Below are 104,947 nucleotides of genomic sequence, written 5' to 3' on the forward strand. Positions count from 1 at the left end.
CTTGTGCAGGTGAATGAAATCTCTGTTACAATTACTATATACGATTCGATATAAAGACAAAGTGCAATTTTTCATCTACTATAATGCAATTTTTGCAATTTTGTGCGTTTGACCTTGAGAATTTGTTTTGACTTTTGACAAAAGTGCAATTAACTAAATTGAATGCAAAATGTTATGTAAGTAACTAATACTAATGATTGGAGGCAATTAATTTAGGTAAATCAGAATTTTATATAATTAAATCTAGAGTCTGTAGACCAATAATTTGAAATAGTTTTGAATTTATTTTCAATAATATTTCAATTATTATGTATTATAATTGGCAATGTTAATGCCAATCTTATGAAAAGTGGCAAGTCATGACCCACATACAAGTTATTGATAGAATAAGCAAAAGGTCACTCAGGATGTCACTTATCCTGAAGTTATTCATCAACTTGTTGAAGTAGTTGCCAACGTATATTAATTAGGTCATTGCTGGAGCATATCCGCGTATCGGCCATGGAAAAGCCATGCTTTCTAGTAAGCGACCAATCAGGTTAGCTTGTCAATTGATGTTAATCAGTAAAGCTGACGCTGTCATCCGCGCAACGTCATGGCAGGCAATGCCAGCAATGACGTCAGTGATAGGCAGCGCACAGTTTGCTTAAATTCCCACAATTCATGCTCGAAAATAAGAACCAAACAAAAAAGTGTTCATCATGCTTCATTTCTGATTAAAGTCATGGCCACCAGACAACATTGCTTTAGTGTGCCATGAAGATTGGTTTATTTTAAGATAATTAATGCATGGCTTGAAGAATCCACTGACTTGGAATCAGTGTGCAATATGAAAAGTCCTTCCTTAACTAGACAACAACAACAAAATAAAAAAAAGACACCATCTGACCCCACCCATACAGCAGTAGCAAGAGCAGCAGCAAGACATGACATTTGGCAATATATGTGTGTGGATGTATGCATGTATGTATGTATATATTTATGTATGTATGTATGTATGGATTTACCCAAAAGGTTATTAGAAAATAGCAAACATGACGCGTCACAGCTGCCAATGTCGCTGCTGGGATACTGGTAGCTCAATTAGGTGACGCTCGAAACATTTCTGCAACGTTTGGCTTGGTCTATGTATAGAGCCGCCACTGCACTTGTTTGATTCCATTCCATGGTGGGCGCCGGCGTCATACCCCTCCAACATTCTACTTCTATCGTCGTTTAGAGCGCTTGCGCTCGCTCCCAGCAAATTGAATAATTCATTAGACCGGCTTTGTTGTTCTCCCTGGACTCCAATACTCACGCATAAATCGTCAGCATTTCGATATTTGTGCCATTGTGAAGGCGTGATGGCGGTCAGGGGGGTGGGGCCACTGATGTCGGTGGTGTCGCTGTGGGTAAGGATGTGCACATTTATCTTCCTTTTCTGATTGTGCGATTGACAATTGTTTGGCGTCTGTGTGTGTGTGGGGGTTCCAAAATTGGTTGCACGCTGCATCTCTATAGCTACTCTATCGACAAGGGCGCCAACCCATGCTCCAGTGAACTCCTCAGTCCCGTCAGCATCCACGTCGTCATCACCATCATCATCATCCTGGCTCTCTGCTTGTGCAGCGGCACAAAGGCACACCCAGCAAATTTCCCTCTATTTTGATGCACATGTTTGGTGGCACAAATATGAGTGGCGCTGCAATGGCTCAGCTGTCCTCCAGTCCAACAGTGCCACAGCCGAAGAACTCTAAGAGTAACGACCCTCCAAGACCAATCATCATTTACCATACACCAACCACCACCCACCACCCGTTACTACTCCTCTGCGCCTTAGTCAAGTTGGAGAACATTGCCGGCCGGGTATTGCCAACTAATTGGCAAATTGATTTGTGAAAATATAAGCAGACACATGCAGTCGATATTGTTTTTTTGATTTTGATTTTCTATTGTGAGTGGCATTTGCGTGGGTGTTGGGCTCCCCACAACCCCCCAAAACACTTACATCCCTTTAAGCGAGCAATCAATTTAAATTAAAGCAACTGACATGCATATACACACACACACACATACACACACAATGAACGAATTATTAATGAAGTTTATCAAACAACAATTAGATGGAAACGAGTGCATTCAATTACAGCCAAAACTTCAACTGAATGGCAAACGAAATGACACAAATTGAAATGAGAATTTAATCACGTTATACGATTAAAATGAAATTATCGAATGGGATCTTTTTAGATTTAAGTTAAAGCTCTTAAAGTTAATTTTTAATTAAGGTCAAATTAACAAGCGTTGATTTTCAATTCAATTTTTGTTTTTCGGGTTCGGGGGAAACTTCGTTTAGGTCCGTTTTCTTGGCTCTTTACCTTAAACATTTCTGTGTGTGTGCTGAAAATTTACATACTTTTACAACTTATTATTATCGTTTGAGTGCAAATGAATATGCATGAAATGAAACTGAAAACCAACTGGGGATGACTCAATGTTTATTTAGATTCAAAGCACACACGTGCATCTCGCACCATTGGCTCCAAAGTTAAAATGGAATGTTAAACAAACGGCAAAAGTGCCTTAGGTACAAATTCTCGCCCAATTTGTGAAATCGAAAGGCAAATACACACACACACACACACACACACAATGAATCTTTGTGTGTGTGTGTGTATGTGTGTGTGTGCATGTTTGTGTGTATTAAACACATACTTTATGAACTCAGGCATTAATTTGCCGGTTTTTATTTGCAAAATATGTAACAGTAAGTATGTTACATAGATACATTTACACATCCTTCATTCTGTTTTTAAATACGTTTTACTTCCGCAATTTTGATTTTTTGACAAATTTAGAAATTGTTTAAATTCGCTAGACTAATTTATACTTTAGGCAAGAATTTGAAGCACATTTTTCTTTTCTTTTGGTTTACTCAAATTTTTAATCAACAGATTTTACTTCACACAACTCCTAAAGAAGGAGATTTATATTTGTTGTTATTTATTTCTTATTCTTAGTGTCTCATCTGAAATATAAAAGTTTTCAATGATGATTCGATGGGCTATTTCTCGAATATTGATGGTCTCGCTGGCACATTCTGCGTATACGTGATATATTTTAACTGGCAAGACTTTTTGGCAAATAACCAATAAATACATTCGCAATCAAACGCATTTTTATGGCAAATACATTCAATAAGAAAATATTTTATTGTTAATTATTAATATGGAATATTCGCATGACGTATATGCAGGGTATGCCAGTCAAACCACAAATATTTAATGAAAATCTAGTGCACTTTCATTTAGAAGGAATCATATCTCTGAAAGCAATAATGGAATATCTGAAATCGCAAACTTCATTCTAATTTAATTTTGCTACAATATTTGTGAAATTCATTTGGCCCTTGGCAAAAGTTCATTTTGTCCTTAACTAGCATTCCCCAAAGTCATGGATAAAGTACTTCCTTCTGCAGACTGTAAGAATAATTAGAATTGACACTTGATTGTTTAAGTGTTGCAAAGTTATATAGCCGCAATAGTTGTGTAATTAAGAAGCAATCCCTGTAAATAAGACGATAGATAAAAGTTGAGTTTGTAATATAAACGTAAGGATATCAGTTAGAATGCCAGTCATCCCATTTGATGATACGAACAGGGACACGAACGGATATGTATGTATGTGTGTGTTTATGTACATACGACAATGACGATGACGACAACAACGAAGACAACGAGCAACTTGCCGTGTGTTTTGTTTGTTTGTGTTTGTCTTTAATATCCGCTGTCAGTTGTCGCACTTGACACTTGCGGTTGAGGCCTTTAAGTGGCCAGAGACTGACTGGTCGCAATGACTTAAACCGGCCACGACCGTGTCCAATAAACAGTGAAGCACTGAGCGCGCGAAGGATGAACACAAACCACACACACACACACACACACACACACACACACACAAACACACAAAGAGAGTAAGTGAAAAAGTAGTGCCTTCAGTTGAGTGGCTTCTAAAATATTCCAAAGTGGATTTTAATTAACTAGGTCTACGCTACTTGCAGCTGCCAGAGGCACAGAAAATATGAACACAAACTGGGCTTGGGCTTGGGCTTGGGTCGGAAATGGGCTACAAGTACGTTTATGGTTAAGACCTAGCTACGTTATTTTTGTATATGTATGTAGATGAAAATGCAAAACCGCACAGATGCCAACATACAGCCACACACAAACACTATCACACACTTTCATAGTTCAACAGTTGTATGCATAAACATATGAAAATGCTAATCAACGCTCTGTAATTTGTATCTGTAGAGAAGAAGGTTTTAATAATTAACTATTACTGTAATATTTTTTTTTTAGTATCCAACATTAGCATTTCGACAGAAATATTTCTTAAGTATTTGCTTACCTGGAATCAAAGACGAAGACTAAAAATTATAGAAAAAGAGTTAAAAGTTCTTTGTATTAATCGAAGGATATAGAACTGACGTTTAACAGAAGAATATGTATAAGCAAGGGTTTTGAACCATCAACGTAGCCGAAATTATCTTTTTTAATATTTGTTTTTGTGATTTTTTGTGAAAATATTTGATTTATGAGCGATAATTTTCTGAATGACTGGAAAAGCAAGATAAGAAAGGCAAAAGGTAAAAAATTATAAGTGTTTTAGGGGTTCAACAACTTTTTGTTTCTTGTAATTATCCTTTTTAATGAGAATTGAATTATTATTTGGAAGATTGTTTTAAAAACTTAATTTTAATTTGTTTTTCTTAATTTTATTTGTTTCACAAAGTTGTGCTGGCTCTTGTTAAAACATTGCCCAAAAAAGTATGCTATAGAGCAAAACTAAAGAGTTACGCCAAGTCATTTTGTTTTCTGTTCCAAGTTCTGTTCCACAAAATTGATAGCACTAATAACAAAATCAGAGACTAAAAGTTATGCAAAATCTTAGTTTATCCAATCAATCGATCGTTTTTGTGCTTCAACGAGCCTTTTTGAAGCAACAAAACGATTTGCTATGCCATTGGATAAATTATTATAACAATAAACCGTAAATGCTAAATCGATTGAAGGACGTCAAAATTCGACAACAAAAAGAAAAAAACACAAAAAAAAAAAATGGAAAAAAAGAAGCTAGTCATGCCAAAATGCTGGCACCTCAATTGGGGCACATCATGGCGGATTATCAACACGATGAATATAAAAAACCACAGTCAGCAGAAAATTTTGTTCGTTAGATGGTACAGCAGCTTTCCATTATGACGTCTGCATTTGGCGTCAACTACGAAAAAATAAGATGCTCGTTGCTAGAGAGAGAGAGAGGGATTCTTAAAACTTTAACTAATTATATATGAAGGTAAATTAATTTTCGTTTTCTTATTCTGTAATCTATACGATGAGAAAGAGAGAAAGAGAAAGAGAGGGAGGCAACCTCAAATTACACTGTGAAATGAGACTAAAGGTTTCTTATTTAGTTGCAAAACTGTTTGTCAACCAGTGTCATGCGAGTACTTGGGTTGACTTGGAAAACCATTTCAGAAACAGATGTCTGTGTGACAGAGAACTAAAAATATTTCAAGCATGTGACGCGGTATGCATGTTGCCATCAGCAACCAGCCCAGGCCCAGAAACCAGTCAGCCATCGTTCTGTCATTCCGTCTTATGGACCATACCCCTCCATAGCCACCCGTCTACCGTTCGCAATTCACTGTTCGCTGTTCCCTGACTATTCCATCATCAGCCTCATTCTGTTGCCCACATGGCCAACACCATTATGCTTACCAGCAGAAGACAAACCACTACCAACACAACCATTGGTACTGTGTATGCAGCAATGCTTACGCTCATCCACTTGCGTTCACACTTCTGTATGTACATACATACATTCCTATACATATATGTATGTTGAGATGTATGTACATACTTACGTAGATACATATCTATAGACTATTGGATGAAAAATGCCCAACTTCTGCATGAAAATTTCCCAGCTTACAAGAAAGCAATTTAAAAAATATTTCCCCCTTGCACACAGGAACGTACATAAATACGGCTATTCACAGACACACACACACACGCACACGCACAAGCACACTGACACTGATGCTGGAGAGCTGAGAGAAGCTGAATCTCTGATTCGTTTTCGGCTTTGTCTTGGGATTCCATGTGCGCAGATTCTCTTGCGCATATTGCTCTTATTGTTGTCCTACTTATTCAGCTGGAGAGCGAGCAGGAACAAGGTGTGTGTTTGTTTGCATAGCTCTCACGGTTTTTGGTCCATGGACCACAGTGGCAGCCGCCCAGTCGCCGTAATTTCTTTCATAAAGGGCGCATGTGTATGTGAGAGCATGAGCTTCGCTATCAACCTCGTCATCGTTGTCGTTGTCGTTGTCGTCTTCCACGTCGTCATCATCATCGTTGTCGTTTGCCATTTGTGTGTGGTCTGATTGTGTCACTGTGTCAATAGTTGGCGTTGGCCTTCCTAGCAGGTGCTGCGGCTAACATCGACCGCTGTGCTCTGTCGCAATCGTTTGCACAAAAAAAAAGAATCCTACACCGAGATACATAGGTACATATGTATGTACGTTTATGATGTATGGTATTCTCTTACACACACTTACGCACCAATATGCATGGAGAGAATGAGCAAGAGAGCGCTTTATGAACGAGATGGAAAGATTCTTGTTCCTTTTTTGTTTTTTTTTTGGCAGCTGATGCTGATAATGTTACACAGTATTGGCCCTATCCTCCCGCCTAACATTTCCCGCAATTCGTCTTTATCCCAATTCATCCCAGCCCGGCTCGGCCCGGCACGGCCCGGCCTGGCCCGTTCCGTCATTATGTTTACAATGTTGTGTAAATTTGGAAACGAAGCACAAAGAAAGCACCCATACACACACACACACATACACTTTGAAGCATAGGTTCAGGTGTTTGCGTGTGTTTTTGTGCGCACAACAAAGGCAATGAACGGCGACGACGGTGTGGTCCATTTGCCACTATGTGATGGCTGGCATGGTGCTGTCCTGGACGCCGCCACTCAACAGTTACTAAAAACGTCTGAAATTCGGCGCTGGTTCCTCCCACTGTTTTTTCATACTATCCTAGCCATTAATTTATGCTAGCATGTCGCCTCAGTCACTTTGTGTCACTATGTGTGCGTGTGTGCGTGTTGGCGTGTTTGCTTTCGTCCAATATACAGTCTCTACCGTCACTTGCCTTCAGATCAGAGCAGACCAAACCAGAGCAGTCAGACTGACAGACGGACAGATAGATAGATAGTCAGATAGACTGACCAGTCACATATTTATTTATTTGCCATCAGCTGTATATGGCAGATGAAAATCATATTGCCATCTGTTTTATTTGTATTTGACACCTGTATTTACCATAATCTTCTTCTAGTTCTGGTTCTCAGAGTATTCACTGAACATCATTCCATTAGTTCGCTTCTAGCAAATTTCAATCCGAGCTGAGATTGTGTTGCTATGGCGATATATAAGCGGATGCCTTTTTTTTTTTTTGTTTGTAGTTATAGTCAGACCTTCCTCTCTCTATCTCTCAGTCTCTATCTCTATCTCTCTCTCTCTCTCTCTCTCTCTCTCTAAATATGACAAACACTGGCCCATCAATGATTGCGTACAGAGTTCATCAGGGGAATTCCATTGAAATTACTCAAAGTTAGAAATGTTCAATATACACAAAACTCCAATCCAATTAGGAAATATTTTGAGAAACATATTTGTTTACTACCAAAAATGATGCAACATTTTGTTATTAATATCCGAATATTAGTTCTGTTCTGTTATTAATGTTCAACAAATATGTGTACGAAGATGTTATTGGTTGACTGTATTCACATAAATAGGTATGTAGGTGTATGTGTCTTTGTGAAGGTATTTTTGATTTCTGATTTGATTGCTACCCTGGTTAGTCCTCTCCCCCGCCTTACGTACATACAAGGCCCTTGCCCATTTGCAGCAATAGTAAATTATGCATGCCTCAAAGGTTTCGCAATAAAATATGCATGTATATAGACACGCATACCGACACACACACACCCATCCACCCACAAGCAAACATGTGTACCAACTACCACATATGTATGTACATACGTTTGTATGTAGTAGTAAAATACAATATAAAAAAAAAAAATTCATCAAAAAGTGTAGCATAGTTTCCACGCTAGGGGACAGCTAGGGAACGGAAACGAGACCGAGACTGGGACCGGGTCCGGGTAAGGGTCCGGGTACGGGGTGCGGGGTGCGGGTATGGGTTTGTCCGCGTGCCACAACATAGCCACAGAGTCTTAATTACTTGTTGCGAAACTTTGTCAAACTGCCAAAGCCAACTTTAACCACTTAAAACGGGTACAAGGTATTGGCTGGCTGATGTATACACACATACATACCCATATGTACACCTACATATTATACATACATGTGTATGTGTGTGTATATGTGGTTTGTATGCTCATTTTTACGGGTACAAAGACAGCGACAGAGAAGAGGGGACAGAGAGAATATGAGAATCTGTGCATTGGGGAAAAGTGGAAATGATAAAGGCAAAGATTTAGGATAACATCTCGAAACATTGAGACAATAAAGTATTGAGATTTACTAATTAATGCAATTGATTTATGGGCTTTGTGTTCTTTTTCTTCTATGTTTGTCTTTGTGTGTCTGTTCGTAAACGCTTTTTCTTCGTTTTTTTTTTAATCTTCTCTCATTTCGGCTTAATAATGAATGCTTCAACTTGCAATTGTGGATTCATTTAAATGATGTAGAAAACTGATTCTCATGCAAAGTTATAAGCTTGTAAGGATTTGCATTTTGACTTTTGAAAACTAACTTGGATTGTGGTCTGTGTCTGTACTAATTGGTTAAAAGAGAGCAACTAATAAACTGCAAAATTTGCTTACGACTGAAACCGTAAACACTCTAGAAGGACTAAGCGTTTTGTTTTTTTGTTTTTTTTTTTGTTTTCATGTGGCAGCTTACAAAAGAAAATGTAGGCGCACCTAACAACAGACCGGAATGGATGGAAATTTTGTTTTCCTTAACAACTTTTCTTTATTTTTTTTTTTAATGGGGGAATTCAATTCATTAAATGTCAACAAATTAATGGTTTTTCTTGTGAAAACAATTCTTTAGATTTGGGGCTGAGCTAGTAATTTATTTGGAAATTTGTAGGCGTAAGTAGGAATGGAAAAAACAAATATTTATCTAGGAGAGACAAACAGCAATTATATATACATACATATATTCTACTTAATTACATATTTTGCACTTAACTGTCTATATTTCGTCCTTTTTTCATTTAGATCCCTTCATAGGCAGACCAAAACGAGAAGCATTAGCAGACTCGGTCAAAAGAACACCAAAACTAGTTGAGAATTACAACTAAATTAGGTGAAAACGATGATCAAAGAGAGACAACATACTTAGTGTATTTACAAACTAATGTATCCTATAAGAATGGATATACTTTTCACCATTAATCCAACTCCCTGCAAATTGTGGTTAATTCGCAGTTTTGCAATTTCTTTCGCTTTGCTGCAGGCAAATGACAAATGCATCTGCCATCTGTTTGCTGTGCTCAAAATATTTGAATTATGAATTTTATATGGGTTTTTGCAGCAATAACAAATCTAAAAGCAAATAAATATTGAGTAACAAATGGCATGACACATATTACATTTTCACCTTGCCAATGTTTCTATACTCTACCTTGATTTCAGTTAGTTAATACATATTTTGTAAGTTCATTCTAAGTTATTCTTAAACTGTAAGAATTTGATTATCTTAAATTGAAGAAAAAAACTATGCGACAAAGAGTTGATAAGAGGCATATTAGTGTCTAGGGTTCGAGTATTTTTTATTTATAATACTAAATACAAAACAAATAGACAGGAATTTTCAAATAGGTCAAGAAGGCTGATTTTTGATGATTTGTTTATAGATGTCCATGAATCTTAATTTTTAACCAATTTGTGTTTTTAATTATATGATTATACCAAATCTGAAAATAAGATTTCGAAATCATAATGCAAATTGGAAAATCACTTTTCAGTTTGAAATTTAGAATAAGAATGAAAGTTAATCAAAAACCAATTGCAAAGAAGATGGTATTTTCAGAATATTTTCAATTTCCTGAGGTTGTATTTCCGACTATTCCAAAACAATTGAAAAATCGGAATTTTTGTGTATTTAAAATTCACAAAAAATGTTTTGATATTTTAAAGAATTAATTTTTTTACGATTTCTGAAAAGAATTATATATTTTGCGAAAATTCCAATGTTAGTTAGTTCTTGCGATTGCAATACAGTTTGAAACACATTATTCCAAATTGAAAGTAAAACCATTAATTATTTCCAAAAGTCCAACAATTTGCATAGAATAGAGCTTTATGAAATTAAGATTTATTGGAATATTTTGCTGTTTTTTGACAACTCACCTATTTTGGTCAGAACTGTATTGTGGTAAATGAATGAATATGAAAACAAATTTTCAGTAAACAAAAATCTAGTTTGTAGACCTTGTGTTTAAGATTAAAAATCGTGGTCAGCTGAAATGGCTTCACCAAATCAGATTGACCAAAGAAATATACAAAACGAATCATAAACAAAAATCAGATCAAATCAATCAAATAAAGATTCATATGGCAAGTATTGCTTAAAACCAAAGAAAAATGCATCCGCACTCAATGGAGAACACTTAAGACCAAACGGCGCAACATCAAGTCGCCAACGCTGAGCATGAAATATAAACAATTTTTAAATAATAAGCAGTCTTAAGAACAATTGTCGCCTCGAACTTGGAGCCTATAGTCTAAGAGTTCATTTATATACACAACATTTTTTTTTGATTGGGAGACTCGTCTTAGTTGATCAGATTTCAACCTTCTTGAAATGTTTTCCATTTTACTTGAAAGAATTTTTTAAAGGCAGGTATAATGGATAATGGACTATTTCTATGTTTGTAAGTTAAGAATGTTCTCGTGTCTATTATTGATTGTTTAAACTGATCATCTGTATATGAACAACTCAAAAATTATACTAATTTATACTTGAGAACTTTTGTTTGTTTAAAAAACTTTTTCAAACTCAATTTAAATAATGGCATAACATTGATTTAATGATTTGACCTTAATCTCAATCTCAATCCCAAAAGATGGCTTAAATTAAAGGTTTTATATGTATGCATTTTGTGCATAAATTAGCACACACTTTTGAGTTGATTTGTATGTCTATACACACACACACACACACACCAACGCACACACACAAATAAGTCGATGGACGAATTATTCGTTTATTCACAGACAATGGCCTCTGAGAGAAAAAAAAAAACAGCAACCTACTGAAGGCTAAAGCCACCAGCACCTAACCAATTAAAAGTTTTTTGTAAACTTTTCAAATTAACTCGAAAACAACTTAATTTCTACGCCTGAATATATTTCAACTCTGCTCTGAGGCGCCCAAAACTGTGTTCCCAATGTCTATGGCATTGTGTAAGGGTGTGCATGTGTGTGTGTGTGTGTGTGTTTAAGGAATGGCGGGGGCTCTCTGTGTGTGTGTGTGTGTGAATGTCTGAGAAGGCGACCTCAAGCATAGTATTGTTGTTGCCATGCTATATTGTTGGCTCCCACTGTTGCCCGTTGCTGCAATAAATTGCAAGCAATGTAATCATCGTGCCAAGACACGAGGTTGCAGTCACAGTGACACATACTCTCAGTACAGTGGGATAAACATGAATAAAAATTCCCCATTTCTTATGTGTGTGTGTGTGTGGTTGTGTGTGTGTATGTTTTTTTCCTTCTGTTTTCTCTTGTTTTTGTACATTTCTTGATGCTGACGCCTTTATCATCGCCTCCCGTTGGTATTTTTTGGGCGCGACACGTGGAATCAAAAGCCAAAGCATAGCAATGAGTGAGTGAGATAGACAGAGAAATAGAGAGAGAGAGCATTTTGCCAGCACAAGAGCATAATATATACTGGGGCTGTGGCTGAATCTGATACAAGCTAGAGAGCAAGCATTGGATGCTGCTGACTCCCAGGCTCCCTTCTTAAAAGGATACCGAGATGAAATGTTTACACGATTCCTTCACCGAGCCGAGAAACGATTGCCAGCTGCTGCTGCTGCTGCTGCTTCTGCTGCTGTACCACCATCCGTGTCGCCTGTATCTGGTATCTGCGGCTGCGTCAAAAAACCAACGGACTGGCGTGTACCGTGCAACGTTCTCAAGTCCAGCAGACGTAGGCGAGCGCTTTAGAACGTTGTTTGCAATCGCGGAAAGTGGTAACCAAACAAATTGCCACAGGGACGACAGTAACAGCAACTAACTAATACTACTACTACAACAACAGCAACAGCAACAACAGCAACAACAACTACTGAACAGTACAGTACAGAAGAGCCTTACAGGGCATAGGAATCAGGGCCAGGACCAGACCGAAACAACAACAACAGTCAATGAACGAAATTTAGTGATGGTGTTATAGGAGTTCAAGCAGTCAGAGATTTATATACACATATATTATATATAGAGTAAATCGAATTCGGAGCCGGGAATCGGAGTAGCTAACAAAATCCGTAACTTTCGGGGACCGTTCCCGACCATCGTCATCGCCAGCAAATAGAAAAAATTTTAAGCAAATGAAAAATTAAATCAAACTCAAATTGCAAACGCCACGCGGATAACGGCAAACGAGTATTAAGTTCAATGCATACATATTTTACAACAACAACAAAATTATTAACAAATCAAGCAACTAATCAACTCAAACAACAAATAAATCAACCAAACAACCAACAAACCAATCAACCAGCCAACTAACCTTACCAACTAACCAAGCCAAGCCAAAAGCAAAGCAAAGCAAAGCAAGCAATCGGCTATGAAACGCGTAATGAAATGAAATAAAATGCAAAACTAATAAAATTAATGAATACTGATAAATGAGAATAAGAAAAAATCATATTTTTTGAGGATTTTTTGCAAAATTTTTTTTACTGTTTCTGCGTATTTTTTTTTGTCTGTTTCCTTTCATGAGTTTTTTTTTTTTGGCCATACGCAACTTGTCTCGTCTTCTAAATGAGAAACAACAGAAAGTGTTCAAGCGAAAAGCAAAAATTATATATATATATATATATATATAAAATATAATTAATTAATATATAAGAGAGAGTTAAACGAAACGGATGACAACAAAAGGAAAAAAAAAGCACATAAACAAAAAAGAAATTTGCTGCATATGCCGAAAAGGTAAAGTGACAAAGAAGCAATCTAACAAATAGTATCTCTTAAATATGTATGTACATATTTATATATGCATGTATCTGGCTAACTCACATTTATGTATACACCCACACACATACACCTACACACTCGCACACATATATAGCCAGGTATATATGTGTACATATGTTCGCTTACTCATACATACAGAAGAATGCTTTAGCCTCGGGTCAACAAACAAAAAGGCAAAAAGCATTGCATGTGTTTTTTTACCCATTTTCCTTTTTCTTTTTTTTTGACTATATATGTGTGTGAGTGTGTGTGTGTGTATGTACCTATATATAGTTGTACATACGCTATATATATATATGTGTGGGTGTGTGTGTGTGTGTGTGCGTGTGCGTGAATGTGTGGGCTGATGCATAAACATGTTGAATTATATTAATGTTGAATACAAAAAGCAAAATAATATCTAATTAATTCTTCATCTAGATAGACACAGATGATATATTTATATGGTATATGGTACATACTGACAAATGAACAAGTATATATATATATATATATATATATATATGTCTGATTGTATATCGTCTGTGTAAAAATCTATAGTTCTATCAAAGCGACCGACAGATTCAGATTATTTTTGCATTTTGCAGAGTGTTGGCAAGTCGTGCGCCGGCTGCGCATGACCACCACACAATTCCGATACAGAAACTGAAATGGAAACAAAAATGGAAATGGTATTGCCCCGCACGAGCAGCTTCGCATTCCTTTACACACACACACATAGACTCTCACACACATTCACACAGTCACATTGGCACACTGGCACTGGCAGTGGAGCATTCTGTTGTGTCTTGTGGCAACTCGGTTCGCATTCTCAGCATCTTTCAAACCCCAAAGCCCAATCTCCAATCCACCACCACCACCACCACCATCAACAGCAACCAATCTACCCCCGCCCCACGTCGCCCTTCCGCCAATTGTATTATAAGTAGTTCCCTTTTTTGCTATAACATAGTCTTAATTATTAAGTTATAGTTTCTATATCGTCGTTGTCGTTTCAAATATCTTGCAAATATACAAAAAAATTTTCCCACAAGTGGCTTGGCCCACAACCAGACAGGATTAGGGGCTGGGGGACCAGGGGCAAAGTGTATTCGGAAGCTGCGCTGGTCAGAGAAATTCAAAGAGAGTGAGAGCAACGTATCCGAGTTGCTCTCTGGTTTCATAAGTAAGCTGCCGTTGCTGTATTGTACGCACTTCTCTCACTTCCCACCAAGTGGCAGACTCTGCCATTGCCTCTGCCTCCGCCTCCGCATCACATTTCGGATGCCACAGAGAGACGATGGCATGCAAGGCACGCATTACGAATACTAACTCCTCGTTGATGGAGTATGGCGGGGGTGGGGCGGGGTGAGGGAATTTCGGATTTTTCGTCAAGGATGGGCAGCATTACCATTCTTGGGTTCATGTCTTGTTTTGTTTCTGCCTCAACAACATCTTCTGTTTGCCACTTTTTCGGGGTTTGGCTTACTTAAAGGCACATTTAGCGAGACAATATCAAACAAATGTTTTCTTTTTTTTTTATACACAAAATTTCATTTGTCCTATGATAACATTTACCATTCTCAAATATGTATACTCAAGTCGCTTCTTGTCTCCTCTACTCGTGGTAGTCGAAAAAATGAACAAAAAAAGAAAATAGTGTTTGATATTCGGCTTAATCAAATATGTCGCGGCCAAGTTAGTTAACATTAACAACGAGATTTTCTGCCGATTGTATTTCACCAGATCAAACAAATTCAATTTGCTAAACGTGACGTATACGTAATATTAATACAAGTTTCATTCGAAAAAGTATGCCCGGGAGGGGGAAAGAGTAAATATATGTATGTATATAGGATTCGTTTTAACATAATGCACGTTTTCACATTCACATATAACGAAACTCAAATCCAAGCACGTGGATCTATACACATTATGTGATTTGGGAACATTTTTATACGAACGTACATACAAAAGCGAATCTTGAAATGTGAAACTAAGGAGGAGTCGAAAATACATATAAAGAATTTTTGGAAAATAGTGTATATAACTGTATATCAACAATGAAATCAATGGAAAACATTGTTCAAAAAGTGTTTCTTACCCAATTGTAATTGAATTTTTTAAATTTTACTTCCCTAGAAGAGGAAAAAAAAACTATTCGTTATCCACAATCGTTTCCATTATCCCCGACGGAACTACCTTTTAGTTTAGGGGAAACTCCACCTACGTCGGGGTTCCCTAGAAGGGAACATTATTATTAAGTTTGAGAATTAGTTTGTTCATTAAAAACTACAAAACATGTCCTAGGGCAGTATCTAAAATCTAAAATCTTTATCCTTCTTAGCGCGGAACAGGAATTGATTTAAGACATATGGTTTCTTGGATTTCTCCGATCCGATTATGACCTTTTTTTTTTGTAGTCAATACAAATTTCCTAGATTTATGCCATACAAATGTTTGTGTGAATAATTTCGTTTTAAATATTTTATTTTGTTGAATTATGCCACGATTATCCTTAAATCTTAATTTATACCTAAACTTGTAATATAACATACCAACTAAAAAGTAAATAACTGGTCCAGCAAGTGCTAATTTAACAAAATCGAGTAAGGGAAAAAGTTAATGATTCAGAAGTTGAATAATACTTGGCCCAAATATGCAAGGGCAATTGCAATTTATTATTATATAATATATCTAAAACATTATTCTACAAGATAACTAAATGTTATAAGAAATCTGTAACTTGATCTAACTTTTCTTTAAATCACTTATATGTAGAGTGATTCCTCATGTTTTTCAAGTAAGCCTTTAAATATGCAAAGATATTAATGGAGGTTGTAAATAGTTTTAGAATATTACTGATTCAATCTTTAAGAGAATGACTGAAAAGAATGGATCCGATATAGACAAGTAAAATAGAAAAAGAGGACGAACATGAAAAGATAGTAATAAGTTTCCATCGTTTCGCTATATAGCCCTTACCCAGCCCTTGTTTCACCCAGATACATTCAGACTTGGGTAAGATTCATTTTTTATATGATTGAACAAGATGATCTAAAGAAATAAACCCAACGATATAAGGAATATGTGTTACTATATGTTACAATAGATTTTGTTTGCCGAAATAATAAGCAACTTTATTTAAATTAATATTTATTAGTTAAATACATTTTTAAATATATTTATGTATAGAAACAAATGCAAATGAGATTTAGATTTATAGCGATGTTCCTCACAATTGTGTTCTTATGTTTGTTTTTTTTGTATTCGCTTATTGAAAGGGTAAACAAATTATGTCAGAACCTTAGATATTCGACCATCTACTTATTATTATGTATGTTCCTATTTTCTTTTTCTTATTTCAACTGATTAGTCAACAGTTAGCCCTGTATTTTAAATTTCAGATTTATTGCTTTGAAAGTCAATTTATATATTTACCTACCTTATCTACATGTATTTGGCTGAGATCGAAAACAAGTACCGCATTACTACTTATGTATGTATATGTATTGAAATGTATAGAAAATCGTATAGTACCTAAATTGTCATTGATTAGAAATTCCAAATAGTGTACTATATAAAAACATATATAAGATACATATATTGAAATGTTTTGAAAAGTCTGCGAGACAAAATGGTTTAAATATCTAAAATAAATAATTGTATTTGGCTTAATAGAAAAGTTGATACTAAGAATATTCTTATTGTAAGCATCTTTTAGTTAATTTTCTCAGTTTAACAATTTCTTTTTTTTTTTTGTACAAAAGTTTTAAAATTAAATCTACAATTAGCTATCCCATTGAGATAGAATAATCCAATAAGGTAAATTGCTTTGCGGAATAATTGAATTTAATTGAAATGAACACTACAAATCCACATACATATAGGACAGGCCAAAAGTCTTGGCCTTCATTTCGCATGTAAACGTGATTATGAATATGTAAAGCTCATTTGGCTTAAGTAGCTACCAAGCAATGCCAATGTACAAATACATATATTTCTTGAGTGGTAATTTATGAAATTTCTCGCAACTATTTGTGTTTTTCTATGACAAGCAAAGTGTTTTTGTATGCAAACATCCAGTTGAAACTGCTACAGCATTCAAGTCTGCGGCGGGGTCTATGGGCTGGGGCTGGGGGAGGGACACAAGATGTAGGGCAAGATGATTCGGTCCAGTCCGGCAATTCGGCTATGGGAATGGGCCTTGCCTTTGGGTTTAAGCCTCTGGGTTTTAGTTGGATACAGAAATTTGTGTGTGTGTGAGTGTGTGTGTGTGTGTGTGTGTGTGTGTATGTAAATAAGACCGCAGTACAGAGTGGAATACAATAACTTTACGCATTTGCTCTCTTTCTGCAAAAATCGATAGAAGTGACACACACACACACACACACACACAAACTGGACCCGGGAACCAATGCGGACCGGGACTCGGACTCGGACTCGAACTCATGCTCGAACTCGGACACGGACACGGACACGAAATGAAACTTAGATAACATCATTGGCGACAATGGGTACAAAAATGTTAATGATATTTCTCAGGGCTTTGAACTCTGCATTCTAGCAACAATGACCCAAAAGCAACAACAACAACAGCAACAGCAAAAAGTGTAAAAACAAACGCTATTTGAATCCGCAGTGTAACAGCAGCAATAACAACAACAACAACACCAACAGCAACCAACTATGGTCTCTCCATTTGTCTTCTTTGCACTTTGACTGACTGAAGCCGCCGCATCAGCAGGACACAGAAACAGGACAACATGAATGGGGGGACATGAAGATGGGCCAAAAACTCGTTGAATGTATAGTTGGGCGGTTCTGGGTGGCAGGTCCAGATCCAACATCAGCCTTTTTAGTTCCGAGAATACCGAGGAGGCCGAAACACAAAAACTACGTCAAATGGATATTTGCCAAGCAAAATGCTTTTGATGCTCTTGCCGGAGTTATGTACATATAGAAATCGATATTTTCTTTATTGAAAGGCATAGTGTATGCATACATATATGCATTTGTTTTGCCCAATTCATTTTGCTGTCGACTTACGTATTCCCCCCGCATCTCCTTCACATCCTTTTGGCATTCATTCAGAAAACTCTCTGTCTCTCTTTCTTGTGTTGTAATGCGTATAATGAGAATGGTAATCAGAATCAAATCGAATATTCCAAGCTATGTATGTCTGTCTGTTTGTTTGTATCTAGAAACGTGCCAAAATAGTTATCTAACTCATGAATCTAATAGATCGATATGGTTTAAAATTACATATAGCTAACCCCAATAATTGGTTGATTCTTTCAATGGTAACCAAATGGCTAGCTGGGAGGTGGTGGGGGATGGATAGCCCCCAACTTCATTGTCCAGCAAACCGCAGCAAAGCGTCCAGTCAATGCATTCCAAGTGACCCAAAATAATATTATAAAAGAGAGAGAGAGAAAGAGAGAGAAAAAAGAAAAGCACAGCTTACTTTAGCAATAATGTGGAACACAGTTGCTAGCGGGATAGCAGCATACTATATGATGATATATATATTTTTTTTTTTTTTGTTCTTTCTGAGGCGATTGCGATAAGCGCCAAACATTGAAAAACAACCAAGGCCCGCGACCTCTTTATCACGAATTGCTGCGGTTTATTGCACAATGCAACCAAACGACAAACTGTCTATCTGTCTGCCTGTCAGTCAGTCTGTCTGCTGGTCTGCTCGCCATCATTTCTGCCACCCAGGGAAACAATGAGCCGAAGCACCGCATTCGCTGGATAATGATGATGATGGTGATGATGATGATGATGATAATGGGACGATGGGGCAATGGAGCAATGGATGAGGTTTCCGAGCATTGTGAGCATTCTGATTGTCCAACCGTATGTTTGGGCTGGGGGTTCGAAAAGCTGGATAGTGGATGAATATATGGATACGTTCATATATGTATGTATGCATGCATGCATGCATGGAGGACGCTTTGGTGTTCGCCACATTCAGTTATCGTTTGTTACTGTGCGGTTGTCGCACCGTCGGCCGCTGTCATTGACAATGCGGTTTAGCCTTGCTCGAGCACACGGCAATCAAACCGTGCCGCTTCCGAGGTGCAAATTGACCAGACATTTGTCTTATTTGTAGACATGGGAAGTATTGCTCATTATATTTGTCAACATGGTTAGATTGATCCAGTCGAACTTGGATCGTAGTCTAGAAGAAAATCAAGCTCACTTTATTCATTGAACTCTGTACATTCAGAGACTTAATATTCCAACTAAACCGTCCAACTAAGTTTGAGCTAACTACTTTGCTCATACTTGGCAATGATTTCTCATTGTCATAATCAACCCTCTGCCAGAGGGCAATCGCTTGTTATGGGTGACCGCAGTTGCACCACAAATTAATATTAATTATTTAAGCGGTTTCGTCTTTTGTAATTACATTTTCTTGCTTACAATTTCGCTGTGTCCGCTCTAATCACGGTCCTTGGCTAATTAGTGCAAATTGGCGAGCATCAGTGACGCTGCAAAAGGGCAGCGGGAATAGCTTTTGAAAGAGATTTTGGGTCCAACCGATCACCAAGTGGTTTTTAGCTTTTACCTGGTTCACCAGTTCAATCAGGCGGCGGCAGTGACTCAGTTGTGTGTGTGCTGTATTTGAAAATTTCAAAACAACAAAAAAAAAAGAACCGATTTTAATTCTCGAAAGCATGCGTATTATTTAAAGAGTGAAAAACAATTTAAAAAAAAATACTTTCTGTCACAGTGTTGAATTGTGTGAGTACAATTAGGTATTATGCAATTCAATTGTATCTATCTAAAGCTAACAGATACACATCCTTCTGTAGATACAAGATCAGGCTATGGGATAATGGCCATTTCATTGAATTAGTTGTATTTCATGGAACTTCCTTTGAAACTATTGTGCTACATTTTGATCGATATAATATTTGATTCAGTTCGATTCTAAAGTATATTGTAGTTAATTGAAAACAAATGCTTGACTGATATCATTATGGATACAAATCCCTTGCATAGGTTAAAATTGGTCAGTATCCGTCTATCTAGAAGGACAAAATTCTGTTCAATGTAATCTCCTAGTTTTTGAGCTCTACATATGAAATGTTTGATATGTTCAGAATCAAACATATATATAAAAAATGAAACGTATATATACGTATATATAGAATATATAACATATATTAAAAATGGTGCATATAAAACTAATTGAACATATAGAGCATATAGAACATATACATAGAACATAAAGAACATATTAAACGTATACAGCATATAGAACATAGAGAACACTTAGAACACATAGAACACATAGAACATATAGAACACATAGAACATATAGAACATATAGAACATATAAAACATATAGAACATATAGAACATATAGAACACATAGAACATATAGAACATATAGAACCTATAGAAGAACACATATAGAATATTTAACATTTAGGAATTAGTAAGATATTGCTTCTGAGTAGTGTACGTGCGAGGGAGGTAGTTGTGGATGTTATAGATATGTTTATTATACCCTTGCAAAACGGGTATAATAATTTTGGTCAAAAGTGTGCAACGCATAGAAGGAAGCATCTCCGACCGTATAAAGTATATATATTCTTGATTAGCACGAGACGAGACGAGTTTAAAAAGCATTGTCCGTCCGTCCGTCTGGATCAACGCGATCTCCTCCTAGACCGTAAGAGCTGAAATTTTGCATGTAGGCTTGTATATACTGCACAGTTTGTATCTCTCGGATTCAGCAGGATCGGATCACTATATCGTATAGCTCCCATACAAACGTCAAAGTCACGAACAGTGACTTTCCTCAATAACTTCCTTATTTTCTGAGCTATCGTCGTGAAATTAAATATTTATGAATTTATTACACTAACAAACGACTGTGCCAATGTGGTATAACTACAACGCGGTCAAAGTTAGCCCCGGCCCTCTGGATTTTTATCTGCGTTCACTATAAGTAAAAAAAAATATAGATAAATAGTTTGCTCCTGTGTGTGTGTGTGTGTGAATATGGAGATCATATTCTTTTTAAAGACCAAGCAAATTAAAAGAGAGAGTTTGTATTAACTATTCAATAAACCGGACCTTTTTTATATTCTCATCAGTATTGAGATACAAACAATAAATTTTCAATACTTTACACACACATACATGTAATAGTTAAAGCCAACTTATTCATGCAAATGACTAATAAACAAATGTTTCTTCTCTCTATTTGCAGCTTAACGTCATTCGATCAACGCATTTATCAAATTCAAACAAAAGGAGCATTGTGCATATTGAATCGGACAAACCAAAAAGTATTGTTACCGAATTGAACTAACCGCGATTGCAATCGTCTATGCAATATTTGCTAATAGTGAAAAAGTGTTAACAAAAGTTTACTACAATATTACGGCATACAGAGTAATCCCGTGTTTGCCTTTGTGATTTGCTGCTGCTTTTTGTGCGCTTTTTTTTTTGTTTTGTACACATGCTTTTTGTTTTGTTTTATTGAGTGAAACAAGTGAACCATACGACAGACACTGGTCAGCCAGTCAGTGAGTCAATCAATCAGTGAATGCATAAGCCAGTGTAAGAGCAATACAGAGAAAGCCAGAGAGAAGAGGATAGAATGCTTTGTGTAACGTGAAATGAAGCCACACAGCAAGTTTAACCTTTCCGCCTACAGCAGTCTCGTCTCACTGGTCAGCCACGTCCGCCTGCCACTGCCATCCAACATTGCCTGAGGACAGAGAAGTAAAGAAGAGTTAAGGACACGGGGGCATCACAACACAAATGGCCGAGAAGCAGACACAATTACAGAAACAAACACAACAAACAAAACTTCACAATAAAAACAGAAAGAGCATATGGTAATCTGAGAGAATATTCAGCTTCGACTGCATGAGTGGACAACCGGCGAGTGTAAGATAAAGATTCACCCGACTGGACTGGACTGGATTCAACTGGGCTGGCTAGGAGAGAAAAAGACAAATCGTCATCGTACTAAAAGCCCACATCATTTCAACCGCCGTCATGTGCATAACAATCGCCTATTTCATCCTGATGGTAGCCCAGCTGAGCACCTTGGTCCACTCCGCTGGCGGTAAGTAAAAATTTAACTTGAGATTTAACTCGGAAACAATTTTTAGTAGTTATATTGACGAATGCCCATCGACTTAATCTCACAGTTATCCTATTAGATTAAACCAATAGGCTTTTAAGGCTCCAATAGGGCACAATCTGACATTGGTAGCGTTTTAGAATTCCTACGCTTTACCGTCGCCTACGAAACTCGGCAAAGCGTTTGGATTCTGAAACATTATCTCTGCACATAGCAACATTGACTAAAGAGCTACCAAAAGGATATCCATGTCGGGGTCGCAATAAGCATATACATCAATAGCAGAGTTGATATATACATAGCTATACATGTCCGTCTCTCCGTCCGTTTGAAAGCTAAAACTAAACTAAAGCTTTTAGGAATTCAATTATATCAATTTTTCGATTTAATATTTTCATTTAATTCGTCCATTTTAAATCTAAACTTTGCTTTACAATTTTTGACAAACTAAATAACAGATACAAATCAAATTGTATTCAATTGTAGTTCCAGAATTTCTCCAAGTAAAACTGTTTAATATTGATCATGAGGGATATTTTTTTAATCTAAATCTACATGTTTTATATTCTTACAAGTGTAAAAAGGTTAACTTAGTTAATCTAGTTGTTTTTTAGATTATACACTCAGTAAGGCAATAAGTTCCAATAATTATGTTCAATTAAATAGGGTTTTAGATACGATTAGAATTTTTGTACCGTACAAATCAAGAGCAACTGAGATTATTTTTTCTATATCTAACATTGAGATCGCTTAACAGGATTGGTCTGTTAAATAAAAATACCTATTCTACATCATTAAAAACGTTAAATGATGAGGATTTTTTAGCTTAATGACTTTGATTATTTTCCAAGCGATGCTGAAAATGTAGAAAGTATTAGTTATTTTAATCACTTTCCTTTCAGTTTTAATCCAAAAAGGTGGTTTGCTTTTTTAGTAATAACCAAACTAGGTAGTCAACAAAATCAAACTCCAATATATTTGTTAAAAATCTAATGAGTATATAATATAGTTGTCATTTAAGTACAAATTTATGAATTTTGCATAATTCATTTAGCAGAAATTTAACTTTAGCTTGAAATATTTCCTTTTCTTTTTGACGGTATGCAAAAAAGTAAAGCAAAACTTTGGAAGGTCCTTTAATTTTTTTTAGACTATTTACTTGAAATTAAACTAGGAGAATCAAATGGGTGTATATTGGCCTCAATTGCCGATTTAATTGGTGTATTATTAGCCTTAAACTTGGTACATATGACTAAAACTATTAGTTTAGAAGGTGATGGAATACTTTTGGCGCTTATCTTATCACCCAAATAAGGTCACATTGCGTATACGTAATTATAAAGTACACCATTAAGTTAAAGGTACAGCCAAAGCGGCCTTATTAGCAGACATTTCAACGTAAATTCTGATTTAGTTTAGCATACATTAGATGTGGTCCAACCCTGAGCCAAATTAGTTATGGTCTACACATGACGAATACTTTAATTAAGAGAAAAGTCATTAAGGTTTTACATCTTACATAGCCTGACCTTTAATATTTATATTCTACATTCACTTTTAGTGTATGTGTTAGAAAACAAGAAGCGGTCAAAGCGAACTGCTGATAAAACAGCTGACATTGATCGATATATTTGAATGATTCCTTATATATAGACCACAATGTTAAACGTCTTTTAATGTATTTAACTTGTCTTAAAATTAAACTTGTGTGGCATAACTAACATTAAAGAAAATCAAATAGAAATATTAAATCAAAATTTCAAGTTTCCTTTATTAATTTATAAAGGAAACTTGACATTTTGATTTCATATTTCCTTTGGTTGACATTTCATTTCTATATATATAGACTTTAATATTGATTTCCTCTTTTTACAGAAGCTGATTACACACTTGATGATTCATTTTGGAATGAAGAGAGTCCCGTCGGTAAGTTTTCAACCGCAAAAGCAAGACAGGAAATTAATAGAAATTGCATTTCCTTTTTAATAATCATAAGTGCACTGACTTGATTCAATCGACCAAAGGTCCTTTTACGCAATTCACTTTGAATTACTCGATTAATTTTCAATTTGTAAATAATAATAAGATGCTTTTACATTTGGCATGAAACTAGCTAGCGAGAACAATATTGACCAGTCCCGGCAAAACATTCCATTACCAGTCTTCATTTATATTTTCGGCTCTCCGAATGTTAGGACTAGTCCTTACAAAATTTATTCACAATAATTAATCTTCTTGAACGGAGTTGGGGAGACAACTTGGAAATATTGAGGGTGGCTTATCAATTTAATGATACTGAGACATCAGGTGTAGGCTGTATATACATACATACATATATGGGAATAAATTATTATTGATGAGCAAAAAACCGCCAGTTGACAAGGATAATTATTTCGCTAAGTGTAACCGTTTTTCGTTCCCATCATCTATCTTAAAAAGCAAAGTCCATAAATCTTGCACCAGCATAAAGGTGGGGAACTAACTCACAGTTGTTTTAATGAAATTTAGTAGACTGCCTAATGTTAAACATTTGTATTCTCACTAAGAGTTTCTTATTGGTTCAATCTATTCTATGATTCTGTTCGGCCAATACACAAACTTTACTTGCCTAACTCTGATCCCAATAGCTCCTAAATGGAAGAACAGACATATATAGCTATTTTAATTCAGTTTCTCATGATAATTAAGCATATACATATGTTTGTATGTATGTATAGGTATACATACACGTCGAATAGAAACGCCTTAGACTCTGCGTGTCAAACCAAAAGAATCTGTTGCATGCTTTTCGGCGCTGCCTTTCATATGGCATGACAAAAAAAAACAACAAAAAAATATCAAAGAAGCTAACATCGGCTATGCCGAAGTTTATATACCCTTGCAGTCCTTGGTAATAATAATTTTACATGTTCAAAATTTGTTTTCTGCAACTCAATTCATCAATATACAAACAAAACAATTTTACTCTCTATTTTACAATTTGTTCTTTTTCTTCCCTTATTCCCAAAGCAAAGCAACGCACGCATACACATACAGTTCATGTAGCGTTGCGTCTGTGTGTGTTATATTTATCCGATCACATTCAAATTTTCTGGGGTTTTATATCCAATATTATCACATATGTAAATTTCATAGCATACTCCGATTTTTATGAAAATGTTTCTTCTAGTTCTTCTAGAGCTATATGATATAGTGGTCCGATCCTTATGAATTTCATACTTTTTCCCGGGTAATAAAAAACCCCGAAACAAAATTTCAGACCGATAGCTCTTAAGACGGCTGAGTAAAACGCATACGCACAGACGGACGGACAGACGGACAGACGGACATGGCTATATCAACTCAGCTTCTCATGCTGATCAAGAATATATATACTTTATGGGGTCGGAAACGTCTCCTTCTGTGCGTTACAAACATCTGACCAATTTCATAATACCCTCTGCAAGGGTATAAAAAAAAATTTAGATCAGTTGTTTATTAAAATACTTGTTAAATTGTAAACATAAACTAAGCGTGTTGCCCAAATTGATAGATATTGCTTGTTTGTATTGGCTATTTAATCAAAGTTAAAGTTTTTAATTCTAGACTTTTTTTGACATTACGAATTTTTAATTAACTACATTTGACAAACAATGACAAATCATTTTGCGATCTATTATTAATACTCAGAAAAATATATGTACCTATATATTAGTCAAATTAAAGTATTTTCGATTTCATTCAAATATTTACAATATAAGTAAAGGAAAAAATAGAAATCTGAGTTTTTATGAAGTGCCATGGTTTTTGGTTTATTAAAAGAAACTAAATTTACAAATTAGTTCTATTTTATTCTTATTCAGCATCAACAATCAAGTCCATTAAGCCATCTCTACAGCAAATACTTTGGCATAGAGGCTTTTAAATTTAGAAGTTTCGCCCAACAGGTTATTAATAAGTGCTTGGACTGCTCAATCAAATTCTAATGGAAATGAAAGAATAAAAAAGTTTAAAGATAAAAACAGAGCTCTCTTATAATAGTATCTATTATAATTTGAAATGAAATGAAATGCCAGTGATTGTGAGACCTAAAACTTATTCCTTTTGCTATATTAAGAGCTAGTTATTGAGGAATCCGAATTAGGCTACATTAAAAATGATTGATTTTGAATTTATATAAAGAGATTGTTAAATAGCATTTTTCAGATATTTTGTGCTAAACATAGTTACAAACTAAAGTCTATTATCCATGCATTCATTACTTCTAAAGATACATGCACTCAGATTTGGTTGGTTGTTGTTAAAATTTCTTATCTTATCAGCCATCAGTTTTCATCAACTAATCAATTACTTTGAAAATGATCAAAATATTAAAATTAGCATAATTGAAATAGTGGCGGGATATAATTAGTTAGTCTATTGCTTTAGTTTTATGTTGGTCATCTTTGACTTAGACAAGTTTTTAAGTTTAGGAAGTTTTTTTTAGGAAATATTAAGTCTTACTTTCATATCTTGGTACAACAATCAAACAAATGAAGCCTAAAATATTATAAGAAAAATTTCTTATAAAAATCAATTGCATTTGTGTTTTGTTTTTCTTCCTGCAGGTGAAGTGGAACGGTTACTCAAAGAGTACAGACAAAATCAAGAGCTGGTGCGTCGAATCGGTGGTCATTACTATCAGATCATATACCCAGTACAGCTGCGTCATCACGAAAAGATGGGCATCTCGACGCGCGAAGTCAGTCCTCCAAAGGTACGCAAACGTTTACATAAGCGAAACACAAAAAATGTAGATATTCATAATATGGTATGTTCATCCTTGATTTCACACTCATTCATTCATTATGTTTGTGTTTGTTTTGTTTTTTATCTATGATCACATTTCATCGATAGAAAGTTTCATTCACTGAATGACAAATGTTGACAACCAAAATTTAAACCGCTTTGGTTAAAGAACGCAAATTCTTCAATTTAATTGAAATTTTTATATTTGTCTTTATTCGAATTAAACTTAATTAAACTATAGTCCGATCGAAATGACAAATTTACCTTTTTTCAATTGGATTCAACAAGTGAACACCTTTTTATCACCGTCATAGATAGACTAACCTGATAAGAAATCCAGATTGACTAAGATTTCTTGAAATTTAAAATTAAATTTCTAATTAAATTTGTTTGATGACAAAAATCCTTCAAAAGTATATACTTATCGCTATGTTTATGTCCCAATCCTTAATAACTATCTGATGTTTTTCATTTCTGCATTTTTTACAGCCTGGACAACGTCCTCGTCCACATGATGATAGCGGCTTTAGCAGGGGCAGGACAAAGGTATGTACATATAAACAAAATTTACATAAATTCAGCAACTACTTGATTGAAATTGTTCACTTAAATAAATCTTAGATCTTTAAATAATGATGAAGTAAGAAATCCAAAAAGTGCTCCTTTCAGCACTTGATTTTTATAGAAAAACGAAACGAAAAAGGTGTTACATTCCATATCAAAACTGGGTCAACAAAATGGAAGCTAAAGGCCTTAATAATGACATTTCTTACTTCCTTAAATCAATTAGTATTTCTCTTACCTTATGCCACAGGCTAAAAACACTCAATAGGCTCATTTGCAACTTAAAACCAAAATGTAGATACATACATTATAAAATTTACACAATTTTATTTAATTTCCATGTCAATCGATTGCGTAATTGATTGAATTTGAAAAATGATTTTGGCGCAATTTGAAATGCATAGTGGTTAATCACATTAAAAGTTGTTATCGGCCCAGACGGACAGCTCAGTTCAGTTTTTGGCTAACGAGCCCTAAGAAGGGGCCAGGGGACAACAAAGTCAATTACCTTGATTAAATTTCTTTGCAAGCACCCAAAAGCTGACTCATTAGAGCGAGGGGATTAGGAGGACATTCGGTCCCATAAGGAGCGAAAAAGAAAAAAAAAAACGAGGGTCCTTGAGAAACAATCAGACTGAAGCAAAACGATGTTGTGCTGTTTAGACCATCAATGACTAAAAAAAAACCTACTTTTGCCCAAATTACTCATTTTGTAAGACTAGGACAACGCCAAATGGCATGCAAAGTTAATAACTTCTATCATGAAATCTAAAACAAAAGTACATTTTGCATTAGCTTAAAGATTAAGTCATGATAATATTGAAGAGCTGAGTTTTATTTTGACCACAAATTTGTATTATTTTATGAGTTATTAATTTACAACGAATTGTCATAATATTAATAAAGTGAACCTGAAAGAGCTTACAAAATTCTTTGTCATGTCTTATGATTTTCTAAGAGTTCATATTAGTACTTATTAGTTTTTTTCAGATAATTTGACATAAAACTCATTAGATTTCGTTTTTTTTTTTATTAGAACAAATTTCATTGTAACAAGGTTACACTGTAGTCGATTGATTTTAATACAGTTAAAAATTTGTAATTCAAATTCATATTCATTCACCTTTTCTGTTGTGTGAATTTTTTGTTTCAACTTTAATTCAAATTTTTTACCATGCTTATGTTTTCTCTTTGTCCTATAAATGTTTTACATTCTTTTTAGGTTTTACAAATGATAAAACATTTCACATAACTTTCAAAACTATGCTCATCTTAATTAGTGACATTAAATATTTATTCATTTATAGAAACTCTTAATGATGCTCGCAAATAGTAATGCCATTATAGAGTCTTATATATCTTACTACAAAATTCTAGAAATGCTTATTATATAAAGAAATAAATCGAAGATGTGATCTGACATGTGGCTTATAAAACTAACGCTTAGTTAGTTGAGATTTCTATTTAAAATTATTTATAAGTAATGAGGTTGAAACTTGGTTAGATATTTGTAATTATATTTTTATTGAATGTGAATGTATAGTTTAAATGATAATCTAATATATTTACTTTTCTTATTTTTACTTTTAGAAGCACTTTCATCGCACGTCGCTGCTGATTAAAGCTTTCAATCACAAATTTCGTTTGGATCTAGAGTTAAACTCGTAAGTATTCATACAAATGAAAATTTAAAACAGAGAACTACAGAAATTGCAAGCAAACGATTTCATTTAAATATTGATTTTAATAGTTTCTTTATTAAATTTTACTAATATCATACTTTATACTCCACTTATAGTTTTAGATTTCTCAAATTAATGACAAAATTTAGAAAACAAAAAGTCTATAATAATTGGTAAAAAGTAATGCAGCTAATTTTTTTTTTGGCCTACAGTTTCTTTAATTTGTATACACAATTTTAGACGCTTAATGGATTTCATTGTAAACATATTATTGACCTTCTTATTGTTTTTTATCTCATTTTTTTGCTTTCTTTCACAGCCAACTTCTTTCACCCAATATTCAACAGAAACATTATCATGTTGGAGGATATCTGGTGGATGGCAACAGACATGTAAGTAATATTTTATTTATTATTTCCATAAATGTTAGCAAAAGTATATATCAAAGTCAACAATTATGACCCACAAATGTAAAATGAATTAAATAAAGTTCGTTATGCATTTCCCTCATACAAATATTTGTGGAAAAAAAACGGATTATTATAACAATACAAAAAAATCAAAAACAAAATAAAAAAAAAAACCTTAAATAAAAATTAAATTATTCAACAATATGCTCAGTTTTATTCAAACTTAATTATAACAAAATATCACTCATATGACATGTAATTCAGTTAACTTTGTAGGATTCAATTTATTTGATTTCAAATGAAAAGTTTTTTACATTTCTGTTTGGCAAATACGTAAATATTGTTCAATACATGAAAAATGTAGTCGGGTTTTCTTAACTTCAAATGAAATATTCATAGCATACTTTTAAGGGCACAATGAAAATTTTGTTGATAATATGAATATATTTATCATTTTTGGTTGTTGTTTTATCTTTTTTTTTGCATATTTTTATTAGGATATTGAGCACTGTTACTATCATGGAACCGTAAAGGATTATCCAGGAGCTAGTGCAGCTTTTCATACCTGCAACGGCGTCAGCGGAGTCATACACATTGGCAACGAAACATTTGTCATTCATCCGTTTTACGGTGGTGATCTATCGGTTAGTATATATATATATAAGTATATAATTACTTTTTACTCTCTTTACGAAAGCAAATATTTATATATGTACATGTATATAAACATTCATTATGCAGAAACATCCGCATGTTATTTTCGAGGCACGCACCAAAGCGAACAAAGGATGTGCCAACTCGGGCAACCTGGACTCGTGGCGTTTGTCCCGTCGCACTAAGCATCTGATGCCATCGGTGGGCGTGCCTGCTGGTGTCGTTGATGAGATTCATCAAAACGGCGCTGGCCGCTATAAGCGAGATGTTCGCGAGGCCACAAAATACATTGAAACGGCCATTATAGTGGACAAGGCCATGTTTGATAAGCGCAATGGTAGTACGCGAGCGGAGGTAATCCATGATGCCATACAAGTGGCCAATATTGCAGATCTGGTAAGTAGTGTCTATATATAGCCATGCAATTAAATTCTCCTCATTCCCGTCCGTTCATCCGTTCATTTAGTACTTTCGCACATTAAACACACGCGTCTCTGTTGTGTACATTGAGACATGGGGCAAAAATCAGGCCGTTATCGATGGCAGCAAGGACATAGGCAAGGCTATATCTAACTTCAATGACTACACCTCAAGGAATCTATTTCAAATTGAACGTGATACCACACAACTACTAACGTAAGTGATTTCCGTTTTTGTCGAATTGTAACAAATACTTACTACAAACATTTCAAACAGGGGCGAAACGTTCGCTGGCGGTGAAGCCGGCATGGCTGTGCCTGAGACTGTCTGTACTCCGCGTGCTGTTGGCATCAGTGTGGATGTTAATGTCTATGAGCCGCATCTTTTGGCGGGCACCATGGCCCATATGATTGGTCACAATATCGGCATGGGCCACGATGATGGACGTAAGTACTACACAATACATATCTTATCATCAAAATGCCTAATGCCCATCTCTGCATGTCCTGCAGGCGAGGAATGCTTTTGCCGAGACTGGCATGGTTGCATTATGGCACAGTCAATTGTTGGCCAAGAGAATGTGCAGCCATACAAGTTTTCAGAATGCAGTAAAAAGGATTACATTGACGCCCTTCGCACAGGTCATGGCCTGTGTTTGCTCAACAAACCGAATGAAGTGAGTTAATTTGCTTAAAGTTCAATTGCAGGACTAATTGATTCCTTTTCTGTAGATTGAGCTACGTAGAAATTGTGGCAACAAGGTAATCGAAGAGGATGAGGAATGCGATTGCGGCACTTTTGAGGAATGCGCATTGGATCCTTGCTGCGATGGCATCACTTGCAAACTGAAATCGGAAGCCCAATGCGCCAGCGGTGCATGTTGTGACCAATGCCGAGTAAGATCTTGAATGCAAATGTCAATGGTCCTTGTCGTTTCAAACATTTATATTTTTAGCTTCGTCCCAAGGATTATATATGCCGAGACTCACACAACGAATGCGACCTGCCTGAGTATTGTGATGGTGAGATTGGGCAATGTCCCTCCGATGTATACAAAAAGAATGGCTCGCCCTGTGGTCTCAGCAAGGCCGGAATCTCTGGTTTGTAACTCGTTTCAGCTATCAATGATGACTAATTTTTAGTACAATTTCTTCCATAGGCTATTGCTTCCAAGGTTATTGTCCAACGCTATCGCTGCAATGTGAGGCTATATGGGGTTATGGAGGATCGGCGGCCGATCGGCAGTGCTACGAGCAGTTCAATTCAAAGGGATCGATCAATGGTCATTGTGGGCGAGATGCCAATGAGCATTACATCAAATGCGAGCCAGAGTAAGACCACTCAGATTTCATGCTAAATCTGTAGCTACAAAATTTTCCAATCACTTTAGGAACGTCCAATGTGGTACACTTCAATGCAAAGAGGGGGAACGACAGCCAGTTAATGATGGTATAGATCAGCTTTATTCACGCACCATCATATCGATTAAGGGCCAGGAATACGAATGCAAGTGCGTATCATTGATTTTTCATTGAGTGAGTGGTAGAGTAAAGTTTGCTGACCTTACAAAATGCATTTTTTCAGGGCAACCAGCGGCCAAGTGGGCTCAAATAGCTATCCAGAACATGGCCTGGTTAAGGATGGTACGCCATGTGGTGATAATTTGATTTGCCTCAACCAAACATGCGTCAGTCTTTTCCCGCATGTGGATCAAACCAAGTGCCCAACAAACAAACAGGGTCAAGAGTGCTCAGAACGCGGCGTAAGTTAAAAAGAAAAAAACAAAAACAAAAAAGTGTCACCCAGCGCGCACTCATGAATATGTAGATGTAGCTGCTAATGGCACCTACCGGCACCTACATACATATGTACATCTATACATATACATATATGGCATACGCACACGCACACAATTATATCACAACAACACATATTGCATATTACTCTTGCAGGTCTGCACGAATACGAATCGTTGTTTCTGCGACATGGGCTGGGGCGGTGCCGATTGCAGTTCTGTCGTACTGCTTACAACACCAATACCAACAGAGGCACTGCCAACTCCGGAGAATACAATCAAAATGGAAAAGAAGGAGACCCCATATGGTAAGAGACAAAGCTGTAGAGGTCAAGGTCAGCTGGTGCTTGGGCCTTGCCTCGCCTCGCCTCGCCTTGCCTTGCCATGCCATGCCATGCCTTACATCTGTGCCGGCTAAGAGGCACATCCTTCTACCCCGAAACGCTAACCAAATAACTTATCTCAACTCAAATCGATCTTATCCAAATCTAAGCTCAAACAGTATTTAACTAATCTGCCCCAATCAAGTGTAGTGAGCCAAAAAACCAAGTCAATGTTTTGCCGCCACTGCAACGGCCATAACTCACAATTGATTGATTCGATTGCGATTATTCGATTTGTTACAATTTGGTTTTGATTTAATTGTATGACAATGGTAATCACGCCGTCACGCGGTTACTTCTAGGTACAACCAATTAAACCAATTAACGAACTGGGCCCCAGAAAACCAAAAAACCAAAAGCCAAATTCATCGCATAGCCATACTACAAACTACAACTAGCCATTTAACACAACCATAATACAAAAACATAACATATTAAAACCACCAGCCCTTATTCACATTCAAGTTTCAAAGTTTATTGAATCGAAAAAAAAATCAAATCATTTAACTAAATTTTTATACATATTAAGTATTAAGTATTCTGCATGCTGCTCACTTTCGACAAAAAATTTCAAAAACTCAAAAACAATTTCATCAAAACGCAAATTAAGACAGTTTTCCAATTGGCTGGTCTCAATTCAAGTAAACTTAACAAAGATCACTTTAAAGCCCTGCATTTTTCGGTTAGACATTACAAATTTTTGAAATTTTCTAGGGGAAAACCAAAAATACAAAATATCAAAATCATTTTACATAATAACCACTATATATTGAAAACAAAAAAACAAAAATCAAACGAAATTGAAGATGATAAAAAAACCAAAAAAGATGCAATTCATTTGTGTTTAAATTGTGACAATTGACAATTAAATCGGAACCAACATTTGCAGGCACCTCTGACAAAAATAGGATCAGCACATTAACCATGGTCATCATTTTAACAGTTATCGTCAAATGTGTCTTCATTAGTTTTGCAACACTGGCCGTTTGCTACAGGTAGAGTACCACCCAAACGCAAGTCCAAACAAAACATTGTTGATCCCACTAACCTTACACACACACACACACACACACACACGCAAATACACTCACTCACACACACACACACACATTTACCTTACTATTTCCTTTTTATGCCCTCAAGCTCATCACACAAAATGTATGTATGTATGTGTGTATCTATGTACTCAAAATTGGTAACACAAAACTTATAACTTAAATACAGTCAAAGATGGTCTTCTCTCTCCTAAAACTTCTCTTACTTTGATTTATTGGCTGTAAGAATTTTGTATATTTTTGCGTGGAAATATCAATAAATACGCATACATACATGCACACACGTACACATTCCAATGATAATCTGCCAACATTCTACCAAATTTTCATTTGCATTTTCCCCCCACATCTTCATCTGCGCTAAAATCGTTGCATACTTATCTGCGTAACGTAATTGCGTACATAAATTTCTACAATTTGCTCACCATCTCTCTCAACTCTTAACTCTCAACTCAACTCAAAACTCCACTCTACTCTTCACTTTTCTACTTCTTCTCCTTCTCTATATCTTTCTCTATTGCTAACTGTTAAAATACTCGTATTGTAGTACATACTATATATACATACATACATAATTATGAAAGTGCTTTGTAATTTATTGCCATATTCTACTTACTTAATCAATTTATAAATTATTTTCATTATTTTCTCATTTTATGTTTAATTATTTGTATTTTCGTCACAGACACATTTACACACACACACACACATACAAAGTCAATCTGTCCGAATTGAAGTAAATGCAGTGAAAATTATCAAAAGGCATTCGAATATAATTTATTTCTGTTTGTTACTTCATCCAAACTGCCAAACAAAACGAGTTCATTTTGTTTTAATAATACAGCTAATTTATTTTGTTTACTTGGGGATATTACAGAAATAGCTAAACGCCTTAATTCACTTACCCAAAAGTATGCTATACATATTTCATAGCTAAACTGCGGATTCTGAGTTCCATTAATATGTGAAATCACAAAATATTTTTTGAATTTGGCAAAATTGCTTTCAACTTTCATTGCTGAATAAAGTTTTTTGAAAGAATTTCTTACAACTTTTTGAGACTTTTTTTTGTCATAATTTGCTCGTTTCATAAAGAACTCTTCGTTCTTTACTCAAAAAGGCAAAACGCATATAGTCCTGCCAATAAACAGTCAATAGAAGCAACATTTCTAACATTTTTTTGTTTATTTTAGATCAAACAATGAATGATAAAAACAATTTTTTTCTTGTTTTTCGTTATTTATAGAATTTCGTTTTGTGTAAAAAGCATTTAAAATTCATAAACAAAAATCATGTGTCTCCATTCAAATGCATAGCATTGTATTTGTGTGTGTACGTGTGTGTGTGTCTGTGTATGGAAGATGAATATACTTTGATTATTTGAAACATTGTGTTTTCATTTGGATTTTGATTTTTTTTTTTTGTTTTTTCTGGTTTTCTGTAGCTATGCACGTATGTGTGTATGCCCATGAATCGTCTATATATAGATGCATATATACATATATATACATATATGTATATATGTTGAAATTCATAAGCATATATGCAACATGCTGCATGTTTTGCAATGCGTATAACTATTCTGTGTGTGTACCTATGTATGTATTTCCGTGTAGGCGCTGATCCGTGTGTTATCCTTTTGTTTCTTGGTTTCTTTTCTTTTGTTGTATGTGGCTAGGGCGTCAAAGTCAAAATCCAATTATGTTACATAAATCGAAACAAAACACAATGCATACAAATCACACAAGGAAGCTAAACGAAGATAATTGCTTCTTCAAAATCTCATACACTGCATTTATAGAGAGAGAACATTGAACGAAACCAAAATAAATGTTATATATCGTTTTGATTGGCAATTTCAAGTAAGAATCGGTGGGGCTAAATCTCAAACAATTGTGCATCTATTCCTTTAACCCCTCTCCAACCCAAAATACTAAGTCACTTAATAAATATTCATGGCTACGATCAATCACGCTCAAACACACTCAAACACACACACACACACACACCCACATACATACACACACAATCATGTCATTTTAAGCAACATTTAAAAAACAAATTCAAACGAAAGTCAAATCCTTTTCATATATAAAGGAAAATTGTAAGAAGTTGGGTAAATTTTCTGCTTAGAACTACTTGGATTACCATTGTCATAGCCTGTGTGCTGCAAAAGTTAAAGGAAGCAAAGAAGCGAAAAAGAGAAAAATTAAATACGAAAAAAACAAAGAAAAGAAAACAAAAAAATTGTATTTTACACTTTTTTCGTTAAGTGTGTGCAATTGTGAGAATCGTTTGACTTTGGCTGCACTGCACTGCGATGCGTTTATGAGGCCAGAGCCCTGGACGAAACCCAAAAAAAAAATAATAATAAATAAAAATCAATCACAACAAAAGCACAAGAGGCCTTCCACAAAAATAATACCCCCTCCCCCAAGTACCCTTTTTACCCCCAACAAGTACATGCATACATGTATGTATGTATGTATGTACATACATATATACATTTCAATAGAAAGATGCTGATGTATGTATGGATATACATACATACATGATGTACGTACATTTGAAAGCGGATGCCTTTTGCTTAATTGTGTATTGCTAAGCTACACATTGATTTGATTGATTCTGTTCTGTTTCTCGTCCAATACGTACAAAAGTATGTTTGTTTTTGCTTGTCTTTTTTTTTCGGCCGATCCACAATCCAACTGTAATAATGACATCAACGCCGTCCACAAAAAAATAAACAATAAACTTGTATAACTTGTATAAATAAAAAAAAAAACTAATCTACTCCAACTATCCGGCGTGCCAATTTATCAACACACACAATGCGCTGCAACGTAAATCAACGTGAATATATATATATATTTATATATATATATTTATATATCTCTAATATGTTTAACAACTATGATGGACCAACAATTAACCAAAAAAAAACAACAAAAATATATCTATATATGTATAATTTTTGCAATTCCTCCTACCACCAAACCACTCACACTCACACACACACACACACCAACTGAACTATATTTATACAAACTTAAATACTTGAAAATCGGAACAATATGGCAAAATATGTCTCGTATAGAGAACTACCACGGCTCAAATACAGTGTTCCTAGTCGGTGTTCTAATGTCAGTTGTAGGGTTCGTTTTTATAACATTCACATTGATGGCATTGTGCTACAGGTCAGTTGTAGTACATAGAAACTTCTCCCTGTGTCTGAGGTTAGTTGAAAAGAAGTAATGAAAAAGCCAGCTCTAAATACAAATACAAATTACAACCACAAAAAAAAAACCAAAAAAAAAAATACAAGAAAAAGAAAACAAACCTTTAAAAAAATATTTACAAACAGAAAAAAAAAATCACAATTACAACAAACAAAAAAACAAAAACTGTAGCAAAATTCGAAAGAAAAAAAAAAACTGCTGTAAATTTTCCTTTTCTTTCGTTTTCGCATTTTTGATCAATTTTCTTGAAAATAATGGTTTTTTGTCTATGTCGTAGAATTAAAAAAAAAACATAAAATAGACGTTACAATATATATTTCTATTTTTTATGTTCCGTATCATTTGATTTCCAAGAACATAACTAGAACCTTGAATCCTGGCCCATAATCACACAAAATACAATATATATTTCAATAAATCCAAACACCAATCACAATCACATCCACACACACGCACACACATTACTCACACACATTACTCACACATACACAAACTACATCTCACTTTAAAATAGAATCTCTCTGACCAAAAACAAACGTAAACTATGTACATATATGTACAATTGGCCAATATCTTCAATCGAGAAAGTCCTCTGAGGAACTGACTAATCCTGTAAATAAATTTCATGCCTTGAAAATGATAAGCAACCATGTTCCTATATTGATTCTTGAAAGATATTCTTTAAGGAAAAATTCCTAATTACACCTATGTATATATATAATATATTATATAAACATCAGTTTCAAAAATTTGTGATATCGTTAACTAACTTAATTTACTTATTTGATCAAAATAGATCGTATAATTGATCAAAAATCAAATCCAAGACGAATCTTACTTATAATAGTTGAACTCATATGTTTGAATATGTATATATTCAGTTGATTAGAAATCAAATCTGCAATTTAATTGCTGAGTCTAAGACGAATCTAACTTATTCATTAGAATTACTTCAATATGTTTGATCGAAATCCGATCTTCAATTCAATTGTTGGTCTAAAAATCACCTAACATTTTAAACAGGGTTTAATTTTTACAAAATCATCTCAAATATCTAAAATGCACAGAAAAAGAAACACTTACTTACTTAGTATACATGCATATAGTCCATATTATCGATTTAAACGCACTTACTATCGAGTTCTAATCTAAGTAATCGATCACTCGAGGCTCACTGTCACACTTAAAATATATATTCATATATATATATATAAAATATAGATAAATAGTTATTGGGTAAACAAATCGACATAACTAAAAAGCCCTGTACCCAGTTCTACTTCGAAATCATTAGAAGCTTTGAACGGCGTTTACTTTTCAAACTCGTTATTAAAAATGCTTTTTGGTTTTCAATTTTCAATACTTATGGTTTTCAAATATATTGGTTTTTTCTTTGGTTGATTTCAATATTTTGTTTAAGCTTGAGCGATTAAACAACACAAAGCACAGAAGATTTGCATGAATAACCAAATAGTAGACCCGTCTGTCCGAGAAATACTTACAAAACTTATCTATAAATAAACACAGTGAAATCTCGGTAGAACGTACATACATATATGAGATGACTTTACTTTAGTTAATTCAAAGTGCTTTTTAGTTTTTTTTTTTTCTTTTTCAAAGGACCTAAAATAAAATTCGTTATATTGAGTTTTTAGTTACCAAAAAAAGTTGGTTGTAGCGAGGTTTCACTGCCTATTGAATAGTATTCTATAGTATTACACAAAAAAACCCTCTGGCATTCAATTCTCGTGTAGAATTAAAGACTGATACTAAGTAAATTACATTTTTTTTTTATTTTTTGTTTCGAATCAGAAGCATGCTTCAAAAAAAAGGGAAAACGGGTACAGGGCGTGGGGGGAACTTAGCGAAAAGAAAGTTCATTCTTACTACATCGAGGGCATTGAATGTTCATGGTTAATATATATACATACATATATATATTATATATACTACCTTATATACTATATATATATAAATCTAGTTTTGTTAAATTTTGTTTTCGTTATCGTTTCGCTTACGTTTTGTTCTATGTTTGTTTTTAATATATTTGTTTTTATTTCGAATTTAATTTTACAAATACATGGCGTCATTTTTAGTATGTGTTAGTTAAATACTAATTAATTTTGTTGATTATTCTAAAAACAAAAAAACGAGTGAAAAAAAGCATACAATTTGAACAAGACCCAAAGACCACGCAAAAGGATTGCCATTTGTGTATGTTGTCGTTGTCGTCAACGCGGCGGTTATCTTGTTGACGTTTTTCATTACTACTTTTGTTCAGTTTAGTCTTCCAACCCAAAAAAAACAAAAAAATAATAATTAAAATAAGTTAAATAATATAAATAAGAAAACAAGTGCGCTTACCAAACACAACCAACTATCCCCTGCCATAGTATAAACCAGAGCAATGCCACATCATCACGATACTATATAAAACAAAAAATGAAAACTTAAACTAACAACAAAGAAGAAGAACATTCCACACATACCCATAGTAACCCCACAGTGCCTACCATAGTTATCAGTACACAGACTGTGTGTGATTCCCCTCTATGCCCACACCTCAATACAATGCCCAAAAAAAAAAAACAAAAAAATGCTAACTTGCAGCCCAAAGCCAAGAGAAACCAGAAATAATAATACGCATACATGCATTTGTAGGCTTTTGACATAAGTATGTATGCAGGTCAAGACTGTGTCCCATCCCCAAAACCGATAAGGTGCAGAGATCGCCAGTTATCGATCTCTCTCTCTCGCTCTCTATCGAATATTGCGCTTAGGGCCCAACATAGACGAAACTGACTTTGAGTTATGGTGGTGCTTTCTGCTGAGTGAGCCCGCTGTGTTCCGAAATGCCAATAAGCCTGTTACAAAAAAAAAAAAAAAAACATTGTCTTAAAGACAATGCGAATACAATATACACACATAAAGCATTAAATATCAGCATTTATGTTTTGTTTGTGTATTATGGTATGTCAACCGATATCGATAACAGACAATGCCAATGATATACATACAATCCCCACCACGCCCACTTCACACAACACAATAAAAACCACTAAAACGAACTTGTATACTTATAACATAACCTCAAATCAATTAAAATTAAAAACCTACGACGACAGCTGCGAATCGTTCTGTCCTTTTCTCCCGCTCTCAACATACTACTATTACTACACACACACACACACACACACACACATATCCAATCTCATTTTAAACTACAGAGAGATCGGCATGAATAATTTGCTTAAAAAGTATAAAAGAATCAATTAATCGATGAAAGCCAAGAAGAAACCGAGAAATTGATTTATATTTCGGGATGTCATCGGAACCGCTAAACGCCTGAACCCACCTGCGCAAAACTATGCTATACATATTCAAACGAAATACCAGGCTCAGAAATTTCGCAATTTCTGTGACATCCCCGAACAACTAAAATTAGCCAATCAAAAATACTTAATATACCTTTATGTAAGAGATGCTATATACATATTTCTATAACCCTGCAATCTATTATTATCCTATCGAATATAGGAACTACATACATATATACAACCTTTTGAATTGCATGATGAACTGGTGAACAGAGATTACAGTAAGTTTTGCACGTAAATTCCAGTGTTAGGACTCTAAACCGTGGACCAATATTAAACCTTTTCGTGTAGTGAATGTTATTCCTGCCGATCTCAAAGTCTCATTCACTCATTGTTCCTCCTCTACCTGCTCCTCCTCTGATTCTTGCTACCCCTTTGCCATCATATGCTTCTCTGTAACCCATATTCACCTTCAACTCGACTAACAATTCTTCAATCATGACTCACACTAACACATTTACAGAAACAATTTTCTCCACTGCGCTTTTAAATTACACAATTTGATGTTGTATCATAAATGTCTGTATAAGAAAAACAAAAAAAAAAACCATAAAACCAATTTGGCTAGAACATCATATTCAAATATTTTGTGTTTTTCGTTTTGTTATGCCTCTGTGTGTTATTTGCGAAAGATCCATACATACACCCATTTATATTCATATGTACCTTAAACATATTATACAAATTTTCTTGTTACTATGCAAAAATGTTCATCATCTTTTTGTTAACTCAATCAAATTTCTCGCTCATTTTCATTGTTGAATGATTTATTGTGTTGAAAATGCATTTTCTTTATGACATTGAATACATTTGATTCTTATCCCACACACGAACACACACACATACATGCCAATACTTCGATGTATAGGTATGTCTGTGTTATACAGAGATTTCTTCATTTTTGATTATCACACACACACACTTACACACACACACACACACACGCACACACACTCACACTCACACACACACACATCCACACAATGTTTAATTTTTACCAATTGATGAAACCAAAAAAAAAAAAAAAAAAAGACTTTATTACAAACATTTTATTAATCAAAAAATCTCATCATAACCTTTCGTTTCCTGACAACAACATCAATATATTATATATATTTACATATATATTGATATATATATATATATATCAAAAACCAAACCAAACCGTTTCAACAACAACAAAAAACAACAACAACAACAACATCAACTACAAAAACAATATGAAAACTGCAACCAACTATCAAAATCAAAAAATCGAAAAACCAAAACAAAAACCGAAATCAAAAAATCCGATAAACGATATCTGAAACCTACAAAATAAAATTTAACAACGTGATCATCCATCTCTCTGCATATATATACATACATACACCTATATATTTATATATATATATATATATGTATATATATCCACATACACATCCGTACATGCGAACATTGTGTGCATGTGGGTGTGTGTATATGTGTGGGCCTGCTTATGTATCATACGCTCCGTATTCATATATATACCCATATCTATATACACATACATATCGGTATATATGTCTATATGTCATCGTTTAACAACAAACCAACCAACCAACCAACCAACAAACCAAAAAACCACCGCCACGCCCACGCCACGCCACGCCACAACCACAATCCACCATCAACCAATCAACCAATCAATCAACTAACCAATCAATCAACCATGCCTGACCCCAAATGACAATCTGCATTGAAATCGTAATGATTTTCTATATAATAAAATAAATAATAATTATAAATATGATAACTCTCATATATATATATATATATTTATATATATATATCATACACACGCCATTGTACGCTTTTGAAACCTATAATGTCCTTGTGTGTGTATGTATGTGTGTGTATACGAAAAATCTGTAATCTAAACGCATATAAATCAAATCAAATATAAAATAAATTCGATACCGATACACCGATATTCCCCGATAACCCTCTGATGATGCTGATGATGATCATGACGATGACGATGATGATGCTGATATAGACGAAAGACTACTACACTTAAGTATGATCCGCCCTATTCGAAGAAACCGATAGCCAAAAGCTATACGACACCAACCGCACCCAATCATCATTCCGTTGAGGAAGTCTCACTGGATGGCTCCAGTAAATTGGTGTATGCCAATCAAGCAGGATTTAGGTAAGATCGCAACACAAATTATACTTAAATACATGTACATATATCCAATGGTCTTTGGTTTTAATGTTTCGTTTTCACAGGGACAAGGGCATTCATGGACGTCGCTATACGACAGGTGGTGAGGATGATCAGTCGCATGCAGGTTAATACATTATCCATTCAAAACCATATCATAAAAGCATGTTTTTTATGCTCACACACACAGACACAGAGACAGAAGCACACATACCAAAAACAGATACTACTTATTGATTGTAGAGCATATATAATGTATATTTATGTTATGTATATATATATATATATATATTCTTATGATACACCACACTCAGAACACACACACACACACACACAGAAACACAAACATGGGAAGCACAATTTGAAATGAAGACCTACATACGTACACCCATATACCATTCCATTTCAAGCCAAACCAAAGCATATATAGTTTAGCATAGTAAGATATCATCTTAGGCATCTTAGGCATCTTCTTTGCTTTCAAAATCATCGATTTAATTAAAAACTCCAAACTTCCAATTTGATACATATACCCACAAAGCATTTTATAAAGTTTCTGATCATCTTTTTCGATTCCTTTTTCTGCTTAAAATAGTTATAAAGCCCAGTTTCTGATCATAAACGGGAGCAAATTATTTCAGTTCCAATGTGTAAGAGCTACGTAAAGTCAGTGGCGGATTAAGCTAGAGCAGGGCCTAAAATCCTGCAAGACCCCAAATATTTAATTATCGGGATCATAATGCCAATTAGACAAAAAAAAAAATGGTCAAAAACGATTCACATTAATTTGCTAGAATATTTTTGACAAAAATTTAGTTCTCGAAATTTTAATGGAGATTGAAAACTCAATACTCAATAAATTTGAATAATATAGAGCTTCATGAAATTCAGGTTTATTTAAATATTTCGATGTTCTTTGGCATTTTTTGCCCTCACTTGATAATTAGCTTCATAAACATTTCAATTAAAAATTGGATATTTGAAAAGCATCACAAGGAGATATCATTTTTGGAAATTGCCTAAAATTTGGCAAAGAATTTTTACGAATTTTTCAAATTTGATTATCAGTTATTTTGCTCGGACTGTATTATGGTAATAATTAAACAACGTATAAAACTTTTCAATGATCAATAATCTTTTAACAGTCCTGCTTCTAATCCGGCTAATCCGGCACTGCGTAAACTTCAAGTTATTCACAAAATGTCATTTGAAAAACTCAATTGTTTTGAAGAAAAAATGTTTAAAATTGAATTCATATTAGAATACTTTAAAGACACGAGTTCATTTGCCACAAAACACTTACGAGTACAATTAGTACATACAACAAATTCATTTGTAGAGAGCTTTAGATTTCCATAACTTTTGCATACTCCCATGATTCATGTTTTTACTCACAATAGGTGTTAGTGCCTTTAGAATTTTGGTACATATTTTAGCGAGGGAGGCGGATGAGACAAGTGCATGATTAAAATGGAATACGAATATCCAACATCGTGAAGAAAATAATATATAAAGTAAATCGACATATCTGTAAGAGAAAAGTAAAAAAAAAAACCCAATTCGACTTCTCCTAATATCAGAACGTCAGTTTTTGTGTGTACTTTGTGATGGACTCGTTTTGTGGATGAAAAATCGAATGGTTTTAGTTAGAAATCAAAGGCATATGACAGTTTATATAAGAAGTTTAATAGCCACGAGATCTAGGGACATTTGTCGTACAGGATACATGGGGTTTCGGCACATTACAGAACCAAATAACTCAATGCACGACTGAATCCCACAGCACGAAAAGCAAACAATTGAACCACTTGCACGAAAGTTAAAAAGTAATACTAATAAGAAACTTATTGGGGCGCAAAAGTAATCATTGGATTTCTGTAGACTCAAAATGTAGTAGCCATTTTGATTCGAAATGTTGGTTGATGGCAAATGAAAACTATCATAAATCGACTGATTACTCTTGCGCCACGAAATGTGTTCAAAATCAGCCCGACGTATTTCGATGTGCACTCCTCTGTCTGACACTGCAACCCAAAAAATTTGTATGTTCTTTTACATGTACAAAACGGTCCTGAATCTAAAACCAAAAACCATATTCTCCCGCCCAACGTTGAAACAACCTGATTGGCTCGCTTTCAGAGAAGGGCATACTGAAGAAGCATGGCTATGGCCTGGTGCATGGAGAGCAACTGAAAGATAAATGGGGCGACGATAGCCAGTCGGACAACCTGGAGCTAATTACACAGGATGGCACATTGGCATCGACCAGCGGTGGAGCGGCTGCCTCTGAGGTAGAACGAACATTAAAATCGTTGAATGGCTATCATGAGGATATATTGGAGGCATTGCGAAATGCGGCAACGCATCGGGGCACGGGTACCGGCAACACGCCAGTGGGCAGTGGCAGCCTCAGCGAGGAAATGCTACGGAAGACGCTGCAAGACTGCAACAATGCCCAGATGGGCTATGCAGCCGAACCGTATAAACGTTCCAGTGGGTCAAAGTCCAGTTCACGTGAGAATATCTGCGATAGCGCTGCCGCCCATGCCATACTCCTTGATGGCAGCGGCTCTGGCCTGGGCGCCTTGGGACTTGGAGCTGCTATGGGGGCCGGCAGCGGTGGCGGCGGCGTAGGCGTCGGCATTGCCGGCCAAGGCATGGGCCATGGTAGTGCGCTGTTACATCATCATCGATCACAGCATCAGTTGCATCAGCCGACCGCAATGCAGCTTCAACAGCAGCCAGACGAGGATGATGCACCATCAACTGGACCACTGCGTATACGCAATTTGGAGGATCTGATTCGTCAGCTGGAGCATCATTCATCACGCCATATGAGTCCCAGTGGCTCGGAGGATATACGCATGTCGGAAACAGATGCCGATCGTCACTATAGATTAGATAGTTCCGCCGCTTGTAGTGAGTCCTCGCAAGGGTTAGTGTTCAATCTCAATCTCAATTATAAATAATTGTTGTGAAATGGAATCAGCAATCAGCATTCCAGTAAGCCACAAAAAAAAAAAAAAAAAACAACCCAACCAAACCAAAAAAAAAAAAAAAAAAAAACTCATCCCCCCGAGTCTGGCTTTCGATAAACGCTTAATTGCCATACGTCATGTATTTATTTTGCATATGTATTCACCAAGAAACCACAAATCGACAGACACCGACACCACACACACATACACAAACACGTCATTTAATATTGAGTAGGTTTAATGTAAAGATTTTGTTCGATGTTAAAACATCAAACGCTGTGGCGTTTTGCGCTTAAAAGTATGCTAAGTTTTAGCCCATAGCCAGTGCCACTTTTTTGCCACTTTGCTTCTCTTCCAAATCGTCATTTATTGAACTAACTGCTAGAGTGCGTTGCGTTAATGTGTATTAATAATTAAACCCTGACTAATAACTAATAATACTAATATCGAAATATAATCAATTCGAAATCGTAGCTCAAAGTGCTTCACAGTTAATTACCATTTTGGGTAGTGTATTTTTTTCCATAGAGCTTTAGAGCTCAAATAATACAACAACAGACAACACTGCCTAGCAACAAACATACAGAATTGAAATCCTTTTACACACACACACACACACACACACACACACACAGACAGACACACACACCACAACACGATATCAGCAAATCGTACACTGGCATACACAGTAAAAGAGTTAACAGCAAGCTGACCTTATACCGTTAACAGCATGTAAGCTGCTGCCAGTTTTGGACTTCAGTAACTTAAAAACGCAACTCAAGCCTATGCAAATTTCTATTCGCATCTCTTACAGGCTTCAGACTGGAATACCTTGTGTGATAAAGGTTGGTTGCCCATTAGTAGACCGCGTCTCCCCCCTACCCCACTTACCCATCCATACTTACAATTAGACAATTCCCCCCAACCCACTTGCTATTGGTTGTTCTTTTGGACCATAACCACACTATATATACTATTTATCAACCCATTTTATCCATAATCAGATCACACACACACATTACTACTATTTAATACATAAGCAAAATCAATGCGTTGTCGTTAAGAAATGACAATCTTCGTGATGATTCGCTCGCGTTACGGTCCAAGTCCAAGTCCATTAATATGCGTAGTATTTAGTAAAGCCAAAACGATTATTTACTTGCCTATATGCTTAAACTTATCGCCCGCTCCAGCTCCAATCAGCAATTAGCACAATCTCAGAAAACAGCTACAATTCATCCGTCTTACAGCAGCCGCTGTCGTCCCCGCTCTGATGAGGAGTCGCGCTTTGCCTATGGCGGCGGTCGATACCGCCAGCCGGCCACCGCTGGCCGTCACAACACGCATCAGTCCCACTCACCGCATGCATTTGGACACCACACGCACCATTCACATGCCCATGGACACGCCACGCATGGCCCCCATTCATCGCACCACTCGTCGCACACCCATTTGCATCAGGATGACGAGGGTATCTACGAGAGTGCCGATCATCATGACCGCAACGTAGTTGATGTCCGGCTTGATCCGCAAGAGACACCTGATAGCGAGAGGTAAGCCTCCTCTATATAACAACAACAACAACAACAACAAAAATACTCTCTCACACACACACACACAGACAAACTCACCCCCCCCCCCCCACCCCCATTTTTTATGAATTTGTTTTTGTGTAAAATTACCCCATCCCCATTCCCAATCCAAGAAACAAAAACCTAAGTATGTATGTATGTATGTAGTTATCATCATTGTTACCCCCCGCCTCCCCCACATCGTAGGATTATGAACATATATTTCGTTTGGCACATCTTTTCATTTCTCATGGCTCGCCCCTCCCCCGCTTGTCCGCCAAACCCTTGTTCTTGGTTTCCCATAGAGTAGAACAATCTGTTTGTACTTAACCTTATGATTTACTCTTAAGTTTCCTTTTAGTTCACAAATAAGCCATCCGCACATCGATGACTTCCATCCACAATTCCAATATCCTTTTTCCCCCCAATTGGTAATGTCCTTTAGGTACTATTTAAATTCCCTTTGGCACTAACAACTGCAAATTTTGATTATTTTCAAGAGCATTTCTTTTTTCCTTAAATATTTGTGCCTAGGCAATTTTCATAAATAAATATTATCTTAGGACTATTTAAGACTAAAGGAGACATTAAGATCAAATTTTATTACAAAATATAGAAATTCGTTTCGATCCTATAAGATAATTAAATATCATTATTTTAAGTGAATGTGGGACATTCGATAGACAGACATAGAGATAATCGATTATTTCATAGATATAAAAAAGCTTTTCCCGCCTATTTTCACGCCTAAAAAAATAGCTAAAATATAAAGCTATCTTCTGTTTATCGGATATGCAAGTTTTCATCAGGTGTATAGGAATTTTAAAATATAATTCAGTGATAGCTAAATGAGGGTAAACAGAATGATAAATAAAAGCAGATTATAAATTGAATTTTCAACTTGAAGCTTTGATCAGAATGGGTTAAAAGTGTTGAAAATGTTTTAAATTTATCCAGAAATGGGGAAATGAAAACAAATATATTGTCATTGCAGATAAACCAGGGCTAATTTGATTAGGATTCTGTAACTATTTGAATTTTATACAGAATAGTGGACTATACCATTTGACCCTAATATGAACCTAGCCCAGTCCAGTCCAGTCCAGCCCAATTGTCCCAATGATTTTCCGATGTCCTGATGGCCCCCTTGTGTTCTTACCATGTATCGTTGTTCCTATTACGATTATTATTTTCTAGTGATGACTTTATTCAAGCTCAACAACAGTTAGCCCGGTGGGCGAGTGAGGATGTGGTATCCGTCGTGGTATTGGATCAGCCGCAATCCGGCACAATGTCGGATTCCCAACCATCCAGCGGCGTCGGACCCATGTCGGGAGCTACAACGAGCAACGTTATCCACCACCAGCATCCGCACCAGCACCACGGCGATCATCAATCCTCCGCAGCGGCAGCAGCGGCGGCGGCGGCGGCGGCAGCCAACAACAACTCTATAATGGGTTTGGCAGTCGTCCCAAATGGTATAAATGTAAGTCAGAGGGACTTTTACCCCTCGCCACCCTCAACGGAGACGGAAAGCAGTGGAAGTGTTATCCAGCCGCCTACACGTCGCACATTACAGTCAGCCGATACGGGAGCGGCCATAAGCCAACAGCAATTGCAGCTCCATCAGCTACAGCTCCACCAGCACCATCATCAGCAGCAGCAGCTGCAGCAGCAATCCGGCGATACCAGCAGCAGCAACAACAGTCAATCCGGACAAATCATCGAGAATGGCTGTTACCCGGAATATAAGCATTGATAGTGCAACATGCTGCATAATATGCAACTGCACCAGCACTCGAAATCGATATCGAAATCGCATTTGCACCCGCACTCAAATCTATATTAAGTACAGTGAAAGCGAATGGCGAATAATTGCGAGACACAAATGCAAGAGAAGGGGCCTAGGATAGTATAGAAGAATGGGGGAGAATACTTTTTGCATATGCTTCGCTTGGAATACTCAAGTACATAATCATACCCATACACACACAGACACACCACACACACACTACAAAGACACACATATGCATGCATAACATAATTACATACATACATACATACATACTTACATTTAAATTTAATGTAATTGAAAAGAAAAGTTAACGTTAACGAGAGCAAAGCAAAGCAAAAGAAGAAAAAAAACAAACAAACAAAAGATTATTAAGTAATTATACATATATACATAAGTGATAGATTCACAAAAACAGTTCATAAAACGTACACTACCATAAGTACACGGAAAAATACTCGTACTATATGTATTATTAATATTTACCCCCCCCCCCCCCCCCCCCCCCCCCTCAAATGCAAGAAAAAAGGGAAAAATTTAAGAAAAAAAAGAAATATATATAGGGATAAGGCATTTTTTTATATGTATATCGGGCGAGTGAGCCAATAATGCCCAACGCCCGAGCAGCCGAACTGGAAACACGGGAGAGCAAACAAAACTTGTAAATAGAAGAAAATTAAAAAGAAAAAAACCGAAAAAAATAAAAAAAGAACCCCCCTCCCACATTATACATTATACATAATTATAAACAATTATTGATATTAGTTAGTTAATTATACGACTCTCTGCGAGACGCGTGAAACACTTGAACTTGTTGCTGATCACGGTCACGATCACGATCACGATCACGATCACTTGGCGGCAAGTAATTCCAAAAAAAAAAACAATGAAAAAACAAAAAAAAATTGCACTCGTGCACCGGGCCCAGCCCGGCCTTCAAAATGCTCCCTTATTGGAGCATTTTTACACCGACTGATAGACAAATTTTGGGCTAGCGCCGCCAGTTCTCGTTTAATAATCCAGAAATAATAAAATAAAATAAAATAAATGCATAAACCAACATGAAAATAAAATAAAACAAACAAACAAACAACAACATAATTCTAATTAGATTATATATGTATGTACTAATTATTATGTATGTATGTATTGTATATGCTAAGCGTATGTATGTGTATGATGATAATAAGGATAACGATTACCGATTAATGATGAAAGATGCAAAACAAAACAAAGCAAAACAAATAACAAACAAAAAAAAAACGATAACAGTTAAAACAGTTGAATATTAAGCATATATCGATAAGAAGCAGCAGCAGCAAAAGAAGAAGCAGCAGAAGCAAAATGCAGTTATATAGTATAGTATTTTAATTGGTAACGGTAATTGTAATACAAACTAAAAGAACAAAATGCAAAAAAAAAAATACAAAAAAAGAGAGAAAGTAAAAATGGCAGCCGCAACATAACATGAAGAGAAAAAAAACGAAGACGAAGTAACAGTAATAGTTTAAATGTAATTGATAGAATAAATAAGAAAATGTATGTGTAAAAAGCATATGGAAATGTTTGTATTCATTGTATTCATATTTTGTATATATATGTGTATGTGTATGTGTATGTGTATGTGTGTGTGTGTGTGTGTGTGTGTGTGTATGTTGAAGCTGAGCATGAGTCAATTTAACTTTTGAGTACTTGAATAATCAAATTAACTCCTACATAAATATTACGATACGTTACAATATGAATTACTCGAATATTTATCCTTGTTTTCCGTTCAACTAATTTGCTTTACACTCACAAATCACAGAGAATCAGAATTACTTGACTCATGCTCATGCCTAGTGTGTGTGTGTATGTGTGCAAAAGAAACCAAAAAACACTAAAAAAAAAACACATTCATTCATTTATTAGATAAAGTCTGTGTCCCTCCACACACTCATATGTACTCTTATGCTGTCATGGGGTATGTTATATATAGGTACATATACATACATACATGTAAATACTTGCATCATTCAAAATGTAACGTTTCATAATTATGTATATATATACAAGATTTCAACATATATTTCGATATATAACATTTAATTCATTTCATTTAAAAAGCGATCATTTCGAATAACTGTGGGTGGGGTAATTCATAACACGGACGGATCTAGAACAAAATTTCGGAGGGGGTCCAATAGAACGATTTCGATACCGACTCTTGACCTTGTCTTCACCCCCTGGACCGAAATTTCGATATCCAAAATTGATTTCTTTTCCGAAAATTAAAGATTTAACAATTCAAAATCTACATATGTATATGTATGTAGATCCGCCATTGTTGTAGGTACATACGTGTGTATATATAAAAGTATCAGCAGATTTTGATTAGAAGTAAAGAGAATATAGAGAGATTATTACAGAATTTATTGAAAAAAATCTCAATCGATGGCTCACTGATGAACCTAATTCTCAAATTTATCGAAAGGTAGAAGATTTCCAATACTAACAATTCTCGCTTAAAAGAAAATTCGATCTAAAATGAACTCGGTAAACTGTTTGGGAAACGATTTTGGACATTCAAACTTACCTATAGAAACACATTTAAAATTCTATTACATGCACTCATAATTACATGGATAACAGCACGCATACACATGCAAACATACACATATATATAAATAGACATATACATATGTATGTATGTAAATGAACATGCCAAGAATCAAACAAAAAGCACTGCTATTAATGTACGTATGATGTACATACATACATACATACATACATCCATGTAAGGCAAACGAAACACTTAATGAATAAATGCTAATGATTAAAATGTCAATTTTAAAGAAGAAAATAAAAAATTAAACCAATTTAGAAGACATATTAGGAGACAAGAAGAATAAGAAGAAGAGGAAAAACAAACAAACAAACAAAAAAAAACAATACATTTTTTTGAGACTTTATTTGTGAAATTGAAATTGAGAGTAAACTTAGATTTAACAGCTACAATAAGGCAGTAAATGTGTAATAATTTAGGCTAAACTAAGAAAATTTGTATTTGTATGCATGGGGCATGCGGCATGCGGCACGCGGCATGAAGATGGGCGCCAGCTTTGATACTTCACAACCGTTCCCAAAAAACCAAAAAAAAAAAAGAAAAAAGAAATAAATAAAAATTCGATGCATGGCTGATATTGACTAGATTCATCCAAATAGATTCATTCTATGCAAACCATATATATATATATATTTTTTTTTTGCCATTTATACAACTTCTCAATGGAAAATGGTTAGTAGATATGGGCCAAGGGTTCATAAGCTGAATGAAATTCTAAACGTTATACGTACATGTTTCCTCTCAGTCGATAATTGTCCTTGTCGATCCTTTTTCATCCCACATCTAGAGGAATTAATGTTTATATTGGCAATGAGGGTGTGTGTGTGTGTGTGTGTGTGTGTGTGTGTGTGTGTGTGTGCGTGTGTGTGTGTGTGTATTGGGTGGGAGAAGATGAGATGAAAAAAAATTACATACCATGCGTAAATCTCTGATAAAGGCAATACAATATATCAATCTATTGTATTGGTTTTTGGATTGGCACATATATCTATATAGATGAACTAAATAATAATAAAAACTATATGGTATTAGCACACATGCACACCCAGTTACATCACAATTACATCACATACCAAATGCCATTATATACACACACACATACACAATAAATGTTCAAGTGAAATTTTGATGTTCAATGGATAATGAAACAGAATGTTATACTAAATGTACGTACATACATAAATACATACATACATGCATACATATTGTACATACATACATACATATGCTTGTCCGTTAAACTGGTTTAGCTAACGAAGATTCAATTTGGCTTTGAAATTTTGATGCGAGCCAATGCATTGGCATTGCATTTGGACCAACTAATTTCATTACAATTTGTTGATCTCGCCAATCGCTCAAAAATCTGTCATCAAACAACATACACACACACACACACACACACACTTTTTGAGCTCTTTCAAAAACATATTTAAGCATTTGTTTAGAATTTGTTGTCCAAGTTAATGTTTAATGTTTAAGCAAACGTTTCCTTTTCCTCTTTCTTTTTGGCCCAAAATGAATCTTCCAAAGCCAAGTTAAATGAACCAGTTGGTTGATGGTAGAATAGAAATGAGAAATTCATGTCGAAAACAAAAGAAAGTAAAGCAAGTGAAAGAAGAACAGATGGCAAACAGTGAACAAACAAAATAAAAGAGCAAAATAAAAAACATTTTTTAATGATAAGCATGATAACACTGTGAATCAAATTGGTTCAATTTAAGTACATTATATATACATAAATGATATTGATTGACTTTTACTGTGACAGCGGCCGCAGCAATAGATGCAGCAGGCCCCACTGATCTGATCGATTATAGACAATGATGATGATGATTAAGAAAATTATGATAATGATGATGATTAATAATGATAATTATTGATATTGCCCTGAAGTGGAGAGGAATCGTTATTTATACACACATATACATATATACATATATAATATAAGAAAATGTTAGACCTATGACTCGCAAAACAAATAAGAAATTAGGCTAATTATTTAAATGGATTAAAAGAAACAAACCACAAAAAAAAAACAAAAAATATTAATAATAAAAACAAATAATGACAACAACAGCAACAACAAAAACAAATAACAAACAATCCCCCAAAAAATCATAAGAAAAATCATCAGAAAAAAACTTTGTTAGCCTAACAAAATCATTGAAACAGTCAGCTGAGCAAAAAAAAGAAAAGAAATCGTAAATTCGCATTAATAAATATATATATATATATATATATATATATATATATATATATATATATTTGCATATATACATACATATATACAAACATATGTACATGCCAAGCCAAACACTGATACAAAAAAATACATACATACATACATCAATATATGCATGAAATTATGTAAGTATACATTTCATTGAAACACTCAATAAAGGCATAAAACCTCATTAAATTCGAAAAAAAAACAGATTAATTTATATATATATTATGATCAGGATCATAAGGATTTGTGTTTCAATTTATTGTGCATAAGAAATATATAATTTCCTTGTTTTTTCTGTAGTTGTTGCAAAAATAATTTCAAAACTTAGTCCTCAAATGGTTTTTGATATAATATCAATCATTAAATGTCACATTTCGAGAGATTTTTGATTATTGGATTTTGATTTTTGGTTCCCAGGCTAGAAAGTCAGGTTAATCGAAAGAGATTCTCTATAATAATTTCTGATCTGACATTAACAATTGATCTTAGAGGTCTAACAAGTTTCCCACTCAAATAGAAACGCTCAAAATTGAATGAAAATATTAATTCATTGACGTTCAATTTTGTGGCCAACTAAAAAATATAGTAAATTGAATCGCAAATAAATGTAAATTTAGAAAGTGAGACACAGCTAAATGTTAGAGAAAATTGCCAATAAGCTTTAAATTCAATATTCAAAGAGCAGAAGAAAACATTTGAAATCAATTTCTAACGAATTTTATGTGTTTACCCTTTGAAATCAGTTTAGATTGTTAGTAATATTATATTTTTGATTTTGATTTTAATTTGATTCAATACGGAATTACATGTGATATTTAAACCTAATACATGCCCACGTTTTCCAAGTTTTAGATTTAAGGGAAATAAACCTTTTTTTTCTTTTAGAAACCAATCCATTGCCTTAGCACAGACACCTGACAAAAATTTGCTAAATATATTGAGGTTGTAGACTAAAGAACTCATTTGTGCATAGATGAATGCATTTTATGATGTATGTATGCATGTATGTATGTATATATGCAGAATTTAGACCTTTACATCAATCGCATTCGTGTGGTTAATTAAGCAAAAGCATCAATCAACAAATCAGCAAAGACAAAATGAAAAGCAAAAAAAAGAAAAAAACCAAAACAAAAACAAAAAATACATGATCGTATTTAATAAAATGAACTAAAAACATTTTTGAAACAATTTCTAAAGAACTGTTAACTGTTGTGACTTGAGTATTTAAATGATAATTGATTAAAATGATGAAACAGAATGATGAATAATGAAATTGCCGAAGCACATTGACAGATATATATATATATATATATATATATATATATATATATATGTATATATACATATATGTATGTATGTATGTGTAGGCCGAGGTAAAAGGACAATTTCATTTAGTTTATAAGACGCCAATTGGATATTAAAACAAAAAACAAAAACAAAATAAAATCAATAATATGATCTAAAGTAATTTTAGTAACAATATTGAAAGAAAAAGAAAATGGTAATGAAATGAGAGATACATAATGAAGATGAAATTAAGATGAAGATGAAATAAATAACAACAGCAAGAATAAAAACCCGACAAAATGCTAAGAAGAAAACGAGAAGAATCCAAATAAAATCATTTCAAAATAAAATATGAAAAATACCAAAAAAAGAAAAAGCAACATTTTTATATGTATATGTATGTATGTACAATGTAAAAAGATACATATATGTATATACATATGTACATACGCACTGGCACGCAAAAAAAAAACCAAAAAAAAAACAAACCCAAATTTGAAATAAAAAACAAAAAAAAAAAAGAAATCAAATAATGAACATACACACAAAAAATTTAACTGAAAGCATCCAAACTCATCGAATCAAGTAGAAACCATGCTCTGTCTCTCTCTTTCTCTATCTATCCATCTCTTTCGCCCTTCTTTTCTCTCTGTCTCTCTGCATGGAAAGCAATCACCCACAATGACACAGTTTCTCTTTCACATAGCACAAGAACTAGCTAGAAAGATGGTAAAAATCAGATAAGTAACCTAACTATACAGACACATATACGATATATATACTAGAGATATATATATATATACGATATATATATACGATATATACTAAATAGAGCATTCCATTGTGGCTTTTGTTGGAATGTCCAGAAGTGGGGAGAGTCAATTCAATTCAATTCAATTCAATTCTTCTACCACACCTCAGACACAGTGGCTATTTATCAGGCAATAAATAAATTGGCGTTATAAAGCGGCAAACAATATTTCAAATTATATGCTAATCAAGTATTTTATTTTACTTTCAGATATTATCGCTAACATAAAGCAAGATCCCATGGTTGTAGGGAAACCAAGCCAAGCGATTCTCAACTCGTCTCTGTGGAGTATATTTTTAGCTTAAATTAAATCTATTTAAATTCATCTAGCTTTTAATGAAGAGGACTTGGCGAATTTCACATTTACCACGTATTCACATTTTTACTTATATACATAGAAAGAAAAAAGAATAATAACAAATTGGGGGAGGTTCGGGGAATTTGACAAAAACAAATCAAAAAACAAACATTACAATAAATGGTCTAAAACGTCGCAAATACTTCCGAAACTTTTTTTTTAAAAGGAAGTTATAATAATTGAAATTATCTTATACATACATATACATATATAAATTGGTAGGTAAGCAGTAAGTATCCTCTATCAATCCAGGCAGCTGCCGTATTTAGTTGGGCCAAAGAAAAATAAGACCACGAATTTTCTGGCGTTATTAAGAAATGAAATGGCTTAAAATTTTTCGTCTAATTTCAATTTTTGTTCGACTAATTTCCCGAATGCTATTATTCACACCCTGCGTATACGTTATTTTCCCGATTAGTGCTAATGATACACTGCGTATACGTAATTGATGGCTAAGATACAGCAAAAAACCGTTGAATCAAACTAAAAATTCATATTCTGATATATTTAAGTGGGAATATGTTAGCTTATATACATATCTAGGATTTTATTTGAGAAAATTAAAAGTAATGAATTTTGAGAATTGTTAAAATGAGAATGAGAAACAGAATTATTGATTCTATAAAGGCAGAATTGACAGAATTATAGATTCGATAAAGAAAATTCTGTCAAATGTAAGCAGAAGTTATTTTTAAGTATTTAAAACTGTTCAAAATACGATATCTTAAACATAGAAGGCTGAAAAAAAAAAAAACATTTTACTTTCCAGCTCTAACCTCCAATAGCATTTTGAGTCACTGTATATGTAACCGGTTGCTATAAGCAAATGCTTGTTGGGTATACTTTCATCCAATGTGAGCTTGAAATGTTTTCTGGGTGTAACAAATTGTCTGTGCAGAACGGAACGTTGGTGGCTTGGACCGGCTTGCTCATAGAAATGGACTTTTAGCCAATTAAGAGGCACGTCATAGCATCGCTTACACATCCCACCACATCACAGCATCTTCCACATCCACCCGTCATCATAGGTGTCATGGCCCTGCCGTCGATCTCAACGCTGTTGGGCGTGGCATTTCTCGCCTATATATCGCATTCCATCTATCAGATGTCGCAGCTATTTACTACGCTCCAATGCAGCAGTACGCCATGTTACACCTCATTTCTGGCGGACCGGCCACGCTTGCAATTGGCTTTATTCAGCTCGCAAACCCGCTCACCCCTGGCCAGCGAGGTTAAGGATCTGTACAAAACAAAGCGTTTCGATTATACACATCCCTTCGAGCATGACTTTGAAGTGGATGTGCCGCTCAAGACGCGTCGCAATGGCACAATGTATATGCATGTTGTCCTAGCTCTCGAGGGGGAACCTCTCGAATGGCGAACATTGCGACGGGATGGACCCACCGTGATTCATACACTTAGTTTGACAGACTATATGGTTCCGCGGGCAGAGGCATTTCAGCTGCTGGGCGAGGCAGAGAAGTCGAAGACTAAGAAACCAAAAGGCACAGATAAAGGCAGCGATTCCACCGGCAGTACCAGTTCGTCCAAGGCCACCACACACTTACGTTCCAATATCTACGTTAGCCTGCTGACCGATCTGTTCTCTGTGTCACAAGCGGATGTGCCGCCTGAATTGGCTCCACTGATACGAGTGAATCGAATGCAACAGATTCTGCCCATTGTACAGACGGACACATTTAATACACGGCTCAAGGATCTGGTGGCCATCTCTAGAAATACAACCGAATTTACATTTAGCTTCCATTACAAGCCCGTGGGTGTGGGTAAATTGCGTCTCATGCTTCTCATGGAACATGCCACGCAGGCGCTACTTACCATTGGCTTCGCCACCAAGGATATTGACGAAGTTAAAGGCATTTTCTCGGATACGAATGTCTATCTACTGTGCGGCACCATTTTCGTTTCCAGTATTCATGTGAGTTGCAAAAACATTCAGTAAATAACTACTATATCCATCTGTTTTTTTTGTTTATAGATGCTTTTCGATTTTCTCAGTTTCAAGAATGATGTGGCCTTTTGGCGCAAGAAGCAATCCTATGAGGGTCTGTCCACTCGCACCACAATGTGGCGAGCCTTCAGTCAGTTTGTCATCTTTCTCTATTTACTGGATGAGAATACCTCATATTTGGTTCTTGTTCCCGTGGGCCTGGGCACTCTCATTGAATTTTGGAAGTGCAAAAAGATTCTGCGTTTGCATCTGAGCTTTAGCAGTTTCATTGGCCGTAAACTAGAGTCAACTGGACATTTGGCCGAAGTGCAAACCGATCAATTCGATCGACAGGGCATGCGCTACTTAAGCTATCTACTGTATCCCCTGTGTCTGTGTGGAGCAGTCTACTCGCTGATCTATCAACCGCATCGCTCTTGGTATTCCTGGACCCTCAACTCCCTGGTGAATGGTGTCTATGCGTTCGGTTTTCTCTTCATGTTGCCGCAATTGTTTGTCAACTACAAACTCAAATCGGTTGCTGCCTTGCCATGGCGTGCCTTCATGTACAAGGCGTTTAATACATTTATCGATGACTTCTTTGCCTTTATCATTACAATGCCAACGGCCCATCGTGTTGCCTGCCTGCGAGATGACATTGTCTTTCTCATTTACTTATATCAACGCTGGCTATATCCCGTCGACAAAAACCGTCTAGATACTGGCCTAGCCATTGAGGAGACTAAACAAGAGACTCAAGACAAATCCGCCGCCAATCGAAGCAAGAAACGAAACTAGAATTATTTTTTATCCATCCAGTTTTTTTTTTAACAACATTCCGTCTATATATGATATAGATTATAGTCAATTTTAAGGTCCAAAATAAAAAAAAAAAACCCCGTCTTTTGTTTTGAAAATCTAATGTAATGAAAGAATGAATGTGAACAAAAAACAACAACTAGTAAATGCAATAAAACGAGGACCTAAATGAGCGATGATTGATTTTAAAAAGATTTCGTTCTATTATTAAACTAAAAACCACGAATTAGATAGATCTCTGTTGGTTTAGATTCAAAACTATACCGATTTCGAAAAAGAATAAAGGATAGAAGAAAACTTGTTCCCCGATTCAGATTCGATAACAGAATTAAAAGGTTAAATATGTTTTTATATGGTTTTAATACATATATTTATGTTTTTGTTATTGTACGGACTGTATGTATATATGCGTGTGTGTGTGTGTGTATGTGATTTTGTTGTATGGGAGAAAAGGGGTTTGCAATTTGTCCAATTATTTTGTTGTATAAAATGTACGTGGTTTCTGTTCTGGATTTTTGTAGCGAGTAGAAATTAAGTATACATAAGATTTAAGCTTAAACCTAAACTGACAAAAAAAAAAGAAAAAGGAAAAACGTGAGTTGCCGTGCCGTATACTCTACGGTTGTTGACGCATGAATTTTCCTCCCTTTCTTTCTTCTCTCATTAACCATTGCGTATGCCCAGAGCCTGCTCCAGCTCGGCACGCTTTTGATTGACCTTGGTGAAGAAATAGCGGGAGACAGCTTCATGCGTCCAGGGTTGATAATAGAATTCAGCACGACGCTCCTCCTCCGGATTACCAACAACATCGGTCATGAGCTAAATAGAAATTTATAGAAATTAAAATGGATATTGATGCTTTGACTTGTCTTAAACTTACCTTTAAGTCCCTTGTCTGACTTATGATCCAGCGATGGATAAACATTTGCGGATCTTTAGCAAAACTGAGAAAGAATTCACGATTGGTTTTCATCTGATTAATAGTATCGACTGTCTCATGGATTTTGGTGTCTAGTCCCTGGATCTCCTGTTGACTGGCCGTGCTCATGAGGAAATTGTTCATTTGATTCTTGAGCGTGTCGTCCACCTCGACATCGATGTCATAGCAGGCAGTTTGCTTATTCTCCGCACCGCTCTCGATGAAATGATTGATGACAATCGGATCTGGGGGATGGAGCAGGGGATTCAAGCGTTGGGGAATTTCGGCAAATTTCATACGCTGGCAGCTAAATATTTGCTCTAGATACTTGTCACAGTTAATGTACTCCCGCTCGTGGGCGTCCTGCAGCTTATGGGTCTTGATGTACTGCCACAAAGCGGAGATAATCACGGGCCTGGTCTGAGTGTGAACGCCGAGAAGACGGGCCAGTCGTGGATCAAGCTTAAACTGCAAGGGCTGATAGTCCAGAAGAAGAAGAATGGTGCAACGGACATTCCTATCGCCCGGCCGCTTCACCTGAAATCCATCTGTTTCCTGAGTGGTGTGTGTGCGATGCCACTCTACAAGATGATTGTCCGGCCCATAGAGTTCCTTATCCAGCTCGATGACCAACGATTTGAAAAACGACGAGAATTTGCGTTTAATCTTCGTATTGGGATCACCTTTACCGTCCTCCAGGAGGCGACCCTCAACGCGCAGCTCCCAGGATGCTACAGCCCCCTCATCACCGTCATTAGTCGGTTCCTTACTGGGATAGAATGTATTCGAGATAAAAATGCGCAGCTTACGCTTCTGCTTCATGGGTCGTTTGAGTGCCTCTTGAATGTCCAATCGTTTGCGCATAATGGTGGCATCTAGCTTCCTCTCGAACGTTAGCAGATCCATATAGGCTTGTGATTCAGGCACTAAATCCCTCACCTTCTGTGGCAATATTTTGTCGGCCAGTTTCTTTTTCTTCTTAGCCGCCGATACAAATTCTCCACCTTTGCCACCAGGTCCACTATTAAGATTTCGCGATTCAGCCGAACGTTTGCTACCCCCGCCAGATCCGCCACCGCCGCCTCCTCCAGATCCACTGCCGCCGCCACCGCCCGCATTACCACGCAATCCGCTGGCGAAAGTTGGCTGCTGTGAAGCACGTTGCAAAAGCGAGGGTCCCGGGACACCTGGACCACCAGGTCCCACTGGAACGCCAACAGGGGTCCCGGCTCCTGCTGTTCCAGGCACGGGCTGCGTTGTGTTCGGATGCAATGGAAAGCCACGGGGCTAAAATACATAAACGGAATATAAAGCAATATGTAGATTTGCCTTCTATTTTGTTTGGGAGTGTATTTTTTCTTACCGCAAATGTGCCGCCTGGCGGCGGATACGAACGCATGCCGGGCGCAGGCTGTGGTGGCTGGTAGCGCGATTGCACCGGCGCCTGGCCAGGCGCAAATCGTTGTGACATCTTTAATAGTTCGTTAAAGTATGCCTTTTCCGTTTTTATGAATAACAATCGTTGGTTTTTAACATATATATTGCCGCTTCTTTGCCTTTATTTTTCTTTTGCTTTGCGTCACAAATAGAAAATGGCGTCAAAACTATTTTAGGGTGACCAATGCACGATTAGCGATGCTAGCAGTCGATAGTTAAATCGATAGTTCAGTGCATTTATAATTGGGATATTCCCGTAAGTGCTAACAAATCTTTTATCTAAAATCACTTCAAATTTAATTCAAATTATCAAATTGATTGTTGTAAAACATTTATAAACTGTACAATATACATTCAGATATATGTAAATCAGAAATTTTGCATCTCAGCACTTACAAGAACACTTTAAATATGCTTCTCTGCTGTTATCGATACCTTTTAAATTAACAACAAAATGTTTTTATTTTTAAATTAATTTTAATTAATTGCTAAATTCTAGGTACGGAACGAGATTATTCTCGCGAACTTCTTTCATTTCGCTTAATTCTGGAATCATAAAGCTTATGCGTGATATATCTAAGTACGGTAGTTATGGTAAATATTCACCTTATCGATAAATTGTTGCATTCTTATCGCATTCAGTAAGAAACAAAATTTCTAGTTTTACCTTTGCATTCGCATTGGAGTTGTCCCAGGTGACAAAAGACAGAGTCTACGCCAAAAACAAGCTTTTTTTTTTGGTTTTGATAGCGAAAGCAATTGTAGGAGATAACCAAGAGAAGACGGAATGTCCACACAGAATGCAGAGAATGAGGAAAATCCAGCCTCAAAATCTAAACGACCTTCAGGTAAATAATGAAAATAAACCCTCACACACAGAGACATGCACATACGCATACATTACAGGTATGTAACATACACATACATATGTACATATATGTATGTGATAAGGGGTCCCTGTGACACAGACACCCACCAAGTCAAGGGTGACTAATACTCGATTGATTTGACATTTGTGGGCTTAAAATTGATTTTGAACTTCTCTCTCCACCTCTAAATGAGTCACTTCACATTACTTATGTTTACCTTTTTGGTCGTGTCCTTGCAGATTCAGCGTTTAAACAACAACGATTGCCCGCCTGGCAGCCCGTTCTCACCGCCCGCACTGTTTTGCCCACTTTCTTTGTGATTGGTGTTCTGTTTGTGCCAATTGGCGTGGTTCTTCTTCATTTCTCCGACACCTCAAATGAGTTAATCATTGATTACACTCGTTGCCTGCAGGTGGGAACGGATCAGACCTGTGCCAGCTATATACAAAACAATACAGGTGGACAGTGTGATTGTAAAATCAATTTTACACTCACAACTGATTTTAAAGTGAGTTAAAGACTCGATCTATGCGATGCGATAAAACCAATAAAATGAATATTTAATTACTTCCATTGCAGGGCGATGTATATATGTATTATGGCTTGACCAATTACTACCAAAATCATCGTCGTTATGTCAAATCCCGCGATGATGAACAACTATTGGGTCAATTATCAAAAACTCCCAGTTCGGACTGTTCACCATTTGCATACAACCCGGAAACCGGGAAACCCATAGCTCCCTGTGGAGCCATTGCCAATTCGTTGTTCAATGGTAAGAGTTAATGCCTGATCTAATGTCTGACCACTTGATCTTGATCGTATCTTCTTTACTTTCTTTCATAGACACTCTAACCCTTAGCCAGGGCGATAATGAGATTGAGTTATTGAATACTGGCATTGCTTGGCCATCAGATAAACGAGTGAAATTCCGTAATCCCGCCAACTTAACCGAATCCCTCATAGGTTTCTCGAAACCCCTATTCTGGAGCATTGGTCTCAATGAGTTGGATCCAGCTAATGTTGAGAACAATGGTTTCCAAAACGAGGATCTTATTGTTTGGATGCGAACAGCTGCTTTACCCAGCTTCCGGAAGCTATATCGTCGTCTCAATCAGACAAACAATAAATATACCAATGGCCTGAAGGCCGGTAATTATACCCTGCATATTAAATATAGTAAGTAACTTATACATATGAAAAGGAATAAAACTAATTATCAATCTTTTTCAATTAGAATACCCGGTAATATCATTTGATGGCACCAAACGTATGATACTATCAACCACCTCGGTTCTGGGTGGTAAAAATCCATTCCTAGGTATTGCCTACATTGTTGTTGGAGCCGTTTGTATTACTTTGGGCCTGGCCCTGCTCTTCATTCATATGCGTTGCAGTCGTAGGTAAGTTTGATTCCTGATTTCATAACTCCCACATTGAAATGAAATGAGAGACATTATGCATACGAAAAAATTTGAATCAAAAAGTATGCGATAAGTATTGAATTGTAAGATATGGCATTTCAATTCATTGTGGTTTATGGCCTGGCCCGAAAAAAACCTTTTATCAGCGCCATAAGAAAAGCTAATCTCAAAGTCAATCTAATCACATTTCCTTTTTCTCTTTCTTGTGTTTCTCCCGTTGTCTCCAACTTAACAGCAGCAACATGGAAATGATCAACGTGAATCCGCATACGCAGTATTCCTAGGCTACTGCTAGCAAAAGTATTCGTCTTTGAGTGATGTGTGTCTCCTCCTGAACCTGCTGGCTTTTTATTAAATTAGCTTTTATAGTGATTAAGCATAAAGTTTTCTTTGACTTTCTTTTTCTTGTGTTTGTTTGTTTGGTGTTTCTGTGTATGTGTGTGTGTGCGAATGAGTGTGTATGCGTGTGTCTACTGTGCCTTGAGTTTTGTTAAACAATTTTTGTAAAATTCTTGCACATCAAAAGCCAAATTAATCTTTTCACCACCACCACCCACCTTCTGTTATATATATATATAAATATATATATATATCTCTTGTTTTTTTTTGCTTATTGTGATGCCTGATAATTTGTTAAACATTTTTACTTAATCATTTCCTCTGCTTGTTTTCGGCATACATACATAGTTAAAGTTTTACAACAAAAAACAGAAAAAAATGTGTACCTAAAATGGGGAAATATTTGCTAAACAAGTGCCCCTCTCCATATTAAAGAAAAAAAAAGAAAACCAAAAACATTTTGTTAAACATTCAATTTCGTTCACATAATAATAAAGATAATTCACAATTTTGCACAATTTAAAAGACTTGAATTAAATTTGGTATAGCTATAAATCCCGAGAAATGGTCAGATTATAGATGCTGGAACTAACTAGGATAAAAATTTTGATAAATCTTTAATATAATACAACAAAATGAACTTATTTACTAAATACAGGAGGGGAGGGGAGGTAGGAACAATCAATGTTTACTGTCAGACAGGGGCAACACTTCAAGACTATGCTTTTCAGGTGTAATAAAATGCAATATCTCAAAACCGACTTCAACCATAATCAGAATGATGATCATCCATTCGAGGCGTATGTGATGGGCATCGTTTAAATTGTGAGACACCAGCTCTGCAAGCTCCACACAGTGATTAATTTTCTCGTTCATTACCTTGGTGCGGCGGCTAATGCTGAAATATGAGCATACTTGCAAATAGATACCTTCCAGCTCTTCGCGATCCCAATAGAAATCGGGGGCATCTAATAGATCGGAGGAGAGATTAATCTGATGGCGGAGGGCGAAAAGTTCACCAGTTTTTCGTAGCATTGCGGCCCTTGAGATGCGTAGACGTCGACCACGCTTAAGATCCTCGGTCAAATACTCCATGGAGTCAATGTAACGATCTAATTGGGCCTCCCATATGCCCAGCTTGATGGACTGGGCCATGGCATTTGAGAATGTATATTTATAGAGGAAATTATCGGTATCGGCGGTGACAAAGAATTTCCCATTTTGAAAGAATGCTCGCGAAGTGCTGGCATTGTAATCACTGCTCTCCGCCACCAAATCACCCTCAACATCCACGGGGGCAGCAGGTATATATGTGTAGGGCATCATTTCGCTCTCACCATGTATCAGAGCACTTACATAGGATTCCCGCTCGAAGGAGCGTAAGAAATTCAAGACATTATTCGCCTCGATGTCGGTACAATTCCAAAAGATCACCGATCCCTCGCGAAAGAAGAATATTTCGCGTGGATGTTGACCAGTTTGATATTTGGCCGCCACATAGAGAACATTGTGCTCGCCGTCCAAGCTGTCAGTGGAAAAGAAACGTTTCGTCTCGTAAAGATTCTGGTCTTTAAGGGCTGCCTGCAGTTCCTCCAGATTGTATTCCTCGGCAGTTGTATATCCGCGCGTATTGAGAAATCCCAAAGCAGAGAGTTCATCGATGGCCAAGCGCTTTTTGCGTAGAAGTCGCGTCCGAGTCGGGGATAGATGGTTTTCCATTCGTTCATCTATGATTGGCAACTTTTTACTGACGCCCCCGATGGAGGTGGGCAGCTTCTTGAGTGTCGATGATACCGTCGCAGAGGAAGTGACTATTGGTGGCTTGGCAGTGGATAACCATCTCGTTTTGTTCGCTAGGAAGGGACTTTGGAGACGGGAGCGAAAACTTCTGAAGAAGAACGGCGCTTCCAGGCCAAGGCGTGCGAAATTCATTTTTTAGCTTGGTTCTATTGGCTTTACTCGATCCACATTTGGCTTAAGTACAGATTTAGATAAAGATATATATTATAAACATATGTATATATAATATGGTATAATGAGCCGGCAAAGTTCTTTTTGATTTGATTTTATATTACCTTCTCGCTTGCACTCACATTCCCACCCCTGGGAGCAGTTAGGTTCGATAGTCATTTTCGATAACAAGATTGAACAAAAATCAGCTGTTGTGCAACAAAAAATTAACGTGAAGAAACACAAAATGCAGTTGACATTAATCAATTTCTTTAAGAAAACTGTTCCCGGACATATTTTCCGTGGCAAGCGGCGCCTAGTCAAGCCGGTAAGCAAACGTGCCATGGAAACGCTTACTCGGGAATATGAACGCCAGGAAAAAATTATGCTGCTGCTGAGACATCCCTATTTGACATTGGTATGAAAGTGTATTAGCGAATCCCTCCCAGAAATTTCCATTGAATCCATCTAAATGTTTTCTTACCATTCTTTTACATCCTGCAGGAGCAATCCTCTGGCCATGCCAAAGCCTTACAAAAGCGTGAGCAATTGGTGGCCAAATGGACGGATGAGCAGACAATACGTAAAATGAAACCACATGTGACCATCGAGGAGCGTCTAAATCAATTAAAAATCAAAGAAGCCTGGGATTAAGTCCCAAACCCCAACTCTAGCTCTAACTTTATTTTTGTTTAAATATACAAACATTAAATTAGATAAATCAATAGTGTTTCAATGCATCAATTATGTAAGAATTGGACTTACTTTCTCTAGCCATATCCATATAGACCATCTAGGATATAATTTGCCACCATTAAAATTTTCAATGGATTCTTTAGACATAAAATACGTGACTTCAATTAAAATGATGAACCACTGACCCATTTTTTTTTTATATTCAAAAGCATGAGACTTTGCTCTATTTTAAGAGAACGGGCTTCAATTTCTGAATTTATTCGCTTTGTTTCCGATTTTCTGCTTTGTTTTATTTAATTCGATAAATTGCCATATATGTATGTATGTGTTTTGTATATTTATGTATGTATGTGTATATTTAGTGTATATAATGTATATATGTATGAATTATGTTATGTACATATGCAAGGCATGCAACATCATATTTTGTTTTTGTTATCTGAGACGCTTCTCCTCTGCTTTCCATTAAAAACCTTTAATTGTTCTTCATAATAATGCTTAATTATACTTTTAAAAAGCAGTTTTTAACATTTCGATACTGAAAAATTACATTTTCCAAAAACAAAAGAAAAAAGTATTTATATAAATTGATGAGAAACTTTATGGAATTCTAATAATGGAACAATTTTAATAATTTTTTCGTTTTTGAGGATAGGAAAAATTAGTTGGATAATAATGCAAACTATCTTGCATATCATATTTGTTGTTATTTCGTTAAAGATGATCAACAAAAATTATAATAAATCAAATATTTTTTGCTAGCCAAGACTTGCAAAATGACAAAAAATATTACACAGTTACGAATTAGAATTGAGAACAAATATCGAAAACATTTGTCTGCATATATACAGATCTATATACATTTATATATATAGAAATACTTTATCATGTCCAATATTCGTATAGTTTTGAATAAGTTCCTCATGCGCATTACTCAATAAAACATTTCTCTTAACAATTCTGTTTTTTTTTCGTTTTAAATTATTTTTTAAAAAAATATATATGTCTGCAATAATTGGTTGTTATTGATATATATATATATATATATACTTTAATAGTTTGCTTGATGCTACTGTTTCTCTGTCTAACTGTTTCATTTCGTCTGCTTGCCACATTGCCTGTTTACCTAATTTCAATCGGCTGTCAATGGCGTGACCTTTTTCGCATCATCCTTATTGCTGGCGTCATGATCGTTATTGGTATCTTCTCTATCCAGGCGCGGATTAATTGCTTCAGTATCATCATCGTCATTATTCACTTCGTTGAGTAATTGATCTTGATCCTGCGCTTGTTCCGTTGTTTCCAGCGGAGGCGGAGAGCTGGACAGCATGGCCACTGGCGATGCACTGGATGTTGCCGCTGCTGCACCATCACCCATGCCACGTGCACTCTCTGAAACAGGGGCAGGGATGTCAGTAGGCGAGTCAAGCTGTTGCTGACTGAACTCCTGATTTGGGCTCTCCCGGGTAAAGAGGCCCATTTTAGATTCGGATGACGCTGTCGCTGATGTCGCCGCCGCCGCCGCAGCAGCAGCCGCTACTGCTGTCGCCCCGCCACCAGCACTGCTGTGGCTAGTAGGTGCCGCAGGACCACTAACCAAATGTGGCGGGGCATGCAAGGGGACATGATGATGATGCGGTTTTTGATGCTGCTGTTGCAATTGGTGTTGTTGCTGTTGTTGCGAGGCCACCTGATAGCGCGGTATATCGGCTTTACGCCACAGCGTTATCTCCTGCTGCTTGAAGTATCGACGATCTTCAGTGTCCATCAAGACCAAGTTGAGAAAATATTTCACAGAGAATTTCTTATTAATGTCCCGCATTGTGGGAGTTAGATTATAACCAGCCAAGAAGACCCTAATAGGTATACTCTCCCCTTTGACGGGGGCACCATCCATTATCTCATATTTCGCAATGGTCTCGTTTTCATTGAAAATGTTCGGTCCAGTGCCTGTCGACTCCCGTTTAATAATAGCAATTTCCATATGCTTGATTTTTATGCGTACCAGTAGAAAATAGATTTTACCAATTATTGTATCCTTTAAGTGGTATTTACTCTTATTGTACTCGAACTCTATGTGCAGGCAATCTTCGATGCCCACCTCCATTTTGATGGGGTTGTTCATTTCGGGATAACTGCAGAGCGTGTGAACTGCTATATCCACTTCGCGTGTAATGTCACTGATTCTACGGACAATTGTGGCCCTTAGGAAGTAACGCAATCTTACATTGGATCCGGCATAGACTTCAAATTGCTTTTCCACATTGGGAAAATCGAATGGATAGCTGTTGTTCTGTATTAGATCACCGGGCCGAGCCAAGGCCTTGGCCAGACACTTAAATTCATGATGATTACCCCGATCGTAGAATAATTCAATTTGTCCAATAAACTCGATCTTTATGCCCTGGTGTTCCAGTTTGCTGCCCGGCTTTTTTAACGTGACATTCACCTAGTAAAGAAAAGACAGAAAAGACACGGACAAACGTTAGTTGAGGGCGGAGATGGACGGCCCACCGCCCTCTTTTTTTCTGTGTTAATGGACTTTAAGGCGAATGGAATCCTAATTACCTTGCCGGATACTGTTTCACCATCGTAAAAGAGAAGCATTTTCTCCACTTTGCCATCTTCGCCCTTGACCTCCGCGGTCTTCCTGCTCTCGGCCCCATCGAACACTATCTCAATTTCGGCTGATTGGCCAAAGCCCAGGAAGTTCATTATTATAATTTGGTTTGTCGCCTTTTTGCAGCAGCTGGAATGTTGTTGTTGTTGTTGATGGTGTTGTTATTGCTGCTCCTGACTTTGTTATAAAATCTATTCCTTTCCTATTCCTTTCCTTCCTTTCCTCTCTATTACAGGTTCCCCTGACTATCGATTAACTTCATATAATGGGCGTTTTTGTAAAGATGGCGTCAATGTTCAGTAACAACAGCTATCGATATATGAGGTGCGATTCCTTTTGAAATCTATTGAGGGAGAATGAAAAAAATAACAAGAACAATTATATTTGAATATCCACAAATATACATTTTGCAAATATTTGATAAGCCCCATCGCTTGGCTCCAACTTGGTATCCGTTTCCATGCAAAATTTGTTAAATATAAATCGCGACAGATTTTATCGATACTTGCAACATCGATGAGCATTCCGATTGGACACGTGTTAAAATTATTCAACATCTAAATCAATATTTGTGACATAAAAGCAAATAAATATACGATACATGTCTCTTCCACGAATATTTTATTTTACAAATACTTTGATTAGCTTTAAAAATGCAAAGGCAACTGTAATATGTATTTATATATATTTATTTTGAATATCGATAAAATCAATACCAGTTTATATACCAAAGCATGCGATATCGATATTGTCATTCGTAATGTTTATCACTAATCAGCAGATACTTGTTGTTGCCGTTGCCGGTCGTCTCGTATTTTATAAGGCCTTATAAAATATTTATACAAAAAATTATTAAAATTCACAGTGAAAGTAGTACTAGTCAATATATTTCTAATAATCCAAACACCAAAAGAAGAAAACGGCTCAGTTTCAAAGAGGTTAATAGCAGAAACTGCGGGAATACCATATACATATAACCATAACTGATCTTGTGCAGCAACAGGCCGAACCATGGCAACAGTGGCCTTGCTAGCACGGTTTTTGGGAAACAATCCCTTGAAACAGCGGAATTTTGTGTGTCTGCGGATGTTACAAAGGCAATCCAGCTTCTCTTTGTGCCACAGCCATAGCCAGAGTCATGCACGATGTCTGAGTCTAAGTCTAAGGTCCAACTTCAGTTGCAGCTCCTGTAACAGTCCTGGTGATCATAATAATAGCAGGAGAAATATACTAAGTCCCCTAGTTTCCAGCAAATTTAGTACTAAATCATCAAGCACGCAATGCCATAAACCGGAGACAAAGAATTCATCCCCGGCAAGCCCATCTACCACGGAAAATGATCTCTTTGGTGAAGCGGCTAATATGGGTCTCTTTGCCAAATTTAAGCACATGTATAAACAATATTGGTATGTTTTGATACCAGTTCATGTGGTGACGTCTATTGGATGGTTTGGTGGCTTCTACTATTTATCCAAAAGGTATGAAATATGTACACACGAGGAGAAAGTTTATTAGTATTAGGCTTAGTGAAGAACTCATCTAGAAGGGGGTGAAAGTTTCAAACATTAAATAATGGGTTAAATGAAACAACTAATCTTTGCAAAAAAAAAGGCTCAAGTTTAGCCAAGGTTCCATCTAAATAATCATTGGAAAATGTGCGATTTCATCATCTAACACATAATCATTTGTTTCAATTTTCAGTGGTGTAGATATTCCAGCATTGCTCCAATATATCCCCCTGAGTGAGAGCGCCCTAGAAAGCATTCAGGGATCCGATATGGGCCACTATGCTTTTGCCTATTTGTTTTATAAATTGATGACACCTGTGCGTTATGCATTAACTTTAGGTAAGTTTGTCAATTTACACCTCTGCAATCATATTTAGATAATTTTTGTATTCTCCGTATAGGCTGCACCACTGTTTCCATAAAGTATCTAGTTCAACGAGGCTACATCAAACCGATACCCACCAGAAATGAATTGATCAAAATGTATGAAGATAAGAAAGCCACACGTGCTAGCGCCAAAGCGGATAAGGCAGAAAAGGCCGAAAAAGAGAAAAATCGCAAATGATGTCGCCATTTAGATGGGCGGCATGCCGACGATCCTGGATCCTGATATTGATAGTTGTTACTGCCGATCATAGTGTTTTTTCCAGCTTTAAGATTACCAGTTCGACTTGTTGTTGCCTTTTGTTAATTAGTTAAACTGTATAAGCTTTCAACTGGAGCTGGGCAAATGGTTGGCCTTGTCTCTTGGTTTTGGATCGATTGTTCCAAGACTGACTCTGCAGATTTGCATAATTTCAACTTTAACATATACTTACACCTAAAAAATATTTTCATAGTTTTTGACCCGCCCTCTTCTACCTGCCTGTTGTTTAGTTATGAAATCACAAAGGCCGCGGCTACACAAATAATATTCATACTGAAAAGTGTAATTGTTACATATATGCAATATTATATATATTTTGTAAAATTAAATATAGAATGACAATGTTGTCTAATGTGTGAGTAAAACTTAACATTTATTAAATGAGAAAATAAAATTAAGAAATAACCGTTGAAGTCGATTGTCGTTTAGTTCATTTTATCGATATATTATCGATGACGTAATTTAGAGACGGCACTGGCAAATTCAAATTTATGAAATGAAAAAACTATATTTTTCCATAGAAATAAAAAAATTCAACTATCATTCCAGATCGTCGCGTTCCACAATATAGGCAGACATCTATACATATTGAGGAATCCTTAAGACCCAATTAATGCGGTAATGAAAAGTTTTGCTTTATCACGCTCTCCAAGTTTTAAGTTTAGAACTTGCGCTTCCCTTTGTGAAATTGTTTAAAATAAACAAATTTACGACAGAAAGATCCAAGGCCAGAGAGATCATGTATCCCTTGCAGGCTGATTCAAGAAGCGAAGGAAGTTTGGAAACAAGCGAAGTAACAGGCAACTAAACTATGCAAGCAGATCGCGTGCCATCTCAATTATAAATAAAAATATTTTTTTATTCTTTTTTTTTGTTTCTTGTTTGCTTTTTATCTTTTTTTTTTGTTCTTTTTTGGTTGTTGTTGTTGTTGTGGTTTTTTGTTTTGTTGTAACGTTAGTAAAATATCCAACAATTATAATTGTAACTAATAGTTAAGCCAGGAAAAAAATATCATATATAGATGTTTGTTGTATATATATATATATATATAGTTGTTGGTTTCTTTTTTCTTTTTCATGTAATAAATAAAAAAATGAACAATAAATAAGGTTCATTTCATTTCGCATTTTAGGTCTGTGTGTGTGTGTGTGTTTGTGGGTGTCATTTACATAAATACAAATAAATAAATAAATTATATAAGTTATAAATATATATATATATGTGTTTATGTATGTTTTCATAATACGCAACAAAAAAAAAAATTGTTAAAATTTCTTGAAAATTGCACAAAAACAATATAAAAAGGGCGTGTGGTGAAGCCGGGGGGTGTGGCGGGTGAGACATAGATTCAACAAAAGTTAAAATATATATATGTGTATATATATATTTGTATGTATATATACTTTTAAGTAATTATTTTTTCTTGTTTTTAGTTTACTTCTCTCGTTTTGTTTTGAGACTAGTTTTGGTTGTAAGACAAACAAAAAAAAAAAAAAATATATATATATATATTTGTATATATAAATAATAATAGCTAATAAATTAATTCAACGAATGTGGAGACATTGACTAAAAATTAAAAAACATGCACTTCTTGTATTTCTCTTGGTGTTTTTGCTTCTTCTTCTGTTCTTCTCTTCTATTTTTAACTCTTGCTCAATTTTTTTAATTCCACCTCTTCTGTTTCATTGCTCCCTTATCTTCATTCTTCCTCTCGTTAAACATCGTCTCCTCTTTTGTTCTTATTTTCAATTTTGTTTTCTACTAGCATTTATCATAAGTACATTTCAGCGTTCACGTTCGATTTGTTGTTGTTCTTATTCACTTTTTGTTTTTGTTTTGTTTGTTGTTGATGTTTTTGTTTCATTAATTAATTTTAATTACTATTAATTTGCTAAAAGCTTTTTCTTTCGTTTTTTCGTTTCGCTAGTTAAATGATTTTTTGTTTTGTTTTTGTGTTCTTGTTGTTGTTACGAAAAATATTGCACAAGACGAATTTGTTACAATTACATACATAATAAGTTATATCCTCTTTTATCATACACACAACCACATGACTATCAATCGGCAAACCAAAAAATAAAGATACAACTAACTCAACCACACATTGATGAGACGAATTTCGAGTTCTGTCTGATTCTAGCTGACTCTAAAGATACTATAAATATATGTATAATCGTTTGAAAGTGCCAATTCGATACGAAAGAAGAAGAAAAATTTAATCTTTTGTAATGGATGTTTTGGTTTGCCGATAGTTTTGTTTGTTTTTCTATTAATCTTCATCCACATTTGCTTTGCATGTGTATAAATATGTATATATATATATATATTTATATATATATATATATAAATTGGTATGTATAGATATATATATATATATAGATAATATACATCATTATTTATCATTGCCTCGATTCCTTTTTAATTTGTTGTTTTTCTTAGTTTTGGTTTTGCATTTTTGAGAGTTAAGAGTTAGTTGTTGCATAGTTAAATTAAGTAATTTCCATTTTTTCCTTTTCCTTTTTTTTTTTTGTTATCTTCTTGCATTTGCATTTGCTTCAAAGCGTCGTGATGGTCATGTGTTTCTTTTAGTCCTTTTGCGTCCACTTTCGCTTCTTTTACATCTCCTGCCCGGCTGTGCTGATCCATTGTGCCTGCCTTTACGCACGTTCGTAGAAAAGTATATAAGCACTGGCCGAAACAAGGAAGTTTTCAGATAAAGTATCGCTTACACTGAAATACAACAACAAATCACATTATAAAATTAGTTTATAAACTTAGGTAGTCGTTGCTTACATATTATCATTAAACTCATGCCATTTGCGTGAATCTGGATGTTTGCATAGAGCCACATAATGGCCGCCTGCCGTCGAGCCTGTGAATAGAGTAGAATAAATCGCCAAATGAAATGAAATGCTAATGCTTTGCTTTGTCACAAACTTACCCATATGATTGGATATCGCATAGAGCGAGTAATGCACACTCGAATTCGAGTTGGATCCGTAGGAGCCCATGTTAAGCTCACGATCTGATGTTGGAAACTCAACAACATTCAATAGCTTGCTCCAGCGGGTCTCCGAGAAACGTTTCAAATCTACAGACAATCCATTAATTGGAAATTGCATTCAAATAAGATGAATTAATCATTCATACTTACGTATAACCAAATATTTGGGAAAACGTTGAATTGTGAAACTTTTCTTGCATTTTCTACGCGTTTTACATTTGGAGCAAGTGGGCATCTCATCGCCATCGAGGACTTCTTCTCGTATGAATAGATCCAAGCAGGCATCCAATTTACAGCGCGATGATGAGGGGGGCAGGGGTACGCTAAGATCCCAAAATGGATCGAACGTAACGCTGGTATTACCACAAGTGGTACATTTCAATGTACTCTTCAATTGGCCCACAAAAAGGTCGCGTACAAGAGAATTCTCATGCCTGGTATACCAATCCCAGGTTAGATCGGCCTTCTTATTGTCGCTATAATAAATAATGATTAAATTGATATTCTATATATATTTGATGATGAAGATTATTTTCCAACCTGAGATTATCATCAATGTTTAGCGCTTCGCCGCCCTTTACGCCCGTATTCAATGCAGAGTGCAGTGAGTCCAAAAAGAAGCGTAGAAATTCCTGCGCATCCTGTTGATTAAAATCACTGTACATACGATGCTTTGTGGAAAAGGCACGCTTCAGCTCCATGGGGGTTACGGTATGCACATTTGTCGTCCACATTTCCTGTATTAGTTTTGCAAATTCTACAAGGACACAAAATTCACAAAATTATTCAAGTTCCATCTCCCTCTCTCTCTCTCGTTCTCTTACCATGTAATATTTGCTGATCTTTGGTGGCCGATGATGAACGTGAGCCATGATGTGTACGTAGGAAGCGCGTCAGCTCAGTCGTATGACTCAGACATTGTATGACCGAGTTCATGAAACAAGTATTTCCAATATTTCTCAGACCACAAAGACCTAAAAAATACGATTGTTTATAGAAATGAGAAAAGATTCGTTCAATGCATTCATGACAAATAGGTCTATAGTTCGATGTAATATATCCAATAGCGGAGAGTAAAAATAACATAAAAGTCACTCCCCGGTTTATTTTTAACATTGTCATATTGTGGACTGTTATTATTATTATTATAATTATTATTAATATTATAAATGTTTCTGTCGGTTTTAGCAAAAAGCGTTCCCAAAAACAGTATAGATATATATGTAAAATTTTGTAACTCAAATTTCAAGACTAAAGTAGAAAACAAAACAAAAACCCGAAATGACATAAATCACAGAGCCTTCTATATTATCCGTAACGAATCGTCGTCTCAGTCCGGTTCTTGTTTTACTCACCGTCGGATTTCTCATCGCGTGCACTCGAACTTTTGATGCCATCATCATTGTTACTACTATATTTGCTAGATGATGATGATAGACGGCCATTGGTGGTGGCGGTGCTATCCCGATCCCTGTCCCAGTAGCGGCTTGAAGTGGGTGAAACGGGGGGTAAAATGTTGCGGGTGCTGCTGCTGCTGCTAGTTATATTGCGCGCCTAAATATACAATACGGTGAAGGAGTAGAAGAAAAAACCACAAATTTGTTAATTATATTTGATTTAAATGTGACTAACAATATTGGGCCATATACAAGCTTTAAGAGAATTGGTAATTAAAAAACGTTAATACAAAAATTAAATAAGCTGAACAATAAACAAGCAAACGATAGTGTTAGAGTTAGAGACAGATAAAGAGAGAGAGTGAAAGACAAACAGAGCGAGAGAGAGGAGTGGAGTGCTGTTATGGTGAATAGCGGTGAAATGACATTATTCAAAAGGTGAAAAGAGGTGAATTATCATAATAGTCGAGCAAACGAACAAACAAGCAGGCGCATTTTCCAACAAAAAAATAAAGGAGAAAAACAGAACTAATAAAAATTAAAAATAGTAGTTAGTTTAAACAGAATGAGAGAGAGAGAGAGAGAAAGAGAAACAAAACATCATAGAGAAACAGAGACAGCGAGAGAGTAAGAGAAAGAATAAGTGTAAGAGAAATCGAGAAACTTTTTTTTTTCACTGCAGCATAATGAACAATTTATGAACTTTTGTTTTGATTGATTTCCTAACTACAGAAAGAGAGTCTTTGCTTAAAAGTTTAAAACATTTATCTACATATAAATATATATAATATATAATATTTGTTCTATTGAAAGTGGTAGAGTCCCTCTAAAGACAAACAACTTACGCTCTCGCTGGCTGTGTTGTTGGTGGAAGACGATACATTGGTATTCGTATAGCTTGAAGCGGAAGCATGTGTTGTTGTTGTTGTCGATGTCGATGTTGTTGATGATGATGTGGATGATGATATTGTTGCTGTTGTTGTTGAATCCTTGTTTACCTTGGTCAAGTTACTATCATTGTTAATCATATTACATTTACTTGGCAATATTATATTGCCATAATGCACATTATTACTACTAGAAGCAGCAGCAGAATTATTACGGCCAATTTTACTAAGTGTAGTTCCAGCAGTAGTTCCTGTTCCTGTTCCTACACCACTTTCACTTGTTGTTAACCCCCTTCTCATTGGCTGTTGTTGTTGTGTGTTGCCCGATGTTGTTGTTGTTGCCGTTGTTGTAGTCCGATAGGCAGCTCGGGTCAATGAACTACTATAGCCAGCTGATACACGTATATGATCGATATCATTGCCATAACGTTGCTGTAATAGATTTGTACTACTGCCAGGATTACGTAGGCCACCACTATTAGTAGTAGTGGCACCAGTTGAAGAAGAAGTTGTTGTATTATTTGATCCAGTAATGGTTAGATTATTAAATTTCTCAATTGAGGCTTTAATACTTAATGAATCGATGCCATAGCGTCGTGCATTGTTACTATTTGTGTTGCTATTGTTGCTGCTATCATTTGATGTTGTTGCTGCTGCTGTTTGCCTATATCCCTGAAATTTCTCATAGCTTGCAGCAAAATTTGTATTTGAGGTTATAATGGTTGATTTGGGTCGCGGTGTTGATCGTGTTGATGTTGATGAGTTGGTTGAGATTGTTCCAGCAGCAGCGGAAGATGATGAAGATCCTCCTCCACCCGTTGCTGCTGCTGCCAACGATTTAGTTAATGTTGCTGGCGGTGTTATGGGTTTAAAGTAGCTTATATTTGTTTTAATATTTCCACTAATTCCACTTCCTCTCTCTCTGTCTGCTGCTGCAGTGTTGTTAGCTGTTGTTGTTGTTGTTGTTGTTTGTGGAGTTGTTGCCTCATCGCTGTCTATATAACTAATATCATCATGTTGCTGACGTTGCATCATATTGTTGTTGTTCTGTGTCTGATTATGATGATGATGATGATGCTGATGATGATGATGATGATTCGCACCACCACCACCACCAACACCATTCATCATTTGATTTTGATTGTTATTGAGTTTATTTAATTTAATGCCCGAACTGTTGATGCTACTTGTATTACGTCCAGTTACTGTCAATTGTTGTTGCAGTGTTGTCGTTCCTTTTGTTGATGCTGCTGTTGTTGTTGTTGTTGTTGTTGTTGTTACTGGTGTTTTGTACTTAAGGACGGTGCCAGTTCCAATGCCGTTTCTACTACTGTTAGTCGTCGTCGTCGTCGTCGTCGCCGTTGCTCTTGATCCCTGATTTCCATTGATCATTGGCGTTATCGTATGATTTCTACGCATATCATTCAGGTTATTATAATTATTATTTTTGGTATCTTCATTTGTATTCAACGTCGATTTAAAACGTTTTGACAATTTCACCGTTTTGGTAATATTATTGCCAACAACCACCTGATGCTGCTGCTGCTGCACTTGGGAATGGGCCAATTCGCATTCGGCTTTCAGAAATGTTGGATCTTTGAAACTCGATATTAGGAAATATCTTTGATTTGCTGTCCTAACGGGATTACTGCTACTGCTGTTTGCTGTTGTTGTTGTTATTGTAGTAGTGTTGGTGTTGTGATTGTTGTTGGTACGTTTACTTATACCAACTCCTGCTGTTGATGCTCCTGCTCCTACTCCTGGACTAATTTTATTAGCCGTTGTCGACGCTTTTAATTGAGTTTTAGTTATTTTACCACCACCTCGTATAGAGCTTTGTGTTGTTGTTGTTGCTGTTGTCGTTGATGTTGCTCCTGGAGCTGATGACGTTTCGCTTCCTTTTTGCAATTTGCCTGTTGCTGCTGCAGGAATCTTATGGAATCCTTTGCTTTTCTTAATGTCTAACATCATTCACAACAAGCTTCTCAGGCTTGTCGTTTCTTTTCTCTTTTTTGAAGAACCAATGTCCTTGCGGGTCCTTTCCTTTCTTTTCGCCAGCTTTCGTTTCCGTTAATTTGGTTTGTCTTCTCTTTTGATCTTTGTTTACAATTCTTCCTACCGTCTGGTTATCGAAAAATATACATAATCTCATTTGGACTACTAAGTTTTGTATCTTTTTTTTTTGTTTCTTTTTTTTTATTTGGTTAAAGGAGAGAGAGAGAGAGAAAGCGAAAAGGGAAAAGTGGTGTATATAACTTGGTTAGGTAAAAAGGAAACTGACAAGTTTTTTGTGTTGAATTTCTCTTGTTTTTGTATTTTTGTATCTTCTAATTTGCAAAGCCTGCCTATAAATTGTTGAATTTGCTTTCGATTCTTTCTCTTTGATTTCGATCTCTTTGTTCTCTTTTTTTTCAGTTAGTTAGTTTCGTTTCTTGTTTTTTTGGTTTAATTTGGTTTTGGTTAGTTGTTATGCAGTTTTTAGTAGGGCAAGTCAGGCAAATCTGCAAGAGTTTATCTAAAAATACATAGAAAAACGTACATATAAATACACACACACACACACACATGTATGTACTTGTATATATACATACATACATATGCATGTATATATATTTACATCATATATGATTAATTCAAGAAATGCAATCAGTTTACAATTCGGTTTTGGCTTGTCAAAATTTCTTTACTTAGTTTTTACACATAACTCTGTTTGCATTTCCCAAAATCTATTTTGAATATAAATGGGAGAGTTATTTTTTCAGGTATTTTTCGTAAATGATAGTTTTGAAAATCAACAAAATCATTTAAACAATCAGAATAAACAAAAGTAAAACAGAAAACTTAAATGAAAACGCAAACAGCTTGACTCCAAACAAAAAAAAAAGGATGATTTATAAGGAGGGGGAAATGGAATTATGTGGCGGGGCTCACATTCATTACATACATATATACATATATATATATATATATATATATATATATACATACATACATCCATCCATAATACACATCATACTTAAAACAAATTTCATTTCTTATTGATTGGTAGTTTAGTTGTTCTTTTGTTTTGCGGTTTAGTTTAAAACTAAGAGCTCATGCAAAATACATTTTAGTACTAGAAAGAGCAGACGAGCGGTCAGTCAGACCGACGAGCGAGCGGGCTGGCGGGCAGGCAGGCAGGCGGGCGGGCGAGCGGGTGGTGGTCAGTAGCTCATTATCTCAGTAGTTATTACCTTGCTGCCATTGCTATCCTTTGCCAACTTCAAAGTGGCAGTTGTGCTAACATCGCCACCATTAGTTGAATCCGCCTCCAATTCATTGCTGGCCGCTCCCTCAGTTTTTCCAATTCCAATTCCGATTCCAGCATCATCGGTTGTATCATATATAGCATTTCGTTTCGATGCATTCGTTGCAAGGGATAACCCATTGAGTTTCGTTTCAAGTGATGTTCCATTCTCATAACTACGACCATTTGTGATGGGTGGCGGCGGCGGCGGTGGTGGTGGTGGAGGTGGAGGCGTTGCTGCTGTTGGAGGTGGTGTCGCCTCCACATTACTGCGTCTTGTTCGATTACTTCTTAGGGTAAATGTCGCTGTGGGGACATCTCCACTGCTATTGCTTGAGCTGATTGTATATTTGCCAGAGCGACGTGTGGAACTGGAGGAGGATGTTGCGGCGGCGGGTTGTGTATCGCTGCTGCTGGCTTCAGAGTTATTACTATATAGATGACTATAGCGACTACTTCTGGGTCTATCCAGTGTCACTGTCGCCGTAGTGCTGACATCATTGGCATTATCCTCCGTCTTATTATTATTGTGACCCGATCTAGAACGTGATAGTTCACAGTTGGGTATATAGTTTGCCGGACAGTATTTCTCGTATGCATCTAGACCGGATGTGGCTACTGTGGCCAACATACGGGCCAGGGATGGTGATGAGGATGAGCTCGATAAACGTTTTGAATGGCCATTAATATTGCTATTATTATTATTATTGGCGCTTGTGTCGGCCAAGCTGCCGCCTTTGGGTGGCCTCTTATTGACCAAATCGCGACGGTGTCCATACTCATCTTTTGATTTCAGGCTGCTGCTGCTGCTCTCGATACCATTCGATGATAAAATTCCTTCTGTTGTTCGTGTCTTGCGTGGCAACTTTTATTTGTTGTGTTTGGTTTTTCGAATTCGAATGTTGGATGCGTTTGTTTTTTTTGTTTGGTTTTGGTTTTTGTATTTACATTTACAATGAACGAGGGCGAGCGTGATGACAATATTTTTTGAACGTTTAAAACAGTTTCAACGGTCAAAATAAGAAAACGTATAACGTAACATAACGACGTCACACATACGCAAAATTTGATAAAATCAACAAATCAACGTAGAAAAAATATATAAAAGAAAAATGAATAATAATGATGAATTGTATATATGAAAACAAAAAACGCACAAAGAAGACAAACAGAAAACGAATATAAGAAGAAAATATAAATAAATCCACAAAAGAATCGGTAATATATTATCGCGTTTCACAGAAAAAACTCTAAAACGATATGTACTACAATTCTATCGGTCATTTTAGAAAGATAAATCGATCTTGGATACGGAATGTTAACTGCTTTAGGGGTAAAACTTCGTACATATCGAAAGCTAAAATTAAATATCGTTTTGGGGAAAAAATCGCTCTCGAATATCGATATTTTTAGCTGTTTAATATGACTCTTGAGAAGAAATCGGACTTGTATATCGAAATTTTATCTACTTAATGTGTAAAATATAGTTTTTGGAAAAGGAAATTCCCTTATTTCATTCTTCATACAACAATTAATCGTCACATATTCGAGGGATAATACAAATTTTTTACTTAAATGGAATTAAAATAGGTTCAAAAGAGTACAGAGTTTATGTGCGATTTTCAGTCCTTAGATATTCTAATACATTTCGTTTATGATTCGTATAAGCCGATGGCCTTCCCCACTTTCAACATTTGACTGATAGCCTTGTAAAATGGATCAAAAAATAATTGTTTGGGTCAGACAAAGTTGTACACTAATAGGTACACATAATAAGGAAAATTCACGGTCAAATTTGGTCAAAATTAGATGACTATATATGTATTCCTCGGTGAAAATTCGACAAATTACTTAAAAGAACTTTCTTAGTACGAAAGCAGTAGAGCAAAAAGCCAAAATGTTATACAAAATACGGCACAGGCAAAGTTAAACCGGACCTCAATATTTTTTACTTTTAATTTGTTTTCTATGTTTTAGAGTTATTATAAACTTATAGTGTAATAATGTTGTGTTTGCACATACAAGCGAATAGTTTCAATAATATTTCGAATGTTTAAAGTTTAAACGATCCACCATATTTTAAATCAAATGAATATGTAAAGACAAGACTGTACACACCCGCCTACCCCCCTCCCGCACAACACTTGGACACACTCACTCACACACACACACACACGGGAGGATGACACAGTTGCCTTTTGTTTGTTGATGTTCTTGTTGGAGACACGCCAACAAGTGGTTCGTGGTACGTGGATCGTCGTTGGGTGGTTCAGTGTGTTCAGGTTGACATTCCAATTGCTGTCACTGTCGCCGCCTATATCGGGACCCAAAGGCGTGACGTATTGCCAGGTAATATATGTATATATAAACACAACAACGTCTGTTTTGTGCGTGTTTGTATGTGTGTGAGGTGGGGGCATGTGGGTGGTGCTGGTGGTGTCGGCGGGTGAGTGGGATAGTTGCTGGGGTTTTGTCAAGCAACAGATCAAGAAAAAAAACCCAAGTCAAAAAAAAACTATATAGGGAAAAAACTTCAAAATGCCGCCAAACTCGCGCAACCAAACAAAATAACAAAAAGGAATAAAAATTGTATGAAGGGAGTGAGCGGGTTTTTAGGGTACGCAACGCGGGTGTGGTTGCTTTTGAGGGTTTTATTTCCAATGAGCTATAATCAAGAGAATCCTATATATAATGCATAGCACACACACACACACACACGCACGCATTCATCGAATGAAAGTTCTTAAAAATGTGATTATTTTCCCACTAGAATTAATTTTTAAATACTTTTCCCTTATGTTTAAAATTCATTTAGTGTAGCAATTACAGATGAAACATTATCAAGAACTTTCATATGGACAGATTTTGCTTTTCAATTGCTGATAATGAATACAAAGACTTTCACCAAGTTAAGGAAAGGAGGATTAGGGCATGATTTCGAGGAAGTGAGTATATCATACAGAAAACCACAAAAGAAAAAAATATATAAATAAACTAGGAGCGATATTTGTACAGTTTACCACCAAATGTGTATATAAACAAAGGACAAATATGTAAAACGTAACATACGATAAATTAAAGTGTAATCATTTGATGATACTTAAAAATCATGAGGAATTGGTAAAGGGTAAAAAAAAAAATATTCGTTTTGTTTCTGGGTTTCTTTTTTTTCAATTTATGTTTGTTTGCAATTGTTATTTGTTATAGTATATTCAAAACTTACTCCATATCGGCCATACGTAGGTGTATCATAGCTGGAACCGCTCAAATATGATGAACTAGTGCGATACGAGGATGTCGATCCAGATGAAGAGCCACCGCTCAGATATGCGGATGCTGATGAACCAACACTGCTCCTTTGATTTAAGCTCGAGCGTGGTGTATAGGACGATGAATTGTATGTGGAATAGGAGCTGGGATAGTAGTTGCTACCAAAGCCGCTGGTACTGCTGCCACTGTGATAGGCCGACGAGGACGATGTAGATGATGGTGAGGATGAGGTTCCAAATTTGGATAGACTACTCCCACGATCTAAGTATGTGGAGAAGCGGGAATAACCGTTTGTTGATGCGCTATTTGTGGCGCTGTTTGATCCAGCGGAACCGGAACCAGTTCCGCTGCTACTGCTGGACGTTGAGGTTCCTGATGGCCCGTATAGACTGCCACTGCCCCCCGCTGCTGATGTTGACGATCTACGCGGCGAAATCACACGCATATTAGTGTTGGCTTCGGCGGCGGCAGCAGCAGCAGCGCAGTAGCAGCAATTTTGCCTTCAGTTTCGTTGTTGTCCTTGCTGCTCTAGTTGCGCCAAAGATATTAGGAACCAATGTGCCTAGTTGTTTGTTTTCTCTTTTCGTCGGTTTTACAATTGTAAAATGTTTGTTTCAGCTGCTTTGGTGTTTTATTGCTACAAAGATTGTGAAAAAAAATTTTTGTTTAATTTATACATATATATTTTTTTTTAATAAAAATATCAAACTAGCTTTGCTCAATGAGGAGAGTACAAAAAACAAAAATTATGTGTCACATCTAAAGTTAACATCTGGTTTTGGCACAACGCCGCATTGAACAAAAAATCTATATATGGATGTATGTATGTATGTACATATTTACATATGGATATGTATGTACATACATATGTAAAACTAAATTTTCTTACCTTTTTTGTGTCTGTGTGTGAGTGTGTGTTTTTTGTTTTATGTTTGCTTATTTACTGATTTTATTTACATAGTTTTGTTGCTGCTTATAGTAAGACCCGTTATTGTTGCTGGAGTATATAAAGAGGCGCCAAGTGACAAAATCTGTGAAATAAATTGAGAGAAAAAAAAAAACACGGACATTTAGTTAAATCTTTATAAAATATTCAATGATTTGCAGTCATACTCTAGGAGCGGGGGCGGCGGAGTAGTCATCATCGTGACAATGAATAGTAACTAACAACTGTTACGAATTGAACAAGCAGAACAAAAAATGATATTAATTTAACATTGAACTGAAAGCAAAGCGTCACCACTTGTTTACTATCAAAAGAGGAAAAAGAAAGAAAAAAACAAAAACCTGAGTTGTCGCTAAAAACTTGTCATAACAACAACACAATAACAACAACAACTTTTAAGTGAAGTGATGAATAGGCGAGGGGACTGCTTGCTCGTTGGGGCTTGTGGCTGGGGGGTTGGTGGGTGAAATACTATGCGGTAACACTAAAATGAAGTTGTGTGCTATGTGTATGACGACGCCGCCAGGCAGTCTACAGGCCAATACCGCGCGCAATGTCATTGTAACCGAGGAAACCGTTGGATTTTTTCTCCATGTGTGTGTACTGCGTGTATGTGTTTGAATTTTTTTGTTGTTTTATATTCACACAACTACAACCCTGGCAAGTGGTGGGAGGTAACTGTTATTTATCAAATCGATCTCTCCCGTTCATAAATACTACACAGTCTCAATTCATTCACACCTACACACTTGCACACATACGCATTCACATATACACGCGCAATAGTAAAGTTTTTTTTCATAAAAATAAATGAAATTCTTCAAGTTCACACACACACACATAGAAACACAAGTTACTGTAATCTCTTTTTTTAACAGGTTAGCATTCACTTACATATTTCTCATTCGCTCATTTTTGGTAAAAAAAAAATACAAAAATTATCTTCTTTCTGCTTTTTAAATAGAAATAATTTTAATAAAAGCAACAACAAAATATAATAAAACGAAACGAATCTATTTATAAAAGCGCCTAAAAGCACGCACACAGACACATCCATACATATAGAAATATATCTATTTTATATATATTTGAGATATATATATATATCTCAAATATTGTGTGTGTTGACACTGACGGGAAAAGCGAGCAGGGAACCGAACGGTCGTACGGGGGGCAGTAGTAAAAATTGCTTATGCTCTTGGCATATACGAGCAAAGAAGATAGCAATATTGGCGACACACATACACACACACACACACACACACACATACCGAGCGAGAGAGAGCGAAACAAATGTACGAATTACGCAAAGTGAAATATCGTGAAATATCTTTCTCAAAATGGAAAGTGGAAAAGTGACGACGATTTGCAATGATGATTTTTTCATCGCTGGCTTTAAGCATTTCAGAGTTTTTTTTTTTTCAAAATATCAAATATAACTATATGTACGACCACTGACTGACTAAAATATTATAATTGAACTGTTGAAACGAGGTCGCAGAGAGGACAGCACACCTCACGCAAATATATACACACACACAGGCACACACAAATAAATGTAGCGAAAGATTTCTCACATTTTTCACATGGCAATAACTTAATTTATTCACTTTTATAGGCAATATATATTTAATTTTTTCTCTTTTTTATTGAGACTCAGGCACAGCAGACTCACTTAATTTCTGAATTTCTTAAATTAGTGTGGTCGTATCTTGTAAGTACAATAACGATGAAATATCGAAAAGTAATCGGCATCGCTAACTATACCTTGCGGTCTATCGTTTGGGTAATCGTAATCGATAGAGTATATACATGTTAAGTGAAAAATTTCTTGCCGAGTATAGTACGTTCTTTTCCCAGACAACTAATAAACAATTTATCAATAATATAAGTTGACATTTATACGAGATTTGTGAAAAAATGTCGCTGTCGACGCAAACAACAAGACAAAGTCAATTATCTGCGTCGCATTAAGCATTTTCTTTGCAATTTTCTTTGCATCAGTGTTGCCAACATTTTCTGCTAACAAAATTCTAACAAACATATAATTGGAAATTACTTAGTGAAATTGGCAAAACTGAATATCAACATTAAGGCAATTTATGTTTTTGTGAATTCCTGAATTGATATATTAATTATTCTATAGCTTGAAGTTTCTACTTTGGGCTAAAACGTTGTAAATTACATTAAATCGAACGTAAACCAAGCCAAAATTTAACCGGAGAAAGGCAAAGCTGGGCAACACTGCAGCAGCAGCAGCCGCCGCCGCCGCCGCCGTCACCGTCATACAAAATGAAGTGAGTATAAAAATAAATCAATGTAATATAATTTACAATTATTAATTCTATACATATTGTTCTTGTTCTTTCGTATCCTCAGTAAACAAAAGTTGGTTTTTTGTTAATTTTCTTCTAACGTTTTTTGATTCGTGTCGTCATCGCCCATCGTCATTGCCGTTGCCGTCTGCTGCCTGCCGTCTCCAAACACCCCCAACCCACCACCAACATTAACAACAGTGTGTGTCTCTCTGTGTGTGCGTGTGTGAACACTTTTTTTTAAGGTTACCATCATTATCCATCTTAAAGTTCAGGTAAACTTCATATATATATATATATATATTAGTAAATTCTAGAATTGCAAAATTCCTTTTTCCAGTTATGTCTTCAACTGCCGGTAAACGCAAGGAGATCTACAAATATCTCGCACCATGGCCCCTCTACTCCATGAACTGGAGCGTGAGGCCGGACAAGAGGTTTCGCCTCGCTCTTGGCAGCTTCATCGAAGAGTATAATAATAAAGTTCAAATCATTAGTCTGGACGAAGAGAGCAGCGAATTTAGTGCTAAAAGGTAGATAAAAAATCTATAAACAATTAAGGTCGATTTGATATCAAATCGACTTTTGAATATGACCTTAGATGGTGCAGATTTAATTTGTCTTTGTCTTGAATGTTAATATTCTTTCTTTTCTTATTTTGTTTGCAGCACCTTTGACCATCCATATCCAACAACAAAAATCATGTGGATACCCGATTCAAAGGGCATCTATCCGGATCTATTGGCTACAAGTGGTGATTATTTACGTGTTTGGCGTGCCGGTGAGCCGGACACACGACTCGAATGCGTTTTAAATAACAATAAGAATAGTGATTTTTGTGCACCATTAACATCATTCGATTGGAATGAAGTGGATCCAAATTTGGTGGGCACTTCATCAATCGATACAACATGCACCATTTGGGGCCTAGAAACGGGACAGCCCCATGCCCGTGTCTATGTGGCGGGTCATGTTAAAACACAATTAATTGCCCACGATAAAGAAGTCTATGATATAGCTTTCTCACGTGCCGGCGGTGGACGGGATATGTTCGCCTCGGTGGGTGCTGATGGATCGGTACGAATGTTTGATCTAAGGCATTTAGAGCATTCTACAATTATCTATGAGGTGCGTAACATAAAGAATTTTTGTCGATTGTTATAAAAATGATTTAATTAACTATTTTTAAGGATCCTGCTCATACGGCATTGTTGCGTTTGGCCTGGAACAAACAAGATCCAAATTATTTAGCCACTGTTGCCATGGACTCATGCGAAGTTATTATTTTAGATGTTCGTGTTCCGTGTACACCTGTTGCAAGACTGAGCAATCATAGGGCGTGCGTCAACGGTATTGCGTGGGCGCCGCATAGGTAAGTATCATAAAATTATGATTTTTTTACCCAACCAAGAGTATAACTTAATGACATGCTTTCAGTTCCTGTCACATCTGCACTGCCGGTGATGATCACCAAGCACTGATCTGGGATATTCAACAAATGCCGCGCGCAATCGAGGATCCAATTTTAGCCTATACAGCTGCCGAGGGCGAAGTCAATCAAATACAATGGGGTGCTACACAACCCGATTGGATAGCTATATGCTATAATAAAGCATGCGAAATATTAAGGGTCTAAATCGTAGAAATGCACAAAAAGGATATGTCAATTTGTCCACAACCTTTTTGTAAAACTAGTAGAGGCCCAATTCAAGCCAAACCCAAAACCCCCACTACCACCATTGCTCTTTGCTAAATTGGTCAACAACAAATGAAAATGCTGAAACAACGCACAGTCAACAAAATCAAGAAACACCATGAAAAACATCGTCTTCATCTTGTTGTCTCTGTTGTCTAGTGTAATTCATAATTTATTTATTAGAATTTACATTTGAAACCTGTTGAATCTGTGGTGGCTGAGGAGAGTTAGATCTTCTGCCTAGTTTAGAACTTGGCGCCCAATGCGAGGCCACCACCACAAGTTACCACAAAAGCATAAGTGAAAGCGAAACAGCGCAATTCCTTCATTTAGCCCTCTGTTTAGTTCGAATCTATTATATATATATTTGTATATATTCATATATTTATACAATTGTTGCCACAATGTTAGCACATTACGTTTTTTTGATATTGATTTTTCTTCTTTTTTTTATTGTTGCTCAACAAATTTTACAAGAAACTTTTTTAGGTGAGCAAGGAAATCCTTGAAAGTGCAAATAACTCGTAACTTTTAGTTGAAAATCAAGTTGTATCACCAGCAATATATACTTTTACAAGTAAAGAAGCAATAATTTATAGTATTTTCCAAATTTGAGCAATCTCAGCCAACATTTTAAGGAACAAGAAACTGTGTTAAATTTTTTTATTATTATTATTTTTTAACACATTCAACTTGTTGTTGAACGGCAAGCCAAACCAAAATTCTAACCAAAATCGTAAAGTGCTTACTTCGTGGCGACATTTGTAGTGTATATATACATATACAAATATATATATATATATAAATATATATATATGTGTATTTTTAGAACATCTTAGCTTAGGTTCGTACATATATGTATAATGACATAAATCTTAAGGTATAACCAAAATCTGTATTTCTAATTGTAATTTACTTTCATTTTTTTCCCCTCTGTTTCTAATTCTTGACACTTTCCCGAAAAACAAACAATCGACAAAAACAAAAAAAGAAAGAAACAAAATTGAGGCGCCTCAAATTGAAAAAAAAGGAAAAGAAAAACAAAACATATTAAGAAACAAGAAAAATATTAATAATAATAATAAAAAAAAAAACAATGTCCTACCTCGTTTTCCAACAACAACAAGCGAAAGAGAGAGAGAGAGAATGATTAAACAAAGAACAAAAAAAAAACAAAAAACGCTTTTTCGATATATTTTTACTTTGTTCACGACTTTTATTATTATACGTTTTCTATAAGAACCAAAAAACCAAAAAAAAAAAAAAAAAAAATCAAGAGCCCGATAAATGAAAATAACAAAAAGGACTTAAATCATATTAATGAGAAAAACCAAATAAATGCATATAGAATACGAACCACAAGGAAAACAAAAAATGAAAATAAAACAAAACAAAACTGCACTCAAAAACAAACACAGCTAAAAAACAAATCAGAAAACAATGAAAGAAAACAACAAAAAAAAATCCGAAAATACTATTTAAACCGAAATATTATATGAGCGAGAGAGAATACAAGATTGTTGCTATATATCCATAACTACATAATTCAAAACATAAATCTTTAAGCCGAAAAATATGAAGCCCATAAACCACACACTTAAAATAAAAAAAAAATATATATATATATAAAATAACAAAAAACAACAACAACTGATCCACAGAAACTGTAAAGACAGACAAAATAACAAAAAAGACAGAAAGAAAATAAACACAGATGGAAAGAAGAAGAATGAAGGAAACAACAAACAAAAAATATCCTATTTGTGTGCTACCAGAGACTGATGCTTCTTAACTATATACTATAATATATGTATATGTAACGTATATGTGTGTTAACAAAATGTATGTAAATATATATATTTATGGTATATATGCAGATATATGTATGTTATGTATATATCTACAGGGAAGATCCTCCAATTAATGGTAGTGCACAAAAGAGCAACAAATCTCTTTTCCTCCCCCTCCTCCCTGAAAATGAATTTTTTATCGTAATTTATGGCAATGAAGACAAAACTTGATATATATATATATAAATAGAACTATCTCACATACATACAACATACAAACAAACAGATAAGTATATATATGAATATATATACCATTATAAATTGTAAATACAATTTAAATTAAATGAATTATCTCCTTTTTTCCTCCGCCCCTCCACCCAAAAAAAAAAAAAAGAAAAAAACGAACAACAATCGAAACAATGCAGCATTATAAGCACACAGACAAGACTTAGAGTCCAACATATATATATATATATATATATAGGGATGTGTTCATTATATATATCCTTGCAGATAATAAATATACATACATATAAAAAATATGAAATTTAGCCTATAACAACAATAAGGCGTAGTTTTTCTGAATAAACTCAGTCGAAAGGTCGATTTAAGTCAAGATATAGATTACAAAATTATGCCAGATATTAGTTATATCTATGGTAATAGCTTTTAAAACATTTATTATTGGAGTACATCAGGACATGGCACATATGGCAATTAACTGAACTGCAAGGATATAGAAACTTCGGTGAGTCGAAGTTGACATTTCGGTAAACAATTCTTTTTTTTTTTTACTTTTAAAATATGTTTTATTTTTGGTCTTTTGCTTAAACGGTTTCCATAGCAACAAATTCCATAATCTTGGGTTTTTGTTTTACAACTTTTTTTTCGTTATTTGATGAAAACACATCTACAAAAAAACGAAGAACTAAGAACAAATGCAAGCATAAGATGAGACAAAGAGAAGAGTAATGTATGTGAAGCAAACAAAATGCAGAAAAAGTATTTAAATAAACAATTTTTAAATAACTAACAATTAGAAATTATATTAAATCGGGCAAATCGGGCGGCAAACAAATGTTGCTTATATCAACCAGGCCAGTTAGTTTCTGTTGACCATTTTGTTTCTGTTCCATCTTCTGCTCCTCCTCCGGTTTCTTAGGTGCGGCTCTAGTATTGAGATAAATGTTGAATGAAATTTGTCAAGTTTTGTGCATTTCTTTTTTCAACTTACTTTTTTGGTTTAATAGCCAGCATTTCATTGGGCTTAACTTTTTTCAATACAATCAAAAGGTGTCCTGTCGTCTGGGAACGTTGTACGGTTGATTCATTAGGGATTATCTCTTCGCCATATGCTATCTGAAAGATTTTGCCCTTAACTGTGACACGAACATAATTTAATTCCACATCGACATCAATGAGAGAAGTATCTAAATATCTGCAGCATATAAGAAAATATCAATGTTATTTTAAAAGATTCGGAATACGTAGTCAGTTATGGATATGAAAATTGATATCCTTACTTGTAGACTTCCAATTCTAGCCGATATTCGGCAGGCTCATCTTGAAAATTAAATGGCAATTTGGCTTGATTCATATTATAGGGACGACCGCAGGGAGCAAATAGATTGACATTCCGTTTCTTTGGCGTCTTGGATGATTCTGATTTCGAATCATGTTTCTCCTTGCCCAATTTATGTTGGCGGGCAATTTCATTACGTATTTCTGGACAATGTTCACTTTTGGCATTCCAAAAGGCGCGTGTGCGTTCCTCATCATCTTCCATGTCAGCACATTCTTCGGCCAGCTTGGCCTGTTGATGGGCAACACGAATACGCTGCTCATCCCTTTCAATGGCATGATCGGCCTGACGCTGGACAATGATGCGACGATGGCGATTTAAGTAACGTTGGGCTTGCAGTCGTTCACTTGGTGTAATCTCAACGCAGTCAAGATTCTGGAGTTGCGGCAATGTGGCTATCACATAATCACGATAGTGCGGAAAGTCCACACAAGGATTACCAACTAGGAGTAGTTCGCGCAAATTGTAATTACCCCGCAGTGATTCCACACTTGTCAGTTCGCCAATGAAATTTAATGTGAGATCCAATTTGTTCAGGGATTCAAGACCATCCAGATTCTCGATACGTTCAATATTATTAATGGCCACATTAAGATATTCCAGGCGTTTCAGTTTATTCAAATTCTCCAAGCGAGCTATGAGATTGGACTGCAAGAGCAGGATCTTTAGTTCCCGGCACCAATTTTGTACATGTTCAATGCATGTGATGTCCTCCTGATGCAGCGACAATTCCTCCAGAGTACTAATAAGAAGTTCATTGTGTTCCGATTTTTTGCGAACCAAAGCTTCGGTGACTGGATACAGTTGGAGAACGCGTTACATTGGTATTTTATCGTGGTTTATTTGAAATTCTACTTACTGCGCACCATAACCGGTAATTTTCTATTATTGTATGTCAAATCGAAATCAAGTGCCAACTTTTATATTTACAAAAATCCGTATACGTTATTATTCTCGTTGCCATGACAGTTATTTAAATACGTTTATTATCGATGACAGCGATAGCTATCGATATAATCGGGTTTTTAATCTATCGGTAAAATTGACATCGCTAATCACGTTTGTATGAACAGCTGACTTTTTGTTTATTAGACCAGCATGGAGCAACCGGAAAAGCAGGAACAGGTGGAAATGGATCAGGAGCCAACAGAGCTTATCCTAAGCAACTGTCCTGGCACCACACCCGCCACACCGCTAAGTAAAAACCAATTGAAGAAACAAAAGAAACTGGTCGAATATGCGGCGCTTCGGAAATTACGGCGCCAAAAGGAACGTAATCAAAAGAAGCTAAAGCGCCAAGAGGCTAAAGCCTTGGGTTTGCCTCGCATTGGACCCAGTCGCAAAGAACTGAAACGTCGGAACAAACAAGAAGAGGAGGAATCTGAAGGAAAGCAGTCGCCTAAATTTCAGGTGGCCATCGATTTGGATTATGACGAACAGATGCAAGAACGTGATATAGCTAAATGTGTAAAACAATGCCTTAGGATTTACACCATAAATCGACGTAGTGCTCAACCAGGACGCTTACATTTCACAGGCATCAAGAGTAATGGCCAGATCCACAAGTGTTTTCAGCGAAATGATGGATGGGAGAATTGGCAGGTGGCTTATCATTTCGATTGCACCCATTTGGATGCATTCGAGAAAGACAAAATGATCTATCTAACCTGCGAATCGGATACAGTGTTGGATCAATTGAATCCGGAATATATCTATGTGATCGGTGGCCTGGTCGATCATAATCATTTCAAGGGTTTGTGTCACAAACGAGCCATCGAGGCTGGTCTTAAAACTGCCCGTTTGCCCCTAAGCGAGCATGTGGATATGAAGACGCGATCCGTGTTGAGTACCTATCATGGTAAGTTCGAAATAAGAAGAACTCTAAGGATAGAATAATGCTTCCATTTTGCTCCTAGTGTTTGAACTGCTATCCCGTGTATTATCGGGTGAGGGTTGGACCGAAGCAATATTGGCCACCATTCCCATGCGCAAAGGTGCCAAGGCTAAATCAGTCAGCAATAACGAATCCCATGAAGATAATGCTCAACAGACAAAGGAAGACGAAGAGGATGAGGCACAGGATGCAGAGCAAAATGATGAGGAGCTAGATGACAAGAAAGAGGAGGAGGAAAGGCCATCCACTTTATAGTGCCCAGACATTATTCATATTTCTTCCTTTTTTATTATTATTTCTTTTCCTTTTTCTCCTCGCGTTCGCATTTCATAAATCACATTTAGTTTTCTTTTGCAAATTAAATGATAACTTAAAATATAGTTATATAAAGCAAATTAAAAAAAAAAAACAATATAATATTTATCATAGAGGATTTCTTGTTCCCCGGATTATTGGCTTCGCTTCTCTCAACGTGCTTTATATTTAGTTTCTTTTGCCATTTTTCATATTTATTATAATTATTCTTCCTTATTTTTTTTTGTTTTTGTGCACGTTTTCTTTTATGGCAATTTTGGTGTAGTTATGATTTGGGTTCGGATTAAGTAGCTCTCGATACTATATATATATATATATATATATATATTGTATTGTGTTTATATATGTATATGTAGTCGTGTGTGTGTGTGTGTATGTGCTTTTAATTTGCAACAAAACAAAAAAGGAGCATCTCTCTCTATATATGTATATATGTATGTAGATATATTTGCTTTTTTTTCATATTTTCTTTGTTTTTAGTAACTAAACCGCTGCTCCAAGAAAACAAAACCGTGACATTATGAATACATTTTGGATTAACATAATAAAAAAGTAATTATTAAATATAGGAAAATAATAATATACAAATCAAAGAGAATTATTGTATAAAATAATAATAATAAAAAAAGAAACCAATAACTAACGACGGCAAGCCGAAGTATTTTGTATACCCTTGCAGCAGTTTTTTACTTTTTGTAATGATTTTCTTTAAAAATTTATAATTAATCGATTTTGATTTTGATTAATTTCTTTGACCCACCATAACAAAATAGATAGACAGACCTAAGTAGATGAGGCTATAACTTATTAGCATTTCCGCAAAGGTATATATATCGTATATATCTAAATGATAATTAAATAGAATTTTAGTTTAAGTATGCTTAAAATTTTAAGTGTGACGATAAGAGCAACAATTTAGAGTCCAGCTATGCAAAATTGTTGATCAACTGATCGATCGGCTGTTGCACACACACATACGTACATATGTATGTATGTACATGCTTGTCGGGATTATGCAAATTACTTTTTACTTTTGTTTTGTTTGTCTATATGAATATTTTGTGTGTGTGTATATATATATATATATATATATGTATATATATATATGTATATATGTCTGCTTGGAAATCACCTTGGCTGCAGCAAAACTGTCTTGGCCTTTCTACTTGAAATCATCTGTTTCAAGTATCTCAAAATCACTTTCATCGGATGAATCCAAGGCAGTTACCAGACGCCGTTTCACTGCATCCGCCTGAGCATCACTAGTTGGTTGGCTGGTGGCGGAGGAGGAGGAGGTCGCATTAGCGACTGCAGCGGCTGCTCCCCATTGCACCAAATTATTAACCAGACTGGGCAATAAAGCCTGAGCCTGGGCAACCAGCTCATTGGGATGGCTGGAAACGGAGGTGGTGGTGCTGGCGGAGGCAGAGGTGAGTTGTGGCAATTTCGATCCACCCGCATCGACGGTTGTGTGATCTGGAAATTGTAGTCCCTTGGACAGACACTCCTCCGAGGACGATGACGACGAGGTGGTCGATAACGATGAATCGCGCTTAAAGTGTCCTTTACGAAAATCCATAGTTGCTTTATCGTTATTCAATTTATCCGATGAATTTGTCGTCGTTGTCGTTTTTGCCTTATGCTTGGCCAATGGCGACAGTTCATCGTCCTCATCTGTGGAGTGCTCATCGATTTCGGGTATAACATCGGGTATAAGCAATTCGGAGGGTATATCATCGCTACGTTCATCATCATCATCATCATCGCCATCACCTTCGATGGGTGAACTGATTGTTGCCACATCGCTAGCGCGTTCCAAGACAAATAAATTCGATTCATTTACATCGGGCAGGAATTCATCTTCGACTTCAGTTTCTAGATTATTGTATGTCAATTTCTCTGACCATTGGAAATCTAATAAAAATAGAATAGAAAACAAAAACCAATTAAAAAGCCATTCAAAGAGAGAGAGAGAAAGTGAGTGAAACTTACCCTTCTGCTCGATTTGCAACAATTTGAAATTGTATTTAGTTGAGATTAAGGCGGATAATAGCAATATGGTTAGCACCAATGTTGAGCCCGATATCAAGTGTCCCAGTATGGCCAAACTGGCCAAGCAGCCGCTGCTAGCCAAACAGAACATGCTGGGTGATTTGAGTCGCCAACTTTCGGCACGTTGTAGCCAAAATTCGAATTTCTTTCTCAACTCGGGTGTTGGAACAATACGAAAATTGCAACGGGTCCAATATAACCAATAGCTAAATAGTCCCAAAAATAATACACCAAGTGGACGTACCCTGTGAATAATGTATGAATTGTGAACGATATATAGAATTAAAGTTAAAGAAGAGTTTAAGAGAAAGTGTACAGGAGATGATATTAACCTCTGATCTGAACAAAGACACAACTCAATGGCAACTGCACAAACTTTAAGAGTCCCAAAATATCAAATATCAACAACGATTAGGGCGATATAATTAATAACTTGTGGTTTTTTTGTTTTTCAAAAAAAAAAAAAAAAAAAAACAAAACAAGTTCTAACAACAGGAAGCAACCAACCGACCAACCAACCAACATTCTCATCATCGACATCATCATCATGTTCATCTTAGCATCGGGTTCATAGAAAAATCTGGTTAAACCTGGTCCAACGCGCGGCTATCGAGAGCAACATTATGTACATATATGTGTGTTTTTGACTATTGTGGATTATCACCATCACATTCCGGCCAGCTGACGGAGGAGGCAACTAATCAACCCCCCCGCCCACTATACACCACCCATCATCATGTCATACGGACTCTTACGAATGTCTATATACTCCTCACTTGACGTGATGATCATCATCTGATAATTGTTTTGTTTTACCAATACTTGGATAAATTAAATAGAACACATATATATATGTGGAAACTATCAACAAATGATAATCTTATCATATGACTAACAATATATTCTCTCCTCTAGTGTTAAACAAAGAAAAGCTTTCAAAATTAAATACAAAAAACACTTTTAAGTACTTTTAAATAGTTACAAAGTTGCTTTAAGTATTTTTTTTTATATATTTCCTTTATTTCCATTTGACATGGTATATAAAATTGAATTGATAACTAAATCACTAACATTTATATCATTCGATTTTTTGGCAAGTGTATCAAAGTTGCTTGTTGCTTGTTTTTTGTTTGAACAATAAAATGCTAAAGACTTATTTTCATACCCTATAAGTTAGTAAAACAAACTATGGTACATAGATTGTGCGAAAAGGTATTAAACAAAATGAATTTTGTTTTCATTTCGTTATGGTAAAAGTATTTAACCTTCCGCATTAGTCATATATGTACAATTTGTTATGCTTGTATAAAGTAAACTCTTCAAAACGGGTTCGTTTTCATTTCAAAGAAAAAAGTATCTAATCTATTAGGAAGTTGTGTGTATATAAAAATACAATGTATACACTGCATTTCTTATCGTTTTCTGTTATCAGGCGTATGTATGACGTAGACTAGAGATGTTTATAACACGAATATAATGATTTCAAGTATGATTTTTACTGATTAGGAGACAAAATAATTTACACAATATACCTAAATATGTATAACAAATATACAAACATGCAAAAAAAAAACAGATAAATTGAGCCTTAGGTCTTTCTATCAATAAATTTGCCACCACATTGTTTTCAATACACATTCCAATGAATTGCGGGGGAGTCCCCTAAATTCATATTTTTCCACTACGTGCCTGAATGAAAGTGGTTTCAATTTATGCCAACTTATAGTTACTTGTGAAATTGAGAATACATTCTAAATTAAAGACTTTTAATTTAGTAAAAACAAAATATATTTTTTGTATATTATGTATATTTATGGTTAGAACTTATATTTTCCCTTTGCTTTCGTTTCTTAATTAATTTGATCGCTTGGTACGCATTGAAATCTTTAACTTTTTAGTCATATTAAAAATATGTCAATTTCACGGAAAAAGACTTGAGTATAGTATATCAAAGTATTTTTTCGGGTTTTATATTTAATAGATTGATACTATGTACTATGTATCTCTCTTTTTATCTGATTGCTGTCATGTATAGGGCATCTAAAAGTCGAATCATTCTACGAGTTTTTTTTTCAACTTGTTTTTGGTTATTGTTTTGCTTTTGGTGTTTTCGTTTCGTTTTTTCAACTGTCTACTTAATTATCTCACTTCTCTATACGTAGTTGTATTAGAATGTTTGCCTTTCGCGACTAATTCGCACTTTGCTTTTGGCAAGCGAAACAAGGCGTTAAAAGAGACAACAACAACAACAACAACAGAAACATAGATGGATGATAAAGAGTGAAACGAAATACATACATATAGAGATTTGCAAATAAACTAGATACGGAAGTCAATGTTACAAATGTACATGAATATGTATGTATGTATATATAGGCATGTTAAGATGTATATATGTATATAGTATAATATATAAAGGCAGTTAAAAACTGCATATGCGTGCAAATTATTCTTTTTATTTGATTTTTGTTGCTGTTGTTGTTGTTGTTGTCGTTTTGGTTAATTGCGACGCTCTCTCTGATCCGGCCAAGTGAATGGCCAAAACAACTGACGACGACGACTCTGAGGGAGGGGGCGGGGCGGTGTAGAACCCACACATGGAATGACATTTTTACACTTTTATATGTATTTTTGTATTTAAAAAGTAGAGCGAGCCAAATTTAAGGTGGAAGCACGTACACGAATTTACAGTAATATTTGACTATGATGAACTACCTTTACAATTGATTGAAAGATGTACTATATAATGGCTTGATCAAAAGTTAACTTTATTTATCAAAATAATCCAAAGATTATTGATTAATAGTTTTGAGTTTGCTTAAACATATTCATCATATCGAGTGCCTAATGCACTGTAAAAAGAGAATTTTACATGCACACCCAAATACATACATACATATAGACACATATAAATCTCTCTCTATATATATTTGTAGATACATATATATTCTTAAAATAAAGCATTGCAACTTTTGGCTATCCACGCTGCGCTGAACGACTTGAATTTTTTGTTTTTTCCTGTGTTCCCATCCAAGTCACAACGAAAAGGAAGTGGATGAAGAAATACAAAAATTGCTAACCCAAAAAAAAAAAAAAGAGATACACTATGAAACAAAAAATATAGGTATAGATGGATTTGTCATCCCTATTTGGATCAGAGGGTATTCTCGATTTGTTTTTCTCTTTGTCTGTTTTTGCTTTTGCGAAATGGGTTTGACCCAATTTTAAAGACATTTTATGACATTCTATAAATGTATATACATACATATATATATATATATATATAATTTATGAGGTACTTACCAGGCCATTAGCAGCACTGTGGTCAAAGCGGCCAAACTACAGTGAAGAGTTGACCGCGAGGGTCGCGGAATTGCAAACATTTTTATCACTGTGTATTTTTGCCCTTTTCTTTTTTAATTTCACAATTCCCGCTGCTTTGCTATGAAGACAGAGATAAACAGAGAACGGAGAGCGTAAGATATAAAAGATACCGTTAAGACAGGTTGTTTCTACTACTACTAAATGCATTCGATCGATCGATCAGCTGTTGCGCATGGTCAAAAGTTTTAAGATATCTAACTGTGAAGTGAATATAAAAATTGGCGTATATAGAATCTGATTCCAATTTATCCCTCTGGTGATGTTGTTGATCTGTTGCTGGTGCTGCTGCGTAGAAATGAATTATGGCATTTTACCAAAATAAATTGAAAATGCCAAAGAAAAACAACGTTTTTGTTTTGTTCACACAGAAATCCATATTTTTGAGGGCCTGTCGCACATACACACATATCCATACATATATATTTTCATACATATGTACATATGTATATATGTATGTAGATACATACACAGTGGGTCCATTGCACATTAATGGTATAAATGTCGTCTTTAACAATAACAATTTAAAAAAAAAAACAAAGAAAAAGAAAACTGCGTTTAAAATTTTATTGCGACTTCTCTTTGGTTTTTGCCATTGAAGGACTCTGCACAATTTTGTTGTTGTTTTTTGTCGCTTTAGTGCCGCACAGTGGGCAGCAGTTATCTATTATTTGTATACACAATTATTGTAGTTGTTTTTAATAGATTTAAACATAGCAAGTGGGTAGAACTTTGAGCTGAGATTTGCTTGTAAAAGATAAAGCAAATATCATGTAAAAAAAATACTAATCATGTTGTAATTGAAAAGTTAGTTTCGTAGACAAATGAAATCAAACAAAATGGGCCCAATGTGCGCCGGCACTAAGAATACCCCGCTGAGGGCGAATGAGCGAGAACATGTGACAGCGCGGGCGCAAGAGAGTGAGTCAATTGAGAGACAGTTGAAAAAAGCTCACGCAGGGCTTACAAAGAAGTTGCGATAATAACAAATACAAAAACTAAAAAAAAAACAAAAAAAAAGGCAAAGTTGTTTGGCCTTCGATGTCTTTTCAATTGCGTCGCAGAATATATATACACACACACACACACATGTAACACATATGTACATGTGTTGGCATTAAGTTGTATTTTGTTGTATTTTTGTTAAATAAAGTAATTAAAAGCATTATAAAACGTTCGGTGCGGGGGGCCTAGCGGCGGGGCCCTTAAGTTGCTGCCTTTGCTATTTACTATCTCTCTCACTTGCTTAAGCACTGCACTTTAATTGTTTTCATTAAAGTTTTTCCCTTTTTTTTGTGTTTTTGCAAAAACAAAAATCAGGAGACCTATGACAAGCCGTATATATACATATGTTAAGAACGCAGTTTTAAAGCACCCCCGTCAACAAACAAGACAATGCGCCAGACAAACAGGTACAAGTACCACCACCACTTATCAAATTACTTTTTGCCGACTATAGTTGACCAATTCTTATTTTTCGCAATTTTTCTTGTGCACTTTTCTCCGCACTCCGACAACGGTAAATTATTTATTTATTTTGAACAACCGTCGATCGCGCACAATTTTATTTACGTTTCCCCAGTCTAGTGTTGGGAAATCCACCAATGACACTGGTAGGGTGCGATATACCGATAGTTTTTTCATCACTATTATCGAATGGAACCACCGTCGACTATCGACTATTTTATCGGTGCCGCCAAATTCGAACTATCGATGTCGATGTTGTCTATACGTAGCCCTGGCACTGATCAGCTGTTGTTTAGCATTTCATAAGGTATCCACATGATTGGCCACCATGATCGAGAATAATTAATTATATACAATATTATCTTTTAGATCGATTCCAATTCTAAGGCATATTCTATTAATGGCGGCACATTTGCTAAGGAATAGCGCCAAATCTTGGCTGCTAAACAGCTGCAGGCAATCCCTTATCAGGCAACAACAGGTAGGCTATGTTTTGCCAGGGAGGGAATATTTCTGTTATGCAATCATCTACTTTGCGTGTATGGGATAGAGCGAGAGGGCATGAGAGGAGGATCGTTTTCAGTTAATTTAGTGAAATTTGAACTCTTCCAGCTCAAGCGTTGGCTCCATTTGACGCCCTGTCTGGACAAGAATGTCTCCTTCAATCTTAGTGACATTGGTGAGGGCATCCGCGAGGTAACTGTCAAGGAATGGTTTGTCAAGGTTGGCGATACAGTGGAACAATTCGACAATTTGTGCGAAGTTCAATCGGACAAGGCTTCGGTGACGATCACCAGTCGTTATGATGGTACGATAACTAAGATCCATCATAAAATTGATGAGATTGCTTTGGTGGGCAAACCCCTAGTGGATTTTGATGTCAAAGACGATGAGGATGGTGACGATTCGTCATCGGATGGTAGCTCCAGTTCTGGCTCCTCCTCATCATCATCATCATCTACATCGTCTGGCGATGTAGAGGAATCTACTGCTCCTGTTTCTGAGGGTCGTGTTATTATACCAGCCACTCCCTCTGTACGGCGTCTGGCCAAAGAACACAAACTGGATTTATCTCAAGTGCCAGCGACCGGTAAAAATGGACGTGTTCTGAAAGGTGACATTTTGGAATATTTGGGTGAAGTTCCAAAGGGTACAAATGTTCCACATCCCACCATTTCCAATAAAACGGAAAAATCTGTTGCTTCACCCGTTTCTGCGCCACCTGCCGATCGTGTTGAAGCGCTTAAAGGTGTGCGCAAGGCTATGTTGAAATCCATGTCCGAATCATTGGTGAGTTAGTCAATTTGCAGTTTCAGTTAATCGCTCAATAATTTCTTTCTTCCACAGAAAATTCCTCATTTTGCCTATAGCGACGAGATCGACATGACAAATTTGGTGCAATTCCGTAACCAACTGCAGGCAGCAGCCAAAGAGAATGGTGTACCCAAACTTACGTTTATGCCATTTTGCATAAAGGCAGCAAGCATTGCCTTGTCCAAATTTCCCATTGTCAATAGCTCCCTGGATTTGGGCAATGAATCGATCATCTACAAGGGTGCTCACAATATAAGCGTGGCTATTGATACACCGCAGGGTCTTGTGGTGCCCAACATAAAGAATTGCCAAGCCAAGAGCGTTATTGAGATAGCCAGGGACTTGAACACACTTGTGGAACGTGGACGAACTGGCAGTTTAACGCCCAAAGATTTTGCCGATGGCACTTTCTCCTTATCGAACATTGGCGTTGTAAGTTGATAAAGGAATAATATTTGCATTTGCTCTTTGAGTATATTAATTTGTTTTATTTTTGCAGGTCGGCGGAACCTATACCCATCCATGCATTATGGCACCTCAGGTGGCAATTGGAGCCATGGGCAGAACAAAAGCGGTACCACGATTCAATGACAAGGATGAGATTGTTAAGGCTCATATCATGAGTGTTAGCTGGTCGGCCGATCATCGTGTCATCGATGGTGTTACCATGGCTAGCTTCTCAAACGTATGGAAGCAACATCTCGAGCAGCCTGCATTATTTTTGTTGCAATAGGCTTTGAGATGAGATAATCAACCATAATACGATCAGCAAAGATCAGACCATAACGGAACGGAAAAGGCTGTTTTTCAGTTGCATTTATTTACCAAGGAAAATAGAAAACAAGAAGCTAAATATTTCGAAAATTGCAACCATGCGTGGTCTCAATTCTACCAGATTGTGCATTTATAGGAGATAGTCCCTTTGAGGGGCTGCTCGATAGCTTTAAGCTCACTTTTATCTCTTCTTATTTTAGGACTCGCATGGTTGCAAACGCTTTACTAATTGCATTTCAATTGTTAGTTGCCTAAGCTCAGATGCTTTTATCTTACAGTCCAACTGTACTATATATATATATATATATATATATATATATACATATATCTATATACATACATATGTGTGTGAGTGTCTTTTTTAAAGAACTAAATGTTTGTGTCTTGAAATTTTTTTGTTTTGTTTTATATATTTTTTTAAATAAATATCCCATTAATGGTTATATGTAATTAGAGGAAACAAAATTGTTTTACTTTTAATATTTCCAATTTCCTGCACACTGTTAATTAATTCTTTACAAAGTCTGTAAATGAAATTAACTTATTTAAAGTGCACTCATTTCTCTTCTTGTTTTTTTTTTTGCCACAATTTATAGTGCAAACAAAAGTGCCTTTTATAAGTGCTTTTTATATATTTTGTTGTTGTTGTTTGGCTTGTCAACCTTTTAGCAAAATATTGACAAGTTTGTAATTGAATTGAATTCATATTCATATTCTTGTAGTTTTTTTTGTTTTTACTGTTGTTTATTAATTTAATTTCAACGTCCATTTAGCCAGAAACATCAACGCAACACCATGCAAACGCAATGCTGTAGAAGCACAGTCTTTCAATATTGTATTCACCCAAATGAATGAAATTTGTTTCCATTTGTTTAAACAAATCGCTTCTCTAGATGGAAATCAAATAAAATCTTTTGTTAATTGCATTTTTGAAGTAATGCTGAACAAATTAAGATTGAATTCATTCAAGACCCATCACATATGTATAAGGAAATTTTATTAATAATTTAGAAACTTTTTTTAAATCGTGTCAAACCGGGAAGAGAAAAGAACTAAAAAACATTAAGTACAATTTACTTTTTGAACCATACAACACACATAGACGGAAATGGGACTGTAAAACGGGGAAACTTTGCTCCTTAAGGTATGCAATAGGCTGCAAATTTGTAGTTTTGTGTAAAGGAGAAACTTTGCCCCTTAAGATATGCAATAGACAGTAAAATATGTATCAGAAGTACATTTAAATATGTCTTTATCGCTTTCGAAAAGCAATTTTCATAGTTTAGGGGGTAAAATTCTCTCCCCCCACTTAAAGCTCTAGAGCCGCCAGCCAATAGAACTATTGGAATGCTGTACGCAAATTTAATTGATTGACTGTATATACGCACATACTTTTGTATGCACGTAAATTCGTATGGATGTATGTGTGTATGTGTGCCTCCCGGGTCCCACATTTTGGATATCGGTTTGGGGTCTGGGTTCTTGGTACCAACGATTCAGCTCTGTTCTTGTCATTTACTGGAAAGCACGTGGCATTTATTGCACATGCGCAGTAATGGAAAATTCTTGTTGGTTTTCTTTTTTTTTTTGGTTTTTTCTATATTGTTTTTGGCTTGGTTTCGGGTACTTCCAGTTTCTGATAGCGCACAGAAAAGAATCCAACAAGTGCGGCATGGAAAAGTTTTGCTTGCGCTGCTTATTTATTTTCCATATTCCAGACATGTTTGATTGTATGAAACACATACATACATATGTATGTATATGTATTTTTGTATATAGGAATTTCAACATCACCACGAACCTTACAGATTGCAGCTAACTGGCGTCCTTTGCGGACTTT

The 104,947-nt window shown here is 35.8% G+C and overlaps 14 protein-coding genes across 22 annotated transcripts; 8 read left to right on the forward strand and 6 right to left on the reverse strand.

The window, feature by feature from the left end:
* Positions 1 to 21,731: 21,731 nt before the first annotated feature.
* LOC6644876 (disintegrin and metalloproteinase domain-containing protein 12) lies at positions 21,732 to 56,680 on the forward strand. Of its 8 annotated transcripts, none has more exons than XM_047011514.1 (23): positions 21,732 to 22,369; positions 24,263 to 24,313; positions 26,974 to 27,122; positions 27,644 to 27,700; positions 29,309 to 29,382; positions 29,720 to 29,792; positions 30,308 to 30,454; positions 30,552 to 30,860; positions 30,931 to 31,100; positions 31,161 to 31,330; positions 31,397 to 31,560; positions 31,616 to 31,780; positions 31,840 to 31,984; positions 32,044 to 32,215; positions 32,275 to 32,394; positions 32,469 to 32,646; positions 32,837 to 32,987; positions 33,952 to 34,057; positions 42,751 to 42,906; positions 42,987 to 43,048; positions 45,061 to 45,856; positions 47,093 to 47,452; positions 48,668 to 49,501. In XM_047011514.1, exons 1-23 carry the CDS (start codon positions 22,300 to 22,302, stop codon positions 49,227 to 49,229), a joined length of 4,407 nt encoding a protein of 1,468 aa, XP_046867470.1. In that variant the 5' UTR covers positions 21,732 to 22,299; the 3' UTR covers positions 49,230 to 49,501. The 8 variants fall into 8 exon arrangements, with proteins under 8 accessions (XP_046867470.1, XP_046867469.1, XP_046867471.1 ...); XM_047011513.1 differs by lacking the exon at positions 33,952 to 34,057 and adding an exon at positions 37,215 to 37,314; XM_047011515.1 differs by lacking the exons at positions 33,952 to 34,057; positions 48,668 to 49,501 and adding exons at positions 37,215 to 37,314; positions 46,714 to 46,744 and having other exon boundaries at positions 21,733 to 22,369; positions 47,093 to 47,248.
* Positions 56,681 to 57,426: 746 nt separating this feature from the next.
* LOC6644851 (cleft lip and palate transmembrane protein 1-like protein) lies at positions 57,427 to 59,518 on the forward strand. Its single transcript, XM_002067408.4, has 2 exons — positions 57,427 to 58,495; positions 58,556 to 59,518. The coding sequence occupies exons 1-2, from the start codon at positions 57,590 to 57,592 to the stop codon at positions 59,303 to 59,305; spliced, it is 1,656 nt and encodes a 551-aa protein (XP_002067444.1). The 5' UTR covers positions 57,427 to 57,589; the 3' UTR covers positions 59,306 to 59,518.
* Positions 59,519 to 59,712: 194 nt separating this feature from the next.
* LOC6644850 (brahma-associated protein of 60 kDa) lies at positions 59,713 to 61,845 on the reverse strand. Its single transcript, XM_002067407.4, has 3 exons — positions 61,609 to 61,845; positions 60,207 to 61,532; positions 59,713 to 60,145 (listed from the first exon to the last, which is right to left on the reverse strand). The coding sequence occupies exons 1-3, from the start codon at positions 61,714 to 61,716 to the stop codon at positions 59,990 to 59,992; spliced, it is 1,590 nt and encodes a 529-aa protein (XP_002067443.1). The 5' UTR covers positions 61,717 to 61,845; the 3' UTR covers positions 59,713 to 59,989.
* A 478-nt stretch (positions 61,846 to 62,323) lies between these two features.
* Positions 62,324 to 64,839, forward strand: LOC6644849 (cell cycle control protein 50A). Its single transcript, XM_002067406.4, has 6 exons — positions 62,324 to 62,530; positions 62,791 to 63,059; positions 63,131 to 63,326; positions 63,398 to 63,730; positions 63,789 to 63,954; positions 64,211 to 64,839. The coding sequence occupies exons 1-6, from the start codon at positions 62,470 to 62,472 to the stop codon at positions 64,257 to 64,259; spliced, it is 1,074 nt and encodes a 357-aa protein (XP_002067442.2). The 5' UTR covers positions 62,324 to 62,469; the 3' UTR covers positions 64,260 to 64,839.
* On the reverse strand, positions 64,771 to 66,444 carry LOC6644848 (required for meiotic nuclear division protein 1 homolog). Its single transcript, XM_002067405.4, has 2 exons — positions 66,390 to 66,444; positions 64,771 to 66,288 (listed from the first exon to the last, which is right to left on the reverse strand). The coding sequence occupies exon 2, from the start codon at positions 66,244 to 66,246 to the stop codon at positions 64,996 to 64,998; it is 1,251 nt and encodes a 416-aa protein (XP_002067441.3). The 5' UTR covers positions 66,247 to 66,288; positions 66,390 to 66,444; the 3' UTR covers positions 64,771 to 64,995.
* A 3-nt stretch (positions 66,445 to 66,447) lies between these two features.
* On the forward strand, positions 66,448 to 66,985 carry LOC6644847 (ribosomal protein 63, mitochondrial). Its single transcript, XM_002067404.4, has 2 exons — positions 66,448 to 66,682; positions 66,769 to 66,985. The coding sequence occupies exons 1-2, from the start codon at positions 66,512 to 66,514 to the stop codon at positions 66,916 to 66,918; spliced, it is 321 nt and encodes a 106-aa protein (XP_002067440.1). The 5' UTR covers positions 66,448 to 66,511; the 3' UTR covers positions 66,919 to 66,985.
* Positions 66,986 to 67,979: 994 nt separating this feature from the next.
* On the reverse strand, positions 67,980 to 70,101 carry LOC6644846 (vacuolar protein sorting-associated protein 26). The gene is made up of 3 exons (XM_002067403.4): positions 69,985 to 70,101; positions 69,529 to 69,923; positions 67,980 to 69,409 (listed from the first exon to the last, which is right to left on the reverse strand). The coding sequence occupies exons 2-3, from the start codon at positions 69,673 to 69,675 to the stop codon at positions 68,093 to 68,095; spliced, it is 1,464 nt and encodes a 487-aa protein (XP_002067439.1). The 5' UTR covers positions 69,676 to 69,923; positions 69,985 to 70,101; the 3' UTR covers positions 67,980 to 68,092.
* Positions 70,102 to 70,339: 238 nt separating this feature from the next.
* On the forward strand, positions 70,340 to 72,147 carry LOC6644574 (uncharacterized protein C18orf19 homolog A). Its single transcript, XM_002067402.4, has 3 exons — positions 70,340 to 71,058; positions 71,282 to 71,427; positions 71,490 to 72,147. The coding sequence occupies exons 1-3, from the start codon at positions 70,592 to 70,594 to the stop codon at positions 71,651 to 71,653; spliced, it is 777 nt and encodes a 258-aa protein (XP_002067438.1). The 5' UTR covers positions 70,340 to 70,591; the 3' UTR covers positions 71,654 to 72,147.
* Positions 72,148 to 74,092: 1,945 nt separating this feature from the next.
* Positions 74,093 to 84,499, reverse strand: LOC6644573 (ubiquitin carboxyl-terminal hydrolase Usp2). The gene is made up of 9 exons (XM_015177935.3): positions 84,471 to 84,499; positions 83,535 to 84,218; positions 76,097 to 76,295; positions 75,566 to 75,715; positions 75,282 to 75,498; positions 74,892 to 75,217; positions 74,679 to 74,828; positions 74,531 to 74,609; positions 74,093 to 74,467 (listed from the first exon to the last, which is right to left on the reverse strand). Exons 2-9 carry the CDS (start codon positions 84,024 to 84,026, stop codon positions 74,395 to 74,397), a joined length of 1,686 nt encoding a protein of 561 aa, XP_015033421.1. The 5' UTR covers positions 84,027 to 84,218; positions 84,471 to 84,499; the 3' UTR covers positions 74,093 to 74,394.
* Positions 84,500 to 86,318: 1,819 nt separating this feature from the next.
* On the forward strand, positions 86,319 to 89,443 carry LOC6644572 (DDB1- and CUL4-associated factor 7). The gene is made up of 7 exons (XM_002067400.4): positions 86,319 to 86,370; positions 86,674 to 86,824; positions 86,907 to 87,117; positions 87,183 to 87,375; positions 87,511 to 87,970; positions 88,033 to 88,214; positions 88,280 to 89,443. The coding sequence occupies exons 4-7, from the start codon at positions 87,185 to 87,187 to the stop codon at positions 88,476 to 88,478; spliced, it is 1,032 nt and encodes a 343-aa protein (XP_002067436.1). The 5' UTR covers positions 86,319 to 86,370; positions 86,674 to 86,824; positions 86,907 to 87,117; positions 87,183 to 87,184; the 3' UTR covers positions 88,479 to 89,443.
* Positions 89,444 to 91,331: 1,888 nt separating this feature from the next.
* LOC6644571 (protein tilB) lies at positions 91,332 to 92,850 on the reverse strand. Its single transcript, XM_002067399.4, has 4 exons — positions 92,770 to 92,850; positions 91,852 to 92,704; positions 91,563 to 91,766; positions 91,332 to 91,498 (listed from the first exon to the last, which is right to left on the reverse strand). The coding sequence occupies exons 1-4, from the start codon at positions 92,777 to 92,779 to the stop codon at positions 91,372 to 91,374; spliced, it is 1,194 nt and encodes a 397-aa protein (XP_002067435.1). The 5' UTR covers positions 92,780 to 92,850; the 3' UTR covers positions 91,332 to 91,371.
* Positions 92,851 to 92,980: 130 nt separating this feature from the next.
* On the forward strand, positions 92,981 to 94,450 carry LOC6644570 (tRNA methyltransferase 10 homolog A). The gene is made up of 2 exons (XM_002067398.4): positions 92,981 to 93,768; positions 93,827 to 94,450. The coding sequence occupies exons 1-2, from the start codon at positions 93,009 to 93,011 to the stop codon at positions 94,057 to 94,059; spliced, it is 993 nt and encodes a 330-aa protein (XP_002067434.3). The 5' UTR covers positions 92,981 to 93,008; the 3' UTR covers positions 94,060 to 94,450.
* A 734-nt stretch (positions 94,451 to 95,184) lies between these two features.
* On the reverse strand, positions 95,185 to 101,142 carry LOC6644569. 2 transcript variants are annotated; one of them, XM_002067397.4, is made up of 4 exons: positions 100,996 to 101,142; positions 99,475 to 99,613; positions 96,112 to 96,416; positions 95,185 to 96,033 (listed from the first exon to the last, which is right to left on the reverse strand). In XM_002067397.4, the coding sequence occupies exons 2-4, from the start codon at positions 99,552 to 99,554 to the stop codon at positions 95,282 to 95,284; spliced, it is 1,137 nt and encodes a 378-aa protein (XP_002067433.1). In that variant the 5' UTR covers positions 99,555 to 99,613; positions 100,996 to 101,142; the 3' UTR covers positions 95,185 to 95,281. The 2 variants fall into 2 exon arrangements, with proteins under 2 accessions (XP_002067433.1, XP_046867638.1); XM_047011682.1 differs by lacking the exon at positions 99,475 to 99,613 and having other exon boundaries at positions 100,996 to 101,078.
* A 127-nt stretch (positions 101,143 to 101,269) lies between these two features.
* On the forward strand, positions 101,270 to 103,550 carry LOC6644568 (lipoamide acyltransferase component of branched-chain alpha-keto acid dehydrogenase complex, mitochondrial). Its single transcript, XM_023176928.2, has 5 exons — positions 101,270 to 101,326; positions 101,389 to 101,500; positions 101,632 to 102,309; positions 102,367 to 102,765; positions 102,833 to 103,550. Exons 2-5 carry the CDS (start codon positions 101,420 to 101,422, stop codon positions 103,064 to 103,066), a joined length of 1,392 nt encoding a protein of 463 aa, XP_023032696.1. The 5' UTR covers positions 101,270 to 101,326; positions 101,389 to 101,419; the 3' UTR covers positions 103,067 to 103,550.
* The last annotated feature ends 1,397 nt before the right edge of the window (positions 103,551 to 104,947 follow it).

This window comes from Drosophila willistoni (assembly GCF_018902025.1).
Source record: "Drosophila willistoni isolate 14030-0811.24 chromosome XL unlocalized genomic scaffold, UCI_dwil_1.1 Seg142, whole genome shotgun sequence".
In the NCBI taxonomy this organism is placed as follows: Eukaryota; Metazoa; Arthropoda; class Insecta; order Diptera; family Drosophilidae; genus Drosophila; species Drosophila willistoni.

Coding starts and splice junctions, on each gene's coding strand:
- LOC6644574 (XM_002067402.4), top strand. CDS start 70,592: ATGGCAACAGTGGCCTTGCTAGCACGGTTTTTGGGAAACAATCCCTTG. Junction 71,059..71,281: donor TTCTACTATTTATCCAAAAG/GTATGAAATATG, acceptor TTCAATTTTCAG/TGGTGTAGATATTCCAGCAT. Junction 71,428..71,489: donor GCGTTATGCATTAACTTTAG/GTAAGTTTGTCA, acceptor TTCTCCGTATAG/GCTGCACCACTGTTTCCATA.
- LOC6644569 (XM_002067397.4), bottom strand. CDS start 99,554: ATGTTTGCAATTCCGCGACCCTCGCGGTCAACTCTTCACTGTAGTTTG. Junction 96,417..99,474: donor ACAGTGCTGCTAATGGCCTG/GTAAGTACCTCA, acceptor CATTATTCACAG/GGTACGTCCACTTGGTGTAT. Junction 96,034..96,111: donor GTTGCAAATCGAGCAGAAGG/GTAAGTTTCACT, acceptor TATTTTTATTAG/ATTTCCAATGGTCAGAGAAA.
- LOC6644850 (XM_002067407.4), bottom strand. CDS start 61,716: ATGTCACAACGATTTGCGCCTGGCCAGGCGCCGGTGCAATCGCGCTAC. Junction 61,533..61,608: donor CGCCAGGCGGCACATTTGCG/GTAAGAAAAAAT, acceptor TATGTATTTTAG/CCCCGTGGCTTTCCATTGCA. Junction 60,146..60,206: donor GTCAGACAAGGGACTTAAAG/GTAAGTTTAAGA, acceptor ATTTCTATTTAG/CTCATGACCGATGTTGTTGG.
- LOC6644851 (XM_002067408.4), top strand. CDS start 57,590: ATGGCCCTGCCGTCGATCTCAACGCTGTTGGGCGTGGCATTTCTCGCC. Junction 58,496..58,555: donor TTTTCGTTTCCAGTATTCAT/GTGAGTTGCAAA, acceptor TTTTGTTTATAG/ATGCTTTTCGATTTTCTCAG.
- LOC6644570 (XM_002067398.4), top strand. CDS start 93,009: ATGGAGCAACCGGAAAAGCAGGAACAGGTGGAAATGGATCAGGAGCCA. Junction 93,769..93,826: donor CGTGTTGAGTACCTATCATG/GTAAGTTCGAAA, acceptor TTTTGCTCCTAG/TGTTTGAACTGCTATCCCGT.
- LOC6644846 (XM_002067403.4), bottom strand. CDS start 69,675: ATGAACTTCCTGGGCTTTGGCCAATCAGCCGAAATTGAGATAGTGTTC. Junction 69,410..69,528: donor GTGAAACAGTATCCGGCAAG/GTAATTAGGATT, acceptor TTTCTTTACTAG/GTGAATGTCACGTTAAAAAA.
- LOC6644876 (XM_047011514.1), top strand. CDS start 22,300: ATGTGCATAACAATCGCCTATTTCATCCTGATGGTAGCCCAGCTGAGC. Junction 31,985..32,043: donor CAGCAAGGCCGGAATCTCTG/GTTTGTAACTCG, acceptor TTTCTTCCATAG/GCTATTGCTTCCAAGGTTAT. Junction 32,395..32,468: donor GGCCAGGAATACGAATGCAA/GTGCGTATCATT, acceptor GCATTTTTTCAG/GGCAACCAGCGGCCAAGTGG.
- LOC6644847 (XM_002067404.4), top strand. CDS start 66,512: ATGCAGTTGACATTAATCAATTTCTTTAAGAAAACTGTTCCCGGACAT. Junction 66,683..66,768: donor GACATCCCTATTTGACATTG/GTATGAAAGTGT, acceptor TACATCCTGCAG/GAGCAATCCTCTGGCCATGC.
- LOC6644571 (XM_002067399.4), bottom strand. Junction 91,767..91,851: donor CTAGAATTGGAAGTCTACAA/GTAAGGATATCA, acceptor TATATGCTGCAG/ATATTTAGATACTTCTCTCA. Junction 91,499..91,562: donor CTGGCTATTAAACCAAAAAA/GTAAGTTGAAAA, acceptor TCTCAATACTAG/AGCCGCACCTAAGAAACCGG.
- LOC6644849 (XM_002067406.4), top strand. CDS start 62,470: ATGTCCACACAGAATGCAGAGAATGAGGAAAATCCAGCCTCAAAATCT. Junction 62,531..62,790: donor AAAATCTAAACGACCTTCAG/GTAAATAATGAA, acceptor GTGTCCTTGCAG/ATTCAGCGTTTAAACAACAA. Junction 63,955..64,210: donor CATATGCGTTGCAGTCGTAG/GTAAGTTTGATT, acceptor CCAACTTAACAG/CAGCAACATGGAAATGATCA.
- LOC6644572 (XM_002067400.4), top strand. CDS start 87,185: ATGTCTTCAACTGCCGGTAAACGCAAGGAGATCTACAAATATCTCGCA. Junction 87,376..87,510: donor AGCGAATTTAGTGCTAAAAG/GTAGATAAAAAA, acceptor TTTTGTTTGCAG/CACCTTTGACCATCCATATC. Junction 88,215..88,279: donor ATTGCGTGGGCGCCGCATAG/GTAAGTATCATA, acceptor ACATGCTTTCAG/TTCCTGTCACATCTGCACTG.
- LOC6644573 (XM_015177935.3), bottom strand. CDS start 84,026: ATGCGTGTGATTTCGCCGCGTAGATCGTCAACATCAGCAGCGGGGGGC. Junction 76,296..83,534: donor CTACGTATGGCCGATATGGA/GTAAGTTTTGAA, acceptor TTGTATATTTAG/GCGCGCAATATAACTAGCAG. Junction 75,716..76,096: donor ACGCGATGAGAAATCCGACG/GTGAGTAAAACA, acceptor CGTATTTTTTAG/GTCTTTGTGGTCTGAGAAAT.
- LOC6644568 (XM_023176928.2), top strand. CDS start 101,420: ATGGCGGCACATTTGCTAAGGAATAGCGCCAAATCTTGGCTGCTAAAC. Junction 101,501..101,631: donor CCCTTATCAGGCAACAACAG/GTAGGCTATGTT, acceptor GAACTCTTCCAG/CTCAAGCGTTGGCTCCATTT. Junction 102,766..102,832: donor CCTTATCGAACATTGGCGTT/GTAAGTTGATAA, acceptor TTATTTTTGCAG/GTCGGCGGAACCTATACCCA.
- LOC6644848 (XM_002067405.4), bottom strand. CDS start 66,246: ATGAATTTCGCACGCCTTGGCCTGGAAGCGCCGTTCTTCTTCAGAAGT.